Below are 144,179 nucleotides of genomic sequence, written 5' to 3' on the forward strand. Positions count from 1 at the left end.
GCCAGTAAAAAGGCAACAGAGGATGGAATAATGTTAAGTGCTAGATAATCCCAGCTCTTTATTCAAAGTACACAAAAAGCTGAGAGGAAAAAACAAAATCCACAGGCAAGCCTTCACCCAGATTTTCCAACTCTCCATTGCTGGACAATTGTTTTTAAAGACAAAACTCATCATCCATGATGTCATCATGACAAGCATGCGGCAAAACCTATTTCTGTCATTCATTGGTTTGCAGCCCAATGATACATATTTTTCCAATAGGTGCAACATTCAGGATTGGAGGGCCCCTTAGCTACTGGCCAACCCATTTTACATACCAAATCCATGCAACCTGCATCTTTTGCACATTCTTCGGGCAGCTTTCAGCTCCCCTGTTATTGTAACTAGGCTAATCTTATATATCCTTCTTGTACTTCTCAGGCTCTTTCTCTTCACCTGACCTTTGGAATGCAAGATCACTTTGCAACAAATCTACGTCTGTGTTACATCCATTTTTTCAACTAAATCGGCATGTCTCTGTATCACTAAAACTTGGGGATTTCATCTTTCAATATTTTTATTCCTGCTTCTTTTTCAACATCCCTTACAGCTTTTTGTCATACCTCCGTCCATCTGCTCATACCAGGGGTGTTGACAAACTCTATCACTCTTCCTCTGTACTTGTTTCTTCCACTTTGACTCTTCTAGTCTTTTCCTCATTTGAATACTCACATACTTCATTCTCGAAGCCTTATTATGTATCTTTTCTACCTATCTATCATCCACCTGGTCCAGTTGGGTCATTTTGCAATGATATTGAAAATCTTCTTTCTTTCATTCTACTTTCTACTATTCCCTTTATTTTATTGGGCAACTTTATTCTCCATCTGCCCTTTACACATGCAAATCTCCAATTTCTTACAATTCTAGATACCCATGTTCTTTCTCTCCTTTCTACCCCTTCCTCTCATGTGTCAGGTTCTTCTTTCAATAGAATATGTACTTCTTCTCTCTCTACATCTCTCGTGTCTGCACTTCCAGTCTATTTCTCCGATCATCATCTTCTTTCTTTCTCAATTTTCCCAGCACCTCTAGTATCTGATTCTCTCCCGGCCTTTACAACATCTTATTGTAGATGGGATTTGGGCATTTTTAAATCTTCCCTGTTTGTTTTGTTGTGTACCGCTGTTCTTCGTCTCACACTTCTTTTGCTATCTTATCTGCTGATGAGGCTGCTACTACCTTGTCATCTTCACTTATTTCTTCACTGGATGCTCTCTATCCAACATAAACATACTATCCTTCTCGTAAACCCTCTGAACCCTGGCTTTCCTCTCATCTGTGCACTATGCAAGGTGTACTTTGTCATCTTGAGCGTTGTTGGCGCAAATCCAGCTCTGTCTGAAGGAGATCATCTGTCTTATTCTTCTTACCATGTACTTTATAATGTTCTCTTGCTTTCTGATAAACATCATTACTTTTCTGATCTCCTACATACTCACCCAACCCACATTAAATGGTATTTCAAATTCTTTGATGTCTCCTTTCTCTTGCTACGCCCAATCACTCTAGTAACTCTACTCTATCCCCCTCTGATCTTGCTTTATTATTCTCCTCAAAGGGGGCCTCTCTTTGTTCCGCCATTCAGTCTTCTATTTCCAGAACTCATATTACTGTCCAATCATTCACTCTTAACACTAATATTTCTTATTTCTCTTCTATCTCGAACAATGAGACTTGTCTCATGTTAACTCAGGCTCATTCTATTACCTCTCCGCTCGACCCTGTTCCATCGGTGCTCATTCCGATAATCTATCCTTCTCTCATCTCTTATCTAATCTCTTTTTAATATTTGTATTTTGACTTCTGTCTTCCTTGCCTCTTTTAAACATGCTTCTATCCTTCCTATCCCTTCTTCTGGTGCTTCTCTGACTTCTAATTTCTGTCCTATTTCTTTTTTGCCATATCTTTCTAAATTACTCGAACGTCTTGTTTACTCTCAAGTCTCCACTTTGTCACAGATAATTCTATTCTGCCCAACAGTTGGGGGTCCTGGCCTTTTCATTCCACTGAAACTGCTCTTCTTTTTGTGTCTAACTCTTTACTCTCTGCACATTACTCCAAACATTCATCTGTGCTTAATCTTTTAGACTTGTCTGCGGCTTATGATACTGTTAATCACTCTATCTTAATTTCTTCTCTTTCTTCCTTGGGATTCTCAGGGTATGGTCTTTCTTGGCTTTGGTCATATCTATCTGAAAGGACAGTCTCGGCCTCTTGGGCTGTTTCAATGTCTGACACTATTCTGCTTGTCCATGGTTTTCCCCAGGGATCTGTCCTTGGCCCATTTCTTTTTCCCTCTATATTTCCCCTTTGGCTGAAGTTATTTCATCTTTCAGTCTCTCTCACCACTTTTATGCGGACGATACTCAACCTTTCTTGTCTTTCTCTTCTTTCACTCCTGAAGTTCACAATACACTTTTGACATGTCTCATAGCCATCAACTCCTAGATGATAGAACATTTTCTGGTTTTAAATGCTGCCAAAACGGAGGTACAGTTTTTCCCTGCAAACACAATTCCATCTCCTCTTCCTCCCTCCCCCAATTCGTTCCCTCCCTCTCAGCTTCCTATCTTTTCTGTGGCTTGTAACTTGGGACTCTACTTTGCTTCTGATCTATCTTTTGCCCATCACATTTCCCTATCTACTCGTGCCTGTCATTACCACTCTATAGTATCAGTAAAGATTGTTCTTTCTTAACTTTCTTGATCTCTTCATTAATTGTTTTCTGACTCTTCTATTGATCAGTTCTCTATTTGGTCTTCCTCTCTCTCATCTTGCCCGACTCAAATCAGTTTTCAATGTTTCTACTTGTCTTCTCTATTTTCTCTCTCCACTCAATAATCTTGGTTGGCTCTTTTTCCATTCTCATCTCAAATTTAATTATCTGTGTCTAGTCTTTAAATCAATTTACAGTCTTGCACCAACCTCCCTTTATTCTCTTGTTTCTTTTTATATTATTTGGAGAAGAAGGAAAAGGATCCAATTTAGGAAACCTCCCGTCACATGCACACTATCAACATGCGCTAAAAAGGCGGTTAATAATTCAATGTAGAACAGTAATACACAATTTAAATTGATCCACTGTTGTGGTGCGCCACTTAAACAAGCAAATGTATAGACAAGTATGATGAAACAAAGTCATTTATTCAACAAAAAAAATGTTAAAGCAAAGCACATCAGGAAGTCCAATATCAATGGCTGACATGTTTCGAGGCAATCCCTCTTCTTAAAAAAAAAAGCCTAATAGGACTGTTGATTGATGTCACACATAGAGAAAAAGAGACATATTGGTTTATGTTATAACCCATACAGTTGTAGCATTTACATACATTATGTTAAAAATCAGACAGGTAGAAGTTACGCAATCCTAGAAATCCCTTCATGTTGCGTGAGGCTACACATAGCAGTCTGTGAACAGGGTGTTATGCCTATAAGAACCCCTAACAATATTCATGGCAAGCTAGTGTTAGGGAACAGATTCCATAAAGAGTTGCAAAAAATAGAGCAAAATTGGAATCTACATATATGTGTCTAGATATATGGACAAAGGTGGATCAGTGTGTAAGAAGCCACAGAGTGTGTATATTATTGACAACCATGCAAAATCCAATCTCTGATTATCTCAAGAAGTGACTCAATTTCATTGGATAGTGACTAGTAATATTTAGGAATACATGATGTAGAAAAAAGATGCACTATTCAGTGCATACTCCCAGATCTATGGGTTTATATAGGAGACCATAAGCATAATAATACAACGGTGAGGTGCTATCAAACTGATTCAAAATGCACTCACCAACTGGTGCATTGTTTCCATCAGTTTGAATTCCAATTCAATCCAATTGAGAGGAAGGCCATGCCAGGTTAAAGAATGGAACATGAAAGACTAGGATGCACGATCAAATGCTTTTTCGCTGTCAAGGGCAAGAAGGGCAGAAGGTTCATTCAAATTTTGGAAGTGAGCAAGAATGTTAAATAACAGTGTAGAGTTAGATGAAGCAAGGCGACCTTTAATAAAACCAGATTGATCAGGATGTATGAGTTTGGGGCCGTATGATTCTAGTCGGTTTGCAAGAATTTTAGCATACATTTTTGAATCCGAATTGATGAGAGAAATGGGTCGGTAGTTTTTAATTATTGATGGATCTTTGTCGGGCTTGGGAATGAGTATTAGGAGGGCCTCACCAAATTATCCAGGACTTTGTCCAGTTGCAATAAATTGGAATATAATTCTAAGAGTTGAGGTGCAATAGAATAAATGAAAATTTTATATAAATCTAAAGTGAATCCATCTGAGCCAGGGGCTTTGTTGGGTTTAAGATCAAGTATGGCTTGTTTAATTTCAGAAAGAGAAATAGGTCTGTCGAGGGGAGATGAATCAATTGGATCACAGAAATTTACTTTTTTGCTAGCTTGGAAGAAAGATTTCATATCTTCAGAGTTGGTGAAGGAATCAGAGGTATATAACTGAGAGTAGAAATCAAAAAAAGCATTATTTATGTCCTTTAGATTGTTTAATCTGTTGCCCTCAGGGGAGGTTATATGGGTTATAAGGGATTTTTCTTTTTTCATCTTAAGATATGAGGCTAACATTTTGCCAGCTTTGTTAGAACCATTTTGGCATTTGGTTCTAGATTTGAGAATGAAATTAGCAGGTTTGTTTTATTGAATTTGATGTGTTTAATCATAAGGGCTTTCAAGATATTAGGATCAGGATTTGCATAATAGGATTTTCTCAAGGCCCTTTATTGAGGCTAAAATGGTGTTCTGAGTATATTCAGTTTGCCATTTTTTGATGGCAACAAATTGGATTATGAATCCACCGAGGGAGGTTTTAAAAGCATCCCAGTTGTTGTGTATCGATGTATTTTTAGGACGATTATTGAAGAAAAATTCTTTAATTAAGGCATTGGTTTTGCTCATGAAGGATTGTTCTTTCAGAAGGAATTAACTACATCACCATCTGGGAGAGAATTTATTGGTAGGAGTCCATTCAAGAATGGTGGATACCGGGGCATGAACAGAGATAGATGGTTATGGGACCAATTTCAGAGTTTAAAATGGAAGAAGTTAATGAGGAGTTAACACAAATGTAATCAAGTCTAGAGAAAGATTGGTGAGGCGGGGAGTAGAACGTAAAGTCTCTAGTTTCTGGATGACAGAAGTGCCATGAATCAATTAAGTTTAGATTTTGTATTAGATTTAAGGAACTGTTCTGAGTTTCGGATTTGGTACAGTTAGATGAGGATTTACAGTCAAGGACAAAGTAACAAATCTGATTCATGACGCCACAGAAAATACATTTGTCAGGATTCTTCTGTGAAAGTTTTGTAAGAAAAGTGGACCAAAAAGGGGTGTTGGGAGCATAAGGACCATAGACATTAATAATGGTAGCAGGGAGATTATTCATGATTGCTTCTACAATAATAATAATAATATCTTTAATGTGATTTAGTTTAGATAATAAACTATACACATATACATCAAATCAATCTACATATGAAAACCATAAAAACAAGTAATATTCATACATTAATAAAATACAATTATATCAAAATCAAATCAAATTGATCATCACATAACAATAACCTTAACCTGATAACCTTGATATGCTATATTACAAATTTAACCTCATTCTTCATTCTCACACCCTCCAGCCATAACAAAATAAGACACCTTATGCTGACTTAACCTAAATATATCACAGATGCACTCATAATGAGATGCCCAATTTGGTTTCCACCTTCAACCAAATATTATAAAGTGCAGTTAACAAGCGCATACTTTCAGTGTTAATGCAATGGTTCCAAAACGATATCTCCACTATCATGTCCCAGTTATGTACATATATTCCAAGGTAGTATTTTATATCACCCATCATTTTGTGGCATTCAGTGAGGACATGTTTAGCGGTCTCTGGTGTATCCTGATTTTTACAGAGGTGACAGAATCGCTGTTCTTTAGGTGTCTTATCCATCACCCCCGTGGTCACCTTAGTGGGGAGATGTTCTAATCTTAATTAGAGAATACATCTTCTAAGCCTATTTGAGGGACATAGTATCAGATATTGTTGTGGCTTCTTAAATGTATATAACCTAGATTGCACAAAGTTATACATTTTCAATTTGTGGAGATGTTCGTAATTCTCCAGCCAATCCCATAACTCTACCCGTCTTCCCATTGCAGCCTGCATTGCCTCCGTATAGGGACCATCTCGGTGTGACCAACATATGTCCCTCATAAGTTGTTTCATCTGGTTTGCCAATTGACAGGTGGAGCTTTCTTTATTTAATTCCTGAGAGACTGTCGTCAATAAGGCATTTCCCGCTCCATTCACCATTTTTAGATAAAGCCCTGCTCTCTTTTTCAAAACCAATGCTTTTAAAGATATCAATCCCAGCTCAAGTCTTAAGAGAGCCATTGGGATGCAAGTCAGGAGTCCCAATACCCTTCGCCAATATTTTCCCTCAATAAGCTGTAACCAGTTTAACTCCATTTGCATCAATACTTCTAATCCATACACCATCATAGGGGACAATATTTGAATGTATAGATGTCGAGTTCCCCAAAGGGTATAGCCAGGGGATAGCACTGAATAGCACTGAAAGGATAATAAGGTTTAATAATACAGAATACAAACATCAGCAAAGGACTCTAACAAGTACAAAGATGCGCTTAATAAAACAGAATACATCATTCATAGGTTACACAATGGGTTTCACTGATTGGGGGCACCCTACACATGGGCGTGCTCCATAGGGAATGCCAGGCAGTAACTGGTTGGTTCTCTCCCATCGATACAGGATCAACGTGGGTCAGCTGGGTTCATCCTAGCAGTGAAGGTCGGATCACAAATTAAGACCTTGTTTCTATCTAATCTAAACATGCAAAGCCTAAATATTAGAGTGCAGATCGAGGCAGACCGGAGGCAATCGTACCAAGGGTACCAAAACAAACCTGACTATATCTTACTTTAGTAAAGAAAGATTTTCAAAAATGAGAGAGATAATTAAGAACAAAAGAATAATATATCAGAAATAACATCACAAAGCACAAAATTTTGAATCTCTCCTGATGAACCACGTGTATTTCACGTGGGGAGGCACGTGTTGAGAGAAAAGAATTATAAGGATGTGTACTGAGAAGAAATGAGAGGAAAGAATTATAAGGATGTGTACTGAGAGGAAATAATTATAAGGATGTGTATCAATATATAAAGAAGGAAACCGCATGATCTCAATGCAAAAAATAAATACTACTGAAAAAGTTATTTTGTTGGTGTGATAATACTGTTAGTGCCAGAAGCGCACTCCATATAAGTGTTTTCAAAAAGAAAAGTTCCACACGTGATTTCCACAGGGTATGTGTATTTCAGGGGGGCGTGGGAAGTTCCACACGCGATTTCAGCAGGGTACGTATATTTCAGAGGTGCGCGGGAAGTTCCACACGCAATTCCATCAGGGTACGTGTATTACAGGGGTGCGCGGGAAGTTCCACACGCGATTTCATCAGGGTACGTGTATTTCAGGGTGCGGGGGAAGTTTCACATGCAACATCAGCTCACACCACAGGGGCCTACTGTGCACATGTCCTGCAGGCACCCCATCGACCATGGCCATGCCCCCCAGCCAACCCACATGTCAACTTGCACTACTGCCCGCCAACGCATGTTCCCCTGCACCCCCAGCCACCAGGGGCACCCTCCACCAGGCCCCCACCCATGTCTCCCACCACCCCCACCCCCCAGCACTGTGGGGCACCTGCCAGCAGGCCCCCACCCGTGTCTCCCACCACCCCCACCCCCCAGCAGTGCAGGGTCACCCTCCACCAGGCCCCCACCCATGTCTTCCACCACCCCCACCCCCCACCCACCAGGGGCAGCCTCCACCAGGCCCACACTCATGTCCCCTATCACCCCCACCCCCCAGCAGTGCAGGGGCAGCCTCCACCAGGCCCCCACCCATGTCTTCCTGCACCCCCACCCCCCAGCCACCAGGGGCAGCCTCCACCAGGCCCCCACCCATGTCTACCACCACCCCCCAGCAGTGCAGGGGCAGCCTCCACCAGGCCCCCACTCATGTCTCCCATCACCCCCACCCCCCAGCCACCAGGGGCAGCCTCCACCAGGCCCCCACCAATGTCTACCACCACCCCCACCCCCAGCCACCAGGGGCAGCCTCCACCAGGCCCCCACTCATGTCTCCCATCACCACCACCCCCCAGCAGTGCAGGGGCAGCCTCCACCAGGCCCCCACCCATGTCTACCACCATCCGCACCCCCCAGCCACCAGGGGCAGCCTCCACCAGGCCCCCACTCATGTCTCCCATCACCCCCACCCCCAGCAGTGCAGGGGCAGCCTCCACCAGGCCCCCACCCATGTCTACCACCACCCCCACTCCCCACCCACCAGGGGCAGCCTCCACCAGGCCCACACTCATGTCCCCTATCACCCCCACTCCCCAGCAGTGCAGGGGCAGCCTCCACCAGGCCCCCACCCATGTCTACCACCACCCCGCCCACCACCCACCAGGGGCAGCCTCCACCAGGCCCACACTCATGTCCCCTATCACCCCCACCCCCCAGCAGTGCAGGGGCAGCCTCCATCAGGCCCCTACACATGTCTCCCTGCTCCCCCACCCCCCAGCCACCAGGGGCAGCCTCCACCATGCCCCCACCCATGTCCCCGTGCACCCCCACCCCCCAGCCACCAGGGGCAGCCTCCACCAGGCCCCCACCCATGTCTACCACCACCCCCACCCCCAGCAGTGCAGGGGCAGCCTCCACCAGGCCCCCACTCATGTCTCCCATCACCCCCAGCCACCCGGGGCAGCCTCCACCAGGCCCCCACCAATGTCTCCCACCACCCCCACCCCCCAGCCACCAGGGGCAGCCTCCACCAGGCCCCCACTCATGTCTCCCATCACCACCACCCCCCAGCAGTGCAGGGGCAGCCTCCACCAGGCCCCCACCCATGTCTACCACCACCCCCACCCCCCAGCCACCAGGGGCAGCCTCCACCAGGCCCCCACTCATGTCTCCCATCACCCCCACCCCCCAGCAGTGCAGGGGCAGCCTCCACCAGGCCCCCACCCATGTCTCCCACCACCCCCACCCCCCAGCACTGTGGGGCACCTGCCAGCAGGCCCCCACCCATGTCTCCCACCACCCCCACCCCCCAGCAGTGCAGGGTCACCCTCCACCAGGCCCCCACCCATGTCTCCCACCACCCCCACCACCCACCCACCAGGGGCAGCCTCCACCAGGCCCCCACCCATGTCTCCCACCACCCCCACCCCCCAGCCACCAGGGGCAGCCTCCACCAGGCCCCCACCCATGTCTACCACCACCCCCACCCCCCAGCAGTGCAGGGGCAGCCTCCACCAGGCCCCCACTCATGTCTCCCACCACCCCCACCCCCCAGCCACCAGGGGCAGCCTCCACCAGGCCCCCACCCATGTCTACCACCACCCCCACCCCCCAGCCACCAGGGGCCGCCTCCACCAGGCCCCCACCCATGTCTACCACCACCCCCACCCCCCACCCACCAGGGGCAGCCTCCACCAGGCCCACACTCATGTCCCCTATCACCCCCACCCCCCAGCAGTGCAGGGGCAGCCTCCACCAGGCACCCACCCATGTCTCCCAACACCCCCACCCACCAGCAGTGCAGGGTCACCCTCCACCAGGCCCCCACCCATGTCTCCCTGCACCCCCAGCCCCCAGCACTGTGGGGCACCTGCCAGCAGGCCCCCACCCATGTCTCCCACCACCCCCACCCCCCAGCACTGTGGGGCACCTGCCAGCAGGCCCCCACCCATGTCAAACTCATGTTCCCCAGCCAACATGTCATCACAATCTAGATCCCTGGTCCCTATGGTCAGCCTCCAAATGCAAAACACCCACCCGAGTATTGCATCCACCCACTCATAATTGGCTATTACATGACAGAACACCAATTGCAAGTTCCGAAACAAACACATTTCCCTCACATACACCCAATGGGTGTCAGTGAATCTCAAAACCCATATCATGATATGCATGAAACCAATGCGATACTACACATTGAAGTTCGATAAAAAAATATGTATTAAAGGAAACATAAATAGAATCAAAAATAAAGAAACAGAAATGGGAATGTACAAAAATGAAAAGAAGCATGTCCGTGAAAAAAAGCAAAACCAAAAATCATAATCCAAAGTAATGGTGTCCAAAGTCACTGTCCACAAAACAAAATCCAATGGGTAATAAAATTGAAAGCCATTGCTCCATGGTTAAAATGTGAAAGAAAAATACAATCCAACAGTTAACTATGTACATACGAACAAGCCAGGGTCCATTATCCCAACAAAAGAAATGAAACCTATCTAACTACACTAACTAATAAAATAAACTATATACAAAAATGTGGCCAATGTCCAAAAGGTCCAAAATAATTCCAAAAAAAAAGGAAACCTAACACTACCTACATAACTATGTACAGGGGCAGTGGGCTAGTTTGACGGCTCACTTTTGGATGTCCCGGGCCAGGGCATCATCGAACTTCTGCTCAATGTCCCGGAGGCGGTCCTCCTCCATGGCCTCGAGGGTCCGCAGGTCCGTCGACGTGTCCACCTCCAAACCCCTGCGGATTGCCTCCAGGCACTCGGCCCGCCTCAGGGCCCTCCGCATGGAGTTCTCCGCCCTGACCATTGTGAGCCGTGCCTCTTCCGCCCGCTGCCACTCCGCATCTATGGCGTGGCCCAACCGCTGCCACACGGAAGACACTCTCTGTCCTGGGTCCTCCTGCCCTCCGGCCGATGCCTGCCCCTCCGATGTTGAAGGCCCCGAGCCTTCATGGCTCCCACCACGTTGCTGCTGCTGCTGTGCCTCTGCCCGTGCACTGCCTCCTGCTGCCTGCACATCCTCCGCCGGCTGGGGTGCAGTCGTTGATGTGGCCACCCCTGCTGGACGTCCGACTCCCGACTGTGGCAGGGATGCCTCCTCCACCAGCCTGGCCGCACCGTCAGAGGCAGCTCCACAGGGCACCCAGGTGACTGATGGGTGGGAAGATGGCACGGAGGACGACTGGCGCGTAGGGGGTACAGTTGAGGAGGGGGTCGTAGCAAGCCCCACCATACGGAGGAATCCGGCCTGGGTGACCTGTCCCAGCAGGCTGACGTGGTCAACGAGCCATTCGAGATGACGTGCAGTCTCCTCATGAAAAGACTGCAGGTCACCTCGCATGGCCCGTTGACGCAACGCCATACCAGTCAGAACAGGCTCAACCCGGACCTGGATAGCCACGTCCGCAGGCAGAGGAAGGCCAGTTGTCGTGAGCTCATCCCCTGCCTGAAAACGGGTCTGGACGTAGGCATCTCTGCTGGTGCAAGATGATGCAGGGACAGGATCAGGGACAGGATTGCACACAGGCACCTCCGCGGCGGCCTGTGCTGCCTCCTGTCCCTGGTCCTGCACTGCACCACTAGCACCAGTGGGATCCCCACCTCCAGACCCCGTCTCTGTTGCTTGCACGGCCTCCTCCTCCACCAAACCCCCCACCAACCTGGATTACTCCATGCCATCTTCCCCCCTTGGGCCCTGTGGGGTCCCAGCTGCCCCTTCTGCTGCCGAGGAGTCCAACTCCAACCTCCGCCTCTTGGACCTCCCCCCGGCAGCTGCGGCCTGGGACGTGGCACCGGACTCCTCACTCCCCGACGAGATGACAACATGGGAGGGGAGCCGGGCCTTGCGTCTCCGGCTGGCGGTGGGATCCCCGCCGCTGTGCTCCACAGCACCTTCTCCGCCCTCTTCATCAGTTGACGCTGCAGATAGGGAGAAATAAAACACAGGCATCAGGGCACTGTACAATGGACACATACAAACATGACAGTTGTACATGAGTGGCATTGGCAAACCTCAGACATGCCATCACAATCCCCAACACACATGTCATTTCAACTCGCACACATGAGCCATACCACAGCCATATTGCAACTGCCAGCACCATCCATACACATACAACAGCATGAGCAGGCAAAGGTGAGCCAGACATCACATGCAACACAGGAAGTGCACCACACATGTACACACACCACCACACTTGCATGCATGTGTACACCTCTGCCAAGTGTCGCAGTGTTCAGATGGGCATCCATGTCACATCTGACAATCAGGCTTCCACATACCGCTGTCACATGCATCCATGTTGCATCACTGTTGCACCCTTGTCAAATACACACAGATGCACATGTACACAGTGCTAATACATGCAGCTGAAAACAACATACATGTGTGACATCACGGACATGTCTACTTACATACGCATTCATCCAAACATGTGTGCCCACACAACTGCATTTGGCATGCAAGCCTACACACACAAGCACCATCCATGTCTCACACATTCCAGCCCTTGCATGTGTTAGCCCCACGGCCCTGTACACCCCCACCCATACTCGACCCCATACAAACAGATGTGCAACCTGCACACTACTGAAAAATCACCACATGCACAGCTCACAATCAGGATGCATGTACACTTACCGCTCGACTCCAGACGGGTCTGCCTCTCAAGGACCTGGAGGTGGAGCGCTGGGGATATGCGTTCCAGGACCCTCATCTGTTCTTCCGACAAGTGGCCCCGGCACCCCTTGGCATCCGCTGCCTTCAAGAGGCGCCGGGCCTTGTTCAGGGTCCTGGACCTGAAGTCCTCCCAGCGCTTCTTGACATGTTGGAAGTCGCGGACTGGCATCCCCCCCGCGTTGATGGCAGTCACGATGTCAGTCCAGATCCGAGTCCGTCCTTCCTTGTCGGCGCGGGAACTTCCGAAGAGGGCATCATACTGCCCCAGGACTTGCTCCACCAGGACACCAACTTCGGTGGCACTGAAGCTGGTGCCCCTCTGCCTTTCTGGCCGGGGGTTGTCAGTGGTCTCAGATGGTGTTTGCCCCGACAAGACAACCCCAGAGGCAGGAGTGGGTGGGCAACTGGGTCCTGGGGCTGGGCTGTGGAGCGATGGAATCCCAGTCGGGAGTCTTCTGTTCCAGCAGGGGTAGTCACAGCAACAGCACCCCTAGCTGATGTGCAGCCAGCAAATGGCAGAGCACGTGGGCAGCAGGCAGTCAGGCAGCAGCAGATGGCAGGTGGGAGCGTGCTCGGGGCTCTGGGGGGCAGTGGTTCGGCCTTCTGGGCAGGAGCGTGGTCTTCCGTGTGCTTAGGCGTGGCCAGCTTGATACGGAGTGAATTGGCACGTGAAAATCCTGCACGTCTGTGTGTAATTCGAGGAAAGGCCCTTAGCGCGTATGCACGTCAGCACGCATATGCGATTTCATTGGACCAAAGGCCCTTAGCGCGTGAGCGCGTCTGTGACGTGGCACGCACAGGTGTTTCCCTCATTACATGTGATGACAGAGCACACGTGGTAAAACTGCACGTCCGAGTGTCATCGCGTGTGATCGGAGGGAAGTGAGCGTGCACGCGATTGGCCTGGGTACGTGTGTTTCAGGGTGCGCGGGAAGTTCCACACGCGATTAGCCTGGGTACGTGTGTTCCGGGGTGCGCAGGAACTTTCACACACGATTGGTGGAAATCCACGTGTGTTCTGTCATCACGTGCAATGAGGGAAACACCCGCGCGTGTCACATCACAGATGCGCTCACGCGCTAAGGGCCTTTGGTCCGATAAAATCGCATATGCGTGCTGACGTGCATACACGCTAAGGGCCTTTCCTCGAATTACACGCAGACGTGCAGGATTTTCACGTGCCAATTCACTCCGTATCAAGCTGGCCACACGTAAGCACACGGAAGACCACGCTCCTGCCCAAAAGGCCGATTTACTGCCCCCCCGAGCAGCCTCCCACGAGCCATCTGCTGCTGCCTGCCTGCCTGCCTGCCTGCTGCCACCGTGCCCTGCCATTTGGTGCCTGCACATCAGCCATCTGCAGGGGTCAATTTGCTGTGTCCACCCCTGCTGGAACAGAAGACTCTCGACTGGGATACCATCGCTCCACAGCCCAGCCCCAGGACCCAGTTGCCCACCCACTCCTGCCTCTGGGGTTGCCATGTCGGGCACTGAAACATCTGGCACCACTGGCAACCCCCGGCCAGAGAGGCAGAGGGGCACCAGCTTCACTGCCACCGAAGTTGGTGTCCTGGTGGAGCAAGTCCTGGGGTAGTATGATGCCCTCTTTGGAAGAAAGCGCGCCAACAAGGAAGGACGGACTCGGATCTGGACGGATATCGTGACTGCCATCAACGCGGAGGGGGTGGCAGTCCGCGACTACCAACATGTCAAGAAGCGCTGGGATGACTGCAGGTCCAGGACCCTCTTGAAGGCCCGGCGCCTCGTGGAGGGGGGCCGGGGCCGCATGAGTCCCATCCAGATGAGGGTCCTGGAACGCGTAAACCCAGCGCTCCACGCCCAGATCCTTGAGAGGCAGACCCGTCTGGAGTTGAGCGGTAAGTGGCCAAGCATTGCTGTGTGAGACAGGGCATGTCGCAGTGTGCTGGTTGTCTGATACTTGCCTGTATGTGTGACATAGGCCATATATGCATGTGTGTGTGCAGGGACGTCATGCATGTGAGACCAGTAATGTGTGAACCACACGGTTGGTGCATGTGTTCAAATGCAACATGGGTTGCCCTATGCGGAATGGCCACATGTAAGCATGCCAGTCTCTGTTCCTGGACATGGGTGGGGGTGAGGGATGGGTGCTGATGCCATGTACATGTATGCTGTCCATGTCTGTGTGTCTGACCTGTGTGTCTGTGACTTGTGAATGGCAGGGATGCATGACACATGTCTGTCGCAATGTTCAGGTTCACTGATGCAGCCTAGTCATCCTTGTATCCACTGTGTCTGTGGTGTACAAGGCCAGATGGATGAAACTAGGGTGAAGTGTGTGCATGTGATAGGCATGGCCCATGATGCATGTGAGTTCCAAAACAACATTGTATGTTCCAAGAATCCCTTGGACATGTATGCTAATGTCCATAGCATGCGCCATGCCTGTTACTGCATGTGTTTTACCTGCACTGAGCCATGTGTTGTGGAGGGACATGATGGAAGTGATCTTTGACAGTGCCACTCATCTGCTATTGCTTCCTGTCTAGGGGACTATTGTACAGTTCCCTGATGCTTGTGTTCTATGCCTCCCTCTACACAGCGCCACGTGAAGAAGAGGGCAGAGACGGCTCTGTGGAGCAAAGCGCCGGGGATGCCCCCACGGCTGCAGCAGAAGGGGTGGGTGAGCCCCCACAGGGGCTTGCAACGGCGGAACACGGGGTGGAGCCATCCGGGTTGGTGGTTTCCACAGAGGAGGAGGAGGCCGCTACTGAGGCGCACATGGGGCCTGGTGGGGGCATCCCTGCTGGTGCAAGTGTTGCAGTCCAGGGGCAGGGGCAGGAGGCAGCACAGGTCGCCGTGGAGGGGCCTGTGCATGTCACTGTCCCTGACACTGTGACTGCACCACCATGCACCAGCAGGGATGCCCCATCCCAGGCCCGTCCGCAGGTAGGGGGGATGTCCATGTCATCTGACTCCCCTCCACCTGCGGACGAGGGGAACCCTGGCCGTATGGAGAAGGTCCTGATTGGTGTCGCGTTGCGCACAGGTGCAATTCGTGATGAGGTGCGTGCTTCCCGGGAGGAGCATGCACGTCATCACGGAGAGCACCGTGCCGACGTGGCCCAGTTGGGAACGGCCATGGTCGGGGGTTTCCTACATGTGTCGGCCAATCTGGCGACCCTCTCCTCCTCTGTGGAGACTATGCACCAGTCGTTCTCCATGCCGTCTTCTGGCCCAGATACCACCAGGGCCCCCTGTGGACCTGCCCCGACCAATGCAGCCGACTCAGTGGGGATCCCATCCATTCCACAGTCGGGAGTCGGAGGTCCAGCAGGGGTGGGCACACCAGCAACTGGACCCCAGCAGATGGAGGATGTGACGGCATCATCGGGCAGGGCACGTGCACGACGGCGACGGTGGATTCCATCAGCCTGGATGCCGTCGTGCTGGCACAGGCAGTTGCGTCGGAGGCAGCGGCAGGCTCGACGTGGGAGGCATCATGGCTCGGGGCCATCAACATCAGGGGTGCAGGCATCGGCCGGAGGGCAGGAGAACCCTGGAATGGGAGTGGCTTCCGTGTGGGAACGGTTGGGCCAGCAGATAGGTGCGGAGCGGCAGCGGGAAGAGGAGGAACGGCTCACAATGGTCAGGGCGGAGAACTCCATGCGGAGGGCGCTGAGGCGGGCTGAGTGCCTCGAGGGTCTTCGCAGGGAGTTGGAGCTGGACACTGCTTTATCCCTGCGAGACCTCGGGGCCAGGGAACATGCCCGCCTCCAAGCCATTGAACAGGAGTTCGATGATGCCCTGGCCCATGACAACATCCAGTGAGCCGTTGGACTAGCCCGCTGCCCATGTAAATAGTTATGTAGTTAGTGTTAGGTTTCCTTTGTTTTTTGATTTTTTTTGGACCTTTTGGACATTGGCCACATTTTTGTATATAGTTTATTTTATTAGTTAGTGTTGTTAGATAGGTTTCATTTCTTTGGTTGGGACAATGGACCCTGGCTTGTTCGTCTGTACATAGTTCACTGTTCGATTTTATTTCACTTTCACAATTTACCCATGGAGCAATGGCTTTCAATTATTATTTCCCATTGGATTTTCTTTTGTGGACAGTGACTTTGGACACCATTACTTTGGATTATGATTTTTGCTTTTGATTTTTTTCACGGACATGCTTCTTTTCATTTCTGTACATTCCCATTTCTGTTTCTTTATTTTTGAATCTATTTATGTTTCCTTTAATACATATTTATTTATCGAACTTCAATGTGTAGTATCATCTCATTGGTTTCATGCATATCATGATATGGGTTTTGAGATTCACTGACACCCATTGGGTGTATGTGAGGGACAAGTGTTTGTTTCGAAACTTGCAATTGGTGTTCTGTCATGTAATTGCCATTTCAGAGTGGGTGGATGCAATACTCAGGTGGCTGTTTTGCATTTGGAGGCTGACCATAGGGACCAGGGATCTAGATTGTGATGACATGTTGGCTGGGGAACATGAGTTGGGGCCTGCTGGCAGGTGCCCCACAGTGCTGGGGGGTGGGGGTGGTGGGGAACATGAGTTGGACATGGGTGGGGGCCTGGTGGAGGGTGCCCCACAGTGCTGGGGGGTGGGGGTGGTGGGAGACATGGGTGGGAGCCTGCTGGCAGGTGCCCCACAGTGCTGGGGGGTGGGGGTGGTGGGAGACATGGGTGGGGGCCTGGTGGAGGGTGCCCCTGCACTGCTGGGGGGTGGGGGTGGTGGGAGACATGGGTGGGGGCCTGGTGGAGGGTGCCCCTGCACTGCTGGGTGGTGGGGGTGGTGGGAGACATGGGTGGGGGCCTGGTGGAGGGTGCCCCTGCACTGCTGGGGGTTGGGAGTGGTGGGAGACATGGGTGGGGGCCTGGTGGAGGGTGCCCCTGCACTGATGGGGGGTGGGGGTGGTGGGAGACATGGGTGGGGGCCTGCTGGCAGGTGCCCCATAGTGCTGGGAGGTGGGGGTGGTGGGGAACATGAGTTGGACATGGGTGGGGGCCTGCTGGCAGGTTCCCCACAGTGCTGGGGGGTGGGGTGGTAGGGAACATGAGTTGGGCATGGGTGGGGGCCTGCTGGCAGGTGCCCCACAGTGCTGGGGGGTGGGGGTGGTGGGAGACATGAGTTGGACATGGGTGGGGGCCTGGTGGAGGGTGTCCCTGCACTGCTGGGGGGTGGGGGTGGTGGTAGACATGAGTTGGACATGGGTGGGGGCCTGGTGGAGGGTGCCCCTGCACTGCTGGGGGGTGGGGGTGGTGGGAGACATGGGTGGGGGCCTGGTGGAGGGTGGGGGTGGTGGGAAACATGGGTGGGGGCCTGGTGGAGGGTGCCCCTGCACTGCTGGGGGGTGGGGGTGGTGGGAGACATGAGTTGGACATGGGTGGGGGCCTGCTGGCAGGTGCCCCACAGTGCTGGGGGGTGGGCGGGGTGGGAGACATGGGTGGGGGCCTGCTGGCAGGTGCCCCACAGTGCTGGGGTGGGGGGTGGTGGGGAACATGAGTTGGACATGGGTGGGGGCCTGCTGGCAGGTGCCCCACAGTGCTGGGGGGTGGGGGTGGTGGGGACATGAGTTGGACATGGGTGGGGGCCTGGTGGAGGGTGCCCCTGCACTGCTGGGGGGTGGGGGTGGTGGGAGACATGGGTGGGGCCTGGTGGAGGGTGCCCCACAGTGCTGGGGGTGGGGGTGGTGGGAGACATGGGTGGGGGCCTGGTGGAGGGTGCCCCTGGTGGCTGGGGGTGCAGGGGGACATGCGTTGGTGGGCAGTAGTGCAAGTTGACATGTGGGTTGGCTGGGGGGCATGGCCATGGTGGATGGGGTGCCTGCAGGACATGTGCAGGGTAGGCCCCTGTGTGTGAGCCACCTGCAGGGGCTGTGGAGGGTGTAGAGGGAACACATGGGAGGACCCACACGTGCAATTCACGAGTGGTGCTCCCCGCGCACCCCTGTAATACACGTACCCTGATGGAATCGCGTGTGAAACTTCCCGCGCACCCCGAAATACACGTATTCTGGACATTCGCGTGTGGAACTTCCCGCGCACCCCTGTAATACACGTACCCTGATGGAATCGCGTGTGATACTTTCCGCGCACCCCTGATATGCACGTACCCCGCTCAATCGCGTGTGTAACTTCCCGCGCAACCCCGAAATACACGTACCCCGCTCAATCGCATGTGTGACTTCCCGCGCAACCCCGAAATACACGTACCCTGCTCAATCGCGTGTGTAACTTCCCGCGCACCCCCGAAATACACGTACCCCGCTCAATCGCGTGTGTGACTTCCCGCGCACCCCCGAAATACACGTACCCCGCTCAATCGCATGTGTAACTTCCCACGCAACCCCGAAATACACGAACCCCGCTCAATCGCGTGTGTAACTTCCCGCGCACCCCGAAATACACGTAGCCTGGACATTCGCATGTGGAACTTCCCGCGCACCCCTGTAATACACATACCCTGATGGAATCACGTGTGATACTTTCCGCGCACCCCTGATATGCACGTACCCCGCTCAATCGCATGTGTAACTTCCCGCGCAACCCCGAAATACACGTACCCCGCTCAATCGCGTGTGTAACTTCCCGCGCACCCCCCCCGAAATACACGTACCCCGCTCAATCGTGTGTGTAACTTCCTGCGCACACCCGAAATACACGTACCCCACTCAATCGCGTGTGTAACTTCCCGCGCACACCCGAAATACACGTACCCCGCTCAATCGCGTGTGTAACTTCCCACGCACCCCCGAAATACACATACCCCGCTCAATCGCGTGTATAACTTCCCGCGCAACCCCGAAATACACGTACCCCGCTCAATCGCGTGTGTAACTTCCCGCGCACCCCCGAAATACACGTACCCCGCTCAATCGCGTGTGTAAATTCCCGCGCACCCCAGAAATACACGTGCCCCGCTCGCACAGGCACAATTGCTGTATTTTGCCACTTTTGTAATGCGCAGGGACGCTACCGCCTGCCTTCGTGTGGCAGACGTGTTTCGGCTTGTGCGTGTCTTTGGCTGTGCGTGGCTTTGCCCTATTCCATACCATGAATACGTGTGGTTCGGGTGCGTGTGGGCGTTCCGTCTGCTTCCCTGCAGTACATACCCAGTTACGCCCTTATTTTCGCGCGTTGTTCCCCATTCCGCGCGTTACGCCCCGTGTTCCGCCCACTTTCTGGTGTATGCGCCGAGGTTGTGCGCTTTCACTGTGCGCGTCGCGCACGCCTATCGGGATGTTGCAGTGACGTGTGCGCCATGCAGGGGTTTGGCGCACATCCCGAGGAAAACACGTGCAGGGACTTCCATGAATCGCACGCGTGCGCGTGTGCCTGTTTTTTTGCGCTTGCGCCTGCTTGCGCCTGCTTGCGCAAAGATTTTCGGCGCACGTTTGTTCCATGAATCGGCCCCTATATCTGTCCGTAGTGTTCGCTATCAAGTTTAAACTGTTCTAAGAACACAATTGGTGACCTGGAATGTTCATACGTAAACGAAAATGGAGGTGTCCTGAAGAACACTATACCTGTTCGTAGTGTTCGCTAGCAAGTTCAAACTGTTCTAAGAACACACGCGGTGTCCTGAATTGTTCGTAATTAAATGAAAATGGAGGTGTCTTAAAGAACACTATACCTGTGCGTACTGTTCTAAGAACACAATTGGTGACCTGGAATGTTCGTACGTAAACGAAAATGGAGGTGTCCTGAAGAACACTATACCTGTTCGTAGTGTTCGCTAGCAAGTTTAAACTGTTCTAAGAACACACGCAGTGTCCTGAAATGTTCGTTTCACGTGTGACACAATTTTAATTAGTTCAGGACCCGAACAGTGTCCGTAGAACATCAACGCGCATGCGCTAGCAAATCTCTGTGCATTTGGTGTCCTACGGACATGCGCTTCCTTCGCGGACTTGTTCGCGAACGGATCATATGACCACACCAACGCTGATCTTGTGTTTTGAATGCGGACACTGTTCGTGTGCCTGAACAAATTAAAAGTACATTTTCAATTAATCCATAATATTTTTCAATAAAATCTCACCATAGCACAAGTCCCACATAGTAATCCTGAGTTTCTACATACCTTTTGAAACTTTTCAAACTTTTTTTTGTGTTCGATCTGTCCGCGGACAGCGCGCATGTCCGCGGACCGCGCACAAGCACCCCTATAAAAGACCACACCCTAGAGCTTATTCTCATTGTGTTTCTGGCTATTCTTCAGAACACAGCGATTTTTGCTGCCACCTGCAGATTACACCAGCATCAAGATGGCATCCCTGGCTGCTGAACTGCCACCTGGTGCTGCACCTGCTTCAGCACCACCCCCACCCCCTCCACCACCACCACCTCCCCAAGGGCCTGAAGAGGGGAACAGGAGTGAGGATGCAGAGGAGGAAGAAGAGGATGATGAGAATGAGGTAGAGGAATCCCTACTACCCGCACTAGGCGTGAGTCTTGGGTGTGGCGGTTATTTACCATTCATGGGAATGTTCCTAAGGCTCGTGCGAACCGTGTTACCTGCAATGAGTGCACAATGACACTCAGTCGCGGGAAGCACGGTAAGTACAGCTTTGGGACCACTACTATGAAGCGACACCTGAGGTAATTTCACTCTGGGGCTATTCGCAGGGTTGTACCTTGCAAAGAACGTAGCAGGTTGATTTCCTCTACTTCATCCTCTGTTTCTGATCCTGTCACCACAAGGACCACCTCTGTGGGACAGCGTCTTCCTCAAGCTGCCTCACAGGCCATACAGAATTCTGATGACCTTTACCTTTCAAGGGTCACAGTTGGATGTATGTACTGTGACACAGTGCTCTGCAGGGGGGAGCGTCTTCGTAGTGCTTTTGAGACTATCGTCTCAGAGCACGAGAAGATCTGCTCACTACCCAAATAAAACCCACTCTACATCTTCCTCTCTCAGCTCGCCCTTTCTTATCCCAGTGGTTGGTGTCCTTCCTTTCCCCTCCTCTCCTAGTGTGTCGTGTATAAAAAAACAAAATAAATACAAAATATCAAAAATCAAAAAAAAAATAAGGCTCTTTTCAGAGCCGCCTTTCACAGTTAAAAAATAGAAGTGAAAATAAATGTAGCATGGCCCTTTGTATTTTTTAGAAGTCCGTGGACAGTTTGCGAACACTTAAAAAATTGGGTTGCTACCCTATCACAAACATTGCAATTTTCTCTGAGAGGAAGTGGTGGCTCTGAAAAGAGCCTTTGGGCGGTGTTTGTAAGTCAAAAATTATAAATGCTTAACACCTACTTCAAAATGGATGTTGTAATTCCAAAAAAGGTCGCAATGCATTTTGTACATTTCTCAGAAAAATCTGATTGCCACCAAAAGTAAGATGGTCTTTGCGAAAAATGTTTGTACTACGAAACAGAATATTTTCATTTTGAAAAGAAGACATGCCAAAATCTTTTAGAAAGGCACAAACAGCTTTATTAACATTACGCCTTGCTTTTTCCATTTGTGGACCAAATGAAGAAGAACGAAGCCACATTTGTCTCTGCGCAATCCGTGAAAATATCACTTGAGAATTAGGAAACATGTCCATAACCTTCCCAAGTCCTTCTTTCATAGCAAATTGCAAAAAAATTCCAGTAACATGTCCTAAACTGTTCCCTCCACAATGAATTACAATTATGTCTGGATGTTGCTCTGTCTCCAAAGTAGCACAGAGAGGTAGCAAGTCCAACCACTTCATTCCACGTACTCCATGTCAGTGTACTTCCACATGTGGCAATCCAAGATCTACCGCTACTCCACAGCTTTCTGCATGCACCTTCAACCAATATATCCATGAATCTCCCAAAATCCATACAATCTTTTTCCTAAAATGTTGTTCTCTCATCTAAACAGACACACCCACTAAACTTTCCTGACCACTCCTTTTTAGTACTCATTCTGATTTGCATGACTTCTGAACCCAAAAATCCCCGGATGTAACTCCCGATGTCTGTGAACTACCGCCATGTCCGCGGACATATCGTAACATGAACAGCCCTTCTACCATTTCCACTTCACTCTCTCTGCCATTCCCTCATTGGATGTAGCTAAGAAATCACATGGCCATGCACCAATCACATTCAAGACCTCTACATCTAACTGCATCATCATAGATCAGCACTGCAAATGTACTGTGAATCTCTCTGAGTAAAAGTGTCATATCATTGGCAAGCACCATCTACCAGAAATACTGTACAAGTCTCCAAGATTTCTACTTGCAGCTCCATGCTAATCCATATGCGTGAACACAAACTTCAGGTATGCATTTTCTGTACAGTAGATGAACACATTTTCAAACAGACTTTTAGCTTGTGTAATCTGTAAAATGAATTTACTGTATTTTTTTCAATTTCCTAAAATCAACTATCACTTATAAACCTTTATACTATTTACTTTCTTTATACACACACACTCAAATCATGTTAAACTAACATTTTTGAAATGAAATATATAGACTACATATATTCAAACAAAATTGCATGCAAGCACAATCTATGTTTAAATCTTTAAAAAAAATGCTTATACAATTTCATATTTTTTTGTTTTTATTTATTTATTTACTTAATTACTTTAATTTAGACATGCCATTGAGGCGCTATTACCTAGAACAGCTTAGTTACAGAAATAGTGGTATTCACTGGTATATTATAAATTTCACAAGACATAGTAAAGATATTTTTTTTGCTACAGTTAGTCATTCAATACAATTTGTTCATTAAGAACATATCATATGTACTGAACTGATGCAATGTATCTTATGTAAATAAATTAGTTTAATGGTTTTAAAGAAGGCACTGAGGATTTCAATTACAAAATCAATATCTAAATTAAAAACAGCGCTATATACAAACAAAGTTACTAATTTGAAGCTTTTAAAACTGCAGTGAAGACCAGTCTCCTGAAAAGAAGCAGCCGAATTTGAAGAACAAAGAAGAACTAAGAAGTTACCTGTTAATTTAAGAAAAAAAGTAAGTATAATATCACCATAATATTTGTATTATTACTCAAACATACTATAACGTTAATACAAGCTATTTCTGTGCCTAAAAATAGAGATTGTGTACCATTTTGTCCAAAAATCTCCATGTCTTAAACAGCGTTTTACAGCCAGAATGGCCCACAAATTCCTATTTTTGGACACACAAATTACCCAACTGAACCGCTACAATTTTCATATTATAGAACAAACAACTGTTTTAATTCTATATATTAGATTTACTATTTGTACTTTTCCACACCACTAGCTTACTTTTCTTTGTCATCTGAACCCCAGTTTAGTAACAGATAAATTCAAAAATACCTATCCCTACTAGTTCTAGTTCCCAATGCAAAATCACACACCATTACATACATCTTTATCATCTTACTCAAACACTCATGCACACAGCACACATACATTCCAGAACACCCCAACCCATACCTTCTTTATTTTTTTCAACAGACCCTAAAGAATGCCTACCAAAAGTCAAGTCCGTAGAAAGCAACACCAAAGTAGAGCAAATGAAAATAAAAGTGTCCAACATAAGCATCCATCTCTAGCAGTATTTGTAAAAAATAGTGAAACAAAACAGCTAATACAGTCATTTAGTGAAACACAAGAAGTTTCAAGTACAAAAACTTTGCCTCCTCTATCAAAATGTAAAACAAACCAAAAAACAATTGACAGAAAATCAGCTATCACTACAGATAAAACGACTTCTTCAAATTTTAATATAGTGCAAAGTAAGCATACCAAGAAAAGTATTTTAGCCAAAATGTACCGTCACAAAGTCCTTCAAAATCTTATAAAAACAGGAGAGAAATCACGTTCAATGCTTAAAACCTATCGTAGGAAATTAATCTTAGAAGCGTTGATGGACGGTGCAATTCTTCTCAAAAGAAAGTTATTTATTTTACTGTTAAACAAAATGAAACCACTAACAAAACTAATAACTAAATTACAAAAAAGACTTCTCAATAAGCGAAATGTGAACAGAAAGAATTTCTTAAGTATCTGGGGAGGTGAATGGAATCACACTACGAGCACAGAACCATATTTTAATGAAGAAGCGTACAAACAAAAGCAAACAAATACAATTGCTATACATAGCAGTGGTCGAGGTAATGAAAAAGTGAATAATACCATAATGGAACAAGAAGTACTCCTTACAAAAATATGCCCTGAAAACTTAGAATTACCCCTCCATTCAACTGAATCAGAACGTCTAATGTACAAATGGCCATGCATGTCAATGTGTAACATTCCCAAACAATGTTTCAAATCTGTACGTCAATTCCTCAATAAATATGTAAAAAGCAAAGACAAAATCAAAATTAAATTACTGCAAAATATGGATACCTGTCCAGTGCGCAAGTACACAGGACTACAAGGACATTCATTGGCCTGCATTACAGGACCTACTTGTAAAACCACTTTCCATGATATCAAAAGGATATCAACACATCATTCAACTATACGAAATCTAGTCTATAAACTGTACTATGCTAAAAGTCCTGCTTTAGCACTAGCAAAGTTAAATAACATCCTTCTACATGGCACAGCAAAAGACCTACTTTAAGAAATTCACTATATCCAGAAAAAATATTTTGGAAGTGAAAGCTATTTACAGAATGAAATAGCTTTAAACCAATTAAGCAACAATTCTACACATGGCAACCTTTTGCTAAACACATACAAAAAAGAAATACTAAAATTTAAAAGTACATCAGCTGAAGTACCAAACCATGTATGTGTAAGTTGCAGTAGAAGTTTTTATAAAAGTAACACAAACACTGTAGACCTATCATACAAAATAGAAGACAATGAAGATTCTAAATGGTTTGAATTAGCTCTCTACCTTGTAGCAGAAAACAAATACGAAATAACTGAGCCCTTAATACTTTGCAGTTACTGCACTACAAAACTTGACAACAACCAAACTACTTCACATGCTGACACAAATAATTTGGAATTATACCCAGTACCAAAACCCCTACAACAACTTAATTTATATGAGAGCATCATAATTCAAACAGTACACCCATTTCAAGCAATAATACGCCTTCAACCAAAAACAGCAAAATTACCTCCCTCTGAATTGGTAAAAGGCATTTGTGGAAAAGTAGTTTATTTACCATTAGATCTAAAATAAAATGTGCATACTCTAGGAGTGCAATGTCCAATGCAGCAATCTTTAATTATCTTAGTAAATGGAGTACCTACCAAAGGCAAAAAAATATGGCAACAGCTGGTAGATTTATTTAAAGTTAGACAAGCCTTCCAATATCTTAAAGAGAATAATGAATATTACAAAGAAATTAATATTGAAGAAAACTTGAAAGATACAACTGAAATAATTCAAGAAACACAAGAAGCTGGTCAATTTGAGCTACTAGATCCTGCTACAATATCAAATACTTTAGACCATTATACAATTCATCCTTTACACTGTAATGACACGGTGGAAGATGTACTGGAAATGTACCAAATGCGTCAAACAAAAGGATCGCCAATCAGCATATGGGAAAGAAAGTATAGAAGCACGTGCTTTTCCTCTACTCTTTCCTACTGGCAAAGGAGGAAGGTATGATGATAGACCTATTCAAATATCAGCTTCAGAATACCGCTCATTACGTATGTATTCTGAAGATCCCAGATTTAGACAAAATGTGGAATACATATTCCACCTATTCTTTGAAAGTGAACTAGCAACTTTATGTTACGGAGGTACACACATATTAAAATCAGGATCACACTTTCAAAATATGACAGCTACACAATTATTAGAAAAAGTGCAACAAAAGGATGAGGTTTTACAGTCAAATATTACAAATCTATTAGCAATTATGCGTTGTACTAAAGAGTACTGGTTTCAACGTCATGGAGATGTACGTTGTATGATCAGAAACCTTGGCCCACCCACTTGGTTTGTTACACTAAGTTGTGCAGAATATGCATGGAAATATTTACATGATTTCCTACGCATATCAAATAAAAACAAAACAAACATAGATATACTAACACCTGGAGAACGTTGTTCTTTGGATCCTGTTAATGTTTCAAGATATTTTCACCATCGCTTCATTGCTATGCTACATTTTATTTGTAATAAAACTGTTCCTCCCCTTGGAGAAGTGCAACACTTCGTTTGGAGAAAAGAATACCAAGCCAGAGGAGCACCCCATATCCACATGCTTTTATGGATTAAAGATGCTCCTAAATTTGGTCAAGACAGTGATGCCACTGTTTTAAAGTTTATTGAAAAATATGTCACTTGTGAAATTCCATCAGAAGCCACAAATAGTGATCTTCATGCACACATTTTACAATTTCAAAGACACAAATGTGGCAAATATTGTTGTCGCAAATACAAAACCAAAGGGAAATACTGCACCAAATGCCAATTTGGTTTCCCTAGACCAGTTACAAATACAGGTCAAGTGAACAACCTCATGACTTCAGTTAGACATAGTGTTAAAGGTAAGTCACCTAAAAATACATATTACATAAAAAGAAAAGAAGAAGAAAAATATATCAATGATTATAATGCAATCATTGCCCACTTATGGAATGCAAACGTAGATGTGCAGTACATTGCAGACAATTCTACTGCAGTTGCACGATATGTCACAGCATACTTAACTAAAGCAGAAAAGACACAGTACAAAACAATGTTGCACAGTGAACAGCAACATGAAGAAGAACTCCAAGCCCAACTAGATAAGGACACTCCTGACAGTAGTCAACCTTCTGTAACAGGAAGCCAAGAACCACTGGGAGAGCCACTAATAATACATGAAGCAGAATTAGCTATGATAGAAGTAGAAAACACCATGTGTCATTATGAAGATAAAGAAGACTTAACTATACTACAATCAAAACTAAACAATGAGCAAAGTAGCATTTTTCAAGAAGTAACAAAACAAATTGCACATGGTGTAAAACATGAAAATAAAGAATGTTCCTGCCATAATTATAAACCTATACTACTGTATGTCAGTGGTGAAGCTGGTTCTGGCAAAACATTTCTAATCAAAATGATTAGTAAGTTCCTTCAACAATTGACAAACAACAAACTTTCAGCTGTTGTCACTGCCCCCACAGGTTTAGCTGCCTACAACATAGGTGGTGTTACATTACACCGATTACTACTATTACCAGTAGAACACCAGAACAAATTAGACTATTACAAACTTTGTGCAGAAGCTGCAATGGAATTACGCAGAGTATTGAAACAAATGAAAATGCTACTAATAGATGAAGTGAGCATGGTCTCCAACCTGATGTTAGCTTTGATTCACCTCAGATTGCAAGAAGTACTCAAAACAGACTGTGAAGAGCTTTTTGCAGGAAAACACATTATTGTTTTTGGAGATCTGCTTCAATTAACACCAGTAAAAGGTGAGCCTATTTTTAAAACATTAGGACACAAACTCTGCCGTAAAACTGTTGGCAGCATTGGAAATGTCAACCTTTGGCAACATTTCCAATACAGAGAATTAACAGAAAACATGCGGCAATCTGCAGATCTCACATATGCCAACATTTTAAAAAATATCAGAGTCGGTATACTTTCTAAAGAAGCAGAAGCAATATTGAAAACCCGGCACATTAATGCACTTTATGGCGATAATGCATGTGCTACAGATGTTATGGAATAATTAGCCCACAAAAATGTCAATTGTATGGCCTTAATGCCAACTCTTGCAAGCTGTTTCAAATTCAATGAAATCATGCTAAGTAAAGAAATGCAACCAATCATGGAAATTAGCGCCACAGACAAACTAGATGTACATGGTATGACACTACCCATGTGTGACCAAGCCACAACAAGACTAAATAGTTTAGAAAAATCAATCTCAAACACAGCAGGCTTAGAAAAGATATTAAAATTACCCTTAAATTGCACAGTAATGCTTAAACGTAACCTTGACGTGGACCAAGGACTAATTAATGGAGCACTGGGTACAGTTGTTGGCTTTCAAACATACCCACGCGACAACAAAATTCAGTTTGTCAATATACTCTTTGACAAACTTTCAGAAGTAAAAAGGATAGGATGCTCAACAGCTAGATTCCTTCTCTTCAAAGATATGTATGTACACAGAGAACAATTTTCTCTAACTCTTGCATACACAGTCACGATTCATAAATCACAAGGTCTTACCCTAGACAAAGCAATGATAGATATTGGTAACACAGTCTTTAAAGAAGGCATGAGCTACGTAGCACTATCACGCTTACGTACACTTGACGGTCTATTTCTAATCAACTTTGATGCAAGTAAAATAAACGCTGATATTCCTTGCATTTTAGCATACAATAGACTTTGCTCACTATTCACCCCCCACCTAAACACATATTCTGTTCCACAAAAAGTATAACGTTATACAAGAAAAATAAATCAAACAGAAATGCAACAGGATGTCACTGCAAATCCTCCACAAGAGTAAAAGAAACTAATACTTCATCAAGTACCACAAGCAAAAAAGAATCAATTAGGGAAAGTAAACCAGGTACTTCTTTAAAGAAGGAAGACAAACTCCAAAAAAAGCAGTTAGATACAGAACTACCTGGACCATTTAAATTCTCAAATATAGTTGGTGTAAGTTGCTACGCAAATGTAGCAATGAATATTCTATTTCAATTACCACCAATTGTTGACAACATTTACTTACACAGTACAGACCCATTGTGTTTGCAAATGTTAGTACTTCACAGAAATGCAGCAAACAATCCTGACAACACGTATAGTGTTTATGGAATAAGACAACAATTGGACTACTGTGCTGGAATGGTGAAATTCACTATAAACTCACAGGAAGATCCACAAGAATTTCTAATGTACTTACTACAAGTACTGGAAAACAAAAACATACCTATAAATGAAATCTTTCAGATTTCATACATGTGGAAACATACATGCACTCTCTAAAACAATGTGACACAAAACGAAATCCCCAATGAATGCTTCATATATATATATCAATACCAAATTGTGAATCCATTCCATTTCAGCGACTTGTACAAAATGCAAACCATGGTAGATTATGCTCTACCTGCAATTCAGATAATCGCTCCACGTTAGTAATACAAACACATAGTAAATACATAATACTAATATGCTTCTACGTTACAATGCAGATGGTACCAAAAACAACTGCAAGCTGACTGGATTCACACATGGTCAAATATCACTTGGTGAGAAAACCTTCACAACAATAGGTAAAATCTACCATGCAGGAGCCACAACCAATTCAGGGCACTACACTGCATATATAAAAAAGAAATGTGGATGGTTTGAATGTAATCATAGTACCATTACTCTAAAGCAGAGATTACCAGGAAATCTTACAAACGCTTATTTGATGTTCTTAAAACCAAAATTTGATAACTAAACTGTATTTAAACCCTAAGTAAACTTGTGTTAAAAAAATATAAACTGTTAGAATACTCCAAAAGCTATCTAACTGCTCAAAGATTGTACAACAACTAATCAGATAAATGAATACCACTAAATTAGACCAAAAAATATACAGTTAGAATATGTCAATTGGTATCTAACTGTCCCAAAATTTAACAATATCCAAATAGATAAATCAATACCACTAAAATATATCAAAAAAATAGAGTTAGAATACGCCAATTGGTATCTAACTGATCCAAAATTTTATAATATCCAAACAAATAAATAATATGTTACTGCTCCAAAAAATGCAACAAGCCAAAGTATAAAGCATTAGCCAGAAACAACAAGTGAACACTGAAAACAAACAAACACATAAACTGTAGCATAACAGAAAAAGGTTTTTTTAATCCAACATGGATTTTTTTTCTCCCACAGACCCAATGATTTTAGCAACAAATACAGAAACTGAGCATATTGCACAGTACTCTGATTTCTAATCTACTAAATATAAGGGTCCAAAAAAATAGTATGTTGATTATACAATGTAATAAGTCATTACAAAATACTAATACTAACATGCTATTTTCTTTTAGCACAGAAATTAACAACAAATACATGTACTCCGGTTACTAGACCAAACAGTAAGTATACAATAATAAGGAGAACCATAGCAGCATATCACATCCATAGTATCTAATACCTTTGTCCCTTATACATTTGTTTTTCACCCAAAGTTATAAGCAAATATGAATGTGATATGCTGCGGTGGTTGTTGCCAAATGGCCATGCACCCAAGACTCTACGCCCTGGCAACAACCACCGCAGCATATCACATCCATAGAGTCAAACATTTCAACTATGGTCCATGGAAACTTTTAATGTCCGCGGACATTATGAGTGTTCTTAGAACACTTTCAACTTGCCAGCGAACAATACGGACAGCGTTTTCAGGACACCCCCTACGAACATTTCAGAACAACGCGATAGTTCTTAGAACACTTTCAGCTTGACAACGAACAATATGGACAGTGTCTTCAGAACACCCCCATTTTGTTTATTTGTGAACATTTCAGGACACCGCAAGTGTTCTTAGAACACATTCAACTTGACAGAGAACAATACGGACAGCGTCCTCAGGACACCCCCATTTTCTTTATTTGCAAACATTTCAGGACACCGGAGAAGTTCTTAGAACACATTCAACTTGCCAGCCACAACCCCCATTCATATTGGCGAACATTTCAGGACACAGGGAGTGTTCGACAACGTCTTCAGAACACCCCCATTTTGTGTATTTGCGAACATTTCAGGACACGGCGAGTGTTCTTAGAACACATTCAACTTGACAGTGAACAATACGGAAAGCGTCCTCAGGACACCCCCTACGAACATTCCCCAGACACCTCAAGTGTTCTTAGAAGCGTCTTCAGAACACCACCATCTTGTTTATTTGCGAACATTTCAGGACACCGCGAGTGTTCTTAGAACACATTCAACTTGACAGAGAACAATACGGACAGCGTCCTCAGGACACCCCCATTTTGTTTATTTGTGAACATTTCAGTACACTGCAAGTGTTCTTAGAACACATTCAACTTGCCAGCCACAACCCCCATTCATCTTTGCGAACATTTCAGGACACAGCGAGTGTTTGACAACGTCTTTAGAACACCCCCATTTTGTGTATTTGCGAACATTTCAGGACACCGCGAGTGTTCTTAGAACACATTCAACTTGACAGAGAACAATACGGACAGCGTCCTCAGGACACCCCCTATGAACATTTCCCGTACACAGCGAGTGTTCCTAGAAACATCTTCAGAACACCCCCATTTTGTTTATTTGCGAACATTTCAGGACACCGCGAGTGTTCTTAGAACACATTCAACTTGCCAGCCACAACCCCCATTCATATTTGCAAACATTTCAGGACACAGCGAGTGTTCGACAACGTCTTCAGAACACCCCCATTTTGTGTATTTGCGAACATTTCAGTACACGGCGAGTGTTCTTAGAACACATTCAACTTGACAGAGAACAATACGGACAGCATCCTCAGGACACCCCCTACGAACATTCCCCGGACACCGCGAGTGTTCTTAGAAGTGTCTTCAGAACACCACCATCTTGTTTATTTGCGAACATTTCAGGACACTGCGAGTGTTCTTAGAACACATTCAACTTGACAGAGAACAATACGGACAGCATCCTCAGGACACTCCCATTTTGTTTATTTGTGAACATTTCAGTACACCGCAAGTGTTCTTACAACACATTCAACTTGCCAGCCACAACCCCCATTCATATTTGCAAACATTTCAGGACACAGCGAGTGTTCGACAACGTCTTCAGAACACCCCCATTTTGTGTATTTGCGAACATTTCAGGACACGGCGAGTGTTCTTAGAACACATTCAACTTGACAGAGAACAATACAGACAGCGTCCTCAGGACACCCCTACGAACATTCCCCGGACACCGCGAGTGTTCTTAGAAGCGTCTTCAGAACACCACCATCTTGTTTATTTGCGAACATTTCAGGACACTGCGAGTGTTCTTAGAACACATTCAACTTGACAGAGAACAATACGGACAGCATCCTCAGGACACCCCCATTTTGTTTATTCGCGAACATTTCAGGACACCGCAAGTGTTCTTAGAAAACATTCAACTTGCCAGCCACAACCCCCATTCATATTTGCGAACATTTCAGGACACAGCAAGTGTTCGACAACGTCTTCAGAACACCCCCATTTTGTGTATTTGCAAACATTTCAGGACACTGCGAGTGTTCTTAGAACACATTCAACTTGGCAGAGAACAATACGGACAGTGTCCTCAGGACACCCCCTACGAACATTCCCCGGACACCGTGAGTGTTCTTAGAAACGTCTTCAGAACACCCCCATTTTGTTTATTTGCAAACATTTCAGGACACCGCGAGTGTTCTTAGAACACATTCAACTTGCCAGCCACAACCCCCATTCATATTTGCGAACATTTCAGGACACAGCGAGTGTTCGACAACGTCTTCAGAACACCCCCATTTTGTGTATTTGCGAACATTTCAGGACACAGCGAGTGTTCTTAGAACACATTCAACTTGACAGTGAACAATACGGAAAGCGTCCTCAGGACACCCCCTACGAACATTCCCCAGACACCGCAAATGTTCTTAGAAGCGTCTTCAGAACACCACCATCTTGTTTATTTGCGAACATTTCAGGACACTGCGAGTGTTCTTAGAACACATTCAACTTGGCAGAGAACAATACGAACAGCGTCCTCAGGACACCCCCATTTTGTTTATTTGCGAACATTTCAGGACACCGCGAGTGTTCTTAGAACACATTCAACTTGACAACGAACAATACGGACAGAGTCCTGAGGACACCCCCATTTTGTTTATTTGCAAACATTTCAGGACACCGCAAGTGTTCTTAGAACAGTTTCAGTTTGCTTGCGAACAAAACGGACACGTTGAGTCCTCAGAACACCCCCCATTCAGTTTATTTAGAACATTTCAGAACACCCATGATGTCCGCAGACAAATCGAACACAAAAAGAACGTCTAACACATAAAAAAACACAACTTTCATCCTATCTCATACACTCCCACCCTCCCCAAACATTCCTACACACCAACACACTCTACTAAATACAAATTTTGAACAAAGTTTCACTGCGCTGTCTGCGGACGACTGCGAATCCAAGATGGCGGGCGCTACCGAAACTCTGACACGCTTCACACTCAATGCCATCCAATCAGCGAACACATTGCATGTCCGCGGACATCACGCAAGCCGATTGGCCAATCAGGACACTGTTCACGTAGCGAACAGGGAAATGTGTCCGCGGACCGAACACAGATATCACTCATTTTTTTTTGCCTACTTTTTGGTCATTTTAAAAAAAACTACCGGACGGATTTTCACCAAACTTTCAAAAGCACGCTTTCGGGACCAAGCCGCTGCTCCTGGTCTGAATTTGGTGAAAATCCGTCCAGCGGTTTGGGCTGTAGACGCAAGCAAAAATGTTTTCCCATTCAGTCTATGGGGAAAAAAAAAGTTTTGGGACCCACCCTATAACGTTTCCCCCCCCTGGACGAATCCTCACCAAACTTTGCAGAAAGAATCAGAGCGACCCAAATACTTTTTTTGCAAAGTTTGGTGAGGATTCGTCCAGGGAGAGCGACGTTATAAGCCGCCAAAAAGTGCTCTTCCTATGGAAACACCAACTTAACCATAACTACATGGCCACTACCGTGGCCATGTAATATATATATATATATATATATATATATATATATATATATATATATATATATTTGTTTTGATTTTTGTTTGTGTGTTTTTTGGGAATGGGCGAGAGCACACATAACAACCAAACAACCACCAGAAATTAGAGATAAGGACAGGAAGATGAAGGAAGAACATATGAACCTAAGATGTTAAAGTTATGGGAGACATCAATTCTTTTTTTTTTTTCTTTATTTAATATAGCCAAGAAAACTCTACTTTTTCAATAGAAACAGTAACTTCATTTATACATCAAAACATTAATTTACATCAAATAAAATTTACATGAAATAAAATGGAGACAGACGTTTCGACGCGCCGTAATAGAACAAAGTTAGAAAGATTTGTCCTTGCATATGACTTAAATAAAAAGTACACATATAGAGGAGTGAATAAAATGTCAATCATAGTCACAAATCATTTCAACTTATTAAGAAAGATGGTATGGATATCTTTATTTACAGACTACACAGTGCATTATTAACATTGTCTAATCCCAAATGTATACGACTGAAACACGAAATATCCTAGTTGGGTAATTAAGTCCGCAATCAGGAAACTGTTCCACACCAAATTAAAGTTTCTACATTCCTAACCCACTGTTGAGAAAGGACTCATTTCCAAATTCAAGGCAGATAAAAAATTATAAATTGCAATGCGAATACTTATAAATTTAGTGGATTACCGACCATCGGGCTTCAGGGTGTATTGCACTGAAGTATGGCATATTGTTACGCTCACCTGATTCTCACGGGGGCGTCAATCTGGACTGGCCCGCTGTTGCTTCCACCAGAGTAACACGTGGAGCCGAGATGACAGACTGGACAGACCCACTTAGCTTCGTTAGTTGGGCTCGTACGAATATCTTTCTGCAATGGAGAAAGGGAATTAACCTCCCGTAATCTGAGCGTTAACCTGCCTTCCCACTCCCCTTGTATGCCCAGAGAACACTCCTGAAGTCCCCTCTTAATCTCACCTGAAGATTTGGAAAGATGAGCTCTCCATCCTGCGTCGAGCGCAGGAGCGCGTAGACAACCAGTTCCTTCACTGGCGTGGAGGAATTGGTGAGTTCCAGTATTGACTCTAAAGTCCAATTGTTCGTAAGAGTTCAAAAGTCTGATCTTCACTCTGCCAGATTCCTTGCAGGTTGCAGATTTAAACCACCAGAAGAGTTCCAAGTGGCAATTGGTAAGATCCTGGTAAGTCTATTGTGGTTCTCCCCTTTGGGGCCGGGGTACAGCGATGATGCAGAATTAACTGCGCCGACCCGAAATGAGGTGAGTACTCCCCTGTGGGAAATCAGGTAAGTCTTTGGGGTTAGGTTGTATTGTCCTTGTTTTTTCCCCTTAGGGGCCGGGGTGCGGCGGTGATGCAGAATTGACTGCGCCGACCCGAGATGAGGTGAGTACCCCCCTGTGGTAATCAGGTAAGTCTTTGGGGGTGGTTTGTATTGTCCTTGTTTTCCCCAGGTGTTGAAGAATGGCCTGGAGATGCTGGGTTTGCGATGGAGTAAAGGAATGCAGCCCCCGGATGGTGAGTTCAGCGCTACGAGGTGCGTGGCAATGCACCTGTGAAGGCTTCTAACTTCCAGATCGACGATGTGCTGGATCAAGGATTCAGGTAAGGGTTTTGTTCTGACCTCTTCTCCTTCTCCTTTTCTTGTTCCAGGTGTTCCAGGGCTGAAGCGGGCGTGGCTGAAGACTGGAGCTGCTGAAGACATGGTGAGCGTTACGCTGCAGCAAGCAGAATAACGCGAAGCACGTGTGGCAGTCCGGGTGTGGCTTAAATAGCCTTGGAAGAAGTCCCAGGTAAGTATTCTTCCACAGCCCTACCCGAGAGGAAAGGAGTCCCTGAGGTAAAATAGTCCCTCTAAGCCTCATTTGGCTTGTGGCTTCGTGCAGCAAGGTCTGCATCAGGTAGGTATGCAGCATGGTCTGCATCAGGTAAGTTTTCTGTAATGAGCCTGGTGCCCATGGTGCCAGGACTGACTTTATTCTTATGAGCATGGCGCCATAGGCGCCAGGACTGTAGCCAAACAGCCCCTAACTGGGGTTTTTGGGCATGCTTCAAGTGGCATGATGCCTGCTTCCGGGGTTGCTGGGCCTGGTCTGGCTTTCCGGGGGCAGGCATCGTGAAAGCACTCCCCCTCAAGGCCCCTCCTAAAGCTGTTCTCCCTCTCGGCCTTGGTTTGTCTGGAAATTCTTGATGGAACCTTTTCACTAATTGAGGTGCATGCACATGGTCACTAGGCTCCCAAGATCTTTCTTGTGGACCATAACCTTTCCAATCAATGAGATGGAAGAGTTTTGATCTCACCCTTTTAGAGTCCAAGATATTCTTGACTTCGAATTCGGGTTCCCCGTCTATAAGGATAGGTTCAGGTGGGGTGGTTAGCCTAGTTCCTGGCTGCACAGGCTTCAAAAGAGACACGTGAAAAACAGGATGAACACGCATATGACCAGGCAGGTCCAACTTGACGGCCACTGGGTTAATTATAGCCTTAATAGAATAAGGTCCCAAATACCTGGGGTTAAAAGTCTGTGTTCCCTTGAGTGGTAAGTACTTGGTGGCTAACCATACTTGGTCCCCTACTTGGTATTGCGGTGCTTCACTCCTGTGTTGATCAGCATCCTTCTTGTATTTATCCTTAGCCTTTTGTAAATGTGCAGTCGCCTCTTTAAAGGCTTGTGTGATAACAGCATGGAGATGGTCCACCGCGGGCATCTCTAAATGCTGGGGAGAATCTAAGTCTGAGGTTCGAGGATGGTGACCATATATGGTAAAAAAAGGGCTTTGTTTAGTTCCTCAGTGTACAGAATTATTGTATGCATACTCGGCGATCCAAAGAATGTCTTTCCAATCCTCCTCAGATTGATGTAGCATACAACGTAGGTATTGCTCAAGAGTCTGGTTGGTTCTCTCTGTTTGACCGTCGGTCTGGGGATGGTGGCTGGTTGAAAGCCTAACATCAATTTGTGCCAGCTGGCAGCACTTCCTCCAAAAATGTGAAATAAATTGACTTCCCCGGTCTGAAATTAACACGGAAGGAAAGCCATGTAGGCGGACAACATTTTCAAGGAACTCCTTGGCCAGGATTGAAGCTGAAGGTATTCCTTTTAAAGGAATGAAATGGGCCATTTTAGAAAAAAAGATCTACAATAACTAGAATGGTGTTATAACCATTGCACGGGGGTAAATCCGTGATAAAGTCTAATGACAAGGTATGCCAAGGAGTAGGTGGTATGTCTAACGGTTGCAATAATCCAGCGGGTTTTTTCTTTTCTCCTTTATTTAGAGCGCAAATGCCACGAGACATGACAAAGAACTTGACATCTTTTTCGCCAGGTGGGCTACCAAAACTGTTTCTTGATTTTGGCTTCAGTTTTTGCAATGCCAGGATGCCCTTCCATCAAGGTGTCGTGGTAATGAGAAATGAAAAGTTTCTGTAGTTCCTCTAGTGGCAGAAATAGCCGGCCTTGGTAATAAGGTAGATTGTTGGTGACAGAATACTCTGTACCTTTCCTTGCCCAGCCCTGTAAGGCATCGGAATCAAAGAGTTGATGGACCTTTTCTTGAATTTCCTCCAGAGAGTGTATGGATGTCAGACCAAGGATCCTCTGTTCGGGAATTATGGGTACAGGTTCTAAAGCTCTTTCTGTTTCTCCCATTCCTATTCCGGACAGGGCATCAGCTTTTCCATTTTTACAACCTGGTCGATAGGTTATTACAAAATCAAACTCGGCGAAGAATAATGCCCAACGGAGTTGGCGTGAAGATTGGGCCTTGGCTACCTTTAGGTATTGTAAGTTGCGGTGATCAGTGATGACCGTAATGGTATGCCTGGCGCCCAGCAGATAGTGCCGCCAAGCCTTGAAGGCGGACTTGATGGCCAACAGTTCCTTGACGGTTATAGCATAATTTAATTCGAGAGCCGAAAACTTTCTTGACCAAAATGCCACTGGGTGCAGCTGGTTAGTTTCGGGATCCTTTTGGGAGAGCACTGCTCCCATAGCTGAACTGGATGCATCTGTTTCCACTATGTAGGGAAGCTCTGGGCGCGGGTGTCGTAATACAGGAGCGGATGTGAATTTCTTTTTTAACTCTTGGAAGGCGTTCTCGGCTTCTTCTGTCCATGTAAAGCGTTTATTCTTTCGCAATAGTGTTGTAATGGGATGTACAATGTGTGAGAAGTCCGGGATAAACCTGCGGTAGAAATTGGCAAAGCCGAGCATGCTTTGAACTCCCTTGACTGAGCTTGGCGAAGGCCAATTAAGAATTGCGTCCACCTTACGTGTATCCATCCGGATTCCTTTCGGGATCAGAATAAATCCAAGAAACTCTACTTCTGTAGTGTGAAAGATGCACTTTTCCAGTTTAGCATATAACTTATACTGGCGTAACTTTTCTAGGACTGCTCGGACGTGCTTTACATGATCGGATTCTGATAGGGAGTATACTAAGATATCGTCGATGTAAACGACTACACAAACATCGATGAGCTCTCAGAAGACATCGTTCATGAAGAACTGGAAGGCTGCTGGTGCGTTACACAGTCCGAAAGGCATCACCTGGTACTCAAATAATCCGTACTTGGTGCGAAAAGCAGTCTTCCATTCGTCACCCTCTTTGACGCGTACCAGATGATATGCCCCCCGAAGGTCTAGTTTTGTGTATATACAAGCGTTCTTTACCTGGTCTAGTAGTTCAGGGATCAAGGGCAATGGGTACCGATTCTTGATAGTTATCTGATTCAGCGCGCGGTAGTCAATGCCTGTTCTAAGGTCGCCTTCCTTTTTTGGCACGAAGAACAAAGCGGAAGATGCAGGGGACTTGGACGGGCGGATAAGCCATTAGCAAGATACTGGTCTAGGTACTGGCGCAAGTGGAGATTTTCAGGTTCTGTGAGGGCATAGATTCTGCTGCAAGGTGGTTGTGCTCCTGGTATGAGATCTATTTGACAATCATACGATCTGTGCGGTGGTAAGGTGTTTGCCTGCTCCTTTTGAAAGACATCCTGAAAGTCTTGGTATTCAGCAGGTAATTGTATGGCAGCTGGGATTATTGGGGCCAGTACTGAATTTAGAGTTATCTTTGGGTAACAGGTGTTAGCACATTCTGGGAAGGTTAGTCTCTTCTCTCGCCAATCAATACAGGAATTGTGTTTTTTCCAACCAAGGGATTCCCAGTATCAGTTGAAACTGTGGAGCCTTGATGAAATCAAACACCATAACCTCTTGGTGTCCATCCTGACCCAACAATGTCATCTCTGCAGTGGAATGAGTTACGGGCCCAGAGGCAATTTCAGTTCCATCAACAGTGGTGACGACATCGGCAGTGGTCTTTCGGGTGAGAGGTAGATTCATCCTGGAAGCCAATCCATAGTCCAAATAGTTTCCTATGGCTCCACTATCTACGTACGCCTTTACCGCGTGCATGCGTGATGGCTGCTCTGGATCTATAAGGACCATGGGTATGGTGAAATGCGAGGTCAGAGTGTCCTTCTTTAAGCTCGGCAAGCTGACCTCTACGCTTGCCGGGCATGATCGTTTCCCGAGTCAGGTTTCAAGTGGTTTTCGTCTGCTGCTCCTATAGTTTTCTTGGGTGGTTTTACAGGGCAGTTCCGAAGGAAATGACCAGTAGCTCCGCAATATAGACATAATTGCTGTTGCCGTCTTCTTTCCCTTTCCTTCTGGGTTAAGGGTCCTCTAACCCCCCCGATTTGCATGGGTTCTGAGGCATCTACCCCCTTAGAGGTTACGTAGGTTTTAACCAAGACCCAGTTTTCAAACTTGGTTCGATCAGCCATTCTGGTTTGAAGTCTGTGATCTAACTGGACTACAAAATCTATATATTCAGCACAGTCTAAAGGCGGGTTAACGACTTGGGCTAAAACATCCTTGAGTTCTCCCCGAAGCCCTCGATGGAATAATGTAATTCGCTTGGCTTCAGGCCATCGGTTTCCACAACTAATCTATTGAAAGTTGCAATGTAAGATAAAAGATCCTGATTACCTTGCCGTAAGGATAAAAGTTTGTTATCCAAAGCCTGTCCTTGGGAATGTCGGGCGAACAGTCTTTCCATGCTAGTTCGAAAACCTTGGAAATCTCGAAGAATCGGGTCATCCTGATTTACTAGCGGAATGGACCAGTCTGCTGCACTGCCGCTGAGATATGACAGTACAAAAGCTACCTTTGCTTCATCGTTTGGGAAAGCTCCAGGTCTACATAAAAAGTGTAAGCGACATTGATTCATGAATATAGCAAACCTTTTTGGGTCTCCGGCAAAGCGTTCAGGCGGAGCCAAGGGAACGGCTCCAGGAAGGTTTATCTGCACCGGGTTACTCGGTGGCACCGGAGTTGGGCTGGCCCCGAGTCCAGGTAGAGGTGTTTGTCCAGCCTGGCTTTGTAATAGCTGTCTGGCCAAATCATCAGTTCGTTCTTTTGATACTATCAATTCCCTCCTGAGGGCGTTGGTTTCCTGGCGGGCGGAATGCACTTCGGCCCTTAGTTCCCCGAATAATTGGGCCAACTGATCGGTTTCCGAGGTCTCCATGACGCCCAGGTGGGTATTTGTGGGTAGGCTTCGCGTTCTGTTACGCTCACCTGATTCCCACGGGGGCGTCGATCTGGACTGGCCCGCTGTTGCTTCCACCAGAGTAACACGTAGAGCCGAGATGACAGACTGGACAGACCCACTTAGCTTCGTTAGTTGGGCTCGTACGAATATCTTTCTGCAATGGAGAAAGGGAATTAACCTCCCGTAATCTGAGCGTTAACCCGCCTTCCCACTCCCCTTGTCTGCCCACAGAACACTCCTGAAGTCCCCTCTTAATCTCACCTGAAGATTTGGAAAGATGAGCTCTCCATCCTGCGTCGAGCGCAGGGGCGCGTAGACGACCAGTTACTTCACTGGCGTGGAGGAATTGGTGAGTTCCAGTATTGACTCTAAAGTCCAATTGTTCGTAAGAGTTCAAAAGTCTGATCTTCACTCTGCCAGATTCCATGCAGGTTGCAGATTTAAACCACCAGAAGAGTTCAAAGTGGCAATTGGTAAGATCCTGGTAAGTCTATTGTGGTTCTCCCCTTTGGGGCCGGGGTACAGCGATGATGCAGAATTAACTGTGCCGACCCGAAATGAGGTGAGTACTCCCCTGTGGTAAATCAGGTAAGTCTTTGGGGTTAGGTTGTATTGTCCTTGTTTTTCCCCTTAGGGGCCGTGGTGCGGCGGTGATGCAGAATTGACTGCGCCGATCCGAGATGAGGCGAGTACCCCCCTGTGGTAATCAGGTAAGTCTTTGGGGGTGGTTTGTATTGTCCTTGTTTTCCCCAGGTGTTGAAGAATGGCCTGGAGATGCTGGGTTCGCGATGGAGTAAAGGAATGCAGCCCCCGGATGGTGAGTTCAGCGCGGCGCTGCGAGGTGCATGGCAATGCACCTGTGAAGGCTTCTCTCTTCCAGATCGACGATGTGCTGGATCAAGGATTCAGGTAAGGGTTTTGTTCTGACCTCTTCTCCTTCTCCTTTTCTTGTTCCAGGTGTTCCAGGGCTGAAGCGGGCGTGGCTGAAGGCTGGAGCTGCTGAAGACATGGTGAGCGTTACGCTGCAGCAAGCAGAATAACGCGAAGCACGTGTGGCAGTCCGGGTGTGGCTTAAATAGCCTTGGAAGAAGTCCCAGGTAAGTATTCTTCCACAGCCCCACCCGAGAGGAAAGGAGTCCCTGAGGTAAAATAGTCCCTCTAAGCTTCATTTGGCTTGTGGCTTCGTGCAGTAAGGTCTGCATCAGGTAGGTATGCAGCATGGTCTGCATCAGGTAAGTTTTCTGTAATGAGCCTGGCGCCCATGGTGCCAGGACTGACTTTATTCTTATGAGCCTGGCGCCATAGGCGCCAGGACTATAGCCAAACAGCCCCTAACTGGGGTTTTTGGGCATGCTTCAAGTGGCATGATGCCTGCTTCCGGGGTTGCAGGGCCTGGTCTGGCTTTCCGGGGCAGGCATCGTGACACATATGCTTCCAGAAGTGTTTGAGTCTTAGATCAGTTAGAGCAGGACATTCAGTTATAATGTGTTTGAGGTTTTCTTTATGTGCGATAACCTCACAATAACTGCAATAATTCTCTTTAGATTCTATCAACTTTCTTCTAGTCAATATATCGCGGGTTGGAAATAGATTAAATCGTAAACGTAAAATAGCTATTCTCAATTGTGGGGTTGGAGCTTGATTTAGGTAAGGTGCAAGTTCTTTACATTTTTTATGCTCGAAAGCTACGACTTGAAAGTCTTTGTACAAAAGGCACTCGATTCTCGTATCAATGCAATACAACCTAAATAGTTTGACCTAGGCTCGATTTGGATTGGCAAGAAGTGTTGTCAAACTTATGCCTGCTCTGGCCATTATTCTGTAAATGTATGAAGTCCACATTTTGACAAATGCATGCTCCGAGGGCAACATATAAGCTGATAGAGTTGCTAATATGTTGTCAGATCTTATATAGGTCAAGCACTTGCGAAACAGGGCACAAAGGCTTCAATGATATTGGGCATTCAAGGACGTCAGACCCAGTTCATGACGTAACCAATGACCAGGTACACATTGAGGGAGGTGTAACACACCTCTCCAAAATGTAGCCTTTAATTTCTGCAAGACTGTAGATTGTACTATGTTTTTAGTTTCTAGGCCATACAATATGGTAGGAAGTACTTTTTGTCGCCAATAAATAGTCGCGGGCCGAATAGTGAATTTACCAAATTTATAAAAGATTATCCTTGTCTGCGAAATTGCCGTCATGGTCTTATGCTCTAAAGTCCTGGAATGCGAATTAATTGAAGGCTTACCATCGAATAAAATGCCTAGATAAAGGTACGTAGGTACCACTTCCACTGTCCTTTCATTGATTCTCCATTCAAATTGTGTTCTTCTGGAGGACCTAGGTGCCTAAATGACTATTTATGTCTTATCAAGGTTGATTATCAACTCATTGTCGTCTAAATAAGCACATAATGCAGACAATAGTTTTTGCAGTCCTATCGGGGTTTTGGAGACTAACACCAGGTCGTTTGCAAACCACAAAGCTTTGATGATAGTACCATTCCTCCTTGGCGAGTCAGAGTCAACCTGATGAAAGGCCAGTAGTACATCATGGATAAAGAAATTAAATAGGGCTAAAGTGAAATCGTCGATGCTAAAAGGCTGAGTATGGACAGTCATACCTTGATAGTGGTTGCCGAGTGTAGAGCGTGGATAATATCACACAAGGTCCCGGGACAATTGGCTTCCTGTAACTTTTCCATCAGTTTGATTCGGGAGACTGAATCAAAAGCTGAGTGTGAGTCAACAAAAGCTAAGTACATAGGTTGTTTTGTCAATTGTGCATGGGCTTTTAAGGCGTTAAGAGTCAATAGGTTCAGTGTTGTTCCTAAACCTGCAACAAAACCTGTTTGACAGGGATCTCCTTGGATATACGCCTGTGTCCACATTGAGAAATCTCTCAGAACAGTTGCGCAAAAACCTTTCCTGGGTTGTCACGCAATGCTATCGGACGATAACTCGCCGGATACGCCCTATCACCTTTCTTAAAGATTGGGTCTAATAAGGAAGACGTCCATGATGTTGGAATAGTTTTTGACAGAATAATTTGTTGAAATACATTATTCAAAATACTGGCCCATCTGGATGGATTCTGTTTAAACATTTAATTATTTAATCCATCCAGCCCCGCGGCACGCAAAGAAGATGATTTCTTTATGAAGACTTTAATGATTTCTGAAGTACATTCCAAACTCCAGTGAGTTTTTGCCGATTGAATATGAGTATACTCGGCATATTTAGCATCTGCATATAATTGCGAGAAGTGTACCAGCCAGTGTGCTTGAGTCACGCCGCACAATTGGAGACTAGCTTGGGGTGGGTTGGACACATTATTGAGCAAAGACCACAATTGAGCAGAGTTTTTATTGTTAGCGGAACGCAAAAAGGCTTCACTATCCTGCTGGTAGAGTTTTGCTCTTCTAGCCCGGGACCAGTTTCGATATTGACATCTGAGTCTCTGGCTAGTAAGCTCTCGTTCGCTAGGAGGCAATTTCATTGCGGCTCTTCGTTCTTTTCTATATGTTCTTTTCTCCTGTTGGATAGTCTGATCACTTTGATGTTTGTGATTTGGCAAATAAGGAAGTTTTCCCAAATATGAAGTGCCAAAAGAGGGTAAAATATCTGCATAAAAATCATGCTTCGAGTGATCTAGTTCTTGCGTTGCCAGGTTCAAGAGAAGCACTAGAACATTTGAAGCGCGTTCTCGCAGTATTCACATTTAACACTTGTTCAGACCAGTGTTGATTTGGCAAATTATGATCAGGATCTCCTTGCCAAACAAACGTCAGCATATAATAGTCACTGGCTGATTGTTTCAGAATTTAAAATTTGATAGCCCTATGAAAGAGTTTATCAGAGGCGAATACATAATCAATGATGGAATTTGAGATTCCTCTCTCCCATGTGGACCTTGAGGGGATATCCCCCAGAATCGATCCATTGGCCATATGTAGGTTATAATTTGAAACAAATTGAGGGGCTTTCTTTACACATATACAATCAAGATTTAAGACTCCTACTATCATTGTTGCAGCAATAGACTGGTCACAAGAAACCATTTCTAAAAGCATGGATAAATCTTTGTAGAAAATATCATCTGCCAGACCCAATGGATTACGATAAAGATTAATTAAGGCTAACGTTTGGGCAGCATACGTTATTTTCACTAACTGAATGAAATTGTTAGGTGAAGCCCACTTACTGATAGTTAGCCCTTTACTAGTCTTTACTGCTACCAGCAGGCCAGATGTCAGTCTCCCCCTTGCGGCCTTTAAAGCAGGTAGTAAAATGACATCATGGTCGTCCCACAGGGGGGGCTTCACAAGCCACGTCTCCTGGAGAGCAACTATATCATAATCATTGATGTCATGAGGAGACGACCATTGAAGGTGAGAATGACCTCTGGTGTTCCAGCAGACTAACGAATAATTCACTTGAGGACAGTCTTTTAATGGTTATACTTGTGTTGGATTGGTTCTTGCCTGGGGTGGAATAACAATGGGGCCACAATAGGCACATGCACACACAGAAGGACCTTGCGTGTGTGAATTCGATATCTGCGACTGTTCACAGTTTTGTCATTCAGCTATAAGGCGTTCAGGATCCGGAGCAATCAAAAAACCCATTTTAAACAATTCCATTTTTACTTTCCATATTGAGTTCAATACTAGCCCAGACTTAATCCATAAATGCACTATTGCTAAGTTCTGATCACACACAAATTCAACTTGGTCGATATCACTTGACACAATGTCTTGATTATTCACATCACCAAAAATATTTAAAATGCTTGTCCTGCATAAATCATATTTTTCATACGGAGCATCTCTACATTTGAGGATAAGTGAATGGCAATTTGTAAAGGTATTTCTAGACACTTGTATACCTGTTTGTGAGGTCTCCTTTCTTATAAGCCTCCATTGTTGGTTAGCAACCCTCATTTCAGGAGCTCAGTAAGATTTCTTCCATTGATTGTGAGTCTCCATGGATGAGCTAGACTTTACCCCCATTAAGTTAGTATGTGAGTTGGCCAGGGTCTTGTTAGTGACAAATTAATTCCTATACAATGTGGCTGGATTAGTGGGAAGTGCTGAGGCCACACAATCCTTTAAATAGGCATCCACAGCAGCTTTTATTGAAGCCATTCGATCTCGTTCACCAAGTTCACCTGATCTGATACTAGCATCAGTAGGAGTTGGAGTGGGTTGAGAAAGTCTAACACAGCTCAGACCTGTCAAAGGTACTTGAGCGACAGGTATAGCCGATGAACCCACGGAGACTGGTGTTTTAATTAAGTCAACAATCTCTGTGAGCGGAGCATAATCAACTGGGATACATGTGGGAAAGATGTTTGTGTCCACCACCTGCCTACTTGTTGACACAATGGGGATGATTTGGGGATTCACTGCAAGCAGACTTAACAAGGCTAGCAAAGGAAGAGAGGAGGTTGTGAGAGGCGCTATGAGTTGTTGGGTCACCTGCGCCTGTCGCGCAACACGGGGTCGCTTCCTTATCACTGGTCTAGCTTTGGGCACATTTGGTTTTGATCCAGGTGCCTTTGACACACTTTCTGAATCGATGATAATACATCTTACTTTCCCCTTTGGACGAGTCTTTTTGGGACTCCTGTCAAGACTAATCCATGAATCGTTTACATTTATAACATTTGCTCCTGAGGAAATATCTGGGCAGATGATGTTAGCAAAAGCAGGTAATACCGGTTTATACAACTCTCTGTCCTTGCACATTTTTTTCCACCTGAAAGATTGCTAGACCCACCAGCAACGTCTGCAATGTTTGCAGTTTTCAAGGTCGCATCAGTTGCTGATAGTTTAGCTATCCAGTCAACAATTTGCTGGATCTGACCGGCTTGGTTTGAAATGTTTAGGTCAAGAGATTCAAACAGCTTAAACAAACTGGCTACCGTAGTATTTACTGCAGCCAACGTGATTTCAATCAATGCAAGATTTTCCAACGGATTAGCTGAGTTATTGATCAGCAAACAGCGCTGTGGCGTGGGCAGAAGAAAAGAGTCATGAATGGAATTAATTGTTGAACCCATCAAACCTTCTGTAATATTTTCACAAGAGAGATCCTCATGTGATATACTCAAGTTTCCTTCACTTGCATGGATAGAGATATTGGATACATCAGCCAAATCAGGATCATACATAGAACTCTCATTTACAGTGGGTAAATGATTTGTGGTAGGTGGAAGATTTCTTGCATCAGGGTGAGTAGATTCTGACTGTGCATTGGCTAAAATTGTTATGTCAGAAACAAGAGGCATGCAAGTAAAGTTATCCGCATTTATTGGCAGATGAAGAGCCACAATTTGTGGCATCAAACCCAGCAAAGTTTGTGCAAGCGGAAGTTCATCCACCATGCGCTCTTTGCGTTTTGCACAAAAGGTGCGGATGTCTTTATTCGCCAGAGGGGTTCTCAAAATCGGGGTAAGGGTGATAGATTTTTTTGAAATGCGAGAAAGTTTCTTTTGTTTAGGCGTTACTATCGGCGTATTAAACGCTGTGCCCATGGTCTCTGGCATGTTTGTTTTTAAAGTGTATGGGCAGTAAAGCATAAGAAGCTATTACTTTGTTACCTTATTGAACCAAGCAACAAAACACTTTTTTGTCAAACTGAAAGTATAATCACCCATGATTCACAAAGACGCTCTGGAAAGTACTCAAAGAATTACCAGCATTAAGGTAAGAACTACCACACACACAAGGTTGAGCTCTGTTCTCTCCACCTAAGCCCGCAGCGCCGCAGTGAAGCGGGACTTTCCGGGACTTACGCCGGGGCCCGCGCGAGCCCTATTTTATAGTCACGGCCACTGGCGTGTGTTGCACAGCCTAGATAAAGAAGAAAAGGAAATTATTGATAGTAAAATACTATATTATATGGGGGGTACATACAGTTCTTGGTGTGCTTCTTATTAGAGACCTTGCACAACAGTCCTTGCAGTAAGCAATAGTCGAGTGATCCATTTAACAAAGGCTTCTCACGAGCAGAGTGCAGCGGGCAAAGCGGGACTTTCCGGGACTTACTCCGGTGCGCGTCAATTCTTCTTGTGTGCCTTTACTGACACCTCAAAGGCACTATGGAATGCCCCCATGGCAAATTAGTGCATCAGAGTATATACAAAGGACATTTGTCCATTGGAGGTACAGATCAACTGCCTCTTTTACATTCTGTGATATTGCCGGAGGAACTCTCTGCCCAATTGATAGTGATAGATAAATACTTCATTTGGTTATCACATTTTACATCAAACTATGACACAAAACAATAAAAAAATAGAACATGTTTTTAAAAGAGAGTAAGTGTCGGCCTCAAGTAAAAACAATACAATTCATAATACAGAAAGTGAGCTGTTAGAATATACACGATTTGATAAAGCTTAAAATTTCTTTCCACACGTTTAAATAACCTCAGTAATATAATTAAATACGTTGTTAAAAAAGGTGCCATAGACAAAAAACAGAACGAAATTCATGACATCAATCATATGCTTAATATTATTAGCTCTGAAGTGGCTCTTTAGCCATGCACGTCTGAGATCTAGAACATGTTGGTATATAAATAAAACATGAGCTAGATCCTTATCTGTCCCAGTTCCACAAGTACGAAGCTTTGTATTGAACATCCATGTCATCCGAGCCCTCAGTGGCAAAACATTCAGACGCATCATCGCAATAAGGTGTCTTTGCACCGGGGAGCGGATGACACTCAGCAAAAAATTCTTGCAATAAATGCGACAAGCTCTCTTCAGATGTCCAAGAGAGACTACATTTTTCATACTGTTTACCGCAGATCAGATTTACTCCTTTGGGCTTTCATAATCAGATGTTGTTTTGTGATCTGGCCACCTCTTAATTCTTCAAAGGTGATTTCCCATTTTTTACACAAAATTGAACACCTCTTAGACTAGGGGTAGGTAGCATATGTTACTGCATTTGTTAATTCTTCCCTCACATTTGCAATATTGGGGTTCACTGCCGAAGCAGAGTGGAGATTGGAAAAATACTCTAGAAACCTCCATTTGGCCTGGACTCCAATATTTGGAATCCCGGACTCCAGTGCAAGGGGAGGTCCTGGGATGCTGGACAGCATGCCCAGCAACTTCCTCAAACAGATGTATAATGTATGATTCCAACACCTGAATACACTTATCAAATCAAAACCCCCCAAACATTTGATGGAATCTCCTAATCCCTCACAGACTTGTCCTTATGGTGATTCTCTGCTGATGCTAAATGGGCAGACAACAGACAACTGTTCGAGAATGTAACACTCAAATAGAAGTATGCGTCAGCCGCAGGTATCTTCATCTTGTCAATGCACCAGTTCTAGGTGTTTTCTTTTTTTGACCCAAAAACAACAATCTTAGTTTTCTTCCAGTTTAATTTCAGACCATTGTCTTTGAAATAATCTGATGCATAATTAAGACTATTATCAAGTCCTTCTGCAGTCAGATCCAATAATATTGCATTGTCTGCATAAAGAAGGGTAGGGTACATGACCCCATTTAGAGAGGGTGTAAAACAGCCTGGCAAACATGGGACTGACATCAAATCTGATAAGAAAATATAATGAACAGGAGCGGAACCAGTGAACAGCCCTGTTGCACACCTTTATTGGTGGTGAACACATGAGTAGGACCGTCTCTGGGATTATCACTTACAGTGGCACTTGTGTCTGAATACAGATTTAATAAAGAGACAAGAATTCCCAATCTCTTAAGTTTATTCCAGAGAAGCGGGTGATCATTAGAGATGAATGCTTTGGCTAGATCTAGCAAACCTGCATACACCGTGCCTGTTCTTCACACATTTATCTAAAATGGTTGAGAGGACAAAGCCATGGTCAGTTGTAGAAATACCCCTTCTAAATCCAGCCTGGTAGATAGGAAATATGTTATTTTCCTACGCCCAAGTCTCTAACCTAAGCAGACAGTTAATAAACATTTTCAAAATGCTGTCAAGTAATGAAATTGGGTGATAACAGTGAAGATCTAGCCTTGAAACCTTTTAAAGATAGATTTAATTAAACTCAGAGACCAAGACTGGGGAACAGTCATTGACATATCAACTGAGAGGATGAGTGTTAATAGAATCAGTGACCACCATTTTGGGAACCACTTGTATACTTCTGGCCTGATGACATCCGGCCCTGGTGCCTTACCAGTCTTGGTCCCAGAAATAGCACGCTCCACTTCCACAATTGAGAACACAATGCCTTTACCCTCATTCCCCAGAGGAGTGATTTTTACACCATCTTCAAACATATTGGGCACAAAATGCTCGGTCCATTCCAGGTCTGATATTGGAGAGATCATATCCTGCCAAACCTTCCGGAAGCCATGGGACACTAGATTACAAAAACCCTTTGCATCTCTGTCCCGTATAGATGCTTCCAATCTTTCCCACTGCGATTCGCAAAACAGTTTTTTCTTTAACTTCAAAAGCTTCTTATAATTACACCTAGCCAAATGCTTGGTCCCAGCTGTGCTATTTTTTGTTCTGGCTGCTGTCCACAAGGCAGACTTACCTCTGCGGCACTCTGCATCAAACCATGGTGAATCATTTCATGACCCTGACTGCCTCCTTGATAGATCAGCTAATACATGATTTCCAGAATACCTACACGTTTCAAACATAAAAGTCACCAATTTCTCGCCAGCTAATATGGCCATGGGATCCTTTGCAGATACTTGTGAGAGAAAGTTACTCATTACCAGTTGTGCATTATCCAGAATCTCTGCCAGTTTTACTTTAGACAGTTTTCTAGAGTGGTAGCCTGAGATCCGATTGCCATCCATAAGTGTGGGTTTAACAACAGAAAGTGACATCTCCATATTCCACCCCAGAATTACAGAATCATGGTCGCTTTCTGGGCGGGGGCATACCTCAAAATGCTGCACCCTCAAAAAAGAGTAGAAATTGACCAAACAATAGTCAATTAAGGAGTTACTGCCAGCACGGCTAAAGGTAAACTTCGGGGGGGACATCTCCCGCAGACCTCCCATTTAATTCAACCAGGGTAGTAGCATTCAAGAAAGAGTCCAGTAGGATACCATGTAGATGACCAGGCACCAGATATTCCCTCCATGTGATCCCTACGGTATCCGCTAGTAGCAGCCACACAGAGGACATCCCCCAATCTGATAGTTTGCATTGAAGGCACCTACCATGATCTTGCTTGATTCGCATTCACTTAACAAACGATCTGACAGCCATCCATTGCGAGATCGAATATTACTTATATCCTCCTTTGGGTGAAGATAGATATTCCCTATAAGGAGCTTGGAGTCTGCCTCATAGCCGTTTGTAATGGATATCAGCAAAATGTGGTCTGACTGTGTGCCAATATGTAAGGGCCCCCACTTCCATGTGTGCTGTACCAACATGGCTAGGCCTTTGCAGAGCCTGCCAGCACCCGCACAGGTAGCCGGACAAACTGTCATCCAGTAGTCCTGAAAATATTTCACCAGCAATGAATCATCGCACAGCCATGTCTCTTGAAAATATGTCAAAGTTTCTTAGTCAATATAACCAATCGCAATCTTCCAGTTTGTTAGCCACCCCAGCCACATTCCAGCTTAACCGACATACAGCACATAATTGAAAATTGGACAGATCATTGCCTCTACAGCCAGTCATGCCAGTGCTAGTCACAGTATAGCTGGAATCTCCCGGGCTGGTAAGTTTATGGTCTAATTGGCCTCCTGCTAAAGGGACCCTATGGGCATAGTATGCTGAACCAATCTGTATACTGACTCCATGGCTTGTCATGAGATATTGGCCGCTGGAGCGGAAGGCCGAGTCAGTCTTGATTCCAGTTATTCCCTAGTCAGATGTATAATAAGATCGCCTGCATAGCTGGAGAGCAGGTGTGTCTGATCTTACAGAGCTGGAACCCGCAACCAGTTTTGAAAGGCCATTATTGACATGCCAAGAGTCATGCAGATGTCAGAGTGAGGCCTTTACAACCCTATAAACCTCAATACCTTTATCCGCCAGTGCCTCACAGCAGTTTAAGATGCATGAACGGAGATGGGTATTTGCAAAAGAGAAAATGGACATTACAACCCTTGCAATACATGCAATCCAAGAGAATACGCACACAGGGGAACAATTTAAAGGAGGTGTCATTTAGTCGGAGAACATCAGTCAGCGCTTTCACTAGCATTCTTTTATAGGAGTGCGTCAATATTGTACTTGAATCATTAGGTCTTTTTTAATTGAGGAAGTGTGTCATTACATGGATGGGGGTACAGAATAGCTCTCACATCAATAACCAAACTGACTCAGGAAGTTGGCCAATAAAAGCTGTTTTATTGTCTATTGTCTCAAACAGGGAGTACAACGGACATCAACGGACGTCTCACAGCATACTCTCAAAGCATCATATGAAAACACATGATTCATGATGTCATACTACGTGGCAAACTAAGAAAACCTATTTGGGATTATGATAGGTCTACGGGGAACATCTAGGTATACTTTATGTAGGGGATTGGATTGTGATTGGGTATCTACTATCAGTTGGGCAACTTGTGCCCATGCCTTGGGCAAATCATCCTCAATATTGGTTAGATACATGACACAGCCCTGGCTCTCAAACCATAGGGCTCTTCAACACATGGCCCTCTATAATGCACACTTGTACCTTTCTGGAATATTCGACTCACTAGCAGCACGTAAACTGGTACCCGAGGTGCTTGTGGGTGGACTTGACCATGCCTCCCCTCGCAATTAGCCCACCATCCATCATCACTCATGCTGTCTGCCATTCGAATTGCCTTCGAACTCGGCCTTGCAAAGTATCACTGCACATGAGAATAGGAGGGAGTGCAAACATGTTGTTATCATTCAAAGTCTTGATGCAGCTTGCCCATTTTCTATTTCCATCCATTCCACGTGACAGGAGTTTGAGCTCCTTTCTTCGCATTTAATGCTATTAAATGAATAAAACTTGGCACTCATAGTGTCTTTTCATTGCACTTTAACAGGAGCTCGCCTTGTTTCTCACGTTCATTCTTTGTATCTCATCAAATACATAACCAACTCTGCCCCAACCCTTGAGACTGGGCCAGACAACCTTTTTGATCCTTCTATGATTTTCAGCTGATTTTCTCTACTGTGCCACACCTTCAGCCCTTCTCTTTCACAGGTCCTGGCTATCAAGTAGCGACATTGACTATCCAGACTCTATATATATATATATATATATATAAATATATATATATATATCAGTAAAAAAACTTTGTTAAAGGGACGTTATGGTAAGTTGCGCTACTAAAAACCTATGAAATTCAGTGAAAACACTTTGTTAAAAGGACGTTATGGTTCAAAGTAAAACCGAAAAACCCCAGAAATTCGGCAGTTATGTTAACATAAGCAACCATAACTCGCGCCACCTTGCACTGATAACACTAACACCCAGGACATCAAAGATGACATCACAAAAATTCAGAGTGACCCATATACTTTTTTTGCAAAGTTTGGTGAGGATCCGTCCAGGGAGAGCGAAGTTATATACATATAAATAATGGCGGCACTGCCTGCAGTCTATTCACTACGTATAGCCAGCCTTCATGATTACTTACTCTACTTGCGTTGCAGCAGTTAAGAGTTATAAAGTGACTTATATTTTCTTCAGTGTTCTTCGTACGTGCAATTTTCATTTCACACATAAACTGTTACTCGATTCCTTATTTCGTCATCAGGTTCCATAAGGTCTATGCATTCTCTTCATTGATCATCCTTCTCAGTCTGTCACTCTCCTTTCTTGTGACGTCACCATCCTCTTGCGTTCACCACTTTACACTTCTTCAGGGACGTCCCCTAAGAGGCTGTCATCTCTCGGGGGGTACATCTTATAGGGTCTTCTCAATGAATACCTTGTTTTGAAGAGCTTTCACAGTATCGGGATCAGTATTGGTGCTGTGAGTGTCGCAATTTCCAGCTTACAACATATTGGCAGAATAGGGGCAGGATTTCCGGTAGAGGCATTTGGCTCCTCCTCTACATACCTTTGAAGCACAATATTAGGTTATTCCCTCTCCAGCCCAAACTTGGGTCGACAGTTAGATGCAAGTCCCTGGGAATTGCAAGTTGAGAAATCACTGAGAATGTCCCACAGTTTGCAAGCTCCTGTTCCAGTTTTGATCTTGAAGCAGCCAACAGCTGCAAGCTTGGAAGGGGAGCAAGGTAAATTGACTTAGATGCTGCTTGATCCCGAGCACACACCCCCAACATCCTTAGAAGCAGTAGTCCGACCAGAACAAGGACACAATGTTAGAAGGGCAGTATGTTCCGAAGTTGTTACGCTCACAAGGTATCCACAGGGTCGACACCCAGCCGGGTAACTCGCTGGTATGCTTCTCAGCTTTGCCCTGATGTGGTCTACGGGGAAGTTTCTGCCTGAAAATACAGGAGGACTGTGTTGAAGACTGACCGACTGGGGTAAGTATCTCCCTCCACCCCCGTATGATTTCAGCCCCTCTGGCGCCCTCTCCTCACCTTGTGGTAGAATTAGGCGTGCTCTCCGTCCTGCCTTCTTTGCAGGGCGCGTTGTCTTTCATGGGCGAGTGCGGTCCAGTTACTTCACTGACGCCGGCCTGTTTGATATTGTTCAGGTAGGTCTTATTGCTGTTCTTTAGTTTTGTTGCTATCCTGCATGCCTTTCTTTGTTTAAAATGTCTCTTTGTTCTCCCTTAGGTATACGGAGCTTCAGTGCGGCGAACTGGCTTGGTTGAGCCCTGCTGGTAAATGATGGCGCATTAAGAGCGCTATGATGCAGTAAGTAAGCACTATGCACAGCGCTGCGAAGTCTTGCCTTTGCTAACCTGTGTTTTCCTTTTTTGTAGGTCGCGGTGTTCTTCAGCGCGAGTGGAATGTCAGGAGTGGTGCCAGCCGAGAGGCGACCAGCCAGGTAAGCCTTTTGAGCAGTTCGTAATTTTTAAATGTCTCTACTGCTTTCTTTAATGTTGCCTCTATCTTCCTCTTTCAGGTCGTTCTGTCCGGGAGGTGTGCAGATTCGAGGAAGCTGTTCTCAGTAGCAGCAAGTGTTTAAAGATGAAGACTGCAGGTAAGATGCTGCTGCTAATGATGTTCCTTTTGTCTCCTTGCAGGTTCTGCTTCTCTGAGGTCCGAGGGAATAGCTGGACACAATGAGCGTCACGTTGCAAGCTGCAAAGTAACGCAAAGCATGTTGTCTTGCTCGGGTGTGGTTTAAATAGCCCCAACAAAATAGTCCAGGTAAAGTAGTCCCTAGGCTACCACACCCAAAACACTAGACCGCATAGCTTGGTTCTTAGGAACCAAGCTATGTGGATGCCTCCATGTTGGCTGACAATATAATAAAGTAGTTCCCAAGCACAGTGTTTTTCATGGTGTATGAGCCTGCCGCCATAAGCGCCAGGACTGGCCCCATGAGGGCTTTTGAAGAGGATGCCAGGCTCTAGAGGCCCGAGTCCTGACTCCACCTGGCCAATGGGTTTGCCAGAGGGGATTTTGGGCGAGGGTCGTGACAGAAGTTCCATTTACTCTTTTGTTCATCATAGGAGTATCGTGTTCCATGCCAGCATCAATCTCAGGCAAAGACTTTGGAACAGACCGCTTTTTAAGATCCGCTATCATATAAGCCATGTCTTTTGACCTTAGCTCCATGAGTGAGCACAGAGAGAGACTCATCTCATGGTAGGCATTTGTTAGTTGATGTACACAACTGACCAGAAAGCTTGAGTTGCACAGAATTCTTTACGGGCCATTTCGCTTAAGGAGTCTATCAGATTATTATGTGTCACTGGGTCTGTTGGTATAGACTCCATTGCAGAGTTTACCCTGGACGTACCCCGGTGGTCCAGGTCCCGGTATGACGAGCGCCCCATGCATGCTTTCACTCGCCAGATCAAATTGCATTTAAGGCTGCAGCTGGGACTGGAACTGGGGCACAAGCTGAGGGGCTGAAAACGCTGCAAGATCAACACGAGCCCTACAAATTAATTCCAAAGAGCGATCCATGATAACACTTCAAATGGTGGGAATGGGTCGGATAGATGCCCTTGTTGTCCCAATATCTGGAGCCTCTGGGTACTGCAATATTGTCTGCGAATATTGTTGATCTATCGGGCTTGGCGAGGAGATGTTTTGAGTTTGGGCAAAGGTGGAAGATGATGTGCTAGAAGAAGTCTAACATCTTGTGAAAGAACAAACCATTTCTTAGGGGGGGCATATGGAATGTGTGGGTGTGTTGGGACATTCAGGGTACTGCCCTCTTTTCCAGCGAACTGAGTGTGGCTCCACACACAGTGCAGAACACGTGGGAATCCTGAGATTTTGTCATGACCCTAACAATTGTGAACAACCCCGACACACAAGATTCTTTGTGGCCTCGAGACATCTCAGGGACTTCTTCTAACTCATCATCATCTTCCCCTTACTCCTGCAGCTCATTCACCCCTAGTATTCCCTTGTATGTTTTTTTCAGGTGATAGTGGTAGCCACTAAGGGGATAGAACAGGTTTGACTCCTCATCTGTGTACATTTGCAGAAACTGTTTGAAAATGAATAAATGTCATAATTTATTTAATTTGTGATGTCATTTGTGATGTCAACTTTGTCAGTATCAACAATGCTTGGCATGGTCATGAGTTATGGTTATGTAGCTTACCATAACTGGCAAATTTCTTCGGATTTTAGATGTTGCGCTGCAACCATAAATTCCCTTTAACAGAGTTTTTATACTGAAGTTCTAAGGTTTGATTAGAGCAACTTAAACATAAGATACCTTTAACAAACTTTTTACACTGAATTTGAGCAGTTTTAGTAACTGAAAATGGTTCATAATATTCCAGCACTGTATTAATAATTCCACTTTTAAAATATATGAAAGAACTACAATACTACTTCAAGATATTTTTTGCACCGCATATCTATGTGTGTCACTTTGAGCAGCACAAGTTGGGGATGCAAGTCACTGTTGAATTGCCTGGATCAACCATGAAATCGGCCATACCAAACCACCCTCACTGTCCACTGAAACTATTGTGCAGCCTAGTCCAGTGTCCACTGTACCTCCATAATAGCATTAGGGGACATGGTTCATGGTTTTCAGGCCCATCAAGCCACCCACAATAGCCACTGGACCTCGCCTGTAGCCTGGTACAGTTCCCACTATACCATAATGGGACATTGGGTAAATCTCAACAGATTGTGGACATTTCCTGTGGCTATACACCCTGGGGCAGGGGCTTCAGTTATGCTGCTGGCACTGCAAAGTAACCCACGGTAGATAATGGGCCTGGCCTCAAGTATGGCCTAGTGGCCACTATACCTCAATTTTTAGACCGTGGACCAATGTCCATGACTTGCATCCATGGCCAGCGGCCACGCTCCCTGGGACAAGAGAGTCAGACATGTTGCATGCTCCACAAATCAATACACATACAACATTGGCCATTGACTGTGTCCTGGCCCAGTGGCCAGTATACCCACACAAGGGTATGGTGGCTTCTTGTTCATGGATTATGGCCATGGGGGGTGGCAATAATTCCTGGGGCTTATCATTATTATTATTATTATTATTATTGTTATAATTAATTATTATTATTATTATTATTATTATTATTATTATTATTATTATTATTTTTATTATTTTGTTATTTATTGAGTACAGACCTACCTTTGTGAAGCAAGGGATCATTTTACAGAGGTATACAACAATACATATACATAATGGAGCACTTTACAGAGGTATATAACAGTAGAGATGCATAACGGAGCGCTTTTCAGAGGTAACAATGGAACAGATATACAGCAGGGGGTAAAGAGGGGCAGAGAGGAGGGGTACAGCAATACTGGGTGGTGGGGCAGAGAGGGTCTGAGAGGCGTCTAGCAAGTAAGGTGACACAAGGGGAGATGTGATGGCCTAGGTGTTGAGGCAGAGAGATTCCTTGAAGAGGAGGGTCTTGAGTTCTTTTCTGAAGTGTAGGAGCGTGCGGGCAAGTCTGATGTTGATGGGGAGGAGGTTCTACAGTCTTGGTGCGTAGACAGAGAAGGCTTGTTTTCTGGTCCTTTCCTTTTTGCAGTGGTGGATTTAGAAATCTGCATATGCCCTGGCTTCTGGTGGTGCGCGGTCCACCAGAGATGCTGAGTTACTCTGCAGGGTAGCTGGGTGACTTGAGAGTGACTGCCTTATAGATGATACAGCTAGACATGAAGGTGATTTGTGCATGCAGTGGGAGCCAGTGAAGGTCGATGAGGGCCGGGGTGATGTGGTCCTATCTGCGTAGACACTTGATGAGGCATGCGGCCGCATGTATGACACTTCTCAGGGGCACAAGGGAGGATGAAGGGAGGCCTTTGAGGTGTGCATTGCCTGCATCGAGTTGGGATATGGCCAGTGCTAAAGCTGTCTGGAGGGAGAAGGGCTTGATTTTCCACAGGAGGTAGAGCTGATATCATTCTGTTTGTCGATGTGCAACCTGAGGGACTTGGTGCAGAAGGTGAGCTCAGGTGTGAAGCCCCCAAAGATCATAGTTGATAGCCAGGTCTGTATGTCTGGGTATTCAGTGTTGTTGGTGAGGAGTAGGAATTCGGTCCTGGGGGGTTGAGCTTCAAGTATGCACTTGACATCCAAGAATGGATCAGCGAGAGGCAAGTATTGAGCCTATGCATGTGCTGGATGAAGTCGATCTTGAGGGATAGCTGTTTGTTGTTGGCATATTGGTGGATGTGGATTGTGTGTGGCTACGAGGGCTATCAGCAGCTCCATGTATACATTGAAGATCACTGGGTAGAGGATGGAACCCTATGGGAGTCCACAGGTGACGGGTAGCATTGGCGATCTAGAGGAGTCCATCTGAACAAACTGCTTGCAGTTGGCAAGGTAGGACAAGGTTGTTGCCATGTTGCAAGCCCCCTAATGATCTCAGAGTAGACATTGGGCATTGTTTCAGGGAAGACCCAGTGCCCACTTTGTTAGAACTGATATAATATTGTTTCGTCCTCATTGTGTATGCTAGCCTATGCCCAGTCGCTTTGCGAGGAAATCCGTATTAAAAAATCGTGACCTTAAGTGAATCAAGCCTCCATTTTAGGTTAGAGCTGCCATTTTAGTTAATTGTACAAAGTCACCCTGTGGCCTAAAATGGCCGTCTTGTGTTCTCTTGTGCTTGCTTTAACCTCTTCAACCTCCGTAGGAGAGTTAATGTCAAACCTGCCTTCAGTCTACATGTTAGGGCCATGTAGACCTTGTCCTTTGTTGACCTCGGGATCAGGGGATTACTTGAATTGACGATGTTAACCTACAAGTATACAAGAACAATAACGCTATCCAAATACGACATGCGAGACATTTGTTTGACCTGTATTAAAGCAATGTGTAAAAAGTGTAAAGTAAAACTTAGAGAATAATAATGTTTGTTAGTAAATGTATTAAAAAGTAAACTGCATGCACGAGATATGTAAATTATTAACAAACCTGCCGTGACCCTAGCCCAGTACATGATTAACTTGGAAGAGGCTGGACATCGTTATAACGAAAATGTATAAATACGCTGATGTCCAGCTAGCAAATCCTGCTCACTGCTCACATTGAACCCTGCTGGTGGTCTCTGTGATGTATTGACGGCCAAATAGCTATTTGTGTACTTTGTTTCGTAACTGTTCAGTTTTGTAATAAAGATTCTGGGAATCTTTACAAGCCCTTGTCGGTGTATTTCTCTTTGCATGGTGTAAAAGCCTTAATATTGTATTTTTCTGATTCCACAGATGGCGCCCGAATAGGGACCCTCAAGATCGACTTCGTCTCGTTGAAGGTTGGCTCGGCTACCGGACCGGGATTGGACGGTGCCAACAGAAGCGGCCCCTCTGGACGAGAAGTGAATTCCTCGACAGTGCTGCACGACCCGATCCCTGAACGGTGAGCTGTAGCCTGAGACGATGTCTTGACGAAGGTCCATATATCGAGGTGGGTAAATTTGCCGAAATCGCCAGACACATGGGTCCTTAGCATTGTCCTTAGTAACCCGATCGGGCCTCCCAGTCCTTTGGTCAGGTGAATCGTGACCCGATTCTTAATTTAACCCTGACAAATTTGAATTTGGCGCATTGTACTCATGAGCACAATTACTTGACCAGGTAACACCAGAATTTTGATATGCCTGGGAAATTGTCTGCCTTCTTTAGGGCATTATTCCGCAGTGACAGAAAATCTTTGGAAGATAGCCGTCCTGCACCACAGGAGGGGTCGCCGGCATGTACTATGTACTGTAAGAAAGGCTTTGGTAGTATAGCATTTAATAACATTTGCCACAGACAGACCAGACATGATTCTAAACTTCGGTGGCCAACCAATGGTAGCTTTGAAATCCCTCATATAGAATTTCTAGAGTCTGTATTAGTAAAGAAAAAGACTAGACCTGCAGCATTTGACGCATTGCATAGTTGGAAAACAGAAGCTTTGCAGCAACAGAAGAGTAGAGAGAAACATATGCGTAGACGTATGAAAAGTGTCGAAAAGGCACGGTTATATGATCAAAATAAACAATTGGAGTCAGTTAGGAACACGGACAGGGCGTTTCAATTAGGCATTCAGAAAATGTACCCTTCAAAAGATTTTCATACGTCAGATGAATTGATTAATAAACTTTTGCATGAACGAAGGCCCGGAGCCTCCGCGCCACCTCCGTACGTCCCTCCTCCTGGCGCTTTGCCCCTTCCCGTTATTATTCCCCCTCCTATAGTTCCTCCGGTCCTCCCTGCTGTTCTTCCAGTTCTTCCAGCTGTCGCTCCTTTGCCTGCTCCCTTGCCTCCACCTGTTGATATTCAGAATTTGCCTACTCTTCCCCTTCCAAGTGATTCTGCATCGCTTGTAGTAGACCAGGGAGCGAGACCAAGGGTTGTGACTCGTAATACTGTGCCCCCAGAAAAAAAGAATGAATTGATCGCATGGGCTAAACATTGTATGGAGAAGGGTGAACAAGCTGATGTTTTTCAACACTCAAAAATTTAAAAGGTATTCCTGAGAAAAAGGTTTTTATTGAAGGATTAGGGACTCATTTGAGTATAATGTGGAATAGATTAAACAATGTAGATTTCCCACAAGGGTTACGGGATTGGAACGCCTTAGCGTTGTCCAGAGATACTGCAGAGGAGGTATTTGAGCATGTTGAGAGGATTTTTGTGTATAGGAAGGAGTTGGAGGAGTTACAAAATGTGGATGCAGAAGGAGATAGTTTAGGTATTATGTTCTTACAGAAACGGTTTTCTCCTCGCCGTGAATTAAAAGGTGAGGAAGCACAAATTTGTACAAAGGATGGAATAAGATGGATTTCGGATATGTCGATAACTCCAGATGAAGTATATGACACATATAGTCAGTATACGTTAGAAATGCAAAAGAAAGTGATGCAGGTTATGGTAGAATACCTGCAGAATGAGTGTGTAAAAAGAAAGATTTGTTGTCCTCCAGAATCTTTGAGTGTTTATAAGAGAGCCTTTTCGATTGATACTTCTTCGACTGCCTTAGCGCTTGATTTGGCTCTGTTGCTTAGTAAGCGCTCGGAGCTACCTACTCCTCAGTTGCCTATGAGAGAGGTTCCTCTGACATTTGTCCCGAAAGTTGAGATTGTGGCCGATGCTGCGCGAGGAATACTCGCGGTGGACATCCCTGCACATTACGTATCGCAGTTCGTTCACGTCCCGTTTTCAAGACAGGAAGTAAACATCATAAAGCAATCTATTCCCGATGTAAGAAAGAATCCGACCGGGTTCTATAAAGAAATAGAGTCGGTCTTACAGTCATCGGTATTCACCTTAAGTGATATTGATTTATTATTTCTCGTACTCCTGCCAGTTGATTTGTGGAAACAGATTAGGACTGTAGATGATGTACCTGGGTTAGGAGATACATGGGATAACATGGTTAGGCTAGATAGAGAAAGACCAGCTGGTGAGCGACTGCCTCAAGTGATATTAACCTTGCCTGATAGGATTATTGTAAAATTGAAAACTATAGTTCCTGAAAAAAGAATCATTTGGGACAAGCTTACGGCTTGTGTCCAAGGAAAGTCTGAGGGTGCTACCGATTTCTTTAATCGGTTTGAACTGGTATTTTCAGATTTCAGTGGACAAGACTTAGGCACAGAGTCAGGGAAAAGGTTGTTCGTCGACAAATTTGTACGTGGATTGCTGCCTGACATCCAGTTACAGATTATGTCTTCCGAAAGTGCTTGGCAGGCGAAGTCTCAATCAGAAGTACTGCATATGGCTCAGTACTATGAAAATCGTGTGAATAATGAAAAGGAAAAACTTGAGAAAAAAAGGGGTGACCTGAAAACAAAAGTCCTATTACAACAGATTGTTAGAAATCCTAGAGGGGGTAATCAATTTAGAGGTTAGTACATTCCACAGGGAAGTACGCCCCTGGCTCCGGTAACCATTAACCAGTGTGCCTATTGTCGACAGGAATGCCACTGGCGCGCACAATGTCCGACCTTGCAGCAAAGGTCATTTGGGAACATGGGTAGACAATCCAGAGGTCACCCAGGTGCAGGGGGCCCTGGCACAGGTCAGTTTGCACCAGAATAACAGCAACCTCCTTCACAAGATAAGCAAGTTTAGAATGTGGATAATAGAAACATTTTTGATCACCTTTCTGCCGCGTACCTCTCTGAAGAGCTTCCTTTTGATAATATTCTGTTTCACTAGGATTGCCCGAAGCAGGATTTGGGACCGACGCCTATTCCCGTTCATCAGAAAGGCCCCTACGTTGAGATGGCGGTGGGAAATAGGAAGCATCTATTTTTAGTAGATACGGGAGCACAGAAATGTTCCATTGACCATTCACGAGTTCCAAATATTCCCCTGTCAGGGCAGTCCAACGTTTCCGTAGGGTTTTCAGGCACACCTGTAGTTTGTCCGGTCTCTTTGCCGGTACCGATAACACTGGGTCCCTTCACGGAGCAGTGTCCATTTCTACTTACCACAAACTGTGGGGAGAACTTGCTGGGGTTAAATTTGTTGAAAGAATTGCAGGCAGTAATACATTGTTCTCCAGACGGAGTTCGGTTAACAATTTCACCTCAGCAATCACTCGCCTCTCAGGTTTTGACTCGACCTTTACCGCCAGAATTCAGTAATGTTCCGGAATGCTTATGGGCAATTGATGATAATGATGTGGGCATTCTTCAAATTGAACCTGTTAAAATTATTCTGAAACATGGAGTAAAATTGCCTCGCATCCCGCAATATAAGATCTCAGTTGAATGCGAGCAGGCTTTGAAATGTACAGTCTCTGATTTTGTACATAGTGGAGTAATTGAGGAAATTACGGGTAGCCTATGTAACAGCCCCATTTTGCCAGTATACAAAAAAGGTGATAATGCGATTCCCTTTCGGTTTATAATTGATTCACGTGCTATTAACAAAATTGTGGCTCCTCAATTTACTATTTTACCTGATGTTACAACAATACTAACCATGATTCCGGCTTCTGCCACTCATTTTAGTGTTGTAGACCTTAAAAACGCGTTTTTCAGTATTCCCATACACAAAGATAGTAGGTATTTCTTCGCGTTTACCCTAGGTGGACGCTCGTTCACATTCACTCGTGCACCACAAGGGTACAGTGAGAGTCCAAGTATTTATAGTAGGGCATTAAAAGAGCAGCTCGATACTCTCGAGTTGCCTACTACTTGCACGTTACTACAGTATGTAGATGATCTCCTCTTGGCTGCTGATTCTGAGAGTGCCTGTAAAGAAGGCACCGTCTTGTTGCTTTGTCATCTAGCGAAACATAGCCACAAAGCTTCACTCAAAAAATTCCAATATTGTTGTCAGGAGGCCGCCTATTTAGGCTATCTCCTGTCAAAGGAGGGAAGACGGTTAACACCTGAACGAATAAAGACTATTTCTGGCATGTCTGTCCCAAATACGCAGAAGGAAGTTAGAGCCCTGATAGGTATGGCTTCTTACTGTAGATTGTGGATCCCTAACTTTTCGTTAACGATTAAACCAATGCTGGCTTTGACAAAGAAGGGCATTTCTTTGCCATTGCCATGGACTTTGAAACACCAGACAGCATTTGATTTGCTCAAATCCGCGCTGTGTTCAGCGCCGGTTTTAGGAACACCAAATTATGACAAGGCCTTTGTGTTGTATGTGCATGAACGTGATGAATGTGCTTTGGCTGTGTTAACGCAGGAACATGGAGGGAAGAATAGGCCGTGTGGCTATTTCTCATCCGCCCTTGATCCTGTTGCATGCTCTTTGCTGAGATGTTTGAGAGCTGTTGCTACTGCTACTGCGTCTGTAAAACAGAGTGAGGAAATGGTCCTGGGTCATGCGTTAACCCTAATGGTACCTCACTCTGTAGATATTTTATTGAATAGAACTCAAACCCAACACCTCACTTCTGCACGATTTACAAGATATGAACTGATCTTGTTTGCTCCCCACATTCAAATTCAGAGGTGTTGTGTATTAAATCCGGCTGAACTTTTACCTGTCCCGCAAGATACTGTTGATGGTGACGAAATGTCACACGATTACCTTTATGCGACAGAACAAAAGACTAAAGATAGAATCGATCTGAAAGACACGCCTTTGAATAGCCCACAAGGAGAGCTATTTTGTGATGGCTCTTGTTTTAAACTTCCGAATGGTACATCCATGGCTGCTTATGCCGTTACTACTTTAAGCACGATTGTGGAAACTAAAAGAATTATGCATAATTTTGCACAGGCAGAAGAAATTGTAGCGTTTACTCGAGCTTGTGAACTTTCTGAAGGGCTTACAGTAAATATATATACCGATAGTCAGTATGCTTTTGGGGTGGTTCATAACTTCATTAGACTTTGGAAAGAACGAGGTTTCTTGACCTCGCATGGCACGAAAATTCAGCATGGCACTTTAATAGTGCGATTACTTTCAGCACTCACACTCCCTGTTCAGCTAGCTATCATAAAATGTGCAGCACATCAAAAAGTTACAGATGATATAGGAAAAGGGAATGCTTTCGCTGATCAGATAGCTAAGCAAACTGCCACTGATTTTAGTTCAGAAATGTATGCTGTAAGAGATACTGTAAATATTTGCAATTTTGGTGAAAGTATTGATTCTGTAAAAGACATTCAAGCAGATGCTACTATAGAGGAAACTAAGAGATGGGTCGAGGGTGCAGGAAGGTTGGATGATGATGGGTTTTGGGTGGACAATGTTGAAGGAAAATGGTTACTCCCTGATGCCTACATTACAATGATGGTTATTATGGCTCATGGTCCGACACATGTTTGTGCGCGTAAATTGACTAAAATGCTATACAGTGTATGGGCCAATGTTAAGATTTTCAAAACTGCGGAGCGCTTTGTCCAAGGGTGCATTCTCTGCTTGCAGCATAATGTAGGAAAAGGTACCTCGACTCTTAGAGGAAGTTTCGCTCCACCTTCTGTTCTGTTTGAGGTTATCATTTTGATTTTATTGAAATGGAACGTTGCAATAATCTTAAATATGTGTTGGTTGTTATTTGTGCTTTTAGTAAGTGAGTTGAGGCCTATCCTGTTAGAGATGCAACGGCCATAACCACGGCAAAAACTCTGTTGAAAGAGTTTTTTCCTAGGTTCGGGCTGCCGAGAGTCATCTGGTCAGATAATGGGCCACACGTTATCGCTGCTGTAATCCTACAAATATGCAAAGGATTACAGATTGATAAACGGTTCCATTCGGCCAGACATGCCCAAAGTGCCGGATTAGTGGAAAGGCATAACGGCATTATAAAGAACAAGCTCGCTAAGACGTGTGCTGGCACCAAGTTAAAATGGCCAGATGCCTTACCGATCATGTTGCTGTCGATGAGAACAATCCCTCAAACAAAGACTGGGCTCTCTCCTTTTGAGGTGGTAATGGGGAGATCTGCTAATATTTGGGGTATGCCAAAAAGTAGCTTGTTGCGGGATATAGAGAATGTGCTTCTTTCAGATTACTGTAACCAGTTGACTAAAAATCTGTTTTCAATTTATCACCAGGTGCGAGAGGCATTACCTGTACGATACGAGGGTCCTGGTCACAGTCTACGACCGGGGGACTGGATTCTCATGAAAGTTTTTGCATCCATGCAATGCACACCAAACGGATCCCGCAGCCCGTGCCATACGATACAGAAGACACAGAATCCCTTCCCACTGCTGTAACCAACGTGCCTGAAACAGCAACAACCGACAAGAGAGTATCGGAGACCGTTCCAGAATTCGCAAGGCCAGATAAAATGGCCATCTTGTCTCTGCACTCTCCAACAGTGGAACTTCCGGATCAATCCTTTTCTGATCCCATTTCTGTTTACTCGCCACCTCCAGTAGGAAGTGACAACACTTTGTTTTCTGATCCTTCAGCACCAGAAATTGTGAAATATAATTTACGTCCAAGGAAATAGACGTACAGCATGGTTTGACTGTGCGATTGTGGAAATCATTTGAGGGCTTGCCTTTTGCCCCGACTGTACGGAAGGATTCTGTTGGCTAAGGGTTGTGGGAAAGACATTAAGAAGACGCGCGACTGGAGTCGCCAGCAAACGAACAATTGGTGTTTTTTCGATTGAAGACTACAATGCCTGCACCCGCTACCGCTCGGACCGAGCTTTTAGATAATTATGTGCCTAGCAGAGACAATGATCAAGCATGCAATGGGACCCCCAAAGTGTATTGTTGCCTTTTTATATTAATAACTGGATTTCTAGTAACTGTTGGTTTTGGGTTATGGTATCTGGAGGAAGCATATCCGCTAAAGGACTTTTTACCTATTGAAACTGTATCTGTTATCCACAATCCTTCCGTGCAATTGCATACTTTATCATCTAGAGATTCTTCGCATAGACGGAACTATCAGAATAATACCCTTTTGTTAATCATGAATGCCACTCATGCAATTTTAAATAGAACCAATTGCTGGATCTGTTCACATCTACCGCAAAATGGGGATAAGGGGCTAGGTTGATATATTCATCCTTTACCTTTGACAACTGCTTGTTATGCTTCTCTTAGAGCACTATTCTTTGGCCGATGGAATGACAGCATCTCAGGGAACTTTGATGGTACAAATCTGAATAGTTTTGAAAAACGTGTTTTAATGCCCCTGGGATGCTCGCATTTTGCAAATAGGAGTAAACCAAATGTTGCTTCTGTTATGCCCTCTGATAGATTGTCTCATCCTTTTCAGTCTTTAATCTCTTTCAAAATGGCTCCTAAAGGCAATAAGGATGCCACGCCTCCATCTTATTCTGTTAATCATAGCCCCGATTCAGTATCCTTCTGCATACAGAGGAATGGAACACGGTCAATGGCTAATTTTAGAAAATGCGCCTACGTTGAGAATTTGACTAGTGAAAACAGACCTCTGTACATAGGGGAACCTGTCTATTTTGTTTGCGGTAATGTGGCATTTCCATGGTTGCCCAGGGATTGGCAAGGAACCTGCTATTTAGGGACTCTATTACCTGGGGTATTTATTGCCAGTACTGCAGAAATTTTGAAAACTCGTCCATGAAGAGGTGTGAAAGGGGATACTCCAGCGCAAACTCTAGGAGACATCATGAAATCCATTGTGCCGTTTTTTGGGCAAATTCCGAATTCAGAAGATATCAGGGGACTAGCGAGAGTATTGGAGAGAACCATCAACTGGACCACTGACATACTCTATAATATGATGTTAGAACAGAAAGCGATAAGTTTAGTGGCTCTTCAGAACCGGATAGCTTTAGATATCATTCTGGCTGAGTGTGGAGGTGTATGTAAATTAGAGTGGTCTGCTTGCTGTGTTTACCTACCAGACTCCTCTCCAACGATCTTTAGGGCTATCCAAAATCTACATGTTCTTAGTTCAGAAGTGCATGTTCCTGAGGGAAACTGGGAACTTAGTGCATGGTTTTGGGACTTCCTACAGTCGTGGGGATGGAAGTTGTTTTCGGCCCTTCTGATTATCTTGGGAAGTTTTCTATTCCTTTGTTGTTGTGTACAGTGTCTCCCTGGTGTATGTTCAGTATTAGGGGGGTGTTGTGCGCAAGCAACAAGTGTATTAGGGCACAAAATATATGCCCCAGATAAGGTTTCCAAAGAGTATGTGTTGAAAGAAACTCTATTGTCTGATCTAATAGCAATAGATATGTCTGACAATGATTCGGGGTGTATAGACATTGAAATGTGGAGTTAATCGCAAAATGATTGAAGGTAGTTTAGCGCTTGGCATAGGCCAAAAGGACGGTTTGTTAGAACTGATATAATATTGTTTTGTCCTCATTGTATATGTTGGCCTATGTCCAGTCGCTTTGCGAGGGAATCCGTATTACAAGGTCGTGACCTTAAGTGAATCAAGCCTCCATTTTAGGTTAGAGCCGCCATTTTAGTTAATTGTACAAAGTCACCCTGTATCCTAAAATGGCCGTCTTGTGTTCTCTTGTTCTTGCTTTAACCTCTTCAACCTCCGAAGGAGAGTTAATGTCCAACCTGCCTTCAGGCTACATGTTAGGGTCATGTAGACCTTGTCCTTTGCTGACCTCGGGATCAGGTGATTACTTGAATTGATGATGTTAACCTACAAGTATACAAGAACAATAACCCTATCCAAATATGACATGCGAGACATTTGTTTGACCTGTATTAAAGCAATATGTAAAAAGTGTAAAGTAAAACTTAGAGAATAATAATGTTTGTTAGTAAATGTATAAAAAAGTAAACCGCATGCACAAGATATGTAAATTAGGAACAAACCTGGCGTGACCCTAGCCCAGTACATGATTAACTTGGAAGAGGCTGGACATCGTTATAACGAAAATGTATAAATACGCTGATGTTTCTGATTCCACAACTTTAACCCTGTAGCCAGTCCTTGTTGACCATGGCCAGTGGCCAGATTGTCCAGGGCATGACTGCCGGTCACTTTGTCAGCCCCATAAATCAACACAGTAAACATTATTGCTGGTCCAAATTTAAAATGCATTGACATCACCAGGGATTTTAACTAAAACAACCATAAATTGTTCACCCACAATGTACTGCTCAAAATAACACATAATTTCAAACATTAAATCATAAATTCCATTAATGATGACACAGATAACAACACATAACAACATTTAGTCGTTTTATTGTTATAAAGAAGTAGTGTGTTTCACAAACTTCAGTATCTAATTAAAATAGTTAATATGTGTTGCCATCATATCAGTGGTAGTGTAAAGTGGAATTTATATTCTGTATGTTAAAGGTTGGTTGTTCCTGCCATCATCACAGCATATGTAAGTCACTCCAAAGAATTACAATTTGAAATATAAAACTATCAATCAGAATAAATATGTATACATTTAAATAGCTGCACATTCTTGTCATTAACATAAAAAAACAAATTAACTGTCACAATGAAGGGGAATCATTATGGGCTAAAAAAACAAATGATTGGGATTGAATGGTCTCATAATTAAAGGAAGCGAGGATTGGAATTTCATCATAATTTATATCTATTTATGTTGTCTTGGGTACATGATTGGAGGTATTCTTGGGCTGGGGGTGCTTATAAATATACGTTTGGCAGTCATATTGAAATGTTGTGCTGAAATATGTATGGAGGTGATCTATAATACCTTTAATAATTTCTCTTTCTCTAAATATATTTTTTTGATTCAAAACATAAAATACTACTTATTTCTTACATTCTGAACAAAGTATTGGCATTCACTCCACTTAGAATACATTTTAACATGCTTTTATTTTTCCAAACAAATACAAACATACCATTCAAAGCATAACTTGGAAGAAACAAAAAAAATCAATGTGTAAGTAGTAACCAGGGAGAGTCATACACTTACCCTGATGTTAGAAATTGTATTGAACATTTAAAACAAGACACTGTATTAATGTCACCTTGCAAAGAACAAATACACTAACCACCAATGTATTATTTACTTCTCCAACTGCATCAAAAATAAATTCAAACAATTGTCCTACAAGCAGATTCATCAAAGTGTCAACACCCACCACACACCAGAGAATGTAGAAATATCTTCAAATGCCAATGTGGTACTGTGGAAACAGAAAAATTGATATGAGGCCAGGAAGCCCAAAGGAAACACACCAACACAGGTTACAAAAGGACATACAAAGCGCTTTATTCAAAGTTACAACAATTACCAAAGTCAATTGACATACGGATAGCTATTCGGCCCTCAGAGTAACAGAACAAACCATCAACGGTAGTTCGCCGTGTTAGTGTGAGAGACTGAACATCGGGATACTTGGGTTTTTATACTTTTTATCCAGCCTTGGCCAACCCCCTCGCGGGTTAACCATTCTTTGGACCAGGCCTAGGGTTCGTAGCCAGGCCAATCCCATAATATATGCAATTTGATCAGTTCCGCTGATACAGTTGTTCATTTACACATAGGTCAGGGAGAGGACAAGGTCTCAGTTCGCGACCCTAACAAGTGGCCTGCGGACATATTATTTATTCACGTGTGCGGAGGTCACAACGGCCAGAATCCCACTCGAAATGTCATTCGGCCTCCATATTGTTGTTCAGGGTGACTTCCACACTGCAAGAGTACCTAAAATGGCGGCTTAATCCAAGATGGCGATTTGCACAATACATTAAGGTCAAGACCTTGCCGCGGAGTCTATGTACACGATGTTTTTAGACAACTTGGTGTAGGCCAACATACATTCAAACAATGCGATAGGAGGTACAATATTATTTCGATTTCCACAGTACTATTATGGTATACCAAGCAACACATCTTTACAGAAAATGTTCAGTAATAATAGTCTTCAATGAACTTGTAAAAAATGAACTATAACAAGAATTAACGGTACATGCAAACTAAACAGAAAACAGGTTATTCTAATCATGTTCACAATGGAACAGTACAAAATCATTTAAAAAAAAAGGAATTAACTTAGAAATTATATAATGTCAACCTAGATAGGTTTGAATCCCAGTCCCTAGATGAGAAGGGATAGGCCTCCATGTATTGTAATAACCTAGATAGGTTGCACAACTTTTGAGATGGTGGTTGGATTCATATTAGCAACATCATATTTATCAGCAAGAAGCCTGCTAGCAGGAACAATATAATCAATTTGCAATGGATGTTGATAGTAGAGGCGGTGAGATAGTCAAATGAAATATTATGAAAAAAAGAAATACCTTAATCCGAAAACTAAATACATTTTTTTTAAAAGTACTGCAGTGTTAATCCTCAGCAAGTAGCATGTCCAGTATACAGTCATGCAACTCAATCTGCAATTTGACCACAGTAGTTAGATCCTAACAACTCCTTTTGAAATACTACATAAAGGGAAAGGACAAAAGTAGAATCAAAATTCTACAGAACATGGACTCCTGTCCTTTTGACATCCACAGTGGATTACGTGGACATTCTTTGGGCTGCATTCCATGAGGTTCTAGCAAAAGCACATTTCATCATATACCCATGTTGACAACACTGCACTCTAAAATATGCAATCTTGTGTATATATTGTATGGTTCTACAAATCAAGCTATAGAATTATTGAAACGTAGCCACCTTGCACTAGAAGGAACAGCACACGAGGTTCTTAGACAAATAAATGGCATGCAAAATACATACTTTGGTACTCTCAAGAACATGAAGAACACAGTAACAAACCACACATTTCTCCACCAGAGTTTGTAATCTGTAAGCAAACATCCTTAGCACCCTGGGAGTGGATGATGACAAATCAGGATGCTTGGAATGTGGGCTGTATTTGAAGGTACAAACACGCATTCTGACCACCATGGTTAGCCAACACGCCTTTCCCCACTCACCTTAGCACCTGTGTAGTCTTCTACATAGCTGCTAATGGTGTGTTTTTTTTTTTTTTTAAAACATACCTTTACAGTTCGGCCCGGCGAACATTAGCACTGCATGGTGCTGGGCACTGCTGTAAATGTAAGATTGCGTAGGGAACTACATGGGTGCTAATGGTTATACACCCCACAGTGGCTGCGAACCTGGCATGTAACGGCACCGCCACCCTCGTTAAGGGACCCTCGCTGAGCTCAGACTCTTAACATAGGCAGTGGGCCACTACCTACAGGGACATATCGCCTCAGTTACATCAAAAAGAAATAGTACATTTCAAAAGACCTCTGCTGAAATACCAGACAAGGTTTTCGCCTGTTGTCATTAAAATTCACAAACCAGGTACACAAACAGTAGACATGTGTCAGCAAATAGAGGACATTGGCAAATGTGAATTGTACAAATTGGTCTTGTACCTCACAGGAGAAGATAAATATGATATAACATTACTTTGCACGTGTTGCAATAATAAGATCAATGAAAACCAGGTGCCCTCTTGAACCATCAATAATATTAATAATTATACCCACTTCTCAAAGCGCTCCAACATCTGAACATGTAGGAGAGCATTATAATTCAAACAGTACACAACTTCCAAGCTACCATATGATTACAAGCGAAAACACCCAAATTGCCTCTATCAGAAATACATAGGGGCATTTGTCACAATGTTGTATATTAATCACCATTAGATCTTGGGTAAAATGTTGAAACTCTAGAAGTAGGAAGTCAACTAAATCTATCGTAAATTATGTTGTTTAAAGGTATACCAACAAAATAAATAGTTTAGAACTTTTTGATTTAAACAAAAACAATATGTTTTACAATATTTCTAACAGCATAACACATACTGCACATACATAAACAGCGGAAATGGCATAAACAAAGCTACCGAAATCTCTGAAGACACCCTGGTCAATTGAACATGTTGATCCTAACGCTATGGATACCAGACATTACGACTATTATAAATTCCATTCAATACATTCAAGAAACATTAAGGGATATAATTTACAACCATGCCAAATGCGCCAAGCAAAAGGCAGCCTCATGCGTGTATGGGAGAAATGTTGAGACACACACTGTTTTCCAATATAGGAGGAAGACATAATGAATATCTTTGCAAATCAGAGCATCAGACTATTGTTCTCTTGGAATGAACACTGAAGATTCAAATTTTTATTTTATTTTTCATCTTTTGTTTGAAAGTAAACTGGAGGCATACATTTTGCTGACATGTCATCTAATTAGCTTCTCTAAAGTATCATAGTCACAGATGAAATGTTGAGGTAATTTCATCATCAACGAGCTGCAGCCTCAATTGTCCAGTTATAGCCATTGTATTACAAATGTTGATAATCACCAAATCCTGGACTTGCCCATGTGACACAGCTACTCTAGAAGTCCTTCACACACATGCCAGTACTTTCTGAGACTGTGCCCAGCGTTGCATGTATAAGTGCTATGGCTGACTTCTTGATAAGCAAAATCACTCCATTTACCACACTCCCGCCTCTGGCTTTGCATCCATTTCCTATAAACACATCACCATCCAGCTTCCTGTGAAAAACCTCTTACTATCACTTTTTTGTACCTGCCCAGCACTCTCTGTACCTTCTTTCGGGGACCCAATCTCCTTCCTGAATCCAATGGTATCAAAATCGCAGACATACTTATTCACCCTCCATAATCCATAATTGGCTAAGGCATACTGTCTTCTTTGTAACCAACTCTCTCTCGCTATTCTCTTACCCACTTCCCTGATCACGAACACACATAGAATGCAGCACACCTGTCTCCATCTTCATCTATTCAGCCTGAATTGCTCAGAAGTTATCATTGATCCCTATGCCTCAAACTACGCCCTCCTTCACTGTCACTGTTCCTCCTCTGCTTCACTTAGACATTCTCATCCAAAATATGAGCCTCCCCCACACACCCTTTTCTCTAACACCTTAGCCCCCCTTCTCTCGAACAATCCTCATCCCTACTCTGTATCCCCTTTTGACTTCACCCCCTCTAATCTGGCTGAATCTCCATTCATTCTTCAGTTAACAAACACATCATGTGCTCTTGTCAACCACTATGCACTATGAACTTTCAAATACTTGATATCCCTTATATTCTACTACCTACTGCTTCTCTAACCTATAACTGTGCACTTGGATATTCCTGGCATGATTCAAGGTGTCTACCATTATACCCACCCTAGAATGTTCACTGCATAATCCAACATTCCAGCCAACTGTAGCTCTTTCTTTTGTCTCTGTCATTACTCTAAATATTGGAATATTTAGTACTAAACCACATAACCACTTACCTATAGAGTTTCCAACACAGTGATCCTCTCCTATCTGTGTTCTGTGTTCTGTGGTGGACACTCCACAGAGAGGCCCTCTCCCATGTTTCCAACTTCCTCAACAACATACAACCCTGTCTGATCTTGTCTGTTCCCATTCTCCTACAGCTCCCTGCTGATTTAAAACTATTGATATTTCTTATCTTAAGTTCCAAGAGAGCTCCTCCACATGGATCTCCAACTTTGTTAATCACTCCTCCTTTATCTGTTAGAAGGCTGGTTATAAATCATTACATTAGTGCTTGCAAAACACCATCTCCTGATCTATCTAGTTTTCATGTACCTTGCTACACCTTATAATGCTGGTTGCAGTGTATTTTTCCAGGACTCATCGTACCTACTCTCACATCTGTTGTTATAGACATTGATATTGAATTTCAAATCATTATGATCTGTGAATCCAACATTTAGTGAAAAAACTGTTTTTTTGTTGGTGATGTGGAAAGTGTATGGTCCTTTAATATCCAATCAGTGAGCCTACTTCTAATTTCAATTCTCCCTGTTTCATTTTAAGTTATATTCCGGGTTCAGCACTTCAAAGGTAATTGTTAGATGGAGGTTTCTCCAACAGTTTACTTTCTACATGTCCCCTTTCCAACACCACTGCATATCACCTGTTTGCCACAAAGGCCCAGCTTGGCATATTTACTTTTCAATATCTACATGTCCCCCATAGGAATATTCAGCCGTTTACTTCTCCCCTGGTAAAACTATATAGGTGATACTCAAAGATCTACAAACAACTATGTCTCGCACACAGACTATTGGTTGATGAAAATTCAATTAAAACTCTACCCAACTGAAAAGGAATTTAACCTGTGGTCCCAAAACAATCCACTAGACAAACACTCTTTGAACACAAACCTGGAATCTGCCCTCAGCTGACACCAGCCATCAGAATCCTTGAGTCCTCTTGGACAATTCCCTCCCCGCAAACCTCAAGGTACAACTATTGTGAGATCATTCTTTCAACTAAGATCAATCTGCTGCATCATGCCGTACCGGACATTCCATCACAAAAAACAAAACCCATATAAACGGCTTCCTCCCTTTAGGTTCTAGAGCTGTCTATGACATTAGCCTGACACATACACAAACCACCCATACTAATTTCAGGTAGACACACAAGGTACTTCAAAAAATATACATATTTTAATATCTATCACATTTCATGAAAGCATAAAAATACAGATACTGTGTTTCTCTACACTAAACAACATTTCATTTCAAATGGTATGGATTCTAACACATCATGACATGTGCAGATCCCCATGGATCGGTTATATACACAGAAAACATATAATATTCCCCTTTTGTAAGGAACATAGCGTGTCAACACTCACGAGTGTTGACACGCTACCAACCAACACTCTACCAACCAACACGCTCCCAACCAACCTTTGGAATGAAATGCCCATCTGACTCGGCATAGAGGGAGACCACCTGTCCTTCTGAAATTCACTGAAAACCTGGATGCTCACCAGATGAAAAAGCCACATTAATGGTCAAATCCATCCATAAAATACAAACCAAGTGGGTACTGTGTGGCACATTATTATAACACGAGCACACTCAACACTGGACTGGATTAATTCAGTCTTTTCCACATGGCCAAGAACCACCTGCGGACAGCATTGCATACAAGAATGCTCTCAAGGGTGAACTCAGCCAAGTCAATGAAGTCAGTTTTACCAACACATCCCCTGTAATAGACATGTGACGTCAACACTATGCCAGCACATAACACATATGTCACCACAAACTGATTGTGCTCAGATACTGCCTCTACATTGCACAATTTGATTGAAGTTCTTGCTTCCATCACAACATCACTGTTCTCATGCTCACTGTCTGAAATCCTACTAAATTGTTAAAGACCATCAACCAAGGAATTATCATTCTTCAAGGTCTTCTCAAATTAGCACCAACCTACAATTGACATAACACATTTAACCAAGCACCCTGCCCTACTGATAAAAACCTACATGTCAGTATCTTCTCCTGTTCACGTGCCTGCACATTGAAACTTCCCCAACTGGGTCTAGCACAGCAACTTTGGACAAGATACTGCTCAAAAGCCTCCAAAATCATCCCAGGCAAATAGCCTATTCATCTTTTTAACTCATATACGCATGAACACTTCTGCCCAATTCCTTGTAGCAAACCCCCACCTGCACACGACCCAGTCACTCTACATAGCCTTGCAGCACCCACACCCATCCATGAGTGTCTCTCTAAATATTCCAGTGCGATCAGCACATTGATGTTGAGCTCTCCAATCTGGATAGATGGACACCCAAGTTCCAAATCATCAGCCACCTAGCATCACACTGACATACTGGACTTGCTTATTCTGGTAAGGAAACATTAACATCACAGGATTCTGACATCCCTCCCCTCTCTTAACATACCCACCCTTCTACCCCCCCTCCCAATTTCTTCTAAAGAAATGCTCCAAGAGGCTACCAAAATTGCAGATGTTGTACTGCACCAGATCACGTTTCAATACATTGCATACCATTTTGAAACATATTGACACATTTCCCATGTTTAGGCACCATAGGTGGTTGAATCCCCTCTTCATATCTAGGGTGGCATGTCTATAGCTCTTCAGGCTGTTACAGGTTTGCCCACAGAGTGGCTGTTATTGTACTTAAAGGAGAGCTGACAAGTTACTTTTATTATTAGCTGCAATCAACCGTTAAAATGTAGATTAAACTAGCCCATCTGTCAGGTAGCTGTTTCACTTGGTGACAACAGAATGTAACTTCAAGTACATAGGTTATCATTAGAACTCTGGATGTATCCAACAATGATAACGATGGGTTAATTGTTAATTGTATAGCACTTACTCTTAAGTACTTGACATAGAACATATATACATACCATATCACCCAACCAGAGTGTGTACTCATTTATCGACCTTGTAAAGATTGGAGGCTGAGTTGGCCTTCCCAGGATTGGGACCTACAACCTGCCGATCACACACAGATTGCAGCAGTGAGCGCTCAACCCACTGAGCTATTTTAGCTATCTAACAATGGTGGAGCTGTAGATCCCTCTGAATGATGGGAAGCATGCAGACACATTATTTGAACTCCGGTCCAGTGATGTGTAGCGGGCAAAGGACCAGACAGCAGGGGAGGATGGAGGTTGACTGGGCACTAGCAAAAAGCACACAGATCAGATTGACAACTTTCTGTCAGAAATTTGGGCTGGGAGAAAGAAAAAAAGATGTGCTCAGAAATGCAATGTATCAGAACCAGTTTTAAAGATGTGTTCATATGTTAATAGGTTTTAATGCTGCACCAAATCACTACAGTAATAGATTCTAAGCACATAGGATTTTGTGTGGAGTGGTGTACTGTGCCGCTGCCAGAAGTTGGAAGGCCGTAGTCTTTTGGGGGAAAGAAAATGAGCAAGGGGAAGATAAGGGGATAGAGAAGCGCGAAAGAGACTCTACAAAGGGAGGGAGGGATGTAGGAAGCCATATTGTATCTGCATGAGCCGTATGGGGGTTGAGTCTCTCACGGTTAATGACAATGTAGAAGTCACAAATAATCCTAACACCAATCAACTTTCGATCAACCACCCCCCAGCTTGGTTAAGTTTCAGTTCAACTCGTGCAGACTGAGTGAGATTTGGCTCAAGTGGATATTTTCTTTTTTTTTTCTTTTTTATTTTTTATTGGAACGCTTCACGAATTTGCGTGTCATCCTTGCGCAGGGGCCATGCTAATCTTCTCTGTATCGTTCCAATTTTAGTATATATGCTGCCGAAGCGAGCACAGGCTCAAGTGGATATTGTCTGTCTTGTCCACTAATTCTCTACCTATGAATGTTTGCGGATTGTAGTGCTGTCCTTACCGACTGCAATTGGGTTGCAGTGTTGGGACTGGTTGGCTGTCATTATGGTAGGTCCATGCACTGTATGGATTTAGGCTGACACTCTCATTTCCTTTTATGTACTCTGAATGTGTGGTATCAGGTAATGAAGTTCCCATACATAATGTTGACGGGAAAAGGCATTGGCAACATTATATATGGTGACATTATGTATGGGAACGGGTTGTGGGGATGTCCCCTGCTCTCGTTTAAAAAACAATTTAAAAAAGAGGGGTTGCGGGGTGTCCACCGCATGTTCAATTTAATAATGTATACGCAAAAAACAGCGACATTTTTGTCAGGGAACATTTTTGCGGGGACATTATTACATGGAACCGAGTGTGTTTGTCTTACATTAACTGTACACAAAGGAAACACATTAGCACATCTAATTATGACACAACATTGCTTGTGTGTTATTCAATTGCTCGACCATAAGTGTCACTTTTAGAGTAATGGAATGATGTAATTTGAATGATACAAGGATATTCAGAACAGTGACAAAACAGGATTTCGAGATCAGTTACAGATATGCAATGCCGACTTGAATGATATGTACATATTTCACTCATACAAAAACATGCAAGAGCCTGACAGAAAATGAATGCCAAATCCGATTTCCTTAATTTGTCAAAATAAACCAAACTGCAATTTTTCATTAATTAATATCTTGGTCTGCGGGTTTATGAGTCTGCTTTCAGAAGAGGGGGCAAAAGGCAATGGGAGGAGCTTTCAGGGGGAAAATAGAACAATCGTGTTGTCCTGTTATTAAAGAGAACCGAATAGGCAGTGCTTAGCACATTGGGATACACTCAACGCTGTCGGGAAATGTTCAAGTAGACCCCAAATCAAGTACTTGTGTGTGCACCGGTTTCCTTGTTCAAAATAGCAAAAACATGTTGTGTATATGCAAATAACTGCTTGTTAGCTAGCACTAGATTGGAAACTTGTCATGGATGTGTGAGGGTTGTGCTTTGCAGCTGTCGCGTCAAACCCATGTTTACTGTGCATTGCAGCAGAGGAGGAGATTGCGCATGACCACATTCTGCACAATACCTCAGGTGAGACAACCAACAAGTGAAGACTAGGCAGCTTGCAGCAATCATACAATTGGAAATTCCATTGAGAAACTATCTTTTCCAAAAGGATTCCTGTGCTATTACAGGAGTGGCTACCCATATGCAGATCAGCACGGTCTCGCCCCAAAAGGGGAGATCTAGCACACACTTCTTGGTCACTTCCCTTTGGCAGGGAATCATAAGCCTCCACCGACTATGGATGTCCTTTTTGTGTAGGAATGCAAAATAGCCCAGTACTTATGGGGTTAAATGTCATGAGTGAGGAGTAGCTGGGAGCCCTAGGCAAAGGAATCATGTTGGGCGCACCAGTGCCATGCATAGCTGCTAACTGGAACTACCAGAAAAATTACAGGTGGAAAGTACAAAATAGAAGATAACATGCTATATTGTATTTATAGATTAAGACAAAACTCACATTTACACAATGTTCCGCATTTTAACATAGTAGTAAACCTGCCACTATGCAAAGGAAGTAAACGCCATAGGTACAAAATGCACTCAAGGCTGGATAAAGTGAACAACTGAGAGCACCTGAACAGTAATGGGGTGAAACTCAGAATAGGGGCAGGCTGACTTCATGAAATCTGCTCTTCATTTTCTGCAATGTAGCAGGTTTGCTGGCAATTATGATTGATCGACCTCACACATCGGCGGTCAGATTTAATTATATTTTAAAATAATTATTTTCTCTGGAGCAGAGTCTGCTTTGGCTCTCAGAAAGGAGTTACTGAGTTGGGCCTGTTGGTAATAAATTGGAATTAACTGCTTCCTGTTGTTAATAAATTGTTATGCATGGCCTGAAATACAATATTGAGTGGTCTGAGTGAAACGCTCAGAGTTGGACCAACTGATGCTGTTAAAATCCGCCGGCTATGATGAAGTAAGTTAAATATTCTCTGCTCGTTGCTCACACTACCTGAACACAGACCATGTCTGGGCGCCCTAAACCACGCACAGAACTGCACCCTGACTCCTGGGGAGTCTCGCTTTTAAATACAAACACCGGCTCCTTTATTTACAATGCTGGATGAAATAAACTCAATTTAAGAATTTGCACAACGGCAAGAGAAGATGGCAAATTAAGTACATCTTTTTTTCTTTGCTTCTTGTGAAACCTGGAATCTGAAAATGTTACAATCAGAATGTTTCAATGGTGGGAACTTTCTGGATAGGATTCAAATGACCGTATGGGTGGCATGTCTTAGCAAACACTAGCAGCCATCCTCTGAGAATCAGTGCGGCACTATGGGCGGCCCAGCGTGCCACTTGGTTGGAAGACCAGTCCTCGCTTGGCACAACTTACATCCTCCTACGCCCCGCTCAGCATAGCCCATGCCAAGCGAGGCACATAATACTTCTACAACCTGCTTGGCTGCCTTTGGCTTTGCACTTAATGCATATTAAATTCGAATATGTATAATAGCAGCAGTATGCGTTTTATAGTATAAAATACCAGGGAAAATGCTGCCCTGGTTATATTAAGAAATCACTCACAAGCAGTGGACATATTTGGACTAATCACTAAAGATAATATGAAACGTATGTTCTCCTATTTATCACCAATTATTAAGCACAGGCTCCCTGTTCCAGCAGATAATATAGAACAGCGCCATGCTTTCCAAGGCAGCCTTTTATTTTTTTAACAAGAAGTAATGAAGCCGAGCCTTCGAGATTTCTGAAAAATAGCTTCAGTCGACATGGTCCATTTGCAAGAAGTTAATAATGTGAACTGTCAGTATACTTTCAGCTGAAAGCAATTCTTCTTTCAAATCTTAAATTCTTCAGATCCAAATCAATACTATTAAAAATCCCCATTTCCATTGTCCTTAACATATCATGCAAACTAAAATATATCAAACACTTGCAATAAAGGTTTTTGGGAGAAATATGGCACTCAGCAGATATTTTTTCCCACTTGAGATTAATGTGTCCGAAGCATGTACGGGTATCAAAAATAGAATAACATCCAAGAGTATTTCTCTTGTTGTTATTATACCCAGACTTGAGTCCCGAGCCTGCTGGGTCTAGAAACCCGAGCTACTTCTCACTGATGACGCCTAATGATGCTGAAACATGTCTGGGGATGCTTGTGATCTCACGCAGAATGGATGTGACCTGGCAGTGATCTCACGCAGAAGGGATGTGACCTGGCAGGGATGCTTGTGATCTCACGCAGAAGGGATGTGACCTGGCAGTTCGGGCTGGACTGCCCCTTTGGAGGTGGGACCAAGCCTGATTTGAATATGCTCTTTATCCTTTCTGTAATGGCTTGGCAGGCAATGAACCATGGTCTGGAGGGTTGCTCAGATCAAATGTGTAGTATGGCACCTGCCAGCCTTCCGATGTCATCTGAGGTAGATGGCTTCTGCCAGCCTTATATCGCGGACTGCCTGCTCAGTGTTCGAGGATGAGAGCGAGGATGTGCAGACGGTTGGAAAAGAGGATGGAGAGAGGGGCGAATGCTGGCGGGGCTCTTTGCATATATATATATTACCTGAAATAAACCTCAAGTAAATCTCCCCACAATGCCTCTGTGTTTCCTTATCCTACTGATATACTACAACTGCGACGAGGAACTGCGACGAGGATGGGAGAAAATATCAGGATCCCTTCATTTTACTGAAGTATAAAATACTGAAAATGTTAAATAAATACATATATATTGTAGCAGAGTAAGGGGTTAACATGGGTTGTGATGGGGTTGGAGTGGAGTTATAAGGATAGAAAAACAGGGCTTGGGGGTCAAATGAAAAAAAAGAAAATTCAGTATGTTCTCGATCTTTTGGTTGCAGTGAAATGTACAACTCTAAAATTTGCTTCGGTAATATCAAATATCACCAAAATCCCTCCTACTTCATTGCCTAGGCCCTTCTGGACAGGCGAAGTTTGAAGATTTGCCAGATGTTCCAGGAAATTAAGCTGAAATCTCAATGAATATGAGAGGTCTGTCAAAAAGATAAGTAAACACTACGAAAAGAAGTTAAGTATAATACTAGAACGCTGCAATGTTTAGAAAGAGGGTGCAAGAGGAAGGCGAAGATGTGGAGCAGTTCATTACAAGCCTGAGGAAATTAGCCAGGACATGCAATTTCAACAGCCAATTGGATGAACTCCGCAGGGATCAATTCATGCTGGAGTGCAACAGTGTTAAAGTCAGAGAAAAATTATTGCCGCAATATGACCCTCCCTTAGATACTGTTCTGAGAGTAGCCAAAGAAGTGAAGCACACAGAGAAATGTGTCAAAGTCCTAGAAGACAGAATGAAGCACACAAACTTAAAGACAGAAGGCATACCACTACTGACAACCATACCCCAAGTGAATGACACTATATAGTTTGTGTATGCATATCAATGGTGATGGATGAAGATGAAGAAGAAATAGCCCTAAAGCTCCAGTCTTCGTTGATGGCACATCAAAGTCCATGATGATTGACTCTGGTGCCAAATATACACTACTGCCCCAGAGCGAATGGGAAAGACTAGGGCGAGATTATTTGAATGAGATTTATATTAATCCCAGAGCATATAGAGGTGCTTAAATTGAGTTAATTGGGAGGTTTTGGACCACTCTAAAATTCAAAGACATGGAAGCCAAGGGAAAGGTCTACGTGAAAAAGATGGGCAAGCTCCCCTTATTGCGCTGGATGCATGAAAGGAAGTTCAAGGTAAAACTAGATCCCAATGCGGAAGAAGTACTGACTATTGAAAATGCCAGCAGTAAAGAGAATGTAGTAAATTAAGTATTTTGAGATGATATAAACTGTCTATGCAGATGTGTGCACAAAATAAAAATGAAAGACAACTGCACACCGGTAGCACAGAAACTGCACAGTATTCCGTTGTCAATGAGGTAAAGGCTCAAACTAGAGTTGAAAAAACTAGAAAATCAAATCACCATAGAGAGCATAGTTATAGCAGAATGGGTGTCACCTCTAGTTGTTTTGAGAAAAAAGACAGGAAGAATTTTTGTAGACATGCGAGAACTCAATAAATGTGTCATTCCAGAGAGACACCCAGTGATTAACATTCAAGAGATCATATCGGCCATAGGTCCTGCAAAATACTTCTCAACTTTGGACCTCACATCTGCCTATCATCAGGTGAAATTACATGATGAATATAAGTGTTTGACTGTGTTTATTACCCCTGAAGGACTATTTCAGTACAAATGCATGCCATTCGACCTGGTATCCACTGCCTCAGTCATTCAAAAGGTCATACACAAATGATTCATTGAATATGAGGAAATCCTATGCTTCCAGGATGACATCTTAGTCTATGTAGATAGTCTCAAACTCCATGATGAAAGATTAAATGGTGTATTCAAGAAACAACAAACTGCAGGCATGACTTAAGTCGGGACAAATGCACAATTAATAGACAAGAAATTGAGTATCTGAGACATGTTATCTCAGCTGGGGTTATTCATCCCAAAAGACAACTTGCATAAACCATTGAAAATATGCCAAGACCTGCATCTTCCGAGGGATGGCGGAGTACTGCTCCAAATTCATTTGTGGTTTTGCGAAACACACTATGTCCATGCATGAGCTGAACAAAGGGAAGAGTATGTTTGTTTGGAGTAGAGCATGCGAAGTGGAATTTAAATTCATTAAAACGCTGCAGTATTTCATAAGTAACAGGAAGACGATTATAACACAGACGCAAGCAACGTTGGTCTTGGTGCTGTGGTAACACAAAGAGAAAGTGGGAAGGCATTTCTCATAGCCTTTGCCTTCAGAGAACTGAAGGGAGCAGAGAAGTTGTATGCTAGCATTGAAAAAGATGCACTGGTGATCAAGTCTACGCAGATACATTTTGGAATTTTATCTGGGGCACACATTTTGAGTTCTGCACTGATCACAAACCACTGGTGGAAATAATTACTTCAAAGGGTTTAGACAAAGTTTCAGCTTGTATCAGGAGGTGGGTGTCCCAATTGCAAAAGTACAATTGTATAGTTAGGTATTTGCCTGGAGTGAAGAATTTTGCAGGAGACTGTCAAGGTTGGCAACTGTGGTGGAGTTTAATAATGAGGAGAACGATCCAGAGGGTAATAACCTCTGTGCCACTACCACAGGAATAATGGAAAGATGCCATGAGGCAGGATAAAAGTTTAATTAAACTCAAATGAGTATTGGAGGAGGACGACAATCCTTGCAGAATATAGGTTTTTGAAGGACTAGGACTTTTACCTTTCTAGAATGTGATAGACGATTTGTGTGTCCAGGAAGGACTGATAATGCGTGGTGACAAAAATTGTTCACCAAATAAAGTTTGCGAATGACTCATAGGACTTGCTCATGGAGGTCGCCAAGGGATTGTTAACACCAGGCAGAGGATAGGAAGTGACTACTGCTAGCCAGGCTGTGATCTCCAAATCGAGAGGACTGTCAGAGATTGTATCCTTTGCAATAATAGTGATAAAGCGTGTGTGAGCTCTAGATATCCCATTGTTATTCTGAATATTCCGGAATGCCCAGGGGATAAATTCAGAATGGATGTTTTAAGCCCTGTGTGGAGTAATGGAATACAATCATTTTGCCTGGTAGTCATTGACTTACTTACGAGGTGGGTTGAAGTTTTGATCAAACCTAACATAAGGATGAAAACTGTTATTAAGTTTCTGGTAGGAATTTGTGAACCTAAAGACTACCCCAGAGGCTTAGTTACTGACAATGGGTCACATTTTAGATCAAGGGAAATGGAAGAATACTGTCAGAGGAACTCCATTGAACAAAGGAAGAGTGCCATATACCATCACCAAACCGATGGGGTCGTATAACGTTTTAATAAGGTGCCGAAGGAAGCAATCAGATGGGCTTGGACTAATGGTAGAGACTGGGAGAGAGCAGTGAGGAATGTGATTGTTGCTCACAGGTTCACTCCTCATTGTAGCACGGGTGTTTCTCCTTTTGAACTTAGCAGGGGCAGGAAAGCTAATACAAAGCTTGTACCAATCTGGATGGGCAAGGCAACTGAGATGGGGAGCAAGTTGGAGAGTGTTTTTGGTAACATCAGGTGCAGTCACATGAGAAACAAAGAAGCACATGACAGGGCTGGGATAAGGGGGGACAAAGTTCTTCCCACTATAGGAGATATGGTGAGAATCAAATTACCTCCTGTCCACAGAGATTGGTGTTGTAAGTGGTCCAAGCCCTATGTGATGAAAGAAGTATTTAAACATGCAGTCATATTGGATGATGGGAGAGTATGGAACACGGAGACAGTGGGCCTCATTACAACCCTGGCGTTAACCATGGCACTATTAGTGCCATGGTTGACGCCGGTATTTTACCAACTCTGCTATGGTGAATGGCGGAATTACCGCCCCATTCCAAGGTTGGTGGGGCAGTAATTCCCCATTCACCATTGGCCCTTCCCCATTCCCATTTTTGCCCCCATAGGGCTCAATGGGAATGAGGAAGGCAGTAATTACGGTACCGCAAATGACGGTACCGTAATTACCTCGAAAGTCCCTTTGCAGGTTCCTTCCTTAACGGCTGGTAAGGTCGGGACCTGCAAAGGGATCTCGTAACTAGGCGGTAAGGGTTTAACAGCGCCGACACCTTTTACAGTGCCGTTAACCCCTTACCGCCTGGGTCGTAATGAGGCCCAGTGTCTCTGGTGAGAGGGATCAAGAGAAGAGAGAGAGAGATAATGTCGCTGAGGGAGAGAATGTCACTGGCAAGTTTGAGAGAGTTAAGGAGGTTGCTGAGAATGTGAAGAGGATAATGTTAGAGTCCTGCAGAGGTGAATATTCCTTGCCTGACCATGCAGCTGGGAATCCTTTTTGGTCAAGGTCAGGGAGATCCTACCAGAGACCTAAACATCTTACAGAATATGTATAAAAGATTAGCTCTGTGAGTTGCATTGGCAGAGTAACTTGTGAAGAGCAGAGAATGTGTTATATAGCAACTTAAAGCCTGCCCACATCAGCTGTGGGAGTTGGCTCCTGCCAGCCTTATCTTGCGGTCTGCATACTTGGTTCTCGAGGATGAGAGCAAGGATGCAAAAACGGTTGGAGAAGAGAACGGAGAGAGGGGCGAAGGCTGTCGGTCTCTTTGCATATGTATATTAACTTAAATAAACCTTAAGTGGATCTCCCCACGGTGCCTCTGTGTTTCCTTGTCCTACCAATACACTACAAAATGACAGAGGTTTAAGATTAATTCTAAGCCTTCCAGCCATCCCCTTTTTGTTTTTGCCAAATCCATTTCTAAATGTTCACATGGATCCACATCCTGCTTTGCCAGGGGATCCTGTACACACTCTGGGGGGTCCCGCCTACAAAACAAAGCTCCCTGGGTCTACAACAACCAGTACCCAGCTTTAAAGGTCCTATGTTATGCAACATTCCTAGAGTGAAGGTGGGATTTATTATGGTTGTGCATCTTTGAATCATGGTTACAAGGCAATATCCTGCTAAAATGTTCCTGGGATGGGGGACACGTCAGGCAGTCTGGTCATGAATCCACATTGCATTTTAATGGCTGGCCTGAGCTCACAAGTTTGCCATGAGAATAATACCAATTTGAGGTCGTCATACCAGAACCAGAATGCCTTATTCTTAGAGATTAATGTTCCAACACATAGATATGCATTTATTTTGTAATTATTTAATTAGAGGTGCAGCAGTTACATGTAACCTCTGTCTGCAGTAACCATGTGTCAAAGAAGCTGTCAAACAAGGCAGATGTGAACTCTAAACATGCTCAGTGCCACAAATATGAAGTTGCTGCAGGTCAGGAGACTGATGATGGAGGACATATGTGTGTACTATGCTTTTGGCATGGATCTTTATGAAAAGGTGTTCTGATTAGCAGACCACCCTTTCTGAGATGGACTTCTTTCATTATTATATTATTTAATATATATCTAAAAACCAGAGCTCTAAACCTTCATTAGGTAGAATCAAGCTAGTTTTTTACATCCCAAGAAGGCAGTGTTGGCCACCATATTCTGGCATAACGTTCCTGTTGGTGTCCAATACGTTATGTTTGTCAATTTAATCTGGAAAGCCATGACACCCCACTTTAGGAATGTTAATTTGATCTTTAAACAAGATCGGGACCAGAACTCAATACTAATGTCCAATCCATGTATCTGGAACAGTGAGTAGGAAACAATATTATGACTAAGTAGCTTCTAAGTCAGAGATGCATGTGCACAATTAAAGCAACATAATGAACACAGAATTGAACCTGGGTGGTCTGTCTCAAAATCGATCCATGGCTCCCACAAATCTGTTTGTGAGATTTGAGTAGGATTGCAGGTTCACAGAGATGTTTCTTCTAGCTCAAATCTGCCCAAATCTCCTTTAAGAGTCACACAATCTCTGCAACGTCCAGTAGAGGTTCTAAATGGTTCAGACAGATTCTTAGGAAAAAACATACCCAAAACAACTTTAAATTATTCAGGGAGGGAGACAAAGGTGAAAGTATAGGGAGGAGTTGGATGAGGCCGGGTGCTGGAGTTTGCAGGAGGAAATGGAGTAATGTGCATCTGTCAATGTTATCCAAGAAGGAGGGCCCAATAACCTTTGTAGTATGACATTTCAGTGGAGTAATGAATATACTGCAGAGAACTATGTGGAACCTGCAGGTCCCAAGGTCGAATATGGGTAAGTGGAACTCAGCCTATCCTCCTTCTGAAGTTGACCAAATTAGTTAATTTGAAGTTGGGAATTCTAAGTTATCACTTTTTCAAACCACATAGAATCAAATACACACACAGGAACTGGATACATCTGGCTTGCACTGATCAGCATTGCAGGTCTCGCAGCAGCATTCCCTCTAACCATAAACGCACAGCCCCTCCCTCTTTTTCACAGAACCATAGAACAAGAACTGTCAAAATTGTAGAAGTGTGATATACATGACCACTTTACATTACAATACATTACAACACTTCAGTTGGCATTTGTGTGGGAGAATTGATCACTGGCTAATTTAGAGGCACTGATCTGAACCTCTTTAGGGCTGCAATGGCGTGTTTTTATGGCTTAAACGTCTTTAGGATCCAGCAACAAATCAGGCCATTGTCAAACAAAAGAGATGGCTGGAAGTTTTACAATTAATCTCAGCTCTTGCCATCCTTCTGAGCCAACGTTAGTTGGCCTGCCAAGGCATTACATAAAGGGGAAAGACCATATTCAAATCAGACATGTAGAAGAAAATGTAATTCAGATAATCTTTACTTGCAATACTAATCAATTTGAGATCTGGTGAAATGTATTATATATATTCAGTAAATAATTAAGCAATATGCACAGAGCCGAGGGGGGCATTACTGCCTCAGGTAATTCCCCTGGGCCCATAGTTACGAAGGACCTGGGACATTACCTGAGATGGTAATGCCCCCCATCAAGGTGCTTATTTCTATTAGTACACCAGCCTGTTGGACCGGGGCACTAAGAGCAACTTTGTTTCAGTTGCAAGATGCTCCGGTGTTTCGCAACTGAAAAAAAACAAATCCTGCCAAGGAATGAAAAAAAAAGTCCATTCTCCATTTCTATGGCGCCTATTGAAACTAGTTTTAAAAAGTCAACAAACAAAATGGCCACCATGGAAGGGGACAAGGGACTACAGATAGTCTCTTCTCCATTTCCATGGCTGTCATTAAAAAAAAGAGGAAAAATAACAACAAATGGCCGCCATGTAAAGGAGAGAAGAAGTCCCCTTTTCCTTGCCAAGGCGGTGTGTAGCAGATCGGTAGCAGACGCGCTGGAGACAGACATTTTTCAAGTACGTCAGCTCCCAAAAAGGATACACAAAAAAGGTAAGTGGAGGGAACAGGAGATGGGGAAGGTAAATCTGTGGAAGGTGAGGGTGAATGAGAGGAGATGGGAGCACTTACCTCATTCCCTGGTGGAGGAAGATGGCAGCCTCCAGCCCGGTGGAGGCCCGGAGCGGTCGGATTACCATGTGGTAATGCCCCCATTCCGAGCCTTCTCATTGGCTGAGAGGCTGCCACCCCTACCCCACCCACCACTGGATACTAATTACATTTAGAACAGTACAATTTAGGTTGTACTGTTTGTCAGGTTGTCTTTAATTGGCAGCATACACGAAAGAGCACATCTAAAACTGAATATTTATTTGTACACATTTTTACATTTGAGACACAGGCTTACATGTGACACCTAGTAGAAGCAGTGAGAGGAGCAGGGTATTCCTGAGGGAAGCTTGTGGAAAAGTCACGCTCAACTGATTTTGGTGAAAGGGAGCAGCAGAGATGTGGGGAGGTGGTTGACACCTACAATATGCAACTCAATCCCCCTTAGAATCTGCCATTTAAAGGACCACCTTGCCGTCTGGAAGGTCCTCAAGACCTGGCTTTCTCACCTGCATTCTGGCGAGCCCATTCCACCCCTCGTGTCAATTGGCTGGGATGGCATTGAGTCCTTCCAAAAACGTACTGAGCAATGCAGAGAAAGGTCTCCCGCAGACCGCAGGACAGGATCTGCAACACGCCAATGAAAGAAACACTAACCAGGACACATTGGCCATAGGCACGGCCACCAACTTCTCTGTTAGTATTATAATGCATGGAGACTGACTCCTTTGGTGAGTATCACCACGGCTTCTGGAAGCCCTATTGTCTTTCAGCTGATCGCCATCCAGAGGTACTGCTTCATAGCCTCCATCTGATGATCTTGCTGGAACAGGCCCGTAGAAGAAGTCTGACATTCTCTGTAGGTCTTCTTATATAGGTGGTGAGTGGTAGGAACATGTTCCATTGCAAGACACCTTTCAGATGCAAAGGGAGTAGACGAAATCCCTGAGGTCAACTTCTACAAGAGCCTTTCTCACCTGATTCTGCCTGGAGTCAGCAGAAGATGCAGGTCTCACACTAGTACCTGCAGTACACATTTGGAAGAAAAAAAAACATGTAAGCAGCTGACCAATGAGCCAGAAACAGGGTAAAACGGGCTGGCCTTTTACATGGCCAATGAACAGTGTCATCCAAATCATGTTCCACATGCCTATTCACAAGTCACTCTGAGGTACATGCATCAGTGCAAGTATGTGCACATCTACTGCAACAAGCCTATGATCATCCACTGCAATCAACAACATATGCTGCACAAAAAGTTCCTTTGTCGGTGCAGGACATGGAGTTGTGCAGATCTTACCAACTGAAGATGAGGGAAGGACAATACCAGGAGTAATTGAACATCGGGAGATAGGACTCTATCTACACAGCCCCTTCACTGATAAGTCAGACAATAAGGATGACGATGACGAGATGGATTATGTTCAATGCAAACATTATACTCCATCAGAAGAGTCCAGATGAGAATGAGTGTTGCTGCAAGCAAGCAGCAGCACGGTGGAGAAGGATGATGAGAACAGAGAGATGCACTGAATGTAGTACTGATCCAGCCTCACCCCATATTTATGTACACCATACTGAGATACACTTCCATTCAGAGTCCTGTTTAATTTATTAGACTGCTGCAATGGCATAGGAATATAATTCTCTCTAGATATATAAACTCCTCTATTCTGTTAATTAGAATTACAATTCACCAGGGTGCAGTTTCTGTGGGAAATACACTTCACACCTACATGGAGAGGACACGGTTTGCTGAAAACTATTGTGGTAACATATATCACATCTATTAATCTATACATTGAGTATTGTCCTGTGTGTTTAACCTCTATTTCCGGCCTTTACATTGTGGATTGACCTTTTCAACACTAGAAGCTATAAAAGCATTTCTCCATTATCGAGAAAGCTACTTTAGTGACAGTTTTTATATGATATATGAGACCTCAGTTATAGATATGGTGGACATTATGCAATGGACTAGCCTTGCTTTAGTTGGCTAACATTAGAACAGATGGCAATGTGCTGCAGAACTTAGGCACCTGAATGGGTCACGTGATTGGGATAACTTAGGCAATGATGGATCATGATTATGTTTGAAAGAATGGGAAAGTGCCGGCACCCTCTAAAGTGAAGAGGTGTCCACTGGAGGCCAGCATTAGATTGGAATTTCTCGAATGTTCTGCAGCAGGTGCTGCATGTTACATAGACAGCTTCCTCTGCAATGGATTACCGTTGGTTTGGCTGACAAGGCTGTCATTGTTTCTTTAGCAAGGTTGTAACTCATGACTGCTTGATTTTCTATAATGTTCGAGGGCTCAGGTGGTAGCGTGTTTGCTTCTTGAAGCTGTAAGAGATTTTGCTTTATGTTTTTATTGCATTTAAATGCAATAAACTGACTGTCTCCTTTACTTTCTAAAATATGGTTCGTGAGCCGTTTCTCTAAATCTGAGAATCTAGCAATATTTTGGAAATGAGGCGGAAACCTAACATGCCGGCACACTGTTAAAGTGAATGATATGTTGTAACATGTCAATTGGTCTTCCCTGCCAAGACCTCCACCTGGCAAATCACATGCACGTTCTCCTGCACCCTCCTGGTGTGTCAGTCGGTTTGGCGTTGAAGGGGCTTGGCTGGCTTTAGTAAGCAACACTGAACTGACTTCTGACCACACGTTTAACCTCAGACAATAAGCCATACTTTTGAAGAGTTGTGAATGGGCTGCGATACTTGATAACTATAGCGTTAGACTGGGATTGGTATGGCACTCCGTTATATGTTTGAAGTACTGAAAACCAAAAGCAGGATCTACTATCCTAGCAGTCTCTCTGCCCTCTGTCTATCCGCCTAATTTGCCAACTCACGAATCCCACTGGACGATATCAAAGAAGTTTAAAGCATTCACCCCACAGCCAACCGGTTTATGCCTGTACACAGTTCGTCTTGCTGCGAGTTTGTAGGAATTTGCTCATGTTTAGGATTCCTGGCCATTCTTGCTGGAGATGGTTTGCATAAATTCGAATCTCACGTGACCTTTATAATGAGTAGCGGCATTATCCAAACTCTTAGCACTAGACCTTGCCCAGGAAAGGCAGGATTTGGACACATCATGCACAGTTTAAAAAAGAAAGATAAAAAAAAAAAAACACTCTAAAAATCTCCTTGACAGCTGCATCACTGAAGGCCACGGAATTCCCTTGGAAATGTCTGAATATTATATATTTGATAAATTAACAGTAGCAAACTTTTTGAGACAGAGGTGAATCATGTTAGGCAAGGTTTACCTCTTCAAATGCAATGACAAGCCTTTGGGATAAATGTTCGTTCGGAAGTTACCTAAGCCAGAAAAAGGGGGCACTGCCATGAAGTGTGAGACTTGGCAGGAAGGAAGCATGGGAAGCGTGCGAGTTACATGCTGTGATAAGGAATGTGAGTTTCATTTGACTCTTCCTCAGTTGTTGACGTCCTCATCAGTCGGAATTCCATAAAGAAATTATTAATTGTAATTGCTGTAATTGTTTCATGCCTGCACTCACCTATCATGTTGTAACTAAGCTTAAATATTCTTGTATCTGCTGCTCCCAGCTACCTGAGGGTTTGGGGTACATTATCAAATAAACAAACAAACATTAGTAACCATTGAATTGAATTGGAAACGTTCTCACGTGGCTTAAGTATGAAGAAGAAAGGCACGCTCCTTATTTGACCAGACAATGAAAGCATTCTGCCTTCATCCACCCTTGTGAATACTGGGATGCAATATGATCATTCAATGCACTTAAAATCTGTGAAAAGCAAAGTGTGTGTGTGTGTGTGTGTGTGTGTGTGTGTGTGTGTGTGTGTGTGCGCAAAAATGCATTGTCGTATTACCAAACCATGAACACAAGCAAAGTGGTGTTACGAGTGCACATTGCATATCTGCCAGATCATTCAGTTCACATAACACTATAATGTCAATCAGGATTCCAAGGCCTCTCCAGCGCCCACCCAAAATGGTGGTATGTAGTCACAGACTGCACCTCCTCCCACTGCACTGGGAGGGTGGGGCATGGTCCTCTTTCAAAGATAGGGCAGGTAATTGCCTTGTAAACAGAGTCAGTGCACCAGGAGTCATGATAACTGTAATTACATGTGTTGGCTTTATCCTAACAGTGAGGGACCCGTGGGCCTTCTCTTGTGGGGAATCTGGCCTTTTCTTCAAAAATTGGGGATCCAACCCACAGTCTGAAATCCATTCCAATGCACAGATTACCATGCTCTCCATTTAAATGCCTGCACATCACATTACAATTCACATTTATTTAACAATGAAGCACAATGAGGATGAAGACATAAGCTTGCCTGTGGCACACCTTATGTGCGTATACACGCAAACAAACACAATCTCTCAATCTCTCTCTATTTCTGTCTGTCTCTCTCTCTCTCTCTCTCTCTCTCTCTCTATCTCTCCTTTCATAGCAAAGATGGCCCAATCATGACTCAGTATCTACTAGTTGCATGTTTCTTGCTTCATGCCTACACTCTGTGACCTAAATTGATGCATTACGTGCTTCTCTGAATACCTTGGGCTCCAACGAGTGTATACCCACAGGGACACGTTAATATTTCAGGTATACCTTTGATATTAACTCATTTTCACAATAGACATTGATAGTGGAAAGACACTCTCTCTCTTTTTTGAAGATTTCATTTGATGGTAAACTATTGACGCACAGATTAAGTAGAACAAAGTGAGGACATTCAGTGATTGTGACTGAACGTGGTGAATTCAAGTGTTACTCACAAGGAAAGTAGTCCAAAAGAGAGAGCAACATGCAATGGTGTGTTGATTTTGCTTCATTGCGGGATGTATTGTTTGAGGAGTAGCTGCAGATCCAGAGTAACCACACATTGGTGTGTATGTATGAGAGGGAAAGCATTCTAATTAATGGCCATGAGTAAGACAAGGCCCTTGGAAAATCATGCAAGTAAAACAAAAAAAAAAAAACGTTCCAAGCACAAAACGAATTCTAAAGGGGGGTATTCAGAGTCTGGCAGTAGTCTCCTCTTCACAAAAGCAGATGTCATTTCTGAGTTTCAGATTTCAAATTCGGAATTCGGGGGATGAGAAAAACCTCTGAATGTTGCATGTTTTGCCACTACTGCCAAACTCTGAATGATGCTCAAAGTGTTAAGTGCACTGCAATTACTGTTCTCAAAAAGCTCTTACATCGTAGCCAAACGGTAAACACAAAGATGGCAAGTAAATATACCATACATTAATTTAACCATACACTTAAACACTGGTGAGCAGAACGGATGTCCCTTTCGTTGAGTGGGGCTAGACAAATTGCCTTCTTCTATCCCAGGCTTGTCCAACCTTTTTGAATGTGGGGACGAAGCATTAACATTTTGTCACCCGCTGGGCCGGCGAGCCAAAAGTGAACACCCTCACCCAAAGCAGTATATTAGAAAATTGTGACCTTTGACACAATAGCATCAGAGGCATAGCCATGCAGTCCCAAAGATAGCTTTTGGTGTCGGGGCAGTGATCAAAGGTTAGTTTCTTGTGATTTCTTCCAGTGTGTATGTATTGATATTTCTCTGAAATAGTGGTGGCGACCAAGCGTAGCGAGGGAGCTATAACGATCTAGGGAGGGTTTGGGGGTCCCCCCCCCACGATTTTTTTTCTCCAAATATGGATCTGAAATTGTCCATTTACAGCAGGAAAAGTGACCAAAAAGCCATAAGTTTACAATCAGTTCTAAAGGGGAGCATGTACTTTCCATGTCACCAACAACAGACAAGAACATTGTAGAACACAACACATTTTAATGATCAATGTGTCCACAGTGTAAGACAGCACTGTCACCCATGTAACACTTTGGCATGCTGGTTGTGCCCAAAATATGCCTCTGTAGCAATATGTCTATGTTGGCTGTTCCCAATTTAGGCCAGCATTGTCCTCTACATAGCATGATTGATGCTGCCTGAGCATGTGCAGTGTGCCCAATACATATTCCAGCTTATCTCTGTAATACACATTCATTACTTCTGTGGTAATGAAAGAAGCATAATCCAATTCCAGGGGGCACCTGAGGCAGTAAAAGTCCTCCGCCACGGCCCGGTTTATTGGTCAGACCCAACATTGCAGAAATAAATAAATTAATCGTGTCCACGGACCCGACAAACATTGAACAAATAAATAAATCGGGCAGGGGAGCCGACTTGAATTTCCCGGGGGGTGCCCAAATGTAGGAAGCGACATCACCAGCAGTTATATGACCGCATTTGCACGTAGTCGCCGATTTGGTGCAAGGGGGTGGGGGGTGCAGAACAGTGGAAACATCGGCTAGCATGTACTGCATATACTAAAGTCAAGTAAGAAGGAGGTTTAAGCCTTCGTGTTGCATTCCAGTAGGCCAATACTCCCCCTAATCCACCCCTCTATAATCATCCAGGTTGTAGTAGCTCTCAAAAGGCAGAGCAACACAACTAGGATGGGAGAACGAAATGCCATCCCATCCTGTGAGTGTGTCAAACCTCAGAGCAAAGACTGTACGTGTGCCTCCTACCTTGGAGCACAATCTCACTCATTTGGTGCAAATCTCGCAAGTGGGTGCTTAGGAATCCCATGCATGTGTATGGGCTGAATACCTCGGATCACTTGCTCACTTCTTCAGTGTGAAACTCTGGCCAAGGTAGTACTGTCCCAATGGTGAGAAGTGTCGTATTTTCACATTAACTATGCTTAAGCACTTTGGGTTATTGAATAGTGCTGCTACATTCTGAGTAATTCCATCCCTTTAAATATATTAGCTCTTGTATAACCAATACATCTTGTTGATTTATTCTGATGATGATGAAGATGTTAGACTTGCTTAATAGTTCTGGTTCTGTATCATTAAATGCACTTCAGATCTTCAGAGTCTCGGGAGGATAGCTCAGGGGCAACGTGGTCGCATTGGAAGCAAGACGACATGGAGCAACACAGGTTCAATCCCTCTGAATAAAGAAATAAAACTGGCACTGTCCTGTTACTGCCTCTGGTGCCCCCCCCCTTTTTAGGGGGCACCAGAGGCAGTAACAGTCCTCCGCCATGGCCCGGTTTATTTCTTTATTTGTTCAATGTTTTCTGTACAGCCTCACGGGCCACATGAAATGGCTTGGAGGGCCGCATTGTGGCCCGCGCGCCGTATGTTGGACAACCTTATTCTAGCCCATTTAATCCTAATATGTAGTCTCTGCACAAATAAGATCCAATGTTCACCAAAGGTCCCGAATAAGAGTTTAGAAGCCCGTCTATGGAAGGGACCTCCAGAGATCCACTACAGGACCTGCTCGGAGAGGCTGATTTCTGGCATAGTCCAGACAGCTGGCATGCATCTCCAGAGTGAGACAAAGCAGTTGCTTAGGTCTAGTAAAAAGGCAGAGCCTTGCGTCAAGGTGATCTTTTATCTTGAGGGATTCCGCAAAATAGCTTCCCTGCTAAGAGATGTGTCTTTCTCTTTCTGGCATCTGTTTTCCAGTCTCCTACGAAAATGTTCAGATCCATGGCAACACAGCACTCCAAATAGTAATAATTATGGAGAGAATAGATAGCAGATTTGCATATCAGTTAAATATAATGTTCCATTCATCCTTTAATGCTTGCACGATTCATGCCCATCTTCATAGCTGCAGACAGTGCCTATAAACGATGGAGGTCTGAGTAAGCTTTGTTGGCAACATACATCCTTGTGTAAAGAGACTAATTGGAATGAGCATGCACCCATTAAAAGGGAATGCCCATGTTCATATCTACCGTGGCAGCTGGGGACATGTACTTGTTGCTATAAAGTCCTGTCCTGCCAATTTAGGAATCATGCCGTTGATATGCATCATTTCTGTGAGGGACTTCCATATTGTGTCTCCTGACAGGTTTATCACCTTAACAAAATCCGAGTATGACCTTTTCAGATCCTTGCCCTCTCTGTCAAGAATCAGTCCAGGAAGCTGAGTTAATGGATCATGGTAACTTAAGCAATCTGGTCATATCTCATGGTCATTGATGAACTGAGAAGAAATCAGTGCTTGCAATGCACAGTTCCGCACTGAGGCCTTGTTTTGAAATGCTACATCCCTTAGTCCCGTCTCCTCAACCACCTGCTCATCCAGAAGGGAATCAGGGTGGCACTTGTACTGCATCCACCCAGAAGTGCAGCTTAATAACCTGCATCTGGTGATCTTGCTGGTGCAGGCGAGCAGAAGAGGTCTGCAATTCTTTGTCAGGATTCTTATCTATGTGGCCAGCGACTCCTTCAGTCTGAGTGAGTCACCATGGCTTCTGAAATCACTATTGTCTGTCAATTGATCCCCTGATCCTGAGCAAGTATCAGTTCAGTCTGTGTCCTCCCATTGGAGAGTTTGCTTCCATCTTGTGACTTACAGGACCTCTTTCACAGCTCCATGCTGGCACCATTTATCTGTCTGAGGGTAAACATGAAATGGCATGGGAAAGACTCTGAATCCGCCAACATGTGGTAAATGTCAGTCTAAGAAGCGTTCTTGTCATTGCTGATACATGGCTTCTCTTCTCATGCCTTGCACTAGTTGTCTTGCCCAGCCATGATCCTTCCTATGACATGGATCAGAGCCTTATCAGGGCCGCAGAGAGACTCGGCACGGGGGAGAACAAGGACTTCCATGGAAGGGGTATCACCAGCACTCCTGCATGCTGTCGGTATGTTGTTGAGATGTAATTATGAATATAGAAAAGGGAGCAGTAGTGCCAACGCCCTTGGCTCATTATAGGCTCCAGTAATTGAGTGCAGGTTCGGAAGGGGAAAGCTTGCTGGGGTGTCTTAGCTTGATTTGTTTGGTAAGAGATTTTGCCAGATGGTCGGAAAAGCACCATTTATGTTTTGAGCAAAAAGGCATAGGGTAATAATACCTTTTAAAACACCAATATTGTAACAGCCCACACTGCAAAAGACACACACTAGTGGCATCCAGAAGTAGAGTGGATCTGAGTAATACCACATTCGTATGTGTAATTACTCAAACAGTCCAAAAGTAAAAATATAAATGTAACATGTGTGCATTCTGCAACATACAGGCATAATGCTACTAAAAACAAGTTATGAGAAATAGGCCACCTTAAAGGGTAGAACAATACACGAAGGGAATCGTAGCAACACATGCTAAACTGTGCAGTCAAAGTGGCTCATCATCACATTAAAATGACACTATGCCCTTACCAATAGCCTCCTCTCAACGGTGAGGGCAACGATAGCAAGCAAATAATGAACACACACAATTCCCTGATGAGGTTATGTAATCACGTGTACTGTATTACTTCGAGGAAAGGCACTCTGGCGAAAGGGACACACTGGCATGCCTCTTGCACTGAACAGATTCACAGGCGCATAGAAATGCCAATAAAGAACCCCAGTACCTTGGAGTTAACAGCCCCGATCGCCTGTAACGTACACCCACTTTACATTGTAGGACGAGGCTACACAGTGAGAGGACCTCTTCTCGGGCTGTCATATACACCGGCAAAGGAATGCTTGCAGTAAGCAGCAGACTATTTGGGAGGAGGAGCGTTAGTTTTTGGTATTTACAATACATTATTTATCAGTTATTAGTTATGAAGAGTTTTGCCTGGCATGTAGGTAGGTTACATTGTTAACAATATGTGTATACGCCTATAACAGTTTTGCACATACTGTCGCTTCCTAGTGTGCACACTGATCTTGGATGTGCAAGGAATTGCCCATTGGGAAATGTGGAAACCAGCATTTTTACTGCATTCAGTTCTTGGGTAAACTCGGGCGTATCTTCCCACATACCCCACGTGAGTGCATGTGGGCTCAATCTCAAGGCTGATCTATGCCAGGAGTTGTAGAAGGAGACATTGTGAGGCGGAAGGCAGCTTTTCGTTTTTTTATTTGGGGACTGTATGTATAATTTGTGATTAAAAAACATGTTGTTAATAGATGGAAAACCTTTTACTTTTTGTATTCTTACTTTGCGAACCAGGTATGCAGGCAGTTTATTTGGGAAGGCATATTTGTATTGGTTAGTTAAAATGGTGTACAGGAACACAGCCCCCGATTTGCCACCACCCCATTGGGCTTGCAATTGCTCGAAGGTGCCTGGTGGGGTTTCAGCAGCAGAGGCTGAATCCAGGGAGTGCACCTTGTACTTGTTGTCAAAGACCATTAGGGTGGAGAAGGTCTCTGCTAAACATTTACTGAGTACCACAGGCCTCCTGTAAAACCTGCGGAACTGGCACCGGGATGTGTGCAACAAGTTCTGCTTACTCCAAGCCTGTGCCAGTGATGATGAGACTGCAGCATGGACCTCAGAGGAAGGAAAAGGAGAACAGTGATGGCATAAGGGGAAATTAAAGAATTGACCATGAAGTGATTAAGTCCTGATTATACAATGAGGTGTTAGTGCTTACCCACAAAATGGCCAAGGAAATACCAGGTGCCATTCCAGGGAATGTGTGAGACAAGGATCAATATAACAGAGAACAGTGCCCTGCACAACATTGCATAGCAGGTTGACTAGTCTGCGGGCACTTCTTCAGCCGAGTAGAATTGGTACAATTCGATTTTCGCTATTGCACAGCATACTTTGGCTAAGCCGGACCGATAGCACAGCGAGTAGAGCGAGTAGAGCACTCGCTTTGACAATGGTGCAGAGTCTGCTGATGCAGGTTTGAATCCTGGCAGGGCCAAACTCAGCCTTTCATCCTTCCGAGGTCGATAAATGGGCACCACACACCGTGGATAATAATAAGCAGTGTTCAGATACCTGAGGGTTTGTAGCACTATATAAATGCTAAATTATTATTATTATTATCATTCTGAGAAACAGAACCCTAAGCACATTTTACAGTTTTGTAGTGATGGCATGGCACTGGTGAAACATTGTAAATAATACTTGATTTGCTTCTCTCTAGGGCTATGTTTAGGATGCTTCCATTTTCCTCTTTCCTGTGAGGAATTCAACCATCTGCATAGTGGGCGTGCGCTCGACTGGGCTTTTTGGAATGTTTCATTAAATGGAATGATGGTAGACCAACCTCAGGAAAATGGGTGGGGCTAAACCAAACACATTTTCAGATGCTCACACCATGACAAACACATATACCCGTGTAATCAATGGGGACAGACCCTACAGGCACAGTCCACCCTGTCATATTTAGTTGGAATTCGACAGCAAGGAGTACATTATGTCATCTCCAGGAAGAGGGAAGACCAAGCTTCCCCCTGCCATGCCCAGCCCGATTAACTAACAATATCTCCATGAATCTGCCCTTTCTGTAGCTGGTAGCAGCAATTAATATACCAACTAGAGTGTACTTCAAACAGGCCCAATTTGTGCCTGGCTTCAGAGGATAACAAAGGAGATAGGAAACCCAAAAACCTTTCATATTTAATTGTGTCCACCTGAAGCCAGCTCCAGGCCTCAGTATCAATGACAGTGAAATGTCATGTCTGGTGCTGGGTTTTACAGTAGGCCACCCCGGTAGTGGGAACTCAATCATAAGGTATGAAAATGTGGTTTGCAGGAGTCATAGAGTCTGGTCTCACCACAGCTTTAAGGGAGACATGTCGCTTTAACAGCAACCACAGAGCAATCCATTAACCAGAGAGACGTTTTGATCAACAATATACAGGAAGATGGGTGGGGCTTAGTGTCACAAGTTGTCACCCAATTACCTTTCCTGTTGCGAAGCTCTCTTATTATGACCTCAAACATACAGTAGATTATTGCTAGGGACCCCAGGATGGGGTCATTAAAGCAGACTTAGCCTTCACCAATCACTGTGGCCCACTTGACTTTCAAAGAAGGTCATCTGAATACCTCACGAGAAGTAAGAAAGAAGACCTCAGCCTTCGACCCTGGCAGAAGGTACAGTCTGCCTTACAGCTCCCACCAGTGAAGAAAGGCCAGGACATCCAAAGAAGGAAGCAAGATCCTTCCCTTTAACTTCTCCAAGGGAACAGAAGGAGATCCAGAACTCAGAGGACCCTCCAGACATTCCAGTACTGGTACCCAGCCACAACACAGCGTGCCCTGCTAGGCTCTGTAGCAAGCATCCTAAGTAGGATGTGCCAAAGGGTCTCTGAAACTACTACCAAGGACAAAGCAGCTGCCTGCAACACACTCCACAGCTGTGGGTCATCCACCTTAAAAGACAACACAAGCCCATTTAAGAAGCTGGGAGAAGTGCCTTGACAAGCATCTACTGCTGTCTGCCTTAAAGGACATTTTCAAGCCATTTAAGTTCCTTGAGCTGCAACCAACAGAAACGCTGACTGTTGTCAAGCCGTAGCTGCTTAAATACATCTGAGACAGCTCAGACCCTTTTGATTTCGCAGTGGTCACTTGTAACGCTCACCTGTCAATCTGCGGGAACGCCAGAAGAACTCCCTGGAACTTCAGTAAATCACAATCCCTGTAGAAAGGATGACAAGATAATAACCTTCCTTAATAATGTTCCTACCCTATTCTGAGAAAACTCTCCAGTACTGAAAATAGAATAATAACCAACATCAGGAAAACTCACCTAAGGTTCTTTTTTAGTGAGCCCTCCATCCTGCATTCATACAGGGGCGCATGTCCTGAAGAAACGGTGTAGTCTAGATGCCAATAGTATTCTTATATAATGGAATAAAGGCGACTAGTGACAAGGAGAAGATAATGCCTATTTAGTCATATATGAGTGTAGCTGTGAAAGGCCTTAGTACAATCAAAACTGGAGGGCAAAAGTGGAATTTTAGGTGACACTCTGGTCCGTATCAGTGGTGTAGCACTGTCCTATAGGGAACTGACTAAACAACTACCAGCAGAGTGTAATGCGGAATGAGATGGAACCCTTTCTTGCAAAATGAATGTTAGCTAGCTACACAGCTTGGCAAAATTTTCGGGCAGTGTGACAACAACCTGGCACAGCAAATGAGTTTCAAACATTGGCACACGGAACAACTACGTATAGCATTAACAAAAAATGTGAAAATGCACAGTAACTAATCCGTTGCTAAAACACTCGCAACAAAAAACAACTAAACACTGGTAACCCACGGGAAACCTTGAAACTGATACTTGCGTGTGTGTAAGGTGTACTCCTCATGAAACTCTGACAGGAAAACTTCGGACTGGAAATGAGGACACGGTAACTAGGGGACAACAAATAATAAAGAAAACTACTGACTGTGAGCAGGGAAGGAGACTATTGGACAGGACGAAAGAATTCTGACTGAAAATTTGAAGGGCAGGGAAACTCTGACTGGAATTCTACGGAGACCGCAGTGAGCGTCCGTACTGCAAGGCAGTCAGCAACGCGAAGCGCGAGTCTCCTCAGAAATTGAGTACTTGTAACAGAGGTCGCAAAAGACTAGACCTACAGATTAGTTCCTGGTTGACACCACTAGGCGGCCATTTTGGAATCCCAATTTCCCATGACTTACTATATGGATCTGAATGGGAACAATACCTTCTCTCAAATGACAGAGCAATAATAACCTACGGAAACATGGGTTTAATCAGGGAACTCGTTAGGAAATCATGACATCACTTTCCAAAACACCAATATTCAATTGGTTCAGTTCCACTTTCTTTAACAAAAACGTTTAAGTTGCTAAACACAAAAGTTTCACTTGCAAAATATCATATTTCAACTTGCTTCCTTTGGGGGTTCCCTTGCTTTCTTAATATCTCATTTTACCTTTCAAATTTAGTGTGTCATTCAGTTAATTTGTTGAACTGGGGCTCCCATGGTTGCAGCACAGTTGTCAGACTGCATGGTCCACTCATTACAGGTCGCGCATCCAGGTGTCTTAAGCTTTAGCAGTGTCCTCTTTTCCTTATAGTGGTGTCTCTGCAGCCATTCTGGATGCCTCTCCCACCTGGGGGCCACCCCAGTGCTTATCCAACACACTTTCCTCCACAGTTTCTTTGGATCTTTTGCTCCCACTTTGCCATCTCGTGTGGCTCCCCCTTAGTGTGATTCTCTTTGGCTTGCACTTCGTGTCTGCACACAGCTCCCCTCTTTGCAGAACGTTCCTTCTTTCACACAGAGTCTTTTCGAGAACGTGTAATCATACACGCAACCACTGTGTAACTATTTATCCTTGTCATGTTCTTTTAACCTCTCATCAGTTTCACTGATTGCATCTCTCGTCTTGCGTGATTCAGCTGCTATGTTGTATCTCATTTGCTTGCTTAACACGCTGGGCTTCCAATTGCATCAATTCAGTGGTTGTGTTTTGGCAGCTTCTTTATCAACATGTTTTCTGTGTGAGGTCAGGGTCTCACCGCCTGCACCTCAGACACTCCTGGGCTCCGGTCCTGGCGATCAAGCATTTCTCGGCACAAATTCCAAAAGGGATTTGCACACCTCCCTGCTCACTTCTACGGACTTCTCCAGCTCTTTAGAGACACAGCTCTAAAGCCATGCTTTTCCTGGTTGCTTCCACATGCAGTCCCTCATCGTCTCAGCATCCCACTTTCCTCCTGGGTGCCAGAGCTGATCCAGGTCAGCCCTGGCATTGCACCTCTCCACCCAACTCGTTTGTCTTGCTTACTGGCTGTGCCATTTGTATACTCTCCTGAGTGTGTAACAGGCTTCAGGTAGGCATGCTTGATTTAAATTGCCTGACCTTGTTATTGGGACATCTCCATTGAGGATGTCGGTGTACCTCTGTTTGCATTTTCCCCATCACAGTACTTGAGTGGTACTTTGGGAAATGAAAAGTGCGTGCCGTAATATATCCCATGAATGCTGAGGGGGGTTTGGGTAGACATTTTAAAAATAAAACAGGCCTCCTACTTCAGGATTCAGGATGGAGCTCTTTTGGACATGAATAAAACCATGTGACATTCACTGAACCGTTGGTCTCTCTATCCTCTTTTAGAAATGCAGTGCAGCATCTGCTTGTCTAGAGACAGGGCCTCTGAATATCAATATCAATCTTTCCTAGCACAACAAAGACTATTAAGTTATGATGCTTAAATGTCACTCATATGGTAAAAGTGTATTAGTACCCAGTGAGGGGGATGTGGCGGCCCCAAAGCCAATGAGGAAGCTTGGAACGTGGTCCTTACTACACAGACACCAATCCTGTTCCAAGCCTCCTCGGAGCGTGAGGCTGCCATCTTCCCTCACCGGGACCAAAGGTAAGTGCATTCCGCACGTCCCCTGCCCCTTCCCCTCTCCACATCCCAACCCATTTTTCCACATATCCAGTCCCTTCCCAACCCAAACCAAACCCCACTTACCTGCGCTCCTCTGTCCCTCTGTTCCTGACACATCTCTGTCACACGATTAGCCGCCAAGAAAAAGGGAGAAGGGAATACACATCCTTTCTCCCATTTCCATGGCATATATTTTTATTTACTTTTTTCATTCATTTTAATAGCCGCCATGGAGAGGGAGAAGGGACTACATTTCAACGTAGAACTACATTTCAACACAGACAACATTTCTGCATAGAATGCAAGTTGCAAGTTGCTACTATTGACCCTGTGCAAAAACATTCCACATCATCGATATACACTGTGTTCTTGAAGTATGTTTCATTGTCGGTTTAGCAGTAGAGAAGGCACCATGGTGCTGCAAAAGGTGCATCGTTAGAAGAAGTGGTACTGGTTTCTGTGAAGGTCTGGTAGGGTGTTTTAGTTTATTGACATACAGAAGGGGCACAGTGGGGTCTGTGAGGGGTCACAAAGACACTGTGCACAGAATGAGCACTTGGTTGTCATCTTTCTGCAGTCTGATCCCAGGCAGTTGTTGCAGTGGTAATAGGTGTTGTTTCCGGCACTGTTCCTACCTCAAAAGCTCCATCTGAGCCAGTTGCGGAGTTGGACTCAATAGCAGTGCTTGTAGCTGTAAGCATATCTCATAGTGATCTCTTCCAAAGAAGGGTGACTTTTCAATGTCCGGGACATCATCATCGTCATCAGCACTATTGCCATCATCGAAATCAGGGGCCAAAGGAGAGGAAGGGTGACGAGAATCAGTGGGTCTGATAGGCTTTGGAACATCCTCCTCATTTAACCACTCATGAATATCTACTAATTCTACCACTGACTTAGTGGCTGTTTATTCAGCTGGCCCCTCAACAGGCTCCTGAAGACCTGGATTGTGCATGCAGGCCTGCTGCAACAAGGGAGCATGAGATGCATCCACACTTGAGCAAATCTCAGATCCTAGGGAAGTTGGAGTTTGGGTCTGGCTGTGCTTAAGTGGCAGAAATAGCTAAGTCAGAGATGACATTGGAAGGAATAGTATCAACCTGACTTCCAGATTTGGAAGGTTTGCAGTAATTGTTGTAGCAGCGGCGGATGTACAACCTATGGTCATTGTCAGGCGTCCTATTCTACCACCTAGGATTTGTGCATCCCGTGAAATTGCAACAACTAATGTTTCTGCAGTGAACCATGCAACACATTTTCACAGCACCTTCCACTCCTAGCGCGTTTGGCCTGCTTCCACGTTTGCTCTTTGGTAGTTCCTTTTGCCTCCAACAGCACATACACTTTCAGGCACTTTTTTGAAATTGGTAGTGAATACCGTCTCCACCACTAGTGACAAAGTTTCAGGCTCATCAAATATTCTCTTTTCCCCAAAACTGGTACACTGTTTGGTTTGTGTATGAGGGTGCCTGTTCAAACAAGATGGGCAAAGGCAAATTCTTCCTGCGGTCTACTGCTCAGTGCGCACAAGCTGAACGTGTGTTGCATCACACAGCCAATTAACCTGCCACACTCCACTTGTGATCTCTGCATACACCTCCAACAGTTTTTCCAGCATGCCCACCATTTTTTCTTTTTCCCAAAAATAATGAAAATGCTTCGTTTGTGTCTGAGTGTGCAAGTCTAACACGCTGGCCTAGCACAAATTATTTTTTGTTTAGTCTGCTGCTCTGCGTCCTTAAGCAGGCAGTGTGTTTTGTCACACAGCCAATCTACCTGACACTTAATTCCACAACCTGTGATCACTGTGACCACCTCTAACAATTTTTCAGACACACACACAATTGCTTTTCTGTGCCCGACAACAGATCAATTGCTTGTTTTGTTTGTGAGTGTACTCATTCAAACGAGCTGGCCAAGCATAAAATACTGTTTCAGAATACTTCTATGTGTGCTAAGGCAGGTGTTTTTTTTTGTATCTCACAGCTATTACAACTTCCATTGATTCACAGCACCTGTGATTAGCAGAACCACCTAAAAATTAATTGTGGCACCCCAAGGTTCTTTTCCGATCCCACATAGCAAATCATCTGCGTGTTTGTGTGTTAATATACCCATTCAAATAAGCTGGCCCAGCACACATTCCTATTCCAGGCTACGGCTCTGTGTGTTCAAGCAGGTGGTGTGTTGTGTCACACCGCCAATAAACCACCGCCAATACCCACTGTCTGAGATCACTGCCACCACCTCCAACATGTTTTTCAGCACCCCAACATATTTTCTATTCCCACACATCATTTGCTTGTTTTTGTGGTGTATTCAAATAAGCTGGCACTTTGTAAATTGCTTATCTATCCTACTCCTCTGTATGCACTCCTCTGTCTGCACCATCAAGACCTCCAACAATTATTCTGGCTACCCCAAATACAACAATACAACTGCTTGTTTTGGGTGTGAGTGCAACCTTTCAAATGAGCAACATCAAATTTCTCTGGAGTCTCAACCACAGTTTGTGGTTCCTTGTGAAGTCGCACGAATGACTGACAGTCACAGTGTAGCTTTTATTACGAATGCATTTAAACACGCATACCATTTTTCATATCTCTTTAACACCTGTAGAAGATCAGAGGAATGTTCAATGGAATTCCCAAATGTTCCAGTATAGGTGACAAATCTGAAATAAATGATTTTAGGTTCAAAGGATCTTGGATTCTCGTTTTTCAAGGATCATATCTGCATTACCTGCTTGAATCGAAAAGGTTTTGTCCAGAATAATGGTTGTGGGAACTTGCCTCCAATGTACTAGGCATTAGGTTAATAGAGTTTCACACCAAAGCCTCATTGGAAACAACAGTTATTGAGTGAATTTTTGAGGAGGGTATTGTGAGACAAAATGTATATTCCCAGGAACGTACAGATAGAATATAAGGGCAGATTAAGATAACACCATTTAGGAAAGCACATCTTATATGGAGATTGCACTCACAGTTTCAAATTCTCATGCTAAGGACAGTGCTGCACATGCCAAGGAATTCAAAATAATTAAATATTTAATTAACTCACTGTACAGATGAATAGAAAGCTATTCTTGTGTATATAACACCTTTATCAAATTATTCTAAAATCAATTTGTACGTGCACATTTATCAGAGTGATAAAACAATATTTCAGTTAATTGAATAAAAAATCAATCTTGATGATAAAAAATGTAACACTATATACGTATTTCGAAAATTGTTTAATACAATTCAAGAGAATGTGTTCAAACAACGTAATCGAACACATTACTGAGTTACAAATAACTGTATACTGAAAATCCACATTGCAGTCCTAAGAATGTATACACATTTTGCCAATAAGTATAACACCAATTCCCATATACTAGTTTACTCGTCAGGTTGATCCCTGAGGCATGTGAAGTTTGGTCTTCGTTCAGGGTGCATGTTCATTTTCTGCCTCATTGCTGTGTGTCGAGAAACACCTAGAAGCTGCAGGATCATGGCATTGGACAGGTCTTCACACCAATCTGCTTGTTGTTCACGAAGGTTCCACCAGAGTGCTTTGTAGGGCTCGAAACTAGCCTACATCGATTATCTCTTTCTCTCTATCAGGCTTATTTGAATAGTGACTGTCCATAGCACTTGGTTATTTTCTCTACTCCAACTCTGGTCCCACTGGTTCTGCCATCTACGTCTCAGCGCTCCCTCTAGTTATAGCCTTCTTGGCTTGAAAATAATTAGTTATCTGTGTTAAACCTTCCTGTCCACCTGCTCCTCTATCGCTTCTGTTCTTTACTTCTCCAGTGACTTGCTTCTTCCTCTCTTACTTCAACACACTCATTCTCCTCTTTCCTCCTTCCTCCAGTCTCTTGATTCTTCCCTCCTCCAACACCATCCTTTCCTTTCTCTTGAATAATTTCTTTACTCTCCTCCTCTCTCATTTCACGCCCGCTGTCTCTTTGTCTACAAAAGCCCACACTATGACATGGCCCATGTCTTATTGAGTCCTGAAGCAATGTGGGTTTCAGTGAGAGATAATTTCCCTACTCCGTAGGTTAGATTGAGTCCTAAATCAAAGACCCTACTAATGTTTACATCCAAAATGGTCGACCCACTTCTCCTCTTGCCGATTAGAGTTGTAATCTTAGAATCAGGGGGGATAGTCATGCTGGCAGTCTGATTCTGCAATCACCCTCCGCAGCCAATGTCCTTCTCCCCCTGGACTCCAGTGCACCTCTGTATTGCCACTGTGCACAGACCATCACATTTGCATATCGGTGAGTGTTGGAGTTGAGAATGATAAAAGAAGGAACATCAACATTTGAGAGTTTGTCCATGTGGCAGACCCTGCAGAAGTCTGATCCCATATGGAGTTTCAAAATTCCTGATGGAAAGTTATGTTATGTTGAAGAGAAAGATAGTGGCAAAACCAGCGCCTCACATAATCTAGGTCATTTTAGGGTGGGGTCACCAGCACCCCTCCCAGAAAATATATCAACTGGCATTATTAAACTGTCTATATATATTAAGAACAAGTGACAGTCAAAGGGACAGTTTGTCAGTGTAAAATGGTCATTAGGCAGACATCTGGAATAACTAGTTTAGTTAGGCCGGACTGAATATTGTGACATAAACTGACAGAGACTTGAAAAGATATTTCCAGATGCAATTAATAGACAGACTGAAAATGTATGTACATATATAGATATAGTCTGACAAAGCCACTGGGTGCATCAGGTTGAGAAGCATTTCCATGTTTTAAGGGTACCTTGCACAGCATGTGCCAACTGTGAATAACACAATTATTTTTAATTAAAGACAAATGCCATAGACAGACACAAAAAGTCAGTGTTATCTTGCAGATGTTACTTCCATTTGGGAGATATACCCACTTATGATTTTCAAAATTGACCACCGATGCTGATCTAAAATAGCTGCATAGTCCAATAACCTTAAATGGAAAGTACACATTAGAACAGCATTTCATTATCTGATGGCACTCAGTACACCGTTGAAAGTATATACATTGTATATGGACTGCTTCTGAGTTGCTATGCAAACAAAGTGATTCTTGCACACCGTTCTTTAGTGTACAATTTAGTGTTGTTGCTGCAACTCAAGCATGTTGACGTGGACAGAACATTCTGTCTGGTACCAAACCATGTCAAAACACAGATATGCTGTTGCATATAGGAAAACACAAATAAACGCAAAAAGACAATTGGAAATATGGGTCCAGTTAAAGGGAAAGAAAAACAGCATGTTATGTTGTTCTGTCGTCTACTATGCAGTCCTCGATGGTGGACATTTTAGACTGATGTCAACATGATGCCACCAAGGTATGTTTCTAAGTAGCCCTTGTCTTCTGGCTAAGAATATGATTCCATTGCTAAATTGGAAGTCTACAGATTTTGCCAAATTGTTGCTGTTGTGCTATCAACAGAATAACATGATTATTTATATTTCAGACTAACATTGGGTTATGCATACACCGATGAGGTCGAGGGGGCTCCGACTACAGTCCAACTTCCTTTATAATATATACTTTCCAGGAAAAATGCCATATATCTTATTCAGCACGAATTCATCAAAGAAAGAGTTCTGCATTGAAGAATGTTACAGCAAAGCCAAAGACAGGGACATATTGCACATGCATGTGAGACATCATGACACTTGCTAAAAGATTAAAACTAAACTAAAATTATGTACTAAGACATATTAGTCCAGGTTGCTCAAAACCCTTGCAAAATCTAACCATCCAACTGAAGTTTCTGTGAAACCAGAGCAGTGGAGACACCCGCCAACATTCTTCCCTCACACTCACTGCTCTCCCCCGTCCCCTTCGGTCCCCATCCCACCCTCCAGAAGCCCCCACTCATCTGATGAAGTTCTGCCGTGCAGCAGCGTACCCACCCTCAGCCATGGCTTCCATGGGAAAGAAAGAGAGGCTCTGTATGGAGCCCGCCCTCCACTTACATGGTCACCATTTTAATTGGGATGCCTTTGTGTGAATTCATAGGTTATGCATTGAAAGCAAGCAGTTGAGTCACACAAAAATATTGTTGTCTGCACATCTTGCTTTGCCCAGGTCTATGTCTTGGGAGCGGGGGCTATTACCATTCGGTGAGGCCCACAGAATGGGTTCTTATTTATTTTCATTTTGATTTAATTTCCTCTTTCTTTAATAAAAGATGAACGATATCTTTTCAGATAAAACTCACAGTGGAGGAATCATTATGGCCAAACACTTTGGATGTTCCTCAAATGGAAAACATTGAAATGGAAGCCTTTAACAGTGACATTACTGTAAAATCACAATATACAGGACATACAGAGAAAAACATCACAAACACGTATTAAATATGTTGACGTAGACCAAAAAATAGGAAATGGAACAGAAACAAGTTAAGCATAGAGGATAAAGAACACGCTGCAGGCTTAGGGTTTTTTATATCTCTAGATCACTTCCCCCACTTGCAAACGCATGCATCTAAAACATGGGGAATTAGCTCACTGTTATGTCCTTGTATGTGGGTCCTCTTGGCTACAATAACCAAACCTAGCTCAGTGCCGTGCACACTAACTTTGCCACTGAAAGTATCAGATGCACCAGGCTTTACACTCTATGCATCACAAAATAAACAGAACACAATGACAGGCCACAGAGATGTTTACAGTAGCACTCTTTGGCTTTTATCTGAATTTGTCAAAAATAGGACAGAGTCCAAATACACTTTATCAAAATGCAGTTGGAAAGTCTTAGTACATCATGAAACACTTGTATACAAGAATATAGACATTAGTAAAACACACGTTGATGACTCTTTTGTACTGAGGAGAAAATTGAGCATTTCACATTGAGTAACATGAAGATACTCTGAAGCCCCTTTTTTTTAAACACCAAACATCCCATAAGTGAAACTTGGCAGGTGAATATGAAGTAATCTGTGCAACATTATATATTGGATACTTTCACAAGCCTGCACTTGATTAACCACACAGAGAAAACAAACCTTTATGTTTGAATGCATGAAAAGAGCACGAGGCCTTTCTTTTTAGATATTTTTCTAATTGTGTTACTTATGCTTACCAAGAGCTTAGGGGAGTGCTGTATATGTTTCTAATAGTGAGACCACTTTTACGAAGCACATGGGCTCCCTGCCACCGACAGCTACTGCAGTTCAGCAAATGCCACCCGACACCCTCCTTCTGCTCACTCTCAGCAGCAGCCTGGCTAAGCTCCGATACTGCAGATCCCAGCACATATGCAGCTTGTCATCAGCAATTCCCAAATGCCTCCAATGTTATTCTTCTTTCTCAAGTCTCCCTCTCCTCACTCTCTCTGTCAGAAGCCTTCCCCCTGTTTTCTCCTCCTGCGCTTTTTCAAGTCTTTTACCTTCCATCCCACTTTGCATATACCTTCATAAATAAAGTATATGATTCCACCACCCTTTGCCATGAGGTCACCAATCAATCAAACAACTTCCCTAGAATGGCCAGCCCTTCAGTAAGTTTGCAGAAGCCTTTCAGCTTCTTACCAATTACCTTAGTGGAGCGTTGATTCTCCAGGCCTGGATGAACATGCAACATTTATTATTCCAGCTTCCTGTAGCTTCCTGCAGCTTGTTGCTCAAACAAAGAGTTTTTAGAAAATGTATTCCACTGTCCGACATGTACACTGCAGTCCAGTCTCAGTTTTGGAATTTTCAGCATTTCTTTCTAAACCCACATCCCTGTGTAAATGGTGCATTTATACCCACGGCCTGCACTGTGGATGTATGAGCAACCCCATTCTAATTACTAATAAATGAGTTTGTTAAAATTAATGGTTACTGGTTAATGGTTAGTAATTAGGCAGGTTAATTGTTAGGTCCAATAGTTAAAAGGGTGGTTGCCACCAATGAAATTGAAAAAAATTAGCAAAAAATGAAAAAATTTACAAGGACAGACCTACATGGCCAGTTCATGTTGCAATACCTAAGGGCAGGAATTATCCCAGAGGGCCTACAGGTTAAAAATATCCCGAGGATATTTGTTGACAACCCCAAATTTCAGAAAAATTTCAGTGGGGTTGGTAACAGATGTTCCCGGGACTGGATCATGCTGATCATTGAAACAGCCCAAGAAGAAACTAAGAAACAAGGGGAGGAGTTGGAGATCTTGGAAAAGGCTTTCCTTGAAAATACTACAATCAAGGACGCTAAGAAACAACTTGAAGGATTAGAAGAGGAAATAAACAAATTTAAATATTTGAATCTAGAAAAGAAAATCAACAAGTTGAAAAAAGATATTTCAAATTATAACGAAAAGAGAACTTACCCTTATCTAAGGAAGGGATCTTTTACCGATCCCCCAATAGGTGGCTATAATTTTCGTAGAAACAACCGTTATTGTAATTTCTCCAACACTTCAGTATCCTCAAGTGGGTCAGATCCTGCCCTGAATATGCCACCTAGTACTGGCACGGGCAGGAGGGGTCAAAACCAACAACAGGTTTTTTTCAGAGGGGGGCAGCGAGGCAGACCGAGGCAGCAACAACCCCAATACGGACAGAGACAGGGAATGATGACCAGACAGTCGTACTCCAACCAATGACCCAAGGTACCACTAACCGGATGCCTGTCTTCAATTTGTCCAAATGCCATCTGGATAAAGCAGATATGGACCTTTTATCCAAAGGGCTTTCGTATGTCCCTACCATGAGAGCTGATATTTCCAATATGGAATTGGAACTGTACAGATTTTTCAGAAACATCAGGTTAAAGCATTTTTTTGAGGTGTACCTGCCTGCCCATCCGTATGAAAAGGGATCCCCTTCCGACAAAGTACCCAACATCAGTGGTCTTAAAAACAAATCAAGTTTTATCCTACCGCCCCATACTTGTCCACCTGAAATCATGGCCTTTGAGAACATTGTCACACGAGAAATACTCGAGGTCATAAAGTCGAAGAATTATAAGCCTGACAATTTGTCTAAAGTGGAGAGGCTGAGCCTTACTAAATTGTGTAATGATGAGTCCATTACCATAAAACCCGCTGATAAGGGGGGTGGGATTGTCATTCAAGACACACTTATGTAAGAAGCAGAATGCAGGCGGTTTTTGGATGATAAGAAATCCTACAAAAAACTTGAGAGGGATCCCACTAGGCGATTACAAGAGGAAATAAAAAGTCTGACCGATTAGTGATGAGGAAGGGCGTTTTTTTAATAAACTTGAACCTAAGAGGGCAGCCTTCTATACACTCCCGAAAGTTCATAAAAATATGACTCAGCCACCGGGGAGGCCCATTGTGTCGGCGATTGACTCCTTGTTAGAACCACTGTCTGTATATGCCGAGTTCTTTCTAAAACCGTTTGTACAAGAGATGCCATCATATGTGAAAGATTTGACACATATGATTCATATCATCAGTGGTATCCCAATTGAAGAAGGAGATATCCTTGTAACAATGGATGTTGAATAGTTATACACGGCAATACCTCAGATGGAATGTTTGAACGTGTTGGGTCTCTATCTAGATAAAAGAACTAGACCACACTTGCCCCCGACGGAGTTCATTCAAGAGTGTATTAGGCTAGCAATGACCGAAAATGTCTTCCTGTTTAGGAAACAGCTTTACAAACAGGAGAAAGGGGTCAGTATGGGGGCTACATTTGCCCCCGACATTGCAAACCTATATATGGCGGATACGAAGACAAGTTTATACTAGGACAAGATAATCTGCTCAAGGTTCACCCTACTCTGAAGACACATTTGAAAATATGGCATCGTTACATTGATGATGTGTTTGTAGTGTGGAGGGGTTTGATTGCATCCCTTATTGAGTTTCATGAATGGCTGAATAAATGTGACATGAATATAAAATTTACGATCGAATATAACCACCGTCAGGTTAGTTTCCTCGACCTCTTGATTAATAAAGCCAGGAACCAACTAATCACTACCATTTTTAAGAAACCGACTGACAAAAATACCTTGTTACATTTTAACAGTTTTCACCCTGCTAGTTTACGCGAAAACTTACCCTATGGGCAGTTTTTGCGTATTAAGAGGAACTGCTCTGAGAAGGAGGAATTTAAATTACATGCAGAACAACTTAAAGAAAGATTTACCAATAAGGGGTACCCAAGAAGGTTAATAAAAGGCCAAATGAAAAGGGCTGAAAACACTAACCGGGATATCTGTCTCACAAAACAAGAAAGAAACAAAAATGACCATCTGGTATGTGTCACATCATTTAATCCAGTGAGTGGGGATGTGAAAAGAATTATTGGTAAACATTGGAATCTTGTTAAACAACGTGGGTTTCTGATGAAAAAACCTATGTTTGTGTTTAAGCGTAACCAAAATCACAGACGGAAATTGGTTCACACTTACAGAGAGCCAACAAGAGAACCCACTATCAATGATCAATGGGGACTGCCACCGATTGTCGGACATTTTAAGTGCGGGGGGTGTGTTACGTGCTCTCTGACCGAGACGAAACGTGAGTTTCGATATGGTCTGAGGACCTGGAAAATGAATTGCCACACTAACTGCTTGACTAAAAATGTAGTATACATCATCAGTTGCCCTTGCCAATTGTTATATGTGGGTAAAACCACACGTGAAGTTAGACAGCACATTTGCGAACACAGAAGTTGTATACGAAATAGAGTGACAGACAAACCACTGGTTGAACATTTTGTTAAGATGCAACACAAGGACACAGACATGAGGTGGTTTGTATTGCAACACATTAAAATCAACATGAGAGGAGGTGACATTGGGGGAACCCTGTATCGTATTGAACAAAAATGGATCCACACTCTGAATACAGTTCACAATGGTTTAAATGTTTCAGTAGAGTCGAACAACCTGATTACAAAAGATTGACAGTCAATCGAGGGACCAATATGAATAACTGGTATGGCCCCAGACAGTTGAACAACACTTTGGGGAATCCAGATAAAGAATGTATTAACAAAAATGTGGATTTATATGAATAATTGATGCTGGGTCCTTACAATTGAACAGATTAAGGATGTATTAACTAAAATGTGGGTCGTGGTATTGCTAACCCATTCCATGATGTACATGAAAAATCTTGGAATGTGTGCGACTTTTGTGGGAATAAGATATGGCACTATTAACACAATGAGTCCATTGTTGGACATCGAAAGTCTCATGGGGCTGAAGTGTCATTTGTGATATCTAATGGGGGCCATAGATGATATGTAATAGATCTTTCCCTCGTGTGAAGAAATGGTAGGCTGTCATTACTCATATGTCTACATTGCACAATGTTTCCATATTATGGAAATGTAAACATAATGAATCAAAAATGAAAACGTTCTTCAAAAAATGTTTTCAAAATATGGCAATTTAAAGACAAGGGACTGTTTCTGTGGCATCCCAATATTTATGCTGAATAAGTGTCACATTGAAAATATGAAATAGTTTGTAAGGTGGAATTATTTACATGTTCATATGGAGGAATGGACCCAGTTCCTTTAATTAGGGAGTAAGGTTAAATTAGCTTTAGTGCTATGATCTTTCACATGAGGTCTGATTATGTAGGAAATTGGCCCATTGGTTGGTTAGGGCGTGCTCCTTGACACTCACATTGTGGCGTCCTGCCTGTGGTCTGATGCAGACGGTTGTTGGGTCCTTTTTCGAGTGTTGGTCCTTTTTCAGTGTTAATGATTGTTTTTATAAGTAGGTAGTCCTTCTCTTATGCCTAGCTCACTTGGTTTGAGGGACCGGAGCTGAATACATGGTGGTGGCCGGGCTTGGAAAATTTCCTGGCGTGCGAAAGGTAAACGCTCTGTTTGTTTGAGTCAGCTTACGCTCGCGAGCACACACGGGTACGGCGGCCGGTCTTGGCATTTCCCAACGTACTGAAGGGTAACGTTCTGTGTGTTCGGGTTGGTTTGCGCTCGTGAGAACATACAGGTTTCTGGCGATTTGCTGGGGTTTAGCTTGTGCTACAAATAGGCATGGGCTGGACTGTGTCTATAGTTTGTGTTAAGTGTTGCTACCTATTGACAGCATGCTTTAGCACCACGGAACTGCCCCCCTTGGGGGGAGGGTGGTGTTTAACAAATCACACGTGCAAAATCGTGTGTGCAACATGGGAAGAACGAAACTAGCACCAGGGTGTGGTATTCTTGGTTGTACAGGTACGGAATAAGGGTCCTGTTAGGAAAGGACCGGCATGCCATACACTGATGTTATTTAGCACTGGTGGGTAGGTACCACAAGTGGTGAAATTACTTGATACATCTCTTTAAGAGATCTCACCCCGTATTGGTTTGAGTTGTGCACACATGGAGACGCACGCATGGTGATATGGACTATGTATTTGGATGTAAGGGTTTACGTTGTGTGGAAACATGTGTCTAAGATTTTTCTAGGTGCTAACAAGGGTCTCACTATGTGTTTCCCCTGCAGCATATTGTATGGCCTATCGAGTTGGTACTTCATACGCTGACCCACGAGTGACCACGGGTCATGAAATCCTGGTGAAGATTCTCGAGCCGCACTATGGGTGCCTGTAAGTGTTTTTCATGGGTTTTTCTGAAACTGTATAATTTGCAGTGATACTAATATCATCCTGGACACTAAAATGTGTGTCTGTGTTGGTTCCACAGGTACAGTATTTGCACTGTTACGAGTGGAGGATTAAAGTCCATTATCCCGTTCACCTACCCTCGATTTGGAACTTGGGGGTGAGTAGGGACTGGTGTGTGAAGAGATCTGAGACACATTGTGAGACTAATAGTCACTTTCTAGAAGTAATAGGGATGACACTTTGTTTTTATTATTGTTTTTAGATTGGTTACAGGCCCATATCTGTTGAGAACAGGGCGAAGCACTTTCCTTTGCCCTACGTCCTGAAGAAGGTCTCCGACCGAAACACGTGTCGATGTTTTTTTCTGTGAAAGATATCTGACCTGAATTCGGCATCAGATATACCACGACACCTAATATTAGGGACTGGGTCTTTGTTTAATGTATTAAATGAAAGGAAATACTATTTTTCCAATGCCCTTTGATGCATAAAGCACTTTGGGTGTTCTTATTGTGTGAATGTCTGAATGAACTTTTGTATGTGGCCATGATTGTTGGTATGAAATTGTGTTTTTTTTAATCAGGTTTTATGATATCTAGATGATTTTTCTTGTGTAATGAATTGATGAAATAAAATTTGTATATGGAATAAAAATTTTAATATGTATTAAAAGAGTGTCATCCCATTCTACTGATCCAACCTTGGATATACATAATTGTTAGCCCCTACACAAACCTACACTGCCATGCTATGATATCCTATACTAAATCCCAACTCTTTTCACTGGTTTGTATGGTTCTCATCAGTGTCTCACATCATCCCCAAAACACACCAAAGCCACACACCTAGGCTACAACATCAGCATCATTTGTACACTGGCATACACCTTCTATCGGAGTCTGAGGTGCTGCTAAAATTATTGCATAGTTGAAATTCACACTACTTATTCCTACAGAGGCTCACATGGCAGTCAGTTTGTCCGAATGATAGATCAAACATTATCAATTACAATAATTTACTGAAGAAAAAAACGGTAGAAAAAAAGTGAAGATCAAAACAGGGATGATACATTTTGCATAGAATATGCGAAAATCCCAGGGGCAGGAAGATTACATTTTTGGAGCTGATGGACAATTGGAGGTGACGTGAAGAACTAGTGAGAGCAAGGCAGTGCAAAGTAGCCAAATCTGGAAAAGTGACTGAAGCAGTTATTGCAGATAGGTAGCACAAAGAAAAGTGAGAGTGTATCTAAGATGAACCTCCAAAAATGTCTGGATAACCTTTTATTATGATTGCACCTTGAGTGAAATGAGCTTGATGGAGCAAGGTTACAACATGTATCTTTATAGTTTATATGTCACATCTATCATAATCCTGTAAGAAGTAGGTTACTGAAATCCAGTAGTCAACCTTATAGCTCAATCTCTTATGCACAGCTGACTGTGAGGAAGTGCCATCTGGTAAGGGTACCTTGACTTTTTTCATTTTTAAAAAGAAATTAATTATGCCGGTAATTTCATCCCTGAAAGGGAAATCTGCTGATCAGATATTCCTTTGATAAGCTCCTTGCAAAATAATAGTGTGTACCTGTGCCCTGCTGCATCAGTATACTGAACTGCAGTGTTAGAGACCCGGTTGAGAGGACACAAGTGTTCTATAGTTATTAGTTTTACTGTCCTGGTGGCAAATACGTCTTTAAATATAAACAATACCTTAGTTTAGTTTAGTTTATTTATTTGTACCGCGCACCGAACCCTGGGGTAGCTGGGCGCCGGAGACTTAAAAACAGTTACAGCATGGCAAAAATATACAGTACAGATTGTGAAAAAACAACAACGGCTTAGTAGACCGGGTTACAGGTGGTCAACAAAGGCAAGCAGAGAGAAAGTGCATTAAACGGCATTTTTGTTGGAAAGCCATGTTTTTGTTTTGGCTCTAAAAGTCCAAAATGAGGGTTCTGCTCTAAGGTATGGTGGCAAAGCATTCCATAGTTTGGCAGCTAGGACCGGGAAGCTGGCGCCGCCTGCTTTTTTTAGGGAGAATTTGGGAACAGAGAGGCAGTGTGCGTATGGAGTTCTAGTTGGTCTAGTTGAGGTGTGATTGTGGAACTTGTCTGCCAGGTATTTGGGTGCGTCGTTAGAGCGGCATTTATGGACGATGACGAGGGATCTGAGGGAGATTCTGTCTCGTACTGGGAGCCAGTGAGCATCTTGTCTGAAGCTGGAGATGTGGGCGTTTCGTGGGATACTGAGGGCTGCTCTGATGGCATTATTTTGAAGTACCTGTAGTTTGTTCAGGTTGTGTTCTGATGAGCCAAGAAAGAGGGTGTTGCAGTAGTCAATTTTTGAGAGCACTAACGCTCTGGCTAGTGTAATGCAGCTAGAAGGTGATAGGAAAGGTTTGCAGGCGTTGATGAGCTTATTGGTGTAAGCGGTTGAAGAGGCAGTTGCGTTCACCTGTCTTTTGAGCGAGAGAGTAGAGTCTAGATAAACCCCAAGGGTTTTAATTTCTTTGGCTACTGTGATTAGGTTACCGTCTATGTTGAAGGACGCGTAACGGGGGTCTAGTTTGTTTAGCCGGGGTTGGGAGCCGACAATGAGGAGCTCAGTTTTCTCATCGTTGAGGCATAGGCCGTGCTCTGCCATCCAGGCTTGGATCTCTAAATAAAGGTTGTTGATTTTGGTGGAGTCCTCGTCGTAGCACCCTGATAGGGTGATGAGAACCTGGGTATCGTCAGCATAGTTTGTGTAAGTGACACCTAGATTATCTAGGCAGTCAAACAATAGCTTTGTGAAGATATTGTATAGGGTCGGCGAGACGCACGAGCCTTGAGGAACGCCGCAGGTGATGGGGACAGGGAGTGCTGATGCCCCTGGGGAGAAGACTCGGGTGGTTCGGTTGGTTAGGAAGGACTGGATCCAGGCAGTCGCCTGGTTATAGAAGGCCGCTGAGGTCATCAGATGTTCTGTGAGGATCTGATGGTCGACGAGGTCGAAGGCAGCTGATAGATCTAGCAGTAGGAGAATGGCTAGATTACCCTTGTCCTTTGCCTCGTCCATCTGGATTTTTAGGTCCAGTAGGGCTGACTCTGTTCCATGCCTTGGCCTGAAGCCGGATTGTCTGAGACCCAGGAGGTTGTTGTCTTCCAGGTGCTTCTGTATTTGCAGGTAGGCCACTCTGTCTAGGATCTTTAGGATGTAGGGAACGGTGGTGATTGGCCTGTAATTAGTTGGGTTATTGGGGTCTAGATTAGGTTTTTTTAGAAGTGGCATGACCCAGGCCTCCTTGAGGCTACTGGGCACTGAGCTTGATTTGAAGGATGCATTGATGAGGGCTGTTATGAAGGGGGCCAGAGTGTTGGCGCCTTCTTGGATGATGGGAGCTGGGCATGAGTCCCCTTGGCATCTAGAGGGCTTGAGGCCCTTAATGATGCTTTCCACTTCTTTAGTGGAAACTGGTGAGAAGGAGAAGGGGGGGCAAGTAGGTGTTTTGGGGGTGGTGGGCGGAGGGTGGTTTGTTTTTTTGGATAGGCTGAGCTTTTTCTGTTCGATTTTGGATTGTAACATGGTGATTTTGTCTGCAAGGGCTTTTTGAATCCTCTCACACCAGTCTGCATCTTTCACGCAGGTTTCAGCCAGAGTGGGGGGGGATTCGAGTTCCCTAAGGATATTGAAGAGCTCTTTTGTTTTGGATTTGGCGTTCTCAATTCTGTTATCATATGTCTCTTTTTTGGCCTTAAGGATAGCAGTTTTGTACGTGGTGGCTGCTATCGAGAGTTGAGTTTTGTTGGAGAGGTTGGGCATTTTTCTCCAGGTGGCTTCTGCGGCTCGTTTGGAGTTTCGGAGGATTTTTAGCTCTGGTGTGAACCATTTGTTCATATGAGCTGCCGGTTTGGCTTTGGTGAGTTTGAGTGGGGCGATGGTGTCTATTGCTGATTCTAACGTTTTGTTGTAGAGGTCAGCGAGTTTCTCTGCATCTAGGTTGGCGTAGTTTGTAGGGGTACAGATATTGTCTATAAGTGGGCAGAGGTTTTGTAAAGTAATGTTGCGGTTGTTTCTGGTGAGGGTTTGGGGGATGGTAGGGGTTGGAGAGTTTGGTTGTGAATTCCCTTGTATGGAGAAGGAGATGGCGTGGTGGTCAGACCAAGCAGTTTGCTCGTTTTTTGTAATGGTCGTAGAGCAGTTGAGATCCGCTAGCCAGTCCAGGGTCCTGCCTTTGTTGTGGGTAGGGTCTGTGATTCTGAGCTTGAACCCTAGTTGGGAGATGGTGCTTTCCAGGGAGAGTGCATTGGTATCATTTGGGTCGCCGAGACCGAGGTTGAGGTCGCCAAGAAGGATAATTTGAGATCCTGTTTTGGTGTTGGTGGTCAAGAGGTCAGATATCTCTTCCTCAAATGTGGTGATGGGGCCTGGAGGTCTGTAAAGGAGGTGTAATAGTATGGTTTGTGTGGCAGAGAGTTGGAGCTTAGCTGACAGAAGTTCTGCAGATCGGAAGCTAGGCGGCGGGATTAATCTAAGTCCAAGGGATGTTTTAGCGATGAAGGCTACTCCTCCTCCTTTGCCTGTGTCCCGGTCTTTCCTTAGTATTGAATAACCTTCTGGGATGGCGAGGGATAAGGCTGGGCCTGCTGCTTGGTGCAGCCAAGTTTCCGTGATAGCCAGGAAGTGTAGATTGTTGACAGAGATGAAGTCTGCGATATCTAGCGCATGGGCGACCAGGGAGCGGGCATTGACAAGGGCGCCCTTGATTAGTGGTTGTTCAGATGTACTCAAGAGGGCTGATTGGGTGATGTTCAAAGTTTGAGCGGAGTTTGCTTGAATGTGTGCGGGATGAAAGGAGTGTTTTTTGGCGAGTGTTTTGGGGGTTATGAACCGAGAGCCGAGTCTCAGGTTTCTGTCTTTTAATGTGCATGGGTTCCAAGGAGTGGGTGGAGCAGCAAATCGGCGGATCCATTCTATAGGACTGAGGGCGTCGGGCTTGTCAGTATGTTGGGCCTCCAAAAAGCCCATAGTAAGTTGGGTTGGGAGTGATTGCGGAAGGGGTTTGTGGTGGGTAGTGTTGTTGTGGTGGAGCAGGGCGAGTGTAGCTGTTAGGGTGAGCGAGGCTAAGTAGAAGTTTGCCATGGGTGGTCAGAGTAAGACCCGGGTGTAGTTGGCCGAGGTTGACTAGGTGGTAGTAATAGAGTAGTTTGAGGTGAGGTGGGAGCCGACTGGGTCGGGATAGGCAGGAGGGCAGGTAGTCAGGTCAGAGTCGGTACAGAGGGCACGGTGGTCAATGGACTAGGCACAGAGGCTAGCAGATAGGCACATTCTAAACTGAGGCGTATAGGAAAGGTACATGTTAAATGTATGCACCAGGGCACAATATAGCAGGCTAGATGGTCTGTAGGCGACCAAAAGGCACAATATAGCAGACTAGATGGTCTGTAGGCGACCAAAAGGCACAATATAGCAGACTAGATGGTCTGTAGGCGACCAAAAGGCACAATATAGCAGACTAGATGGTCTGTAGGCGACCAAAAGGCACAATATAGCAGGCTAGATGGTCTGTAGGCGACCAAAAGGCACAATATAGCAGGCTAGATGGTCTGTAGGCGACCAAAAGGCACAATATAGGAACAATATAGCAGATTTCAATAGAGTCGGTTAGGGTTTAAACATACAGTGGTGTCTCCGGTGCTGGCAAGTACTTACAGTACGTTCTTCATTGTCCGGGTGGAAGTGTATCGGTTGGAGTGTAGAAAATTTGTGCAGGGGGGGTGGCCACGCCGCGCTCCCATGCGCGTAACAGGCGCAGGAACAGGCCTTAGTGCTGGCCGCCGGCGAATCCGCCTGCCGGCGGAACCAGCTGATGTGATCGAGGCTCAGCCTCGGTTTCGCGCCGCTTCGCGCCCGGCATGGGCAAGTCAGGCGCTGTAGGGGGACAGGGTCAGGCAGGCCCTGTCCGTGTTGCGCTGGAGCCTGGATCCTCTGCTGGGCTGGGGGGGCTCCTGCCCTCACCCCTCGACGAGGAAGATGGAATGGGGGATCTGGGGCGCAGGAACAGGCCTTTGTGTGGCCTTAGTGCTGGCCGCCGGCGAATCCGCCTGCCGGCGGAACCAGCTGATGTGATCGAGGCTCAGCCTCGGTTTCGCGCCGCTTCGCGCCCGGCATGGGCAAGTCAGGCGCTGTAGGGGGACAGGGTCAGGCAGGCCCTGTCCGTGTTGCGCTGGAGCCTGGATCCTCTGCTGGGCTGGGGGGGCTCCTGCCCTCACCCCTCGACGAGGAAGATGGAATGGGGTATGGCGAGTGGTATTTCTCATAATTATTACAGCCACACCAATTTGATCTCATTTGTGTCAGCCCTGTGAGCCCAATCATTCAGTGGTGACAAGATTATCTGTATTTCCCCTCCTTCCCCCCAGACAGGAAGGCCTTGCCACTGCTGACAGTACTGTAGCTTTGAGAATTGCCCCTCGTTGTTCCTTTGTGAGGGCAGGTAACACCCACTCTCCCCCACCAGAGAGACAGACAATCCACAGAAGCTGTCCAAAGAACAGGAGTCAAAGGACACATCCATTCAGAACAGGAGTGGCCTCACATCTGGGTGCTATATACCTAAAGGCCTTTGATTCTACGGAGAAGCGAAGCGGAATGGTTAGTGTAGACAGAGGGAACTCTTTACGGCAGAAGGAAGGTTCCACCTTCTTGTTTCCCTCTGCCTCTATCTTTCCTTCCTATACCCTCCACTTCCAGTCGCACAAACCTATTTTGGTGTGATGTCCGCAGGTAACGGCCACTTGTTCCAACAACAGGGGCAGGACCCCTAAAGCCAGATAGCTTAAGTCGAGTCACCTGTGAACTTTTAAATTTAAAAGATGGAGTCTCCTACTCCTTTAATTCACTTTTGGAGAAACACTTAAGAAATAATTCATTGGGCCTAGGTTTGTGGGTTTGATTTTTCCAAAGTTCTCTGCCAGTGAGGTGAAGCCTGAGTGTCCAATGCTGAGGTGAGCTCTGTCCTCTAACCATCCCCAAGTACCAGTGGGTGTCACCTGATATTAGGACAATACCTGCCTCTATCAGCTACAATGATAGCCAATAATGCACCTTATTGGGGAACCATTGAGCAGTGTGCAATCCACCCCCATGTTTGGGAGCCTGAGAACAAAGACTACACTTACCTTTGAGTCCCTTGATTAGGATTCACAGCATCCTGAGAGCCAGGACCGCTGTATTCATCTCATGAAGCCAGTCAAACTGCTTTTGAACCATGTTCACTGCATCTCAAACCACAGGACCCACTGATGCTGCCTTTGGCACTCAACCGAACTCTTAAAACCAGCGTGATTGCATTTCAAGTGGATGTTGCATATATCACCTGCTCGTCTTGAATCAACTACTTATCATCAGAATTTGACTCGAGCTTCTGCAGTGCTACTCACCGCCGCCAACTAGCAGTTACAGAAACAATTCTACCTGGCTCAGCCACAAACGACTACTTCATTGAACCGCAAACTGCAGGATTAGGTTAATTGTTTCAACCCATCGCCATCCCTAGACTCAACCACAGGAGCATCATTCACCAACCCTCCGCAGAGGGTACAACTCCATCTCGAACTCCGAACCGAAAGTGGTGATCGCTCCAACCTTCATTGCTGGAACATCTGCAATGCCACCTTCAAATAACTCTGAGTCACAGTATTTGCCCTAGCTTGACACCAGCTAGCTGCTTTAATCAACATGGGTCGCAAAATCACTCAAAGCTTGGTTTGATCCTGTTGAACCATTAAGAATAGCAAAAAGGTACTATTGACTTATGACTGACTGCTTGCTCCATTTTTACATCCACAGACTGGTTAGGACACTTTGATCCCTTTTGCACCCAATAGCATATCCTTTCAAAGAACACTGTGGCGTTTACTTGCCTTTCACCTATAATTTATTACTCAGAGTTCTGTATTTTGCTATCTTTGCTTATTCTATGTTCTTTCCTCAGAGGTGGGTTTTATTTAGTGTTTTTATTTAGTTATTGTTGCATATAGTGTGCTTAATTAAAGTATGTATTTTTATGAGAACTTGTTTGGGCATTCCTTTATTTTGGACTGCACTACTTCTCTGTTGGGGTCGCTAATGAACCACTTTCACACCCCAATTGACAATATAGCCTTGCCATTGCCCACGTTACCTCAAAAGGGAAAGTAGGTAAATCTCTTAATTGTCCCTGTTTTTCCTTTATGATTGTGTTGGCTCTTGGTTTGTAGATTGTAGAAGTGTGAAGGTTAAGTAGGCACTTTAGCCTCTACTCATCCTTGTGCTAAGTTGAGGTCAGCAGTCAATTCATAACACTCACTCCATGGAACAACCAAGGAGAGCAGCCTCCTGAAGAGCCCGGACCGCATCATTGGAAGCTAGCCAGCAGCACTTTATTAACTTGCTTGGCAAGCCCTGCATCTCTGCAGATCTTCTGAAGACCTTAATTGGATCTTCAGCCCCTGGACCTGTGGGGACAATCAGTTCCAACGTCTGCTTGAAGATCCAGCCACTGAAATCTCTCAGAAGAGTCCCAGATTCATCATATGGGCTAGCCGGATGTCCTCCTGGGCAACTGTGCTGCTATGGTCACCATCCTGATTTGAGCCAATGGGACTATTCAAATCCTTGGCTTATGGACAAATAAACATTTCCATGAAGTTGCAACTTTCCACAAAGAAGAGGGGGCCTTCCAGGGCTAGTTTATTTGTTTCGGACACAAGGGTTTATTTCAGTCATTCTCTTCAAGTGGGCATCACTGCTCCTCACCTGCATCATATCATGGGAGGATAGCTCAGCTGCAACGTGCGCGCCTTGGAAGCAAGACGACACGAAGCAACACAGGTTTGATCCCCGGGTCCGCGCTTAGAAACCTCTGGGTGTTTAAGCGCGTTATAAATACGCAACTAAGACAAAAAAAAAAACAATTAAGCAACTAAAAAACAAACAATTTCTGGAATAGCGCCTCAATGCCTGCGGGCTGTGTGAGCGCTTTAAAAATGTAAATAAAATAAAAATGGGAGTCCTCTGAGATCATTGTTAGAGTGATGGTCCAGAGGTTGGTGGGTACTGGCTGCCCAACTGCCCAGTGTCCAGAATTGATCCATCCGAGCACAGAACCATGATCTAGCCAGACCCAATAACCTGATGCCTGAAGGGAAGTCTGCACTCAAGGCCCCTGGACTTCCTTCAATGGAACCAAGGCATAAACACAGAGGACCCAGCAAATTCAGGAACTCCTGCGGTGGTGCCTGAGGGAATCAGAGTACAGGAGCTGAGTAAACATACCTTTTTTTCCCCACCTTGTCTCCATACTGTTGAATGAGCATAAAGTCCTGGCCCTACCTGTCCTTTGCCTATCCTTGAATGGTGATGTTCTGGACATGTATCCTCACTTCGGTCTCACCTAAGGTAGTTGGATTGGGAAATGGTCTGTTAAGAACTTTCCTCGTGTTAATGATTTAAATGTGACTCCTAGCCTTATCTTTTCTATCTAGGGAAGGACTTTTATAATGAAAAACACATTATTTGTAAGGTTATGTTTATTTCTTTATGTGTATTGGTTTTTCTAAACCATTACACAATTGAAAACGGTTACAGTAAAACAATGCCATTGAAAACTAAATAATAAAACATGTTTTAAAATACATTCTATGAACACATTAATTACATTAGTGAAAATATATAGTTTGATTCAATTAGGTTAAAGTAAAATGAATTCATAGTTCCTAAAGTTAAATCAGGCCTAATCATGAAAAAGTGATTAATAGTAGAAATCCTACAATATCACACTAAAAAACTTTACATACATGTAGGATGACTGAAATCAAAGATAAAGGTAACACCGCCATCTCATTCCTTTTAGACCTTTCAGCAGACTTTGATTTGGTTGATCATAAAATCCTCTGCAACCACCTATCCTCCGCAGCTCACTTCTCCTCCTCTGCTGTCATGGGTATTACCCAAATTGTTCGAACACAATTGTTCGAATGACCCAATTGATCGAAAGTCAAGGGTCCTTTGCACAATTGACTGTGTATATATATATATATATATATATATATATATTTTGCTTTGGTTATTTATATATATATATATATATATATATATATATATATATATATATATATATATATATATATAAAAAATGGGGGGTTGCGGGGGTTTTCCCCCGCAGACATGTAACAATTGACCTTCACAATTCGGTCAATTGTGCAAAGGTCAATTGTGATTCGAATTGTAGTTCGAACAATTCGTATACATCCCTGTCATGTGGATTCAATCATTCTTGGCCAATAGAACTATGAGGGTCTTTTCATCAGTAGCGGCAGCAGACCCCATCCCTATCACCTGTGGTGTCCCACAAGGCTCTTGTGTTTCGCCAACTTTGTACAATATATTTACAAAGCCACTCTTTCACAAATTGGACCATCTGGATGTCACCTACACCATTTATGCAGATGACATAACACCCAGATACTCCTTACCCTCTCAGGTAACTACAATGCCGACGTCGCCCGGATTAGCAAAACCTTCTCCATCATTCAGGCATAGATGGCCATACACAGCCTCTGCCTGAATGATGAGAAGACTGAGCTTCTCCTTGTCGGATCACCCAATAACCTGGTGCAACTTAGCCCCATCTTCAATAGCTTCTTCATCGATGGTAATACCATTCCTATTGTTAGAAGTGTGAAAACCCTTGGCTTCTATCTTGATGCCAACACTAACCTGTCGAAACAAATTAACATGACTGCCTCAGCCACTGCCTACACTGGCAAGCTGACCAGGGCCTGCAGACCTTTCCTGTCCTCAAACAGCTGCCTTACACTGGCCAGGGCTCTCAAACAGTCCAAACTGGACTACTGTAACAGTCTATACCTTGGTGCAAACCAATCCATAATCAATTAACTGCAGGTACTCCAAAACAACGCACTACGAGCAGCCTTAAACATTCCCAAACGAGATCACATCTCCACCATAAGAAAATCATGCAAATGGCTCTCCATACAACACAAAATTGACCTTAAAACCATTTGTCTCACTTATAAAGCCTTAAACCATCTAGCCCCACCCTATCTCATCAACAAATTCACTATGAAATCTGCCACCAGAATTACCAGATCCTCCAATACCTTATGCCTAACAGTGCCTAGATTCACATCAAAAAGATCTGGAGGATCCAGCTTCACAGCTCTTGCCTCCCAACTCTGGAATACCTTACCACTCAACATTAAATCTATCGAGTCCTTTCAGTCTTTTAGGAAATAAGTTATTAGTTGGCTACTGGACAAAAACAAGTATTTTCCATCTGCCCTCCCCCATGCCTGACGATACTGCCTATTCTTAACTGTACCTACCTGAAAACTGTACTATTGCTTAAAGTTCAAATGTACAAATGTAAACTGTATTTATTGTACGCTGTAACCATTTCTTGATGCGCCCATTTACCTCCGGGTCCGGAGCGCTATATAAATAAATCAAACAAACAAACAAACAAACATCCTTTAAAAACTGTAATACCACCAAATTCAATGAAACAGATTCACTGTGCATAATATTCCCCCAGAGACAATCCAATGGAAGCCAACAAATACCAAACACAAATGTACTAAAATACTCTATTCTCTGCGATCAAAGTGTTTTACAATACAGAACTAGGTGAGGAAGAGTTTCTTTTTTGTGTACAGATTTGCAGAATCGACAATAGGCCACAGTTTCTAGAAGGCACAACTCTTATCATTAGGATTTCATTAGTAGACAGTACATTTAACCTGAAACACATACAATTATTTCTCATGCCCCTGTCAGGGAATATGACATTCCCTGATGCTTTTTGGGAAGAAACAATTTGGGTATATAGACACAATCTTAAAACTAAGTCATTGGTATAAACCCAAACATTTCTTTGAATATGCGGCTTTACTTTAAGTGGATTTTGCACTAGCATTTCAAATGTAGTTTCCAATCTATTGAGTAAGCATACACACTCACTATAAAGAGTATGAACAAACCTGTCCTATGTATGCACTTCCCTGACCGCTCTACTTAATTGATAATATAAACAGTTTTCAGAGCTCACGTACAATTTTCTGAAGAGAGACAACCTTCTCCATTTAACTAAACTTTGAAGAGATTGAAGCCCCAATTTGTAGCATATAGCCAAAAAGATGACACATTTTGGAATAAAATAAAGCACTGAATGCCAGATCAGAGCTTCATATTTGTTTAATTCTAATATTAACCAAGTTGTTATAATTCCAGACCATAACAGATCAGAGGAAACACTTTAGCAGAGAAGAATTTTAGAACAGTGTTTAGAAAACATTTTCCATATCTAGCATCTACTTCTTTCATTTGAAAAACTGACTTAACCACCTTTTCTCTCAAATAGTTCCTATAGAAACATTTCTTTAAAAAAGAGGTTATTGTGAAGCCTAAATAGGTCCAACTCATTTTAACTTTCAATTCAATATCATTCAGAAACCATGAGCATTTAGTCAGACATTTTCATTTACTCATTTTGAGAATTACAGATGTTTGAGGTTTAACTTGTAAGTTGTTTACCCCAATATATTGATTGATGCATCTATCAGCCTTTATAACCCTATTGGGGTATGATTGAGCAAGATGAAATCATCTGCATAAAATGCCCATGATATTTTCAAACCCCTTATTTTTGGTGGTACAAATGCAGATCTTAAAAGGGCATCCCCAAATCTGCAGCATACAAATTAAATAAACAGGGCACCAAAATACAGCCTTGTCTAAGTCTATTACTAATCAATATTAGTTGTGTCAATAGCCCATCATTATTGAACCTAGCTCATATAGTGGAACCCTCATGCAAGCGTATCTAGATACTTAGCAGGCCATGTGTCAAGCCCGATTTGTCTAATTTAGCCCATAGTATGTTCCTATCCGCCAAATCGAAAGCAAGAGACAAATCTATAGAACCCATATACCGTTGAGGGGCTTTATCTTTCCAAGCCAATTGCTGCAAGGAGCACAACAAGAGACCACCACAGTCGGTGCCCATATTCTTTCTAAATCCTATCTGGCACTTGTCAAGAATATTATTAGAAATGCACCATTCTTCAATGAAGAAGCACATATTTTAGAGTCAATGTCCATCAGAGTGATCGGATGATAGTTTAGAGGTGAGGAATTGTCTCGCTTTTTGTATATGGGAATGACATGGGAGGTTGTCCAGGTAGAATGAATAGTCTTAGAAGCAACAATTTCCTTAAAGAGAACCCACAAAACCTGTGACCATAATTCAATATTATTTTTAAGGATCATGTTTTTCAATTGATTTGGCCCTCTGGCACTAGAGGAGCTAGCTATGCTTATTGATATTGCTATATCTTCATTATCAACCATCAGGGGCCAATCTATCGACTTCATTGTATCAAATTCCTTATAAAAAACCTCCCCCGGCTTGTACAGATCTAAGAAGTAGCGATACCAGGATAATTCTGCAATGGGGCTTGTTTGAACAGATATTTTATTAATTTCTAGGTCTTTATTGAGACTCCAGAAATTTCTAGAATTACTTTCTTTTAGTGTCTTCATAATAGCCTCCCTATCCCTTTAATACATATAAAAACAATTCAGTTTAAGCCAGTTTTTTAAACTTTGTTTTATTTTACATGTAGCTATCAGCTTATCCGCTCTACTAATGGGAGCTTTATTTCATTGATTGATTGATTGATTGATATTTTATTTCTATTGCGCTCATACACAAGTGTTTCAGAGCACGACAAGGCAAGGGACAGGGAACAGGGGAGAACAAAAACAACAATCTTACTATGCCCAGTGACATTGAGAATGTGCAAGTGCAGGGTAGAGGGAGAAGGGGGAGAAGTGCATGGAAGGGGGGACAAAAGGAGAGTGCGGAGCGAGAAGGAAAAAACAAAAATAATAATACATAAATTGACAAAATGTTGGCGACTGGTCTTTTTCCGCTCTCGTACTTGCAGATCAAACATATGCAAATGAGAAAAGGTGTTTTTTGGTCTTTCGGTCTGCTTACTAAATTACTCATTACTAGTTGCAAATATGGATTACATTGTTTAGGAGTGTATGTAATTAGTTTAATTTAAAGTGGGGAACTCTCAAAGTCCATCAACAGAACATATTGAATTAAGCTATATTGCCGTCATGCCAGATCAAACAATTAATTCTTGTATTACAAATTAAATGTGTAGTATGGAATTGTTCATTATGAGCTGCCTTATTCCAACCCAATACCATGCTCAACATCCCATGGCCATTAAAGTCATTTGGCAAAACATTAACATTATTGACATGGTCTAGTAGCCATTTAGATACAAAAATATAATCTATAGCTGAAGATGTTCCCCTCCCAAACCATGTCGGCATGTTTTTGGTCCGTTCATTATATAAGTTGTTCACGATATATAGAGTCCAAATCTGAAGGTTTTCATGCCACAATTGGCCTTGCATCCCTTTTCTACTTGAAACACCAGTCTTCTTGCTCCAATCTGTTGGATTTAAAGCAGAATCCCTCAATTAATGGAACATCCAGTTGTAAATAATCAATGCCTGTAAACCACGTGTGACTACACTCCGCATTAAGGTTCCCTGCCAAAATAACTTGGGCCCTTGGGTTGGAAGTAAGACAATCTTCAAGTATGGCATGCAGTGCTTAAAATGTATGTGGCAAGTTACCCAAACAATTCCAATAGACATTTATTAATAATATACTGCTAAGGGTGGTCATTACCGTAGTCTCAATCACCACAGCAAGGATACCCTTGGTAACAATTCTATGTTCAATTACCCTTAGGTCTTGACCGTTGCCTTTTGCAATCAGTAACCCGCCTGCCGGGTGTCCCCATAATACCTGAACCACTGGCTCAACCAAGATTTCATAGCCATCAAATACATGTGGGGCAACCAACCAGGTTTCTTGTAAAAATATTATTGAGAATGATCGAAGATATTCACAAAGGGCAGTGTCCAAACATAGATAATAAGAACCCCTAACATTCCAGGATACCACTTTTACATCCCCATGTGTTCTAAAGTTGTCATTTTAAATATGTCAGTTGCGTTATGGATTGTCTTAATGATAGGGGAAGCTAGTGCCAACTAGCCTCATATTTTTCCGCTCATGGCCCCTCCTTCATCTGATTGTCTTATCAAGCTTATTTCTAAATTAATACTCTTAATTTCCTTCCCCTGTGTTCCCTGTAGACTTCTTCCGTATGGGTCCACATTGTAAAAAGGAAATATGTCATAACCTAAATTATGGAAGTTTTGGACTTCATTTAAAATAGCCTCATATACCATCCGAGACGTTATAACCAGTCTCACATAGTCATAGCTTAGTGGGTGTATAAAATCAACTGATTTTAGATCTTTCAAGGTTATTAGTCTATGGGATGGAATCTCATTAAATAGTGCCAACACACATATTCTAGTTAGCAAATCGGGGCCACCATAATCGAGTATGTAATGGAGTATTAGGCTAGATCTGTCAGGGAATACCAGGTCTCTCAGGCTAAGATCGTTTGACCCACTTGCTGAGTTGCTCGATGTGTACTATCCCAAATGTTTTCTTCTGGGCTAGTCCTAACGCTAGGTGGGTTCTCTATAGTTGATATTTTCCCTTTCTCACTGGGATATTTTAAGTCACTAGGCCGCCATTACACTCTGACATAACTTTGGACGTGTCTAACAAAATTACATACCTCCTTAACAGAAGCCCATTGTGTTGGGCTAACCAAGTCTTTTGGTACATCCCCTACTTTCTGGAGAACCAGAGATGGAGGTCCTGATTTAGAGGGCAACACGTTTGAGGTGTCACGCAACCCCCCAAATTGCTGTATTACCTATATGATGCCCCTGTTCAACAATGTTCAGCTCATGCATATCTGTTACTAGGCCTTTATGTATTAGAGGTTGCCTCTCTTTGGCATACTTCAAATAACCTTTATGCATTGCCCCATACTCCCCTTATTTTTAAGGGTATGTGTGGTGGTACTAACTCCTTTATTTTCTCCCTATTCGTTCTCTAACTTTGGTTTCTTATCTAGTTGTATTTTTTTATTTCACTTGCTATGTTACATTTTCAGTATTTTGATAACTGTTTCCGACTGTATTTGAAAGTGAAGTGTTAGTGCTCTTGGAAGAGCACATCAAGGTGAATGTTTCAGCAGAGAATGTTTTTGTGTATTCCTTACCTGTAGGTTTACATTGCTAGGCCTGAATAAATAACTGCATGTTTATAAATTCTGCCTAACTCATTCTATGATGTTTCCTTGAGAACATTTGTTTGAGGCCCTTTTGCTCAAATTATTTTTAAAAGCATGCAGACACAATTGGCAACCCCTCCACACCTTAATACATACCTAAACCTAACACTCCATCTATATTTGTGCCAAAATGTGTAAAAAAAAAAAAAAACTCAAATGGACTTTGAACAAATGGGCTAGTTCTGCCTAACTTGTATTATTAAGAGTGCTCTATGTGTTCTTAACTTAACCCTTTACCACTCCAATGCCATCCCATATCTAAGCCTTGCTGTTCAATCCCACCACCTAAATAGAGTTTGGCTAGACATTACTGTTTGCTCCTGTTCATCAGAATAGACCTCTCAGAATCTGTCTACAGGGCTGATCCTGAAAATCCATTTTAACATAATTTTTCACCTAATAAGTATAGCTCTCAATTTCTTGTCATTTTTTCTATTTGTATTTCTTTAATATTATTTGGATGCTCGCACCCCTGCAGCCGAGTAGTGAGTGAATAATTACAACAATAATATTTAAAATTATATGCTGATTATTGGGTTTGGATTATGAAACAAAGTGGCGTGAAATGGGTATCTCCTTGGCAAAAGAAAACAAAAGAAAAAAGTTTTTCGCTGTTACATTACAATGTCACTCCTGTACTCCTAAACCTAGTGTTTAGCATTTTTTCATAAATCTTAGTGGATATTGTTTGGGGGGGCCTGGTCCCTATTGGCGCAGCGCAAGGTTTTGCTGTTGCTGTAATCTGGGTTGTGCTTTTGCACTCAAATGTGTTGAAAATGAATATTCGGCTTGACTATTATGACTGGGGTAAGGCCGTAGACTCTCTTTCAATGGATCTAGCAAGCCCAACAAACAACTTCTCTCCAACACCGGATGTTGTCATGGGGGTGGAGACTCTACACCCTTGGCCTGTGGAGGATGTGCCCGTAAGAACATATGCATTGACATGTTTCCCCCAGAAGAGGTTTCTCTCATGACGCTTTATAGACATGGACATAGAGAGTGAACTACTCTCGAGATAATAACTATTATTGTTCTGAAGAAGATAGGAAAAGTGTGCGGGAAGGCCTTTTAAGTGCCATGCGACCCTGTAGTAGATTGAAGGCGTGAGCTTGGAAAATAGAGTGGGTTTGTGGGTTGGAAATGAGTAATGCTAGGATGCTGTCCGTTTGTCTTCATAGACTAACAGTCATACACCTTTCTGCTCAATGTATTGCTCAAAACTAAGACAATTATTTTCAAACAATCCCAAATATATGGTTGAAAAGATTTGGAATCTTGTTTAATCCATTATTCATATACATGTTATGTCAGTTTCCACCTTCTATTTCGCTAAGAGTTCCCTTTAAAAAATATGTAATGAGAATTCAGTATTTTAAGAGGGTATTCCAAAGCATTATTAGTGAGTCATTTGTGCTAAATCATAATTATGTGTGGGCCTGTAGAAATGCATTTACAAGTAAGTTTGGGATGTTTTACATCCCGGCAGTGTTTGGGCCTGACGTCCTTTGCCGATCTGCATGCTATGCCTTCGACAATTTATTGCAATTTAAATTGACTGTCAATTCTGACGTCAGAGTGTGCATTAGTGACATTGGTGAAAACCGTTAGCGCTTACGTTAGTAGCATCACTGTTGTTTATCTTGGCCTGATCCATTATAACCAGATTCTTGTATGTGGGATTGGCTATATTAAATGAATGCACGCAACATGTTTATTCATTCCAAAAAACTATAACTAATGTTTATTCAGAAGGGAATTCAATTTTAATGATTTGTTTGTATCTTTATGTTTTTCTTTTTAATACAAGTGTGTATTTTTGGAATTCGTAAGTACTTCAATTCCCACATTGATGAAACTGTGGTTTTAAATAAGCTATTTACATTATTACTTGTTAAAATTAAAATAAGCATGTTCCCTGAGCCAAATATGAAATATTAATCATAGTCATACAAACACACATATGGGTCTGGCAGCCCCTATACAAAGAACAAACACCGCCAAATAACATGTTATACGGGAAAGTACCCACTCAGGAGGGTATACAACCAAGTTTTAGCTTGTTGTACCTTTCACAGGGGAGAAATATCCATTTGTAAATCAGTCTGGTCTCACCCACTCAGACAGCCCAGCACCGAAATGCAAGGTAATTCTCCTCTGAGCAAGAGTACCAACAGCAAACCCAGGCACATTTCTCATTGTAGGAGCTCCCAAACTCTTGTTTAATTCTGTAAAACTTGGGGTTTCAGCCTAAGTAACTAAGGGTAATCCAGACGTTTACCCTTTGATTAGAGATGCTCAGCTTCACCTCACTGAGGAGTTCCAACAAGACTGAAACATGTGTCTGGGTTTGCTGATGGTACTCTTGTTCAGAGGAGTATTGCCTAGTATTTCTTTGCTGGACTGCTGAGCTTAGGGCCCTTTAGGAATGTGCATGCAATCGGTGGGTTCACAGAATAACTCTGAGTCCAAATAACTGAACCAACTCAGGAAGATGGCAAAGTACTGAGGTGGCATCATACTAGGGATTGTGATAGGCTTAGGGGGAACACCTAAGTACACATTATATAGGAACTGGGATTGTAATTGGCTGCCCACTCTCAGGTACCTACCTCTAAAATATGCCATCTTCAACTTTTAAATACACGGTTTCTAATTGGTCTTCAAACTATAAGGTCTTTTGTTATATGAATCATTATATGGACCAATACAATTGGTTGGCCTGCTTATGCCGTGTGTGGAACAGTCGGTTCATTTAGCAGCACGTAGGTCCAGACCCAAGTGCAAGGAGGTGCGCCTGACTCTACCTCCTCACCCAATTTGCCCAACATCTCTCATCGCCCATGCCTTCTGCGACAAAGATTGTCCTTGAGCTTGGCATGTCAAAGTATCTTTGTCTCTGGGAATACATGGGAGTGCGAGCACTCACTATCGTTGTTCTAGAACTCCAAATTCAACTCTATTTTCATCCTTTGCTCAAGTGATAGGAGACCAAGATTTGGTCCATTTTGCAGGTTTTAAATGTCTTCAATGAATAAAACTTGCCACTCTTGATGTTCTTTCTTTGCACCTTAACACGAGATGATTCATCCTTCACACGTTCACTCCTTTCCAGAATAGATAGCTGACCTTGGCTGCTCAGTCTTGACTCCAGGTCAGACAACCTTGCCATGCAGTTCCACAATTTCAGCTTATTCTTGCTACAACACAATTCTCCTTTTCTTCTTCATGGGTCCTGGCTTACTAAAATGTATGATACCGATGTCCAACTCCTGTATAATGGCGGCTCTGCCTGCATTCTATTCACTACATATAGCCAGCTTCTTTGATGACTTAGTCTACCTTGTGTTTCAATGTCTGTACAATTATTGAATGGTCGATTCTCTTCAGCACTTCTTGCATGTGTAATCTTCTTTTTCATATTAAATGGTTCAATTGACTCTTTACTTCATCTGTAGGATCCATACATTCTCTTTAGCCAGTATCCTGAGACTTCGTTCGTATTCTCTTATGACGTCACAGACTTCTTTCTTTGCTCTTTTTTATATTCCTTCAGGGAGTTTTTCCCTTAGATTATCATTTCTTCTGGGATACATTTGAAAGGCTTGTCACTATGGGTATCTTCTTTTGAATATATGCTGCGGTATTGGCACAACTGCTGGTGTCAAACAATGCACAATCTCAGGTTTCCAACATATAGGAGGTAGGGGGTGGGATTTCCTGCAGAGGCATGCAGCTGCTCCTCTACATTCCCCCCTCTGGACGAGTCCTCGACCATCTCCTCAATTGTTTCCACAAACTGATATTTTCTCTTGAAGAAGTGTTTCGTTGGCGTCCATATCTTCATCACCTCCCTCAGGGTGCCGGCTGATTTGACACATTCCTCTACACTCCAGGTAATGTAATGACATGGCCCATTCAGGGTACAATAAACCCATTATCCCCCATACTTCTTATGATACTTCGGATACAGGAACTTTGTTCCTTCAGGTGCTACGATGCTGGCCTCTTTACATCTTCTGACTGATACATCGGTCAGCTACTTGGTGTTAGATTCAGGTTCGATATTAATCGTGATCTTCATTCCTACCACCTTCTTTGCTGTCTTCTTGCATTGGGCAAATGCTATCCCGATTGCACAGAATCCGAACATCACCAACACTTATATTACTCTAAGAATTTTGGATATATTCGCCAACCACTGCCGAATCCACCAGAACAGGGAGGCAAAACAACTGTCATCTTCAATGCCATCTGTCTCATCTTTCATCTTGGTATGCAGGTCTGTCAACAACATTATGGCCTATGCCAAGCTCGCATTTTGCTCATCATGAGAAGGTATGAATGTGCAACATGATGGCCAGATTTTGGTGCAAACTCCACCTTCAATCGCTGTGATCATATCAAGAACATATCTGCTCTGGAGGGTCATCAGCGGTAAAAGCCCTCAGCTCTTACTTGATAGCATTGAATCCCTTTATGGTAGCATTGATTGTCGGCAGAAGCTCCCATTTGGTGATCTGAAGCCACTTAGCATTTGCTACTGTTTGGATCCCAAGCATGAATATAGTTGTAAATATTGTGGCAGTCTTGCTGGACAGCTTGCGTTCCTCAGGAATAGAGTAATATGCTGTTATTGATTTGGCTGAGAAATTATTCTCTCTTCTTGTCCGACGGAAAAGTTCAAGTGATTTTATTTTTCTCAAATGGGCATTCACTTTTGGAAACTCACCAATGTTCAGTTCACTTTGAGGAATCACTAATGCTGGAACATAGATGAGCACCAAAGCACATACTCTGCCCTAATCTTTGGACAACTTTATGTAAGCTCTAGATCCACAAGTCCAATATCAGTCCATATGGATGTCTGTCCCTTCTCCCATCCTTGGAACGTCAATTTTGATTTTGAATTCTTTGTTATGTCCCACAAGATTATGTCTGTGTCTTCATAAGCACAGTGTTGTATTAATCAGTGGGATTACAACTACTGGACCTAGTTCATCTACTAACCACGTCAGTAATTTGGAGTTTTTGGCCCATGACTTTAAACACCCATAATTCACCTTCTGAACATCTTGTACGTAATATGATTTCAGCAATGAGCTGCACAGGACAACATTACTTATTCCCATCCCTTCTTGGAATTCACTTGTCCACAGATCAACAGTTGAGTTTGTTCCCAACATCTAGCTGATCCGGCTATTTCTGTCACATAAGGGCAATTCATTCTCTTAATTTCTTCAATGACCACCTCATCCTGTCCCGCAGCAGGATACACAAGCATCTTGCTCTTCCATTCGGGCTCCTTTTCCATTTCTAAAATGTTTATATAGTCATCCTGGTATGGAAACAACCACTTCGATCTCCATCGCAAGGTCGCAAGGTCGCCCAGCTTCCTTGGAATTATCCTCGAGTTGTACATGTTGCAAGAGGACTCAGTCATTTTGCATCATGCTCTGGAACCTCTCTGGCAATGAAAGTACGTACTGTATTCATGGCATAGGGGCATAAGGGAAGACAGAGCAGACATAGCAACCCTCCTTAGATGCTTTCTCCCCCACTTTTCTCATGTGTTGGTACCACATGTTATTCCCAGGTGAGCTGTGTTATCTAGACAGGTATTTATCCCTTCACTATCTTCCTCTGCATCTCTTTTGAGGCTCCCAAAATCTGTATATTAATCAGAGTAAATCAAAAGTAGTTTTCACAGTAGGGAGAACCATCAGGACTTCTCCTTAGCAGAAGTACTAACATGATAGAGACTGTGAAAGATGAGGAACAGAAAGACAAAGAGAACACATCATGCAAGTGTATATTATGCATAAACGTAGGCATCCATCTCTCTCTCCACTTACTGTTTGTTGCACTTGTTCATTTTCCATAACCGTGCCACTCTCTTCATTAATCATTTCTAATACAATCAAAACGTTTCTTTAGGTTTGTAACTGTAAAATCTGTTCAATTATAGCAAAAAGGAGTCTTCTTATCACTGAACCATTTTTAGGATCCTGCAAGAAAGATTGAATATTAACATCTCTTCTAACAAGAGCAGGGTAAGACTGACTTATGAATTATAATACAGCTAGCACAAGCCGTCACTATGGGCAGGTACCATATGGTTAATCACTTGAAACAAATATTCTCCACAAAATGAATCTGGATACTCATCTTGTTTCCAATTTCTGATCATGAACCGATGTTTAGGAATAACTCTGATGCATTATTTTCTTCTTCAATATGTAGTTCTAAAAGTTAATTTCAAAATTCCTGGAATTCTCTGCAAGTCTCTTAACTCTCTGCTAAAATATCTATAAGGAGTGTCTCATTGAATTATAAAATACGTATTATTCACTCGTTTTATCGTCCTTCTTCTTGGTCATCGATCAGGTCTGCACACGCTGAAATTCTTCTCCTTGTCTTGCTTCTGGATTAGCTACGGTGGGAGGGAACGTCTCGCCTTTATAAATCTTCACATCAACTATGTGCAGCCACGCCCTTCTTCCTTTTATCTTGGTGGCTGAAGGGGACACCTCTTCAACAATAAAGTGACCATGAAAATGTGACTCATGCCACTTACTGGTAAAAACTTTAATTAAGACTCGGGGCCTCATTACACGGTAGGCAGTGGACCAAGGTGCTATTAGCACCTTGGTCCATGCCGGTAAAATACCAGCACCGCCTTGGGGGAAAGGGGAATTACCGCCCTATTTCAAGGTTGGCGGGGCGGTAATTCCCCCTTCCCCCATTGCCCTTCCCCATTCCCATTTTTGCCCCATAGGGCATAATAGGAATGGGGAAGGTGCTAATTATGGTACCGCAAATTGTGGTACCGTAATGAGCACCCTGGTCCCTTTGCGGGTTGGTTTTTAACGCCTGTTAAAAAGCAGGCGTTAAAGTACCAACCCGCAAAGGGACCTCGTAATCAGGCGGTAAGTGTTAACGGTCACTGGTACCATTACCGGTGACCGTTAACCCTTACCGCCTTCCGTGTAATGAGGCCCTAGGTCTCCAACATATAACTTAGGTGATGGTAATAGTTTCCTTTGTCTAGTTGCCAGATTATCTGCTTTTCTGTTCTTAGAAAAACCTCCCTGGTGCTTGACTTGATCTGAAATGAAAGAAATACTAGAGGTCATACATGTCACGTTTTAGCTACACTGTGGGCATCACTTCTACTCCTAGACGTTGGTGTAAGGGGTATTCTCATTGAACGCCCTGTAACTAGTTTGTGTGGTGTGAGGTGGTGTACTGGTCCTGGCTGATTCCAAAGGGCATATAAGGCCAGTGGTAGGCAATATAGCCATCCCTTTTCCAAAGTCAATTTGATATTGGCACTCCTTTCCTTGAAGAGTCCATTGAGTCTCTCACATGCATCATTCTCTTGTGGGTAATAAACAGAAGAAAACTTGTGCTTTATGTTTAATAGAAGCCCTATGTGCTCAAATAGCTCATTGATAAAATGTGGCCCACTATCTGATCTTAGCACCTCACACACCCCCCACCTTGGGTCACCTCATGCACTAAAAGTTTTGCTGCGCATGTGGCATCAGGGTGTGTACACAGACCTGACTCAATTCACCTAGAGAAGGGACACACAACCACTAATAGATATTTATATCCATTACGTACCTGCAGCATATCGACATAGTCGATATGTAAATGATGAAATGGAACATTAGGTTGAGGTATTAACCCTCTAATCATTCTCAGTGTATGCCCAGCAGTATAATTTTGACACACGATGCAGTTCACCATAAATATTGCAACTTGTTCCAACACATTAGGAATGAACCAGTCTTCTACAATGATGGCAGCAAGACTTTCTCTAGTTACATGACCAGTAATGCAGCTGTTCAAGTGTAAGTTTTAATAAAGTTACTGGCATCACTGGCTTTCCAGTGCTGTCCTGTCGCCATAATGCTTCCATGGGGGATAAAGAACACCCCCTTTGTTTCCAGAGCTCTTGCTCTTCCTGTGTTGCGCTTCCCGGAATCTCTGTTAATTGAGTTATTGACAACTTATTAAACCCCTTTTGTACTAGCATTGTTGTAACTACATTTTCTTTAATATTCTCAGTGTCAAAACTCGAGATTTCTGGAGAATATGCAAACCTTGTGGCTTCTTTTTCTGAGGCTTTGTTCCTGGAAGAGATCAACTCTCTTTGATTATTATGCACTGTGCATTTAACAACCGTTATGGCCACTGGAAGTTGCAGTACCTTAATGAGCCCATCTAATAAGAATGTGTGCTGCACTGGAGAGCCATCTGCATAGAGGTATCCCCTCCTTTTCCAACATGACAATCATGCATGTACAGTTGACGTCACACAGGCGGAGTCACTCTACACCATCACTTCCTGCCCTTCATGTTTTTCAAGTGCGACAATAAGCACCATTAATTCTGCTGCTTGCACTGAAAAATTAGATGGCAGCCTTGCACTCGCCACTACTTCAAATTCTCCATTTAATGTGTCTTATCACTGCGGGACCTGAATGCCTTTCCCCACTAGCCTGATCAATTTTTGAAGAACCATCAATAAAGAGAATCTCCCCTCCTGCTAAAACTCTCTTCTCTTCCACACGGGGTATATCATCATAATATTCAATATAATAAGCAAAGTCATACATGTGATCACCTTTCTCCACTAGCTCAGCTATGAATGTGGCAGGGTTCACTATTTGACATCTTCTGATTGTAACCGCTGGGTTAGAAATTATTACCTCTTAAGCTGAATCTTTTTGGGATGTCAATGTGCCCTTGGGTTTCTCTAAAATGGCAAATAGAGCATTCTCCACGAAGAGGGTCATAGAGCAGCCCATGACAATACTTGTAGACTTGTCAATCATGAACATGGCAAGTGCCAAAGATCATTCACAAGGGAAGTGTCCTCTCATAACTGGGTCTAGAATTCTGCGATAATATTCCAAAGGTTTCTACCCCAATGTGGTTTTCTTTGTAAGCACTGCTGTCATGACTGTCCCATTTGTGTGTGAAAACAAATACAATTCCTCAGCATAATTGGGAATTCCTAAAACAGTGGCTGTACAAATTGCTTTTTTCAACTCTTCAAATCCTTCCTCCATTTCTTTAGTCCATTCTAGTTTTGGTTTACCAGCTTGTGCTTTCTTTAATGCTTGCAGATGTGGCCTCGTATATGTGCTACAATCAAACACCCAGGCCCTAAAATAGTTGCATAAACCTAAAAAATGTTGCATCTTTCTCACTGTGTTTGGTTTTGAGGTTTTCATAATTGCCTCAGCTCTCTCAGGTGTCACGATCTTTCCTTCATGCAAAATCAACTGACCTATATGTATATATAACGCAGTTATTGGAAATATTGTAGCTTCTCCTTGTCTACTTTATATCACTTGTTTGCTAAAATAGTCATCAACTGAACAGAATCCTGTCTCCACTCATCTTATGTGGTGCTATAAACCAAGATACCATCTACTTATTGTATCACCACAATTTTGAGATCAATATTACCTAGATCCATCTGTACGACTCATTTAAAAATCGATGGGGGCTCAAAGTACCCTTGATGCAGGCTAGTATGTTTCAGTCTTTTTGGCTAAACATAAATGAAGTCAAGTCTTGTAAGTCCATGTGCAACGGGATTGAGAAAAACGCATTTTCAATATCGGGCTTCTTCAACCGGGATACTGCCTTATTAATCGGATACATCACAACATTAAACAATGATTCTGATGGCAACAGAACCCCCTGATTCACCAGCACTGAAATAGTCTGGAATATAACCCCATTAGCTACTCGGGACATGGGGTACTGTTTTGCTTGTGGTAAAATTGCTCCTGGCTTAAGCTTTAGTTTAACCTCTCCTATCCCCTTCAATAAACCTACGTCATAAGGGCTTGTGGTCCATAATGAACTTGCCACCTTTTCAAGACCCTCCTGAAAACATGCTGGTCTTTGCCGCATTACCGCAATTTGCTGGAGTACTTCCCTTATCTCTATCCTTATCCAGTATGTAATGCTCATGAAGAACACCACTTCATCATCACTTCACTTTTCCCCGAACATATAATCATCAGTTATGTCAGTCGATTTACACCCTTCCTCAAGAGCTATCAATGTTTGGTCTACCCTCACCATCAATTCCTTCGAGCATTGACATTTTCCTTTGTACTATGGCTGCTTACAACTCTATTGGAATAGTCTGTCCACCTTCATCATCCATAGGTATTTGTGGTCTAAACAGAAACACCTCAGGTAATATCACAATCTTTCCCACCAGGCCAGGTAGCCATTTCAGTATAATGCTCACTCCATATAGGAACATCTCTTATCTACTGGAACACCTCAAAGTGGCACTTATCCTGTAAACACTAATATGAACTCTCCCAAGTTTAAATAGCATATTCCTGGTGTGGAGCACACTATTCCTTGATCAGTAAATGAAATTGCCATGTTAAGTTCCACCATTAAATCTTTTCCCAAAATATTATCCGGTGTCTGCTGTGAATATAGCAAGGGAACGGACATGTCACATTTTCCTATAGAGACTGGTAATTTATCAGTAAAAAGAACTCAACTCGTAGCTGCGTAGAACTCTTGAGCATTCATGACAATACCTGACATTGCATATTTTCCCCTAGTATACAGAAACGAGTTTCTCCAGGGTCTACAAGAAAATAAAAGGATTTGACTCCTATCGTCACGTCGACCCTTGGTTTCTCTTGGGGGTCTGGTGTCACAGATAGTACTGAACACATCAAGTCACCCTGTGAGCTGTCATATTGTGGAAACAGGCTCAACCCCGTCCTGTGAAAGGATTTCCACCTACTGCAGTGACAACTCCTATTCTGGGTGTCAACATTTGTCCTGTGTTTGCATACTGCTGTGTCTACATAGGGGCTTGTTGCGACTGCCCTTGTGGTGGATTCATTTGTACTTGTCCCTGCTTTGGTAATTGTTGTACTCATGGCACTTGTGTCTAATAGGATATGTGATCCTGAGCAAAGCCTTTTCTGGTGTATGTGCTGTATGGTGGAGGGTAAGCTGTCCCCCTCTAGAGGACTGTCCATTTTGTACATTCCCTTGGCTCCCACATACGTGTGCAATATATCCTGTCATTCCACAATTCCAGCATGCTGGAGGAACTCTCCTATAATTCCCCCCTTGGTTATATCCTCCCTGAGCATTCTGGTTCACATTCTGAGTACCTTGAAACCCACCTTGATTATTTTAAAATCCACCTCCTCTTCCTCTATAACCCATAC

The 144,179-nt window shown here is 43.5% G+C and overlaps 1 non-coding gene across 1 annotated transcript; it reads right to left on the reverse strand.

Annotated features, from left to right (window-relative positions):
- Nucleotides 1-77,800: 77,800 nt before the first annotated feature.
- LOC138517090 (U6 spliceosomal RNA) lies at nt 77,801-77,907 on the reverse strand. Its single transcript, XR_011282366.1, has one exon. It is a non-coding gene; the product is annotated as a U6 spliceosomal RNA (small nuclear RNA).
- Between the last annotated feature and the right edge of the window lie 66,272 nt (nt 77,908-144,179).

Source organism: Ambystoma mexicanum, chromosome 6q (genome assembly GCF_040938575.1).
Source record: "Ambystoma mexicanum isolate Mex_15411 chromosome 6q, UKY_AmexF1_1, whole genome shotgun sequence".
Taxonomy (NCBI): Eukaryota; Metazoa; Chordata; class Amphibia; order Caudata; family Ambystomatidae; genus Ambystoma; species Ambystoma mexicanum.